We start from the raw sequence: 103801 nt of genomic DNA, 5'->3' as shown, positions 1-103801 counted from the left end.
TTTTCTAACTCAAGACAAAAAAGATTTACTTCAATATTTTCTTCTAAAATTTTTCTAGTAGTAATTCTTGTATTTTGACGTATGAATCATTTTATTGTCTGATATGGGAACTATATCTCAGTAAACAAATAACTACTGTGCATGTGGATATCCAGTGATACTTGCCCCATTTGTTGAAGATTATTTTTTCTTACTACTTTTGGCACATTTGTAAGAAAAAAAGAAGAACCTACTGACCACAGGTGTAAGGGTTTATTTTGGATTCCCAGTTATTTCATCATTTCATACAGGTGTCTACATTGTATTAATCACTAAAGCTTTTAGAGAAGTTTCAAAGTTAAGAAATATGAGTTCTCTGACATAAATTGCTTTTTCAGTCTGGGCTCCTTGTAATGCTGTAAGATTCTTGTAATAACTTTTAATTATCAGGGTCAGCTAACCAATTAAAAAAAAAACAGCTAGGATTCTGATACAGATATTATTTGTGAATCAATTTGGGAAGTATTGCAATTTTAGCAACATTAAGTTACCTAATCTATGTACATAAGGTGTTTTTTGTTTGTTTGTTTGTTTTAGTGACTTACAAAATACTAGGGATACAATTCCACACCTCCACCACCAGAGTTCTGTATCCTCATTCCCTCCATTGGAAGCTGCTATGGTTTCTCCAAGGTCACAGATATGGGTTAACTATTATTTCTATATCTATCTATCTATCTATCTATCTATCTATCTATCTATATTTTTGCCCATTTTTTCTATAGTCTTGTCTTCTATTCCATTTTTAAGTCACATCTATACCTATGACTACTTCTGAATGTCCTTTTTTTTCTCTCTCTCTCTCTGAGTCCTCATGGAATTGGGTTTCAGAGTCCTCTGGTCTTCCCCTAACATTTCTCCCCCTCTGTGAGTATGGACCAAAATTCTTTTGGGGATGCAGAAGGTAGGAGTTCTGGTTTCTTGAATTGCTTCTCTGCTGAACATGGGCATTTACACTTTGATCCAGCTTGTTTCTGCTTTTCCCTAGTCGGGTAAGGCTCTGAGAGGTGAGGTTCCAGGGCTAATTGTTGAGGCTGTCTACCCATGGAGTTCAGGATGGAATCACTGTAGCATCTGCAACTTGGTGTCTGTAAGGCAGTAAGTTATGAAGCAGGACAAAATGCTTAATAAATAGAAACCAGAAAATAGGAATAGAGTAGATAAGAATAGGGACTTTAGGGTGATAAAAAGCTAGAAATTCTATTTTAGGTGTGTTTCTAGCAGTCTGTGACTTTAGGGATTTTTGTCTGAGCTTGATAGTTAACATAGAGATAGGCTAAATATATTGTCTGGAAAGATGTAGTCAAAGTTGAGAATAGAACTAAAAAGCTGGATTAGGGCAGAAAGTAGCTCCCAAACTTGAAGAAAATATATAAATAAAATCAGCTGTTTACCACATCAATCTGGCCCAGAGTCCATATATATATATTCATATTTAGCACAGAAGCCTGTATAACCTCAGAGTTCCTGTCAGTCTGAGCTCGCAGTCCATGGTCACAGCTGGGAATGTTCTAGGCTGCACTCATTTCAGGATCAGTCTTCCTCATAAGGTGTCTTTGCATTTGTCTAGTTCCTTAGCTATTTTTCAGTGATGTTTTATAGCTTTTAGTGAGCAAGTCTTGCATCTCAATAAATTTTCACCTGAGTAATTTATTGTTAATGCTATTATAAACATAAATGTTTTCTTAATTTTATTTTCAGACTTTTTGTTGCGAGTTTATAGAAATACAACTGACTTTGATACATTTTGTCCTGATTATGCAACATTTCTACATTATGAGTTCTAGTTTTTTAAATTTTTTATTTATAAAAAGGAAACATTGATAAAACCATAGGATAAGAGGGGGTACAGCTTTGCACAGTTCCCACCATCAGACATCCATATCCCATCCCCTCCCCTGATAGCTCTCCTATTCTTTATCCCTGTGGGAGTATGGACCCAAGGTCATTGTGGAGTGCAGAAGGTGGAAGGTCTGGCTTCTGTAATTGCTTCCCCGCTGAACATGGGCATTGACAGGTCGATCCATACTCCCAGCTGGCCTCTCTCTTTCCTTAGTGGGGAAGGGCTCTGGGGAGGAAGAGCTCCAAAGCACATTGGTAGGGTTGTCTGTCCAGGGAAGTCTGGTCGCATCCTGCTAGCATCTGGAACCTGGTGGCAGAATGTGAGCTCAGATCTAGAGGGATGCAGAGGTCACACAGGCTCCTAAGCTAATTACGGGCCCCAGATCACATCAAATTGATGGGGTTTGCAGTCAACAATATTTATACCCCTTTCCCATATTAGGGAGCTACTCTCTTCCCTGATCCAGCTTTCTGGTCCTTTTCCCAGCCATGACATCATCTCCCCAGACAATAATTAGGATTCACCTGCATATCAGATTTCAGGCTCAGACAAAAAAAAAAAAAAAAAAAGAACTAGTATAGCTACAGGCCCTTTGAAATATAACTAAAATATGCCTACTAACTATCTACAAAATGGAGGACCCCAACACTTCATCTGCACTATTCCAGTCTTTAGGTCCATAATTGGTCAACAATTTGTTTGACTTTGTATGTTAGTTCTAATTTTTTAATGAATTCCTTAGGATTTTTACATACTCAATTACATCATCTGCAAATTGCCTTTTCCTTTCCAGTCTAAATGTTTTTAGTTCTTTTTCTTGTTTAATTACCCTGGGTGTAATAAAATTCAAAGAGTGGGCATTGTTTTCTTTCTTGTTCATGATTTAGGGAAAAGTATTTAGTTTTTTACTATCATATATGATGTTAGTTATAAATTTCATAACTCATTTTTATAGGATTAAAAAATTCACTTCTATTCCTAATTTATTGCCTTTTTTAAGCCAAAGAGTACTTACTGGATTTCATCAAAAGATTTTTCTTTTTTTTTTTTTGCCTCCAATGTTATCATTGGAGTTCAGTGCTAGCACTACAAATCCACGAATCCTGGCAGCCATTTTTTTCTCTTTTTTTTTCTTTCTATTTTATTTTCATTTGACAGGATAGAGAGAAATTGAGGGGGAAGGGTAGATAGAGAGGGAGAGAAAAAGAGAAATACCTGCACACCTGCTTCATTGATCATGAACCATCCTCCTTGCAGGTGGGGATCAAATGCTTTTTCTACATCTAAGATAACCATGTGGGTTTTTTAAAAAATATATTTTTAGACATTTTTGGTATTTATTTATTCCCTTTTGTTGCCTTTGTTGTTTTATTGTTGTAGTTATTGTTGTTGTTGTTGGATAGGATAGAGAGAAATGGAGAGAGGATGGGAAGACAGAGAGGGGGAGAGAAAGACACCTGCAGACCTGCTTCAGCGCCTGTGAAGCCACTCCCCTGGAGGTGGGGAGCAGAGGGGCTCGAAGTGGGATCCTTACACCGGTCCTTGTGCTTTGCGCCACATGCGCTTAACCCACTGCGCTACTGCCCGACCCCCGGTTTTTTTTTTTAAGATCTTTCCTTTTACATAGTATATAAAATAATTTACGTTGGGGGTCGGGCGGTAGGGCAATGGGTTAAGCGCACGTGGCGCAAAACGCAAAGACAGGCATAAGCGCAAGCACCAGCGGAAGGATCCTGGTTTGAGCCCCTGGCTTCCCACCTGCAGGGGAGTCGCTTCACAGGAGGTGAAGCAGGTCTGCAGGTGTCTCTCTTTCTTTCCCCCTCTTTGTCTTACCCTCCTCTGTCCATTTATCTCTGTCCTATCCAACAACGACGACACCAACAACTACAACCACTACTACTACAACAACAATAAAACAACAAGGGCAACAAAAGGGAAAATAAACAATAAAAAGTCTTATTTAAAAAAATAATTTACGTTGGCTGGGAGGTAGCTCATACTTTATTATGTGTAGAGCACATACTTTATTATGTGTGAATACCTGCGTTCAAGCCCTAACTACTGTGCAGGAGCACCATGCAAAGGAGAAACTTCATGGATATTCAGTGTGGTATCTTTCCTCTCTCTATCTCTTACTCCCTAATCTGTAAACGGAAAAAAAAAAAAAAACACGAGTCTGTTTGGAATGGTAGAATGCTAAACCCTAGAGAAATCTGGTAGCAGAAATAAGATAAGTAAATAAATAATAAATGTCTATGAAATACTTACTCATATGTTAAACTATCCTAGAATTCTTAGAATAAATCAAAAGTCATAACATATAACCTATTCGTATATTGCTGGATTCAGCTGTTGATTTTTTTTGTCAAAGATTTTCACAACTATAGTCATAAGGGATATTGCAGTGAGTGTGTGTGTGTGTGTGTGTGTGTGTGTGTGTGTGTGTGTGTGTGTGAGTGATAACTTTAGTTCTGGTCTCAGGGTCATTTTGGTGTCATTAAATGAGTTGGTAAGTATTCTTATATCTCCAACATTTTAGGAAAGTTTGTAAAGAATCAAATTAGTGGAGGACGAAGTGGTGGCACAACAGGTTAAGTGCACATGTTACAGTGTGCAGGACCGGGGTTCAAGGCCCTGGTCCCCACCTGCAAAGGGAAAGCTTTACAAGTGGTGAAGCAGGGTTACAGGCGTCTCTTGTTTCTTTCCCTCTCTATATCCCCCCCTTTCTCAATGTCTCTCTATCTCTATCCAATATTCAATAAAATGTTAAAAATTTAAAAAAAAATCAAATTAATTTCCCTTCTTTTCTTCTAGCGTTTGCCCTTCTTCCGTAGCCAGTCAACAGCATCAGGTTGAGCCTGATGTAAAGTTTCGAGACCTCCTTTGAATCTGGAGAGGTGGCAGTCGTTGACTATGTGGGTCATTGTCTGTAGCCGCAGGGGCAGTTCGGGTCGTCTCTGGCTCCCCAGCGATGGAACATAGCGGCGCACTGGCCATGGCCTGTTCGATAGCGATTGAGGAGGGCCCAATCATAACGTGCTAGGCCAAAGCCAGGTTGACGCTTACAGGGGTCTGTGATGAGGTGTTTGTTCTTTACCTCAGCTGACTGCCAACTCTGTTTCCAAGAGTCTGGAACAGAGAAGTTCAGTGTAGGCGTAGGGGACCAGATTGGGTGACGAGACGTCAAGCGTTGGACAGGGTGGGCGAAGATATCCGCGTATATTGGCAGGTCCGGTAGAGCATAGACGTGGGAAATGAACTTAGATGATGCCGCATCCCGACGAATATCTGGCAGGGCGATGTTGCTAAGAACTGGCAGCCATGGAACCGGGGTGGAACGGATGGTTCCAGAAATGATCCTCATGGAGGAATATAATTTGGAATCGACCAAGTGGACATGGGGGCTACGGAACCATACTGGGGCACAGTATTCTGCAGTGGAATAGCATAATGCCAGAGATGATGATCGTAGTGTGGAAGCGCTCGCGCCCCATGAGGAGCTGGCCAGTCTTGCAATGATGTGATTCCTCGCGCCCACCTTTGCTGCAGTTTTTATGAGATGTTCGTGAAATGACAGAGTGCGATCGAGAGTAACGCCAAGATAGACTGGCTGGGCTTCATGCAGGATTCTCGTATCGCCAAGCTGCACATTAAGCTCACGCGAGGCCGAGGCATGGTGTAGATGGAAAACAGATGATACCGTTTTTGCAGTGCTAGGAATTAGTCGCCATTTTTTACAGTAATCAGATATCAGAGACATGTCTTTCGTGAGTGTTTCCTCGAGGATGTCGAACTTGGATGCCTGAGTTGCACAGCAGATGTCATCGGCGTAGATGAACTTCCTTGAAGAAGTTTCTGGGAGGTCATTGATGTAAATATTAAATAGCGTAGGAGCCAGAACAGAGCCCTGGGGGAGGCCACTTGAGACAAGTCTCCATCTGCTAGACTTGTCACCCAGATGTACCCGGAATCTTCTGTTTTGGAGAAGAAACGATATAGTGTTGGCCACCCATGGGGGCAGGCATCTTGAGATCTTGACCAGGAGACCACGGTGCCAGACCGTGTCATAGGCTGCTGTGAGATCAACAAAGACAGCACCCGTCTTTAAATTCTTCTGGAATCCATTTTCAATGTAAGTTGAGAGGGCCAGGGCTTGTTCGCAGGTAGATCTTCCTGGGCGGAAACCAGCCTGGGCGGGTGATAGGAATTTCTCTGTAAGATGAGAAATACGTGACAGAAGCAGCCTCTCAAGGAGTTTGTAACACTCGGAGAGGAGAGAAATTGGTCTGTAGCTGGCGGCCAGTGTTGGGTCTTTCTTTGGTTTCAAAACCGCTATAATCTTCGCACGACGCCAAACTTTGGGCATAGACTCAGATTCCAAGATGTGGGACAGGAATGAAGCGAGTCACTTCTTTGCTGTGGGGCCCAGGTTAAGAATGAGTTCTGGGGTGATGTTATCATAGCCAGCAGCTGTTCCCGGTTTAACCCTCTTCAAAGCGTCTTCCAGTTCAGACAGTGTAAAGGGAGAGAGTTTTGGAGATGGACAAGATAACCGGAAGTGGGATGACCACTCATGGGAAATTTCTCTTTTCCAGACTGGGTCAATCTTAGCACGTCCAACTTGAGTTAGGTGACTGGCCACTGAGTTTGGAGATACGGGAGGATGGGAGATGGGAGGGGGTTGGCTACCGGCACCCAGTCTGTGAAGAAGCTTCCAGGTCTTCCTACTTGAGTGGGTGAAGTTCAGACTTTCCGTGAGTTGTTGCCAGCGGGCTTGGCGTGCTGCATCCAGGGAGGCAATGAGATGGTCAGCCACATCTGGGTCGCCCGACTCATCATACTGCTTTAGTAGTTGCTCGCATTCAGCATCAAGACAAGGCGTATAGTTAGCACATCTCCCATGAGAAATGGCTTGGGAAGCTGCTTTGAAGATGGCTTGGCGGAAGCACCTGTAGGAATCTTCAGAGGGGATAGAGTTAATTGGAATTGCAGGAATAGATTTGTTGGTAAGATCACTGAACAGACGCCAGTTTGCTTTCTGAAAGTTCCATCTTAGTTTCTCCGAGCACAGAATCAGTGGGAGCTGGAGACCAATGTGGATGATAGCTGGGCGGTGATGACTGTGCGGGAAGATCTTGAGAACTTGTCTCGTAGCGGGAAAGGCTTGGCCGTTGACTGTGCTAATCCAGCACAGGTCGGGTGACGAGTCTTTATTCCATCTAGCACTGTGAAAAGAGCCTGCCTCTTTGGGATCGTATAATAGGGAGAGGTCATTCGCTGAAGCCCAGTCGGCTAAGATAGAGCCGTCAGCACGAGTGGAGGAATATCCCCAGTCTTGGTGATGACTATTAAAGTCTCCAACGTAAACGGCTGGGTGATTCGGGCTAGGCAGGACCTCGTTATCCCATGAGGCACTGGGAGGCTTATATACGTTGACGAGCTGAATAGTTCCAATAGTAATGGAGTCGTAGAAGGTCGAAGAGGCCGTATGGTAAACGTCCGCAAGACACGATTTGGCGTAGATGGCTCGGCCATGTTTAGGATGGAGATTATAGCATATTAAATCGAATCCACTGATGGTGAATCGAACAGTTTCATCGACTGCTATATGTGTTTCTTGTAGGCAGATAACATCTGCCTGATGCTGAATTGCCAATTGCCCAATAAGAACGTGTTTGGCAAAGGACAGCCCCTCAACATTAAGTTGGAGCAGGACCAACAGCTTGAAAGCTGTCAGGAGCTGCTTGTTGCTGGCTTTGAAAGTGACTGGGATCCATGTGGATTCAGTCGGCTAGGAAGGATTGTCAGTTTCCCCAATGAATGGGTACTCACGAGATGCACCACGGGAAGGTCGATCTAATGCATCCCTTAATTAATTTAATTAATTTAATTAATTTCCCTTCAAAATATTAAAGAGACTTCACCAGTGAAGTCATTTGCACCTAACATTTTATTTGCGTGAAGTTTTAAAATGACTAACTTGACCTCTTTACTCATCATGGGCTTATTCGGATTTTTATATTTCTTCTGGCCAGTTCTGAAACTTTGTGTCTTTCCAGGAATTTGTTCTTTTCATGAACTGTATCTACTTTGTTGACATGTTTCTATAACTGGCTTTATGATGCCCTTTCTCACTTCTAAACTGAGTAATTTGTGGTTTTTGGTCAATCTAGCTAAAGATTTGTCAGTTACGTTTCTTTTTTCAAATAACAAACTTTTTGTTATATTTATTTCCTTTTTTTTTTCCTCCCCAGAACACTACTCAGTTCTGGCTTATTTTGGTACTGGCAGTTGAAGCTGGGACATCACAGCCTCAGGGATTAGACTCTTTTGCATAATCATTGTTATTTCCCCTCATTTATCTCCTCTATTATTTTTCTGTCCTTTCTTTCATTGATCTGTATAATTTTTATTATTTCCTTTCATTTGCTACTTTTGGCTTTGGCTTTTTTTTTTTTTTTCTTTTTTGCCTACAGGGTTTTTGCTGGGGTTTCGTGCCTGCATTATGAATCCACTGCTCCTGGAGGCTATTTTTTTTCCCTTTTGTTGCCCTTCTTGTTTTAGCGTTGTTGTGGTTATTATTATTGTTGTTATTGATGCCATTGTTCTTGGATAGGACAGAGAAAAATCGAGAGAGGAGGAAAGACAGAGGGGTCACTTGTGCAGTGACCCCCTTGCAGGTAGGGAGCTGGGAACTTGAAGAGTGTTCCGTAAGCCAGTCCTTGCACTTTGTGCCATGTGCGCTTAACCCACTGCGCTACTGCCTGACACCCTTGGTCTAGCTTTTTTTGATATAAAGTTAACTATTGGTTGGAATATATTTTTTTTAATGTAGGCATTTGGCTACATTGAATTTGGGGAGGAGCACAGACTATTTTTGGTCTGGAGAAAATTCAACAGTTTTATGGAAACCCACCAGTAATTATGAATTATCATATTACTTGAATGCCTTTATTTAGCTTCTGTTTCTCTGCCAGCGAAAGATCCGAACTATACTATTTAAATACATAAACTCTAGTGAGCTTTTGTTTTAGTAATGACACTTTTACCAAGAGTTTATATAAAGTTTAATTTTGAAGGGTGATTTATTCAATAATAATCATGAGACACTCTCAAATCTGTCACATGGAGTAATTCTGCAGTCTGAGAAATTGTGCTGGCATTTGCAAGCACGGCAGAAATTTAATAAACTGTCGCCAAACCGTTTGTTTGTCTGAATGCCAAAGTTTCCTTCCCCACATCACATGCAGGATCTTGCTGCCAGACAGTTATCAAAATACTCCCACAGCTGTCACAGGAGCATTGCTCAGAGAGTTACAATTGCTTTGTTCTTATTGGGCCTGTATGTCATTGCCTTTGTCACAGCTATTTGGAGAAGTATTGGAATAACCTAAATATGGGGGCCACTTGATATTAAAAGTTTGAAAAATGAGGGTATCTCAGATGTACCTGTAATTGTTTGGGTTCAGAAAGCAGCAAGAGTAGGAGGGATGACTTTTATTCTCTGTTTCTTATGTTTGAATTTTTACTGAGAGACTATCTGCAGTGTAAAACAGTGATAAGGATGTAATCATAGTCAAGAGTGAGGGAAAGAGAAAATGCTCAGAAAAGTCTAATTAGATCAATTCATTTTCATTAGATATTGAGCTGAATGATATGAGCTTTTGCCATGGCATTTAGAGATAAAATCCAATCCTTTGCACCAACGGCTGCCATGAAATTGTAGTCATTGGTTCTGAATTTGAGTTATCTACAATGACTCCAATAGGTGGGAGCCAAGTCAGGTTAAAAAAAAAGTCTAAAAGTTCTTGCTGGGGACTAGGAAGTTGCCTCAGCAGTATCCCTCGCATGCTTCAGGTTCTGGGTTTGTTCCCTTGTACTGAACGAAAACAAGAAACATAAAATCACAATAGAACATCATAAATGGTGGACCAGTGATCTAGTTTCTTTCTCTCAAAAAAAAAAAAAAAGATAACCAAGTAGATAAAGTTCTTGCATATGATACAGGAAAGGTGTTTCTTGGAAAGGAAGATCTAAGCAGCTGTGACTTTGGATCTCTGTCACAAATTCAAAGATGCAGGAATATGTATCCTTTCCTATGACTTCATTTGCACCTGTCATTTGGAGTGCACAGCTCTGCTTTGTCCTAACTCTGGTGGCCATTTTCATATTCCATACACACATACCCTTGACTAAGCGATTTCACTAGTATGAACCTCTTCTGATGCAATATACCAGTTCATGGACATGATACTCCCTAAAGTAATTATTTCATATATCCTAAGCATTCATTGGCTCTGAGTAAGAGTATGAGTAAGTAAATTATGCTTCAACTTCCTAGGGTCAAAAGAATTAAGAAGTAAAGAAATTAGGCTCTACCAAATTATAAGGGGATAGGTAGGTAAGTAGGTAGGTAGATAGATAGATAGAGCTTTTTATAAACTGTGTAGGTTATCCTTAGAGGGAGGGACACATAACTTTCATGGGGGGTGCAGAATAGAACCACAATGCAGGGGGCTGGGCAGTAGCACAGGCGTAAGGATCCCGCTTTGGGCCTCCAGCTCCCCACCTGCAGTGGGGTTGCTTCACAGGCGGTGAAGCAGGTCTGCAGGTGTCTATCTTTCTCTCCCACTCTCTGTCTTCCCCTTCTGTCTCCATTCTCTCTGTCCTACCCAACAATGACATCAATAACAACAACAATAATAACCATAACAACAATAAACAACAAGGGCAACAAAAAAGGTAAAAACAGTTTCCAGGAGCAGTGGATTTGTGGTGCAGGCACCCAGCCCCAGCAATAACCCTGGAGGCAAAAACAACAACAACAAAAAAACAAAGTGAACAGTGGACTGGGTAGGGAGGACTGTCCCAAACAAAAGATTCTGAGGAAGGAGGGGGAAGAGAGGAAGTAGGGGAGTCTTGAAGTCCTGGTGCATAGCTAGGGCCCTAATCGGGGAGTCCTGGGATTCCCAAACAAACTTGATGGGCCTAGAACTCAAATAAATCTCTCTCTTGATTGCTACTGGTCATTTCTATGGGGAACAACACAATAGACCCCTTTGTGAGCCCCTATAGGACCTTGCCCTCAACCTGGATCAACAGTGGTAGAGAATGTTCCATCTTCTGAAGGGAGGATGGACAACATACTCGATGCTATACCTGAGGAAGATGGGTCGATATTGGGGCAGCTTGGAATGTTCCTACTCATAACCACAGAATGTGAGCTCAGATCTAGAGGGATGCAGAGGTCACACAGGCTCCTAAGCTAATTATGGGCCCCAGAGCACATCAAATTGATGGGGTTTACAGTCAACAATATTTATACCCCTTTCCCATATTAGGGAGCTACTCTCTTCCCTGATCCAGCTTTCTGGTCCTTTTCCCAGCCATGACATCATCTCCCCAGACAATAATTAGGATTCACCTGCATATCAGATTTCAGGCTCAGGCAAAAAAAAAAAATAATAATAATAAAATAAAAAACCAAACAAAAAAACACTAGTATAGCTACAGGCTCTTTGAAATATAACTAAAATAGGGGGTTGGGTGGTGGCACAGTGGGTTGAGCGCATGTGGCGCAAAGCGCAGGGACCCATGTAAGAATCCCAGTTCGAGCCCCCGACTCCCCACCTGCAGGGGAGTCGCTTCACAGGTGGTGAAGCAGGTCTGTAGGTGTCTATCTTTCTCTCCTCCTCTCTGTCTTCCCCTCTTCTCTCCATTTCTCTCTGTGCTATCCAACAATAAACTACATCAACAATGGCAATAATAATAACCACAACGAGGCTGCAACAACAAGGGCAACAAAAAGGGGGAAAAATGGCCTCCAGGAGCAGTGGATTCATGGTGCAGGCACCGAGCCCAGCAATAACCCTGAAGGGAAAAAAAAAAAAAAAAAGAAAGAAAGAAATTTAACTAAAATATTCCTACTAGCTATCTACAAAGTGGAAGGCTCCCCAATACTTCATCTGCATTATTCCAGCCCTTAAGTCCATGACTGTTCAACAATTTGTTTGGCTTTGTATGTTAACTCTCTTTTCAACCACCAGGTTCCAGATGCTAGCAGGATGTGACCAGACTTCCCTGGACAGACAACCCCACCAATGTGCCTTGGAGCTCTGCTTCCCCAGAGCCCTTTCCCACTAGGGAAAGAAAGAGACACGCTGGGAGTATGGATCGACCTGTCAACATCCATGTTCAGTGGGGAAGCAATTACAGAAGCCAGGCTTTCAACCTTCTGCATCCCACAATGATCTTGGGTCCATACTCCCAGAGGGTTAAAGAATAGGAAAGCTTTCAGGGGAGGGGATGGGATACAGAGTTCTGGTGGTGGGAATTGTGTGGAGTTGTACCCCTCTTAGGCTATGGTTTAGTCAATGTTTCCTTTTATAATTTTTTTTTAAAAAAAATGCATTCCCAGTGCATGATAGTAGAAAAGGACTTAAGTTGTAAGAATTTTTTTGCATATACCTATCATGGGGATTTGATATATTATACCCATGTGTCATCCACTATACTATAAACCATTAACACCCCCCAAGAAAATTATTTAAAAAATTATTATTGGGGGTGGGGCGGTAGCGCAGCGGGTTAAGCACACATGGCGCAAAGGGCTAGGACCGAAGTAAGGACCGAAGTAAGGATCCGGGTTTGAGCCTCTGAATCCCCACCTGCAGGGGGCGGTCACTTCATAAGCGGTGAAGCAGGTCTGCAGGTGTCTGTCTTTCTCTCCCTCCTCCCCATCTACTCCACCTCTCTGTTTTATCCAACAATAACAGCAATAATAATAACCACAACAGCAATAAAAACAAGGGCAACAAAAGAAAAAAATGGCCTCCAGGAGCAGTGAATTTGTGGTGCAGGCACTGAACCCTGGCAATAACCCTGGAGGCAAAAAAAAAAAAAATTAAATAAGCATTCTGGATTGATCTCAGTTCAACCAGACTAAAGTGTTCCCTTCTAATCGATTTTTAAGAATAAATCTTGGTTTTCTTCCTGTTTATTAAAAAAGAAGGAAAGAGAGATAAGAGTGGTCTGGAAGATGATGCAGTGGATAAAGCATTAGATTCTTTTTTAAATTTTTCTTTCTTCTTTTTTTTTTAAACCAGAGCACTGCTCAGCTCTGGCTTCTGGTAGTGGGGGATTGAACTTGGGACTTTTGAGCCTCAGGCATGAGAATCTCTTTTCATAACCATTATGCTATCTACTCCTGCCCAGGCGTTGGGTTCTCAAGCATGAGGTCTCAAGTTCAATCCCTGGCAGCACATGTACTGGAGTGATGTCTGGTTCTTTCTCTCTTTCTCCTCCTATCATTCACATTAATAAATAAAATCTTTTTAATTTTTAAAAAAATATTTATTTGATAGAGACAGCCAGAAATTGAGAGGAAGGTGGAGATAGAGGAGACAGAGAGACACCTGCAACCCAGCTTCACCACTTGTGAAACTTTTCCCTGCAGGTGGGGACCGGGGGCTCGAACCTGGGTCCTTGTGCACTATAACACGTGTGCTCAACCACGTGTGTCACCACTCGGCCCCCAATAAAATCTTTAAAAGAAAAGAGAGGGGGAGTCGGCCGGTGGTGCAGTGGGTTAAGCGCATGTGGCGCAGTGGGTTAAGCGCATGTGGCGCAAAGCGCAGGGACCGGCGTAAAGATCCCGGTTCGAGCCCCCAGCTCCCCACCTGCAGGGGAGTCGCTACACGGGCGGTGAAGCAGGTCTGCAGGTGTCTATCTTTCTCTCCCCCTCTCTCTCTGTCTTCCCCTCCTCTCTCCATTTCTCTCTGTCCTATCCAACAACAAAGCAACGTCAACAATGGCAATAATGACCGCAACGAGGCTGATACAACTAGGGCAACAAAAAGGGGGAAAAATGGCCTCCAGGAGCGGTGGATTCATGGTGCAGGCACCGAGCCCAGCAATAACCCTGGAGGGAAAAAGGAAAAAAGAAAAGAGAGAAAGTAAGGAAGAAAGAGAGGAAGAAACAGAAAAGGAAGAAAGAAAAAAAGAGAAGAGAAAGGCAGAAGAAGAGAAAAAGAAAAGAAAATAAAGGACTTAAGCCAGAAAACATTTGGGGAGCAGATTTTTTTTATCAGACTTCTACCTTGGGCAAATCTCACAAGCTATTCAAACCTGAATTGCTTCTGGAAGATAAAGATTATTATGCCTACCACATAAGCAGACTGTGAGAATTAGTAAGCCTGGTTAAGTGATTGGTATATGTTCAGTATTTGTTAGTCATTATTATTAGTAACATCCATCCAACCAAATTAATTCCTTTGCTACTTGTAAATTTCACTTACTGCCCGATTGTGATTATTTATTTAGCTTACCTCATGTATGGTGAGGTGCTTTGTTTAAATATTCTAAAACACTCTGAATGTAGTTATAATAGATAAGAGCTGTGTGGAGACGAGCTAAAAGTCTGATGAAACAAAGAGACTTAAAGGGAATAATCACAAGCAAATTTGAGGAAGTAACACACGTACACAGACCATGGTATATATACACCACATACGACGGTTTGAATTAGAATCTTAAAAAGAGAAATGACCTGACAAAATGCAAACTGGATTTAAATCCAAACTCGACCAAGAACATTCACTTCCTACTCTAAAAAAAGAGGGACGTTTTTTCCACCTGCAATTGTTGTAGATACAAATCTGAGCCAAGGAAGTAAAACAACAATCCAAGCCAAGAAGTGTGCTGTTTTTTTTTTCCTTAGCTGGTACTTCCACCTGGTGGTAATGCATTATGACTACAAGTCAAAAAGCAGAGAGGGACAGGTAGGTGGACTGAATTTGTAAAAGAACCGCCGACCCCAACTTAAAAAAAAAAAAAAAAAAAAAAACTGTCTTATTTCACTTCTGCAATATTGACTAAAAGACCAATAACATCTGTTCACAACCAAAGAACTAGCCAAGCAGTGGAATTTTTTTGCAAGGACTTTCATTTTTTTCCAACATGCATCTGTTGGAAATGGATATGTGCTCCCTCACTGCTGTGGGGTATTGTGATTTCCATCTTCAACAAAAGACATAAACTAGGGTCAGGCGGTAGTGCAGCGGGTTAAGCGCATGTGGCGTAAAGCGCAAGGACCAGGTAAGGATCCTGGTTCGAACCCCCCAGCCCCCCACTTGCAGGGGAGGCGCTTCACAGGCGGTGAAGCAGGTCTGCAGGTGTCTGTCTTTCTCTCCCCCGTCTTTCCCTCCTCTCTCTATTTCTTTCTGTCCTATCTAACAATGACATCAGTAACAATAATAATAACTACAACAACAATGAAACAAGGGCAACAAAAGGGGGGGAAGCAAAAAAAAAAAAAAAGACATAAACTCGGCCCAGGATGCCTTTTTTAAAAGCATCATTTATTTATTTATTAATGAGAGAGCTAGCAGGAGAGGGAAGGAACCAGACATCACTCTGGTACGTGTGCTGCTGAGAATCAAGCTCAAGACCTCATGCTTTAAAGTCCAATGCCTTACCTACTGCGCAACCTCCCGGACCACCAGAACGTCTTTTGATATGGGTTTCTTTTTCCTTTCCTTTCCTTTTTTTTAAACTTAAGCACTCAGTTTAGGCTTAAGGTGGTGCGGGGGATTGAACCTACTACTTTGAAGCCTCAGTCCTGAGTGTCTTTGCCTAACCATTTTGCTATCTACCTCCACTATGGGCTTACTCTCTAATGGATACAGGTGACTGGTGAAGAGCTCTCTGGATTGCAAAATCCATTGCAATGCGAGTAAGTGCAATGAACAGCCAACCCAAAGTCCCACCACCGCCGGACTGGTGAGTGAAGTCGACCCCGAAAGCAGATGCACCGGGAGCTCCGCCTCCGCCATTTCTCTCCGCATATTCTCCAATAGGGCGGACTCGAACCCGTAGAGGGAGGACGGTGATGGCGTGTGCGGGGCTCTGTCACCAGAGAAGCGCCCATCTCCCTGCAGACCCCACGACTTGCAGGGTCCCAGCACTCCTCCGCCACCCTGTCCCATCGCCACCCCCACCCCCACCCCCAGCCCCTAAATCCCGACCCCGGGTGACTAATTCCCAGCGAGGTGGGAACACGCCCCCTAGTGGTGGTGCGCCGCCCGAGTCCCTCCCCACTGCTCCGGAACCGAATTGTCTCAGGGAACCCGGTTGTGCGCTCAGGGTTTCCGGAGGGGAGGAAAAAGAACCGGACCTGTGCGCCACCGACTCTCCAGTAGCCGCGGAAGAGGGCGGTCATGGCGTCGGGGACGTGGGGGCTGCGGCTGTGCCGCGCCGTTGTGCACGGCGGGAGGAACTCGAGTGAGTTACCGCATCCCGTGGGGAGGGGAGCGAGGCTTTAGCGGACGGAGCCTGCGAGATCGGGGGTCGAGGAGCGTCCTGGCAGGTCCCATGGGGCGTGAGGTGGGGAAGGGCTCCCAGTCCCCTCGGGGGGTGACTCCACTTCCGGGCCCGGGACGGCGATGGGGGGGTGGACAGCGATCGGGGGGCTCGGGAGCAATGACCCGGGGGCCTCGGAGCAGCGACCGCGGGCTCCTGGGCTTGGAGAGCGCTGGGCCCGGGCAGCTGGAGAGACGGAGGAGCCTCCTGAAAGTCGCACTCCCTGGATGCAGACACGTTTTTATAAAACTCCATAGACAACTTTCAGTCCTGACCTGCCCCGCCGCTTCCGCTTCATCTGGGGTTTGGAAAGTCATTGCAACGTTTTCTCTCCTGCAATGTCTGATCATTTTGAAGCTGGACCTCCAAGCGCTTCTGGAACTTTTCCTGGCCCCCATTCTGGAAACCTAACGGGGTCTTTTTGAAAGACACTTTGCAAGGACGACTGTTGTTTTACTTTCCCAGTGACTTCTAAAGGGTCCGCCTTTCACTTGGTTGTGCTCCTCTCCGTTGCAAATCACAGACCCGAAAAATGGTGGGAGGTAGATAGATCTCTGGTGTGGAGAGAGCAGAGAGAAAGAGCTAAGCCTTCGTTGGCATTTTAATTATTGTTAAGTAGAAAGCGTTGGTCTGAACTAATTGTCTTGCACATTTTGGAAAATTCACTTCATGGTCTGTTGCCTCCGAATTCTTCTTTTCTTGGCTCAGCTCTGGCTTAGGGTGGTGCTGGGGACAGAACCTGAGATCTTGGTGCCTCTGGCCTGAAAGCCTTTTGCAGAACTATCTTGTTTACTTATTTATTTTCCTTTTTGTTGTCCTTGTTTTTTATTATTGTTGACAATAGTAAATCAATAGATGTCATCGTTATTATATAGGACAGAGAGAAATGGAGAGAGGAAGGGAAGACAGAGAGGAGGAGAGAAAGATAGACACCTGCAGACCTGCTTCACCGCCTGTGAAGCGACTTCCCTGCAGGTGGAGAGCCGGGGGCTCGAACTGGGATCCTTAGTCTGTCCCTGCATTTAGCGCCACCTGTGTTTAACCCACTGCTCTACCGCCTGACTCCCTTGCAGAACTATTATGTCATCTCCCCAGTCCGCCTCCTAATTCTTGTTTAAGGATATCAGTTCGCTTTGGGGAATGGGATTGGGTTGGGTAATTGGAGTATGTTATTTATTTGTGCAGTCATCCTGTTTCTTGTGTCTTCTTAATAGGGTTTATAGCAACATTGCCAGCATCTCAGCTGTCACCAGCCGAATTGATCGAATTGCAGAATGACCTCTTCAATAAAGAGAAAGACAGGCAGTTGTCCTTAACTCCTCGAACGGAAAAGATTGAAGTGAAACACGTTGGGAAAACAGACCCTGGCGCCGTGTTTGTGATGAATAAGAGCATTTCGACTCCTCACAGCTGTGCAATGCGTAAGTAGCACGTCAGGACACAGTTTCGACTCTTTTCCATTAGCTTTTGAACTGGTGCAGATGAGACAAGATACTGTAAGCGATCGTTGATCTTCCCAGAAATCCTCCTTTTATCTAGCATCTTATACTGTTGACGACTAACGCACAGGTTGCTCAGGGAACTTGCCTAGAAGCTGTCAGTAGTTCAGCGCATTAGAATTAGTGTTTGGGGGAGTCAGGCAGTAGCACAGTGGGTTAAGCGCTTGTGGCGCAAAGCACAAGGACCAGCATAAGGATTCCAGTTGGAGCCCCCGGCTCCCACCTGCAGGGGAGTCACTTCACAGGTGGTGAAGCAGGTCTGCAGGTGTCTGTCTTTCTCTCCTCCTCTCTGTCTTCCCCTCCTCTCTCCATTTCTCTCTGTCCTATCCAGCAATGACAACAACAATAACTACAATAACCATATAACAAGGGCAACAAGAGGGAATAAATATTTTTAAAAAATTATATATATATATATGTATGTATATATTTTTTAATGTTAGCTGGTGAAAACACCTGAAAAGCCCTGCTTGTAGTGTACCTCTCCTCTTAGCACTGTGACATGCTAGTTTCATGAGAGGCCATTGGATAAAAGGACTGTTCCAGCTTCAGATGACCAGATTTTTTTTTTCCCCCTTTTGCCTTCATTTCCTTTCTGAATCTTGGTGGCCTGACTTAAAATCAGTGATCTCTTCACCACTTCCTTCTTTTTTACCTTTCTGTTTGTATCTGCATGGAAATGTTGAGTGTGTAGAACAGAAAGGCGCAGTGGCAAATGAATTGGGGTAAGAAAACTTTGCATACCAGCTAACTGTGCCATGTGTGATTTGTTATGAGTGTGATAAGAACTGGGCCTTTGCATCTGATCAAAATACTGTCATGATAATTTTGATGAAACTGGTAACATTTCAATTTGAAAACCTCAGAAATAAATGTAATTTTTTTTTTATTGGTTATTTTCCCTTTTGTTGCCCTTTTTTTTTTTTTCTTATCAGAGCACTGTTCAGCTCTGGCTTATGGTGGTGTGGGGGGATTGAACCAGGGACTTTGGAGCCTCAGGCATAAGAGTCTGTTTGCATAACCACTATGCTATCTACCCTCCACCCGCCCTTGTTTTTTTTTTTTTTATTGTTGTTGTAGTTATCGTTGTTGTTATTGTTGGATAGGACAGAGAGGAATGGAGAGAGATGGGGAAGACAGAGAGGGAGAAAGATAGAGACCTGCAGACCTGCTTCACCGCCTGTGAAGCGACTTCCCTGCAGGTGGGGTGCAAGGGGCTCGAACCCAGATCCAATTGCCTGTCCTTTGTGCTTCGTGCCATGTGCGATTAACCCGCTGTGCTACCACCTAACCCCTGAGCACTTATTACTATCAGAGGTAATAAGACAGGGATATAGAAGAAGATAAGACAGAACACAGTCCCTGAAGGAAGTTTATACATATCACATATTGAGGTGAAGCTTCTGACTTGTCATTTATAAACTTCTGCTGAGTACCTTGTGCCTTCAAACCTAGTGCTAGCTTCTGAGGAGTGGACGAAAATAAGCATGGTCCTGCCTTTATGGAGATTACACAGTGGCTGATTATTGGAACCCTGTACTAGCAATAAACTCTTAAGTCTCTCATCAAGGTTGTAGTTGCATTCTGGGGATATAGAACAGACCAGAGAGGATTGACTTATACATGAATTCATATTAATAGTTAAGAGCAGGGAAGTATAGTGTTTACCTTGAAGAGTTCACGTTAAGGAAAAAAGTGATGATTCAGGAACAAGACACCAAACTCATCTAAAATTGATTTGTTCTGGTATATATTTGAACTGGGTGTATAGTTTATTTTTCCTTTTCCTTCTAAATTGTGTGTGAATATACTCAAATACAGTCACTATGCTGTTTTAAGTATTTTAAATACAGCTCTTGGTATTGATTCTCTTTTTTATGTAAATAATCAAATACCTGGAATTTTTTATTACCTTTATTTATTTGATAAGAAATAGCCAGAAATTGAGAGGAAGGGGCATATAGAGAGGGAGAGAGACAGAGACACCTGCATCACTATTTCACCACTTATGAAGCTTTCCTACTTCGGTGGGGACTGGGGTCTTGAACCCAGGTCCTTGCACATTGCAACACGTGTGCTCAACCAGGTGCACCACCACCCAGCCCATAAATACAGCTCTTGGAATACTGTTTTCAGTATTTAATAAATGACTGATTTCCAGCTAGACTAAACCTTAATGTTTTTGTACATGATTTAGGTAATTTTATTAACAGCTAACAGTATGTTGGGTATATCAGTTATTAGTTTTTATTGTTTAACCCCCACTGTCCCATAAAGGGAGCTTGCTGAATCTTGCCTATTGTTTTAGGTCTTAATATAACACTTAAACATAGAACTTTCTACTTTGAGTTTTGTTAGATTAAGACCTTCTATCTATCTTAAACTCCTAGATTTAAGTGAGTGGTATTGCAAGAAATCCATTCTGGCTCTTGTGGATGGACAGCCTTGGGACATGTATAAGCCTCTCACCAAGTCCTGTGAAATTCAGTTTCTTACTTTCAAAGATCACGATCCACGAGAAGTGAATAAGGTATTTCTCTACAGTTTTCCCCCTTCCAGTTTTTTTTTTAGTTCACTTTTTATGGACTTAGAGACCTACAGATATGGCCACGATCAGATGCTGAATTGTGCTAGATCATCAGTGTTTTACTTGTGAGATAGCCAGCCATCTTCACAGTTTCAACAACACCAGCAGCATCCCTGCCTCTCTGTCTTTCATTTTAACAAAGCTACATGACTTGTCTTTCGCATTCCTATCTTTGTTCAATTAATATTTATTGATCCCTTCGTATTACAGGTGATTTCATTCCTTTTGCTATGAGTTGAACTCTGATATTCTTCGGATTATTTCAGTCCTTGTTTACATCTCTCTGCTCTCTTTTTAACACTAAAAGTTTCCTACATAGTTCTGTAAGAGTTTTATTAAGTGACTTGACTAAAGGTCACATCATATACCCCAGGAGAAATTACCTGTCTGATAGCTGTTGATATAATTTTCCATGCTCTGCATAATCTGAGCCCAACCTGTCTTACCATCACTTCCCATTCCTTATTTCTCTTCCACTTTGCTTTGGAAATGCTAGAAGACTAGTTTATCAGTTGCTTCTCCTTTGCTATCCTCCTTGCTCTGTACTTCTGTTATTTTTCATTTAGTATTAGACATTACTTTTTCCTCCTTATAAAAATTCCCTCCATACTTACACGGTATATACAAGTTTACACTGGTTTATTATTTAACTCTAGCACAAGTTTGTTAACTTTTTCCCCATCATTTTATTGGGGGTGGGGTAAGTGTTTACAGTGTAATTGTTGACACCTGAGTACAATTTCTCATTTCCCCATGGTGGGTGTCTGCAAAACATTCTCACCCCCAACTTAGGTCCTTTTCCATCATCATGACCAGGACTCCCAAAGTCCTTTGCTTTAATGCAGTACACCACAGCTGACTTGATGCTGAGTTAGAAATAAAGCGACTGTGATAGCAGAACTACTGGTGGTTGATAAACTTTGCGGTATCCAGTGTGAGGCACAGGAACATTGCTGGCAGTGCCAAGTGGATGGTGCTTCATGCTTTTGCAGATTTGCTTGCCAGAAAGAAGTGACATCACCACCTGATGGTAACTGTGGCTGTTTGCTTATGATGAACAGATAATTCAAAAGCATGTCCTGAGTCAGTCTGTGTTTCTAATATATATTAAAAAAAAAAAAAAAAAAAAAAAAACCTCTAGTGAATGCTAGCGTGCATCCTATCTGCTTGTATTTTTTCCTAGGCATACTGGCGTTCATGTGCCATGATGATGGGCTGTGTGATAAAGAGGGCGTTCAAAGATGAGTATGTGGTCACTTTGGTCAGAGCTCCAGAAGTTCCTGGTAAGGTATACATAGAAATAAAGTATTTGTACTTCAGTATTTGTTTTTTGATGTTGTACAGGGTGTGTTTCATATTTATTTAGTGTGTATGTTTGTCACTGCTGGGTTTTTATCACTCCCAACTGACTTTTTCAGAAAGAAAGAGGCAGACACACACACACACACACACACACACACACACACACACACACACACACACTGACACCACAGCTCCAAAGTTTCTTCCAGTGTAGTAGGAAGGCTCAAACTAGGTCACGCCCATGTCAAAGCAGTGTACAATCCAGGTGAATTAGTTTGCCTATATATTATATTCTATTATACTATACTATATTATACTATGTTATATTATATTGTATTTATTATTTTTTACTAGAGCACTGCTCAGCTCTGGCTTATGGTGGTGCTATGGACTGAACCTGGGACCTGTGGTGTCTCAGTTATGAAAGTCTTTTTGCATAACTATTATGCTATCATTCCAATCCAAGCAACCCATATTTGTAATGTTATCTTACACTGTCTCATCATACATGCAGTTAATTTATTACGGGTAGCAAAACCCATCCTTACTGAAGGTTAGTAATTCAGCATACTAGAATTAAAGAAGAATGTTTCTCAGGAAGGTGGATTTCATGGAATTGCATTGTCTCAGTCTGTATTTCTTACCACTGTACGATCTATGTCCAGTTCGAAATTGTGGAGGAGGAGGACATGAAACTATAAATAGATGTCTTGAGAAAGCTGTGTTTTGGTGATAGCATTTCACTGGAAATGACCAAGACTCTGAAGAAGGAAGGATACCGTGTGTGTGTGTGTGTGTGTGTGTGTGTGTGTGTGTGTGTGTGTGTGTGTGTGTGGTGGACTTCACACCTTGCTATTTGTTAAAACTGAAATTATACAGCAATATGTTTGGTTTTCTGTTATTATTTATTTTGCCATCAGAGTTACATCTGGAACTCAGTGCATGACTCCACCATTCCCAATGACCATTACTTTTGATAGAGGGTGGGGAACAGAGCTAGGGAGGGAGGAATAGAGAGACAGAAGGAGAGATCCCTCTAGCACTGCCCCACCACTTAGAAAGCTTTCTCTCTCTAGGTGTGAAGCCAGAGGCTTGAACCCGGGTGCTCACGAGTGATGATCATGTGTGCTTTATCTGGTGAACCACCCCTGTATTTTTTTTTTAAAGGAAGATAAAGATACATATGCCAAAACTATTTGAAAAGCTCAGTAACTAATACTAGGGAGTCAGGCAGGTTAAGCGCAGGTGGCACAAAGCGCAAGGACCGGCATAAGGATCCTGGTTCCAGCCCCCAGCTCCTCACCTGCAGGGGAGTGGCTTCACAAGCGGTGAAGCAAGTCTGCAAGTGTCTATCTTTCTCTCCCCCTCTCTGTCTTCCCCTCCTCTCTCCATTTCTCTCTGTCCTATCCAACAACATGACATCAATAACAGCAATATTAACTACGACAATAAAACAAGGACAACAAAAGGGAATAAATAAATATTTTAAAAAAGTTATTTAAAGCAAATTGATCATTTCATATTGAGTTGTTCACTTATTAAATATTTTTATTTTTATTATTGGATAGAGACAGAGAAATTGGGAGGGGTGGGGGAGATAGAGAGAAAAAGAGACAGACACCTGCAGCCCTGCTTCATCATTCATGTACCTTTTTCCCCTACAAATGGGGACCGGGGGCTTGAACCCAGGTCCTTGCGCACTGTAATGTGTGCACTTAACCAGATGCACCACCACACGGCCCCCTTACATAACTTGCTCATTTGGAATTTTAGTACCAAGTAATTATTTGAAATCTCTGTGGTGGTGATATTCTCTAGAGAAAGCTTGAATGTCTGAAAGATACAAATAATTTTGGTTGACAAAATGTGAGAGTTCAGTTTCATAGTTTTACAATATGTAGAGTGGGAGAGATTGCTAACATGTTATGGCCTAAGTATTCAGTCATTACAATTTAGTAACTGTCATTCCTAACGAAGTGTCACTTTGGTTGGATTTACAGTAACAGCTGGAGCCTTCTGCTATGATGTCATACTGGATGAAAGACTTGATGAGTGGATGCCAACGAAAGTAAGTGTGCTCTTTGGAGTTTGCATTTCGAGTCAACACCTTTGTTAGAATGATTCTTACGTTAGTACTGAATGGTACTATATGTCGAGGATACTTAAAACAGTCTGTTTTTATTGTCGGCTTCTCATTGTCTTTCAGACAGGTAAATATGTGGCCTGGTGGTGGCACACTCAGTAGAGTGCACAAGTTATGATGTGCAAAGACCTGGGCTCAAACCCTAAGTCCCAGCCTGAGCAGTCCAGCAATGTTTCAGTGTCGCTCTTTCTCCCTATACCCCCCCTTCTCTCTTGATCTTGTTAAAAAAAAAAAAAAGGCATATGAATGAGGGCGTTCACAATAGTATGGTTAGTTGTATACAGGTTTTACTGCCTGCTTGACCGTTTCTTGAAATGAGGGCTTCCTTGCACTGTTCTCCTGTAAATATAAAATATAGACACTTTACCATCTTGATTGATGTGTTAGTAGGGATCTTGGAGACTTACATCCTTGGATCCTCAGAGCATGCTTGGAAGGTCATCGTTCTAAACCATTTTAACCAGTTGCCGACTATGAGAACCACTTATGCTCAAGAGTCACATTGAGAGCTGGGATGAGTTAAAGAATCAGACTTTGATGAAGTTTATCTAAATAGTAACAACTAAAGAGCCACAGACTACACAGACTCTTTCAGGAAGAGGGATTTTTTTCCTTGTTGGTCTGGGACTTGGGTAGTAACAGGACTTGACTAACAAGAATGGCGTAGGTCACCTAAGTGGTTTGTGCTGCTGACCTTCTAAAGGAAAGCCTCTAGACTTTGTTATAATCGGCAAGAATAGGCAAATGAATGCCTGATTCTTGCATATATATTTTTTTCTTTTTTTCTAACCAGAGTACTGTTCAGCTCTAGATTATGGTGGTATAGGATTGAACTTGGGTCTTTGGAGCCTCAGGCATGAGAGGCTGTTTGTCTCGAGGTCTGTGTCACCTTATGATCATAATTGGTAATAGTTTCCTCTTAATAGTTTTTTCCCTTTTTGCCACCAGGGTTATGACTGGGGGTTGGTTTCTACAGGATGAATCCAGTACTCACAGTGGCCTTTTTATTTTTCTCCCCACTTTGTTTTACTGGTAGAGAGAGAGAGGGAGGGAGGGAGGGAGAGAGACAAAACTTGCAGCACTGCTTCGCTACTCATTCCCCCTGCAGAGCCCTGCACATGACGGCACGTGCACTGTGCAGGCTGCTACCACCAGGCCGCATGGTGCGTCTTCAGTTTAGTGGACAACTAGACTTTTGGAGTCAGGGCAAGTCTAGAGTTCTAGCTTTGGAAGTTTATTGGGGGGTAAAAAAAAAAAAAGGTTTGTCTTTGATTATAAGAGAGAAGCCACACCATCACTTCACTATTTTATGGATATTTGTGGTGTTTTCTTGTTGTCTTTCTTATTCATATGCATTGTGGAGCCTCATACATGCCACATGATAAATTATTCTTTTAAGAATGGAGAGTGACGGGTGGTGATGCACCTGGTTAAGTGCACATATTACATGCAAAAGACCCAGGTTCAAACCCCCACTCCCCACCCGCAGGAGGGATGCGTCATGAGTGGTGAAGCAGGTCTGCAGGTATCTCTCTCTGTCCCCCCCTCCTTTCTCAATCTCTCTGTCCTGTCAATAAAATAGAAAGGGAACAAAATGGAGTCCACCATGAACAGTGGGTTTGTAGTGCCAGCACTGAGCCCCAGTGATAACCCTAGTGGCAATTTAAAAAAAAGGGGGGGGGGAGGAAAGAAAGAGAAATAGAGCTGGGAAAACAGCATAATGGTTCTACAAAAGACTTGAATACCTGAGGCTCTGAGATCCCAAGCTTAATCCCCAATACCACCATGAAATCAGAGCTGAGCAGTAATCTGATCTCTCTGTGATTTTTCTCTGTATTTCAGTCTCATTAGTAAATAAAGTTTTTTTTTTTTAATGAATGGAAAAATAAACATTTTATGTAAAGTCTAACCGGAAGTTCACGTAAAGAATTTTATTACAAAAACGATTTGCATAACAGTGCTTGATCTTATCTATATTAGTGATTTGCAGTATGAAAGCTCATTGTTTTTATTAAATTTTTCAGACTTTCAAAATGACCAATGGGTATCATTTATATTGTATAAAATTTACATTTCTGTTAGACAGAGATGTATGATATTGCCTATATGTAATATTTTGGGTAATGCCAATGGTGTTACTCCATTTCCTGAACCCCCTAAGTAATAATTTTTACCCATGCATCTAAAAACTTGAGTTTTACTCATCGAATGAAAATATTTTGTCAGTCTTTGCATTTCTGCTTGTTGCATCAGCTTTAATGAACATTGGTAAGGTGTGTAGAGGATAAGTAATAAATTTTACCATGCAACTTAAAACTTTAGTTTTACTCATAGAACAAAAACAGTTTTGTATTTTACTGCTGCATGATAATTCTAATGCACATTGATAAGGTTGTATAAACAGTTGGGTGGGATACTTATTAAACTTTTTAGGACTGTCTCAATAATACAAGCTAGTATCTTAAGAATAAGTAAATTGGGGGCTGGGCAGTAGCGTAGCGAGTTAAGCGCACATGCCAGAAAGCACAAGAACCAGAGAAAGGATCCCAGTTCGAGCCCCTGGTTCCCCACTGGCAGGGGGTTGCTTCACAGGCGATGAAGCAGGTCTGCAGGTGTCTGTCTGTCTCTCCTCCTCTCTGTCTTCCCCTCCTCTCTCCATTTCTCTCTGTCCTATAAACAAAAATAATAAGTAAACCAAGTTTCATTTTATGATCTAAATACTCAATTTTTGCAGATTAGTAACTTTTCTAAAAACCTTGGTTTTGCTTTAGTAGATTTACAGTGTTCAGCAAACACTTTTGTCTTACCTCGCTTCTGGGGAAATGTCTTTAGTAAATTGCTACTGACAGGTATTACTTTCATTTTTAGGAGAACCTTTGTTCCTTCACAAAAGATGTTCGTTCTTTAATTTATAAAGATCTTCCATTTGAAACTCTGGATGTTAATGCAAAAGTGGCACTAGAAATATTTCAACACAACAAGTAAGTGTTGGTGTTTTTGAAAACAGGTCCAACCTCTCCAAGTTACATGAAATGATGAAAATATAGCTTTGAGGAATGTTTATATTAGATATCTACAGTACCACTTTATTTTTGCCCTAAGTTCTCTTCTGAATAGACCCATTTGGTTTCTATTTGAGAAAAAGCCTGACACTCCCACCTTCCCCTGGTAATTTGTCTTACTATGGGGCTCGGTGCCTGCACTATGAATCCACTGTGCCTGGAGGCTATTTTCCCCATTTTGTTGCCCTTTTTGTGCTTGTTGTAGTCGTTATTGTCGTCATAGCTGTTGTTTTTGAATAGAACAGAGAGAAATGGAGAGGAGAGAAAGACAAAGAGGAGGAGAGAAAGATAAGACACCTGTAGACCTGCTTCACTGCTTGGGAAGCGACCCCCATGCAGGTTAGGAGCCGGGGGCTCGAACCAGGATCCTTATGGCTGGCCCTTGTGCTAATCCTCTTTATATCCATCAGCCTAGTGGTATGTTTTCCTTCCATTGGGAAGGGATAACATACAACAGAAAACCATATTTCTCAGCATTTGGCAGTGTTTCTTCACGCTTGCGGTTTTTACATTAGAAGAGAAAGAGAAAATGCCAAAAGCTTATAGGAAGCCAATAACTGACATAAAACATTTATACAGCCAGGTATTTGTCTTCTTCATGGGGATTATCTGTTGGATGGGATTATCTGTTTGATGTGCTTTTGTGGTCAATATTTTCAAAGTCTTGCTTGGGGCTGGGCTAAGTGCACTGGGTTAAGTACACATGAAATGAGTGAGGTGCAAGGACCAGTGTAAGGAGCCCAGTTCGAGCCCCTGGCTCCCCTACAGGGGGATCACTTCACAAGTGGTGAAGCAGGTCTGCAGGTGTAGCTTTCTTTCCCTCTCTCTGTTTCCCCCTCCTCTCTCAATTTCTCTCTGTCCTGTCCAAGAGCAGCAACGGCAGCAACAACAGTGGAAAAAAGATGAACTTCAGGAGCAGTGGATTCGTAGCGCAGGCACCGAACCCCAATGATAACCCTGGGTGCAAAAAAAAATCTTGGGGTTCTCTTTTTCACTCAGAAAACTTTGAGTTTAAGAGCTTAAACTGGGGGGTCGGGCGGTGGTGCAGTGGGTTAAGCGCATGTGGCGCAAAGCGCAGGGACCGGCGTTAAGGATCCCGGTTCGAGCCCCCGGCTCCCCACCTGCAGGGGAGTCGCTTCACAGGTGGTGAAGCAGGTCTGCGGGTGTCTTTCTTTCTCTCCCCTTCTCTGTCTTCCCCTCCTCTCTCCATTTCTCTCTGTCCTATCCAACAACAAATTGCGTCAACAAGGGCAATAATAATAATAACCACAACGAAGCTACAACAAGGGCAACAAAAGGGGGGAAAAAAGAGCTTAAACTAACATTTCATGTATATTTAAATCATTGAATTACTTTTTTTTTAATTTTTTAAAAATATTTTATTTATTTATTCCCTTTTGTTGCCCTTGTTTTTTTTTTTTGTTGTTGTTGTAGTTATTATTGTTGTTGTCGTTGTTGGATAGGACAGAGAGAAATGGAGAGGGGGAGAGAAAGACACCTGCAGACCTGCTTCACCGCCTGTGAAGCGACTCTCCTGCATGTGGGGAGCCGGGGTTCGAACTGGGATCCTTATGCCGGTCCTTGTGCTTTGCGCCACCTGCGCTTAACCCGCTGCGCTACAGCCCAACTCCCCATTGAATTACTTTTATAGAGATATATTTCATACAACTTTTATCATCTCAGTGGTATAATTTTACATCTCTCCAAAATAAGTGCCACAGGCCTCGTGCACCGTAATAGTACATTTGAATATTAATCAAATTGAAATTGGCATCTGCCTTTCAAAAGTATAGCTCTGGTGCTAGACTCTGCTGTCAGTAGGTCTTGTATACACAGTGAATGGTTTTAGAAGATTATGTGGGTTAGAAACAGATGTGAAAGGTTTAAAAGGTCTTAAATGGCAACTATGGTGGGTTAAGCGCATGTGGCACAAAGCACAAGGACTGGTCTAAGGATCCCGGTTCGAGCCCTCAGCTTCCCACCTGCAGGGGAGTCATTTCACAGGCGGTGAAGCAGGTCTGCAGTTGTCTATCGTTCTCTCCCCCTCTTTGTCTTCCCTCCTCTCTCTATTTCTCTGTCCTATCCAACAACAATGAAACAACAAGGGCAACAAAAGGGGGAGTGGCAACTATGACTATGAGTGTGCCAGTCAGGGAGTTAGCCCAGGGAGGGACTCCTACTGTGAAAAGAGGATCTGGTACAGAACTCTTGAAGAACAGAAGAAGAGAAGAGCTTCTAGAGAGTGAAAATAACAAGCCAAGGAAGCTGCTGGAAAAGAGCAGTTTGAGAAGTAGCAGTGAACAGTGGAAATAAGGATGGGGGGAAAAAATCCCTGCTAGGAGTTCTGAGGAGAGACGTTGGCAGAAGACATCAGTGCTATGGTGTCATAAGACTGGCCAGATCGAAGGCAGTGAGTAAGTGAGTGGCGAGAAAGGGGAGGCTTCAAGTGTAAACCAGTCTTTTGAAAACTGACTGAAGAGGCTGGGCGGTAGTGTGCCTGGTTGAACACACCTGTGGCCATGCTCCAGGGCCTGGGTTCAAGCCCCCAGAGCCCCACCTGCAGGGGGGAAAGCTTTGCAAGTGGTGAAGCAGTGCTGCAAGTGGCCCTCTGTCTGTCCCTCTCTGTCTGCCCTTTCCCTCTCAATTTCTGTGTTTCTAAGAAATAACTAAATATGTAAAAAATAATATTAAAAAAGAAAACAGAAGAGGAAGAAAAAGGAAAGTATCTTTGAACACTTCTAAAAATACGTATAGAGTTCATAATAATAATTACTATTTTGCTACTTTTTAGGTACAAAACAGATTTCATAGAAGAGAAGGCTTCTCAGAACCCTGAGGGGAAAATCAAGCTTCACAGGTAAGCAAGGATAAAAGTCTTGGCTGCTGTTTTAACTGACAATCCAGGCTTGCTTTAACACTATCTGGGTGTAGGGGACCTGTGAAAAAGATGAATTAGCCCCTGGTTTTGCAGTTCTTGCTACCTTTTTCCCGATGCTTTGATAAAATGGTAGTCGGAAGCTTTAAAGCATCTCCAGGGATAGGTGTGGTTTCTGTTCCTTATTTCTCTCCCCCCCTTTTCTTATTTCTGCATTTCAAGAGTTGAAAACCACTATTTAAAACTTTTAAAATTTACTTTTGAAATTGTGACTATTCGTTGTCGTGTTATACATGATGACTCTGTGTATAGAAGTGTGAATACTGGCCGATACTTCTCACATGATGTAAGAAAGAGTATGTTACATCAGAATATGCTTTCTGTCACAAGCACAAGAGGTGAGACAGTGCATGATGCTTACGTGGCCTGTATCTTTTCCTCATCCTATTTTCTTGACTCAGACTTAATATTTTCTTTTTTTCCTCTAGAAAGTTGCTCTTTATTTCTGAACACACTCTGTCTCACACATTGATTTTGAACTCTGTTGAAATGAGTTTTTTGTTAGACTGTAGGTTACCAGTGTTAGACAGTGAACCTACTTGATAGCATGATGTGTTTAATAAGTGTATTAAAGTTATATCAATAGTGACTAAAGGAAAATTTAACTTTCAATTTTGTAAGTTTCTTTTTTTTTTAAGAAAAGACCTTTATTATTTATTTGGAATAGAGACAGAAATTGAGAGGGAGGGGGTAACTGAGAGGGAGAGAAACAGAGAGACTTGCAGCCCTGCTTCACTCGTGAAGCTTCCTCCTTGCAGGTGGGGACAAGGGGCTTGAACCCAGGTCCTTGTGCACTGTAATGTGTGCACTCAGCCAGGACCCTCAGTTTTGTAAGTCTTAGCTGCTTTTTTTTTTTAAGATCATGATGTCAGGTTCTATTAGAGGCTGAATTGACCCACACAGGAAGTTCTTGTATAGAGTTGTCACAGTAGAGAGAATGAGTAGGTTTTTTTTTTTTCTCCCAAAGTATTGCAAATGATTTGATTCTGAGGTTTTGTTTGCTTAGAGAAATATTTGTTTCCTTTTAAAAAATCAAATCAGGTTTGGTGACTTCATCGATGTGAGTGAAGGCCCTCTTATTCCAAGAACAAGTATTTGTTTCCAGTTCGAAGTGTCAGCAGTTCATAATCTTCAAGCCACACAGCCAAATCTTATACGGAGATTCCAGGGTCTCTCTTTACCTGTTCACTTAAAAGTAAGTTTAAAGTTTCGTCTCAACCAGTTTGTGTGTGGATGTGAATCTCATCTTGATTTTGAAATCAGTTTGAATGTAGACACTTTAATCTTCCCTAATATTAGTATCACACTCGGGCTTTTTTGCCTAACATGAACACAATGCACTAAAGAAACATTACTTGAAAAAATTAAATTGCGATAATATTTTTGATTTTTCAAACTAATGTGAAGGTGGGTTCATTCAGGAATAGTGGAGTGCACTTGCAAAGATGTTCTGGAGGCCATTTGACATGACTTTTGGACTACTCGTCTTGGTCTTCACGGTCTATTTATGACCAGAGTTTACTGTTTTCTGCTTTGCCCCTGCTCCTATCTAATCTTTTCTTTATTTAAAGTTGAGCTTTTGACTTGGGGATAATTACATTTGCAGCTATAACAAGTACTAGAGAGACCTCTACAGTACCCTTATCCTGTTTCTCCAGTGGTAATATTTTGCAGGATTATAGCACAGTATCATAGCCAAAATATAGCGACTGACAAAGTGAACATACTGAATAATTCCTGCACAGGGATCTTTTACTTGACAGCTTATTTATGAATCCCCTCCCGTATCCATGTCTCTGTGCTCCCCTTACGTCCTGATCCCTGGCAACTGCTAATCAGTTCTCCAGGTTATGACTGAGAAGATAAATGATTTTTTCCCCCATTTAACATAATTCTCTGAAAACTCACCCGAGTTGTTATGTGTATCCCTAGATTGTACCTTGTTGTTGCTGAAATAGTATTCCTTGGTGTGCCTGTACCAAATTTCTCTGACCACTCACTTGTCAGAAGATGTGTGGATTGTTTGTAGTTTTTCACTGCTGTGAATATGCTGTTTAAACGTTTGTGCGTGGATGTCCATGAATCTGTCATTTCATTTTTCTGGGATAGACGTTCAGAAGTATAATCACTAAGCCATCATGTAGGTAAATATTTAGGTTTTGCTTTTTAAATATTTATTTATTTATTCCCTTTTGTTGCCCTTGTTGTTTTACTGTTGTAGTTATTATTGTTGTTGTTATTAATGTCGCTGTTGGATAGGACAGAGAGAAATGGAGAAAGAACGGGAAGACAGGAGGGAGAGAGAGAAAGACACCTGCAGACCTGCTTCACCGCCTGTGAAGAGACTCCCCTGCAGGTGGGGAGCCGGGGGCTCGAACCAGATTCCTTACTTGGTCCTTGTGCTTTGCGCCACGTGCACTTAACCCGCTGCACTACCGCCCGACTCCCAATATTTAGGTTTTGTTGTTTTTTTTTAAGAGTTTGAGAGTAACTATACCATTTTACACTCTTTCCTGCGATACGTAAGCATTCCATTTTCCAAGTTCTCTCAGCATTTGCTGATACTGTTTTTTGTTTTATTGGTTGTGTTTGTTAGTTTGTTTTGCCACTCTGATAGGTTCATAGTAAATTCATTTATAGTTTCAGTTGCATGTCTCAACAACAAGGCCTGACTTTATGTGTTCTCTCATAGGAAACCTGACTTAGCCCTCTTCACTTTAAGTCGGCCACTGTACTTATTTCATAATAAGCTTTTCTTTTCCTTTTTCCTCAAGGCACATCATGCAATATGGAGTAAATTGTTGGAAAGATCTCGTAAAATGGTAAGTGTTTACTGCTGAGTGCTTTTGACAGCTAGTAAATATTCCTCCATGAACAAATTGAAGTTGAAATTAAGCAACAGAAAGAAGAAAAGAGGAAATAAAAAAGCAATTAGCTATCTCGATAGCTAAAGTGTTGTAGCTGTTGCCTCCAGTAGCATTTTGGCAAAAGGAAAGTGGTAATTTAGTAATGAGTTATCTTGTTCTTGTGTTACTGTAGAGCTGGTACTGTAGAATCTGAAGGGAAATAGGAGTATCGCAGTGGTGGTTATTAATGGTGTTAATTAGATCTTACACTTTTTTGGTAAGATTATGTGTTAGGTGAATTATTTTTTGAAGATTTGACTTATTTTCCTGAGATAGATGGGGTAGGGGATTGAGTGGGGATGGTGATGGTCAAATGCAAATAGACAAAACCCAGAGTATTACATATCTCTGGGGTAGGGAGGTGCCAAGAATTGAACCTGTGACTGCTGGTGCTTCGGGCATAAAAGTCTGGCATGTGACATCTGCACAGTCTCCCCAGCCCCTAGAAGGATGAGCAAGTTATACCCTGCTGAAGGGGAGACCCCAGCACCCTGAGGGTGTCAGCAGGTAGTCAGCACCCTCAGCAAGCAGACTCCCACTTTGGGGGAGTGAAAACCTGTGGCCTTTAGATTGAAGACAGTTTCACCACACTCATATAAAGAAAGCAAAGTCACAGGGTTCGTTACTTACACATCTCAGAATGCATATGGGGAGGTGGGGAGCACTCTAAAGAAGGGAAGAGCAGTTCTTCTGTCCTGGGTCACCAGGGAGGAGGAAAGAGAAAGTGCGTGACTTTGTACAAATGTGTCGGAAAATTCAATGTGAATACTTACGGTTTGGGCTTATTCTGTCATTAGTGTCTCGATTCCAGAGGCAGCAATGATTCTACATCTCGATCATGACTATTCTGAGTCGCTCTTTCAAAGACTCAGCATTTCTCTTCTGCCAAGGTTGACTGCTGAGCTGTATCATCTGGCTTCATCGCCCCTTCGTAATTATTCTAATTTCCCGCTCTAATCAAACTTAAAAAGCATGTGACAATCATGTATATGTGATATTCTTTTTGTTTTTTTTGAAGCTACATGCATTACCTTTTGTCCCAGCTTTATTAGATCTGACATATAATGTGCAGATTTAAGGCCTGTCTGTCATGATTTGATAGATGCATTGATTGCAAAGTCATCACTGAACTAAGTCAACACATGAGTCACCTCACCTAGTTACATTCTGTTATGTAGAGAGAATTTTTTAGGATCTGCACTTCCGTATATCCAGCATAGCTGACACTGCCAACTCAAGTTTGTTTCTTTCTTTCTGACAGTTCTTTTTTTCTAGACTGTTTTTAGTTTTTCCTTCTGTTTATCCATATTTCCTTTTTTTTTTTTTTATGATGGTGTAAAAGCCAGTTTATTAGTATACTTACAGAGGATTATTATTTAGGTACTAAGAGTTGAGCTTTTGTAACTTTCTCATGAGAAGGAAGTTTAGTGGAATGGATGAAATAACACTAGTCAATCATAATGATCATTTTACATGTAAGAAATCAGAAATACAGCAAGTAACATAATTTCATTCAAAGTTGTTCAATGAAACAATGAGAGAGACATGCCCAGCTGATGTTGAAAGAACTTACATTATTTGAGGACTTGGTTTCATTTTTCTATCATTTCACTGAAAGTCATAATATCCAGCAGTATTAGATGACTTGGAGGACTTGGTGTATATATAAGAAATGACTTGAGGAAATTTAATAAACAATAATAGCTGTATACTTTATATTTACTTATTTAGCATAGAGACAGAAATTGAGAGGAGAGGGTGAGGTAAAGGGAGAGAGTAAAAGAGAGGCCCCTGCAGATGGGAACCAGGGGCTTGAACCTGGTTCTTTGAGCACTGTAATGTGTGCACCCAGCCAGGTGCACCACCACCTAGCTCCCAGCTGAACACTTTAAAGGACAGGCACATGCAGGAAAACCATAGATACAGTAACCTAGAATATATACTAGAAATCTGTGACTAGTTTTTGAAACTTTTGTTCTGGTTCAGTTTCTTTGCACAGTCCATTATCTGGTCCAATGGGAGTAGATTAGAGGTCATAAATAAATCAATAAATTCAGCTAAGACAGATCTTACCTGAGTGTTGGCCATATGCCAGGAACTGTAGGTATAGAAGGAACAAGACAGCCAGGTGGCGCACACCCAGTTAAGCGCACACATTGGCATGCGGAAGGACCAGGGCTTGAGCCCCACTCCCCACCTGCAGGGGGAAGGCTTCACAAGCAGTAAAGCAGGTCTGTAGGTGTCTGTCTTTCTCCTTCCTCTCTATCTCTCTTCCCTCCTCAGCTTCTCTCTGTCCTATCAAGAATAATAGGAAGGGGAAAGATTTAAAAATAAAGGAAAATTGGCCACCAATTCAAGCCCCAGCAATAATCCTGCTGGCAAAAAAAAGAAGAAGAAAACTTACTTGCTGCCTTCAAGGAAGTGGGTTATTAGAAAATCATGACCCATTTTGAATAGACAAATATGATATGACTTCCCCAGCAACCCAGTATCTTAGTGGAAAACCCAGACTCATGAGTAGACAGTTGAGTTCTGTGTGTGAGACTGTGGCCTGCGGACAAAACGGGAGGGGTGCTGATGTCGGGGATGGGAAGTTTACAGGAGTTGGTATCTCTCTCTCTCTCAAACGTGTTTTGTTGGGGAAATAATGATTACCAAGACAGTTGTCATGCAAGGACAATTTCTTCTTTTCCCTGGTAGATGTCTGCCTACCACTTCCACATCAGTTTATGCCCTCCGCCATCTTGCACTGAGTCCTGCCCACTCACCCCCTGATAAGCTGACTGGTAGGATGCCTAGAAGCAGGCCAGGAAGAGAACTTGCTGAAGAGTGGGTTGGAGGCTGTCTTGCCTAGAGGCAAGGAGTTGTGAGGAGCAGGGAGGACATAAGGTGCTTCCCAGTGTGCAAGCCATGTGGGGTCGGTGGCGAGGAGGCCAGAGACGTTTGTAGCAAACAGAGTATCAGAAACTTGTCTTCCGTGATGTGCAGTTTGCTTTCTTCTGAACGTTAGGACCCTGATGGGAGGATTTCGACAAGAAATTGACCCATTATTCCCAGTATAGAATACAGCTGCTCAGCTATGTGGGATAGGAAATAATAAATTGTTGATTTGGGTTATGGTAGTGAAAATGCCGTGAAAGTTACTAGATCGATAGTCAACAGATGAGGGATAAAATCTACATCTTAAAAGATGACGGATTCTTTACAACAAAGCCAGTGCAGATTGGTCGAGCCCTTCACTGAAGGAGCTGCAGGGGAGTCCGGGGTGGTGATGTACCTGGTTAAGCACACAGTACTAAATGAAAGGATCCGTGCATGGATCCCAGTTCGAGACCCCAGCTCCCCACCTGCAGGCGGGGAGGTCACTTCACAAGCAGTGAAGCAGGTCCGCAGGTGTCTGTTTTTCTCTCTCCCTCTCTGTCTCCCCTTCCTCTCTCAAGTTCTCTCTGTCCTATTAAAAAAAAATGAAAAAAACAGCCACAGGAGCAGTGGATTTGAAGTACAGGTACTGAGCCCCAGCAATAACCCTGGAAGAAAGAAAAAAAAACAAAAAGCAGCAGGGCAGGTTTAAGGATGAATAGGTTGAGCAGTGCAACCTGAGCCCTGGTTGTCTGGTGTGTCTACATGACAAATAGAAACAGAAGATACTCTTCATGCGCTGTTTAGCAGAGTTGCAGTCAGCGATGACCATGTCTGTGACGGGAGGTCTCGGCGAGCTATCGTGTGGCTACACAGTGTGGGTATTTACTGGGCTGTGCCAACTGGTCATCTGTGCTTGTAAAACGATAGTCTGACAGCCACACAAGGATGAGATCACCTCGTGATGGTACAGGTCTATACACTTGTCTTTTCCCACTAATCCTGGAGTATACTGTGTTCAGTGGCAAAGTAGATAGGAAGTGTTAAACTCGGGAGTCGGGCTGTAGCACAGCGGGTTATGCGCAGGTGGCACAAAGCACAAGGACCGGCATAAGGATCCCGGTTCGAACCCCGGCTCCGCACCTGCAGGGGCGTCGCTTCACAGGCGGTGAAGCAGGTCTGCAGGTGTCTATCTTTCTCTCCTCCTCTCTGTCTTCCCCTCCTCTCTCCATTTCTCTCTGTCCTATCCAACAATAATAACTACAACAATGAAACAACAAGGGCAACAAAAGGGAATAAATAAATAAAATAAATATTTTTTTAAAAAAAGGAAGTGTTGAACTTATCAGCATGAGGCTCTGAGTTTGATCCCCAGCATGGCATGGGGATCAAATAAATAAATTTAAAAATGCTTTATGTTCAAAACACAATGATAGCTCTGAATAAAATAGATTGATTTAGAAGACCTTGCTACAGCACCGCTGGTATTTTTCTTACCCTGACAGTTTCATTTTATAAATGAAAAGACAGTCGGGACCAGGTGGTGGCGCACCTGGTTGAGCGCACATGTTACAGCGCACAAGGACCCAGGTTTGAGCCCCCAGTCCCCACCTGCAGGGGCAAAGCTTTGCAAGTGGTGAAGCAGGGCTGCAGGTGTCGCTCTGTCTCTCTCCCGCTCTATCTCCTCCTTCCCTCTCGATTTCTGGCTGTCTCTATCCAATAAATAAAGATAATAAAAAAAATTTAAAAAGAAAAAAAGTACAGTCGTCTGTGTCTGTGCCTCAGATTATACTTTTTTTAAAAAAAAATAATTTATTTTTACTATTGGATAGAGAGAGAAATTGGGAGGGGAAGAGGCTGAGAGAGGGAGAGAGACAGAGAGACACCTGCAGCCCTGCTTCAGCACTTGTGAAGCTTTCTCCCTGCAGGTGGGGACCAGGGCCTCATGTGCTGTAGTGTGTGTGCTTAACCAGGAGGGCCACCCCCTGGTCCCCCAGATTGTACTTTTAATGGCATTGCTGCGCTTTATTTGATAGTTGATATTGGGAACTTAGCCTTGCAGGTTTTCCTCTACTTTGTAGTCTCACTGTTGACGGAGAAGGCCCAAGGGTCATAAAGAACGTGGAGTGGTTTGCAGTGGTGGGTGCAGAGCAAAAGTGTTTACTAGAAATATAAAGTTATTCGTGTCTTTACAGGTAACTGAAGATCGGACTCAGCCTAAAGAGGAAAATGCATCAGCCCAGTAACTTCCCAGGATTTAAATATGTATAGTAAATTTAAAATAAACTTTTCTATATAAGGTGTGTGTGCGTGTGTTTATAAAGATTTTCTTTTCCTCCCTAAGATTTATACCAGCATTTACTTTTCCTTTCTCTAGAGAATATAATTGATGTGATTTACAATAGAAATTTACCCAGAAGTAGCACCATTTTTCCCCCCAGAGCACTACTCAGCGCTGGTTCGTAGTGGTACATGGGATTGAACCTGGGATTTCAGAGCCTCAAGCATGAGAGGCTCTTTGCATAACCACTATTCTATCTACCCCTACCCAGAAGTACCACTCTGACATGCCTACCTTTCTCACTTCTTTTTTTAATTTTTTATTTATTTTCCCTTTTGTTGTCCTTGTTGTTTTTCATTGTTGTTGTAATTATTATCGTTATTGATGTCGTCATTGTTAGGACAGAAAAATGGAGAGAGGAGGAGAGAAAGACACCTGCATACCTGCTTCACCACCTGTGAAGCGATGCCCCTGCAGGTAGGGAGCCGGGGGCTTGAACCGAGATCCTTAATCAGGTCCTTGTGCTTTGCGCCATGTGCGCTTAACCCGCTACACTACCGTCTTTTTTTTTTTTTTGCTATCTGTATAAACATCTATGTAAAAATGTAAATGTTATACTCTCTTAAAAACATCAATAGAATGGCATCAGTTATCTCCCCACAACCCCTTCCGCCCCCTTTATTTTGGCTATTTCAGATGGCTCAGTAACATCCTTGTGTAAAATGCTATACATTTGTGGATAAATAGATTATTAAGAACTCACTACACTAATTGAGTATTTCCTCTTTGCTGGCCATTGTACTGAACCTATCACATGCAACTGTTTATTACTTAGTTGTAACAACAATCTGTGGAGAATGTATTTACACTGTAAACAAGGAAATGAGGAAACTGCATTGAGTTGGCAAATAGCCAAGCTGGAATTTGAACCCAGGTAACTATTCATGTACGTTGGTGCTATTCTACACTACAAAATAATGAACTTTGTAGGAATACATTTCTGACAGTGGCGTTATCAGCAAATGCTATCAGATCATAGCCTACAGAAGATTCTGCCAAACCACAGCCCAAGGAAGCAGTGATATACTAGGGTGCCTGTTTCCCCTTCGCGGTCAAGTTTTGACTGTTTGATAAAAACAACATTCTACCTAGGTTAGCCTTAGCACTTTGCCTTCTAGACTTGGTCCACAAGTTTCACCTGAAGATTTCCTTTCTTCCTAGGTGGGGACTACTTTTTCCTTGATTAACTTCCTCACTGAGCTGTTGTAGCCCACAGTAAATTCTAAGAGGCTGAGCTTGGTTTTCTAAAGTATCTTTATTTTGCAGCTGTTAACTTGATCAGCTGTCTAGATACAGAATTCTAGATTGAAAATAATTCTTATGACTTTGAAATTATCTTCTGGCATTTGATGTTAATGGGAAATTTGATACCTGTCTGATTTTGACAGTTTTTTTTTTAATTGACTGGACATGGGTTTACAATATTAGAAGCCTTGAAGAATGCTTTTATAGGGGTCAGGTGGTGGCGCACCTGGTTAAGTGCACACATTACAGTGCGCAAGCACCCAGGTTCAGCCCCTGCTCCTCACCTGCAGGGGGAAACTTTCATTGAGTGGTATAGGAGGCCTACAGGTGTCTCTGGCTCTTTATCTCTCTATCTCCCTCAATTTCTCCCTGTCTCTGTCCAATGATAAATAAAAATATTTTTTAAAGGGAGTCAGGCAGCAATGCAGTGGGTTATGAGCAGGTGGCACAAAGCTCAAGACCCAGCATAAGGATCCTGGTTCGAGCCCCAAGCTCCCTACCTGTAGGGGAGTCACTTCACAGGTGGTGAAGCAGGTCTGCAGGTGTCTTTCTCCCCCCCCCTCCCCGTCTTCCCCTCCTCTGAATTTCTCTCTGTCCTATCCAACAACAATGACAGCAGTAATAACCACAACAGTGAAACAAGGGCTACAAAAGAAAATAAATAAACATTTAACATTATATATATATATATATATATATATATATATATATATATATATATATACTCATTATTATATAACTTGAGGCACCAAGGTCCCAGGTTCAGTCCTCATCACCTGCTGAACCAAAGCTGGGAGAAGAATGGGAAGGGAGGGGAGGGGAGAGGAGGAAAGGGAAAGGAAAAACTAGAATTAAGGACAAATCATGGCATACGTTCCTTCTGCATTCTTTGTGCTATACATCAAATATACTGGTCCTTACTCATTTTTAAATGGTATGAACATGAGTTAGCGGACACAGCAGTAAGACACAGGAGTAATTGAAGAAGTCTAGGTAGTCACATGAAACTCTTGATCTTAACTACAGCCACCTGCTTGCTGTTTGCTTTCTTGGTGGTAAATTTACATGTATATTTAATATTATCTGAAGAGGATATTTGAATTTCATAGATCCTTTCCCAAGGTGCATTCTGCTTCATGCCCACAAGATGGCAACATAACACCACAACCCCGTGTTCGCAAGACTTCTTCCCAAATGGCTACTTGTTCAGTTAACCAGTTCCTATTTTATTTATTTATTTATTTTGCCACCAGGGTTATCACTGGTGTCAGCACTATGAATCCACTGCTCCTGGCAGCCACTTTTCTTTTTCTTTTCACCTTTTGTGAAACTCCCCTCCTGCAGGTGAGGACCAGGGGCTTGAATCTGGGTCACTGAGCATGGCAGTGTGTGCACTAAACCAGGTATGCCACTGCCAGGTCCCAAACATTTCCTTTTATACTATACAGAACACTATACATCAAGCTATCAAATCTTAAAATCTAATTAAGATTGAGTATTTCTCTCTTTTTTTTTTAACCTCCAGGGTTATCACTGGGACTCAGTGCCTGCACTACGAATCCACTACTCCTTAGGCCACCCCCCCCCATTTTTGTTGCCCTTATTATTATTGTTGTTGTTAGATAGGATAGAGAGAACTTGAGAGGAGGGGAAAACAAAGGGGGAGAGAAAGACACCTGCAGACCTGCTTCACCCCTTATGAAGTGACCCCCCCCCGCAGGTGGAGATATGGGGGCTCAAACCGGGATCCTTGCTCCTGTCCATGTGCTTCGTGCCATGTGCGCTTAACCCACTGCACTACCACCCACCCCCCAAATTGAGTATTTTCTAGAGAGAAATAAGTCAACAAAATTCACTCAGAGGCAGAAATTTGCAAACAAATAAAAATAGAAATTTGAATTGTTTCTTATATGGAAACAATAAATTTCAGTTAATTTAAGAATTCAAATCAAAATGTAATTTTTATTTCTTATGAGAAAGAAAATGAATGAGAAACAGTGTGAGAGAAGACCAGAGCTTGCTCAGCTCTGGAATAAGGTGATGCCTGGGATTGAACCTACAGCCTCTGGGATCTCAGCAAATGCCTAGAGAGAATACTGGGAGTGGGGTAAGGAAGGAAGAAGAAGGAAAGAAATGCAATAGACAGGAAGAGGCTTCACACTTGGCGTTGGGTGTTGCCGTCTCAAGTCATCTTCATCACACCTCAGGCCAGCAGAGAAAGGGTGACAGGCAGAGAAGCTGAGTTACACAAGGCAAAGGCCAGGCTGCCACTGTGAATGGTCAGAAGCTCTTCCGCTTCCGCGGCTAAGTCCAGAGCACGGGACACCCTCTACGACTGTCAAAACACAAGGTCCTGTCTGATGGGAAGTGTGTGTACTGGATGCATTAAAATCAGTTCTCTCCCCACCTACAGGGAGGTCACTTCACAAGTGGTGAAGCAGGTCTGTGTGTGTCTTTCTCTCTCCCTCTCTATCTTCCCCTCCTCTCTCAATTTCTCTCTGCCTTATCCAATAATAAAAAGAGGGGGAATGGCCTCCAGGAGCAGTCTATTCACAGTGCAGGCACCAAGCCCCAGCAATAACCCTGGAGGCAAAAATAAAAAATCAGTTCTTTCTGGGCCAGTGATGGGAATGAAGGGGGTGGTGAGGAGAGATAGCAGACACTGAAGCAGCTGTGATCAGGCATGCATGGCCTGTGTCCTGTGGTTGAGTTGTTTCGACTGCAACTCTTTAGCTCTTTAAATGAAGGACAATTTGAGAAAATCTTCTTGTCATTTGGCTCTATGTCACAGAGAAATGAACAGCTGAGCCAAATGCAGGTAAGGTCCATTTGATGGGAAAGCTTGCCTTGTTTATTGTAGTGTTGGGTCGCCACCTTGTGGTCATGGTACAGAATGCACCTCAGGGAGAAAATTGTTTTAATAAACTTCAAATGGATTTTTTCTTTTCTTATTTTTAATTTATAGGGCAGAGAGACATTAAGGTGGGGAGAGCAGGTAGAGAGAGAGACACCTGCAGCACTGATGCATCACTTGTTAGGCTTCCCCCTCTGTAGGTAGGGACTATAGGTTTGAACCTTGGTTTTTGTTTTTTTTTTAACCCCTCACCCCCACTCCCCCTTCTTTATGCGAGCACTATTCAGCTCTAGTTTATGGTGGTGCTGGGTATTGAACCTAAGACCTTTGGTATCTCAGTCATGAAAGTCTCTTTTCATAATCATTATACTATCTCCCCAACCTGCAAATGTACTTTTATTTACTTTTAGTAAAATTTATTTTAAAAATTTATGTACTTATTTAATCAATATACGGATAAATCCAGAGAGAAGGGAAGGAGCAGGAAAGAGAGAGACTCTTGCAGTGCTAATTCAGTACTTAGGAAGCTCCCCCTGTAGAATAGGACTGGGGGTTAAACCCTGGTTCTTGTGCATGTTAACATGTGCACTCAGTCATGTGAGCCACCAACTAGCCCCTGAAAGTGTATTTTTTGGTTAAAATATTTTTAAACCTTTACTTATTTATTTATTATTGGATAGAAACAGAGAACATTAAAGGATGACAAAGGACCTAGTGGGGGTTGTATTGTTATATGGAAAACTGGGAAATGTTATGCATGTGCAAACTATTGTATTTACTGTTGAATGTAAAACATTAATTCCCCAATAAAGAAATTTTTAAAAAAAGAAACAGAGAACATTGAGAGGGGAGGGGGAGATAAAGAAAGAAAATGAGGGGCTGAGAGATACAGAGAGGGAGAGAGGCGGAAACACCTGCAGCACTGCTTCACTAGTGAAGCTTTTCTCCTGTAAGAGGGGGGCCAGGGAGCTTGAACCCAGCAATTGCATTGGTTGTGCATTGCAACATGTGTGCTCAACCAGGTGAGCCACCATCCAGCCCCTCCTTTTCAAATTCGTTTCAAACGTACCGATTCCCAGCTGCTCCTGCTCTGTAGATTCACCTTGGATCTGGCTGTAGTATCTGGGGATACTCAACTTGTGGCATGTAAGGAAACAAAGCAAACGTAAACCCTTAGTCTCTTCCTGCAGAGCTGAGCTTTCCAAAGGGGCAGTAGAACAGGAGGGAACACACACAGCAGTGAAAATAGAAGCCCTGCAATTTCATAATATTGTAATCCCATGTGTACAAAGCTGAGGGGGGGTGGGAGGAAGTGTGGTGGAAGGATACTGCAACTTTGGTGGAGGGACATTGAATTCTCCAACCTATAAGCATATTTCTCTTATTACTTATATGTTCCAGAATTTACTCACCAGTACTAGTGGACTATTGGGAAAAGCCTTTTAAATATTTATTGCTATTCTACCTGAGTTTTGGACAACTTGGAAGAAAGACTGGCTTCTAATTCCATATTGCATCAAAGGAATGAAAACAGTGCATATACTCCAAAATAGTTTGTAAGTAAAGATACTTCCATATTTGTGAACTCACTACTGGGCTTGGCTGGTGAACCTTCTTGTGTTGTTTTCAATATTAAAAAAAAAAAAAATTTAATGATCATTATTTTTTAAGTATTTTATTTATTTTATTTTTGAGAGAAATGCAGAGAGAGAAAGACACAGAGAAACACCAGAGCACTGCTCAGCTCTAGCTTATGGTGGTGCAGGGGATTGAACCTGGGACTTCGGAGCCTCAGGCATGACAGACTCTTTGCATAACCACTATGCTATCTACCCCCGCCCTAATGAACATTACTTATCAGATAGAAACAGCCAGAAATCGAGAGGGAAGGGAGTGACAGGAACAGAGACAGAGACACCTGCAGCCCTGCTTCACCACTGGCAAAGCTTTCCCCCTGCAGGTGGGAACCAGGGGCTTGAACCAGGCTCCTCGAGCATTATAACACGTGCTTTCAACCAGGTGAGCCACCACCCGGCCCCTGTTTTCAATATTTTTAAATTTTGTTTTGTTTCTTTATTTTTTATTTTATTTGTTTTTTCCCTCCAGGGTTATCGCTGAGGCTCCGTGCCTGCGCTACGAATCCACTGCTCCTGGAGGCTGTTTTTCCCCTTTTGTTGCCCTTGTTGTTTTTTCTTTTATCATTGTTGTTGTTGTTGTTGGGTAGGACAGAGAGAAATGGAGAGAGGAGGGGAAGACAGAAAGAGGGGGAGAGAAAGACAGACACCTGCAGACCTGCTTCACCCCCCACAGATGGGGAGCCAGGATCCTTAAGCTGGGATCCTTAGGACAGTCCTTAAGCTTGGCGCCATGTGTGCTTAATCCGCTGGACCCAGCCCCCTGTTTGTTTATTTTTATTAAGGAAGAGAGTAAGACCAGATCACCATTCAACTCGGGCGCATGTGATTCTGGTGGTTGAGCCTGAAGCTCATATCTGGTAATTAAACCTGGGAGTTATGCATGCAAGTTCTGTACTCCAGCATGGAGATCCAATATACCAAGACCCAGTGCGGTTATTTTGGATAGGGACAAAGAGGAATTGAGGGGGGAGGGGGAGATAGAGAAGGACAGACAAAGAGAGATACCTGCAGCACTACGTCACCCGTGATGTTTCCCCCTTGCATATGGGTACAGGAGGCTTAAAATTGGGGGTCTTTGTAGGGGGCCGGGTGGTAGTGCAGCAGGTTAAGTGCATATGGGGTGAAGCACAATGACCAACCTAAGGATCCCAGTTTGGGAAAAAAATGGCCTCCAGGAGCTGTGGGTTCGTAGTGCAGGCACCGAGCCCCATGGGTGGAGCGATTTCTCCTTCCCTGGCTCAATCACTTGCTAGAGGCATGCTTCACACAAGGAAAATGGACTCTGTATCTGATATATTTTAAATCTGGAAGCCATGGCACACAGGAGGACAACAGAATCCTTTATAATTTATTGCATAGACAGTCTATCTCTTTTGGCTTCTGTTTTTTTGTCTTGTTTCCATTGCTTTATTAAAATAAGGGCTGTTCTCACAGAAAACAGTCGAAGAGTCACTTCAGTGAGGAGGAAGTTCCGGGCCAGTGAAGAGCAGGGGTCCTCTCAGACGTCATGGGGGAGATGGGTGATGCCCATGCCCTTGGCTCTGTGCTGGCATATCGGCATGTGACCCCAAGGGCCATCTTTTTCCCATTCTGACCTCTCACCTTGGTCCTCTGGGCATACTGGGCTGTCACTCCAGGGCTATGGATCACATCAAGTCTCAGAGAAGTGCAAGAATTCCCCTGAACAAGAAACTTCTAATGCTCCGAGAGTAAACTGATTTATGCTTTGGATTCACAGGTTAGTAAAACAAATTACTTCACATCATTGCAAATGATGAAGTCATAATTACCTCAAGCAAACAGAATTAGGGGAAGTTTTCATTTTGCATCTTTGCATCATAAGTTCTCTTCAATAATCATGGACACCATTAATAATGAGGGGGGAAAAAAAGTCTTAATGATAGTTTAAAATGAAGATGGCCTATATGGTGACCCTTAAGACATTTTTAAGTGGAAAACAAACCCTCGTGTTTTTTCTCTCCTGCTTCTTGTCCATCCACTGTCACTGAGCAAGGCTGCCCCCTTCTGATTTATCTGCCCTCTTTCCCTCATCCACTCGCTGTCCTGGCCCAGCTGCTGCCCAAGCAGCTGATCGGTCCCAACCTCCTCCTGCACCAACCCCTTTTTAGAGAAGCCAGGAAGCCAGGAGTGTGGCTTTCTTGCCTTCCTACAACAGACAGGCCCAGGGACAGAGGCTGTGATTGGCCAGGAGAAGTTCTCTGATTGCACAGCACATAAGCAGTATCAAAATAAATAAAAACACATTCACATTGCTGAACCCACAAGTGGTTAATGCAACACCCATGGGATGTCAAAGACCCTTTCACAGACTTGTAGGTAGGTGAGTCTTGGTACCCTTCTTCATCCAGGGACCTGGAAGACTTGGCACAGGGAATGCAGAGTCCATGCTGAAGGTCCCAGCCAGTCTTTCCCTTTAAGAAGTTTGACTTACTGCAGTGATGGACAAAACCGTTCCAGTGACAGGCGGCAGAACTGACAGGCCTAAACAAGCAAGGCCCCAGGACCCAGAGCGATCAGCACTGAACTGTGAGAAACCTGTCGACTTCTGACTTGCCCAGCTTAGGGCTTCCCTTCCCAGGATGGCTTTCTAAAACAAAGGTGTTTGCCACTATGTAATGTGACATCCATACGACACTTCCGGAAGAAACCCTGGTTATTCCATACTTTTCTGTGCCGTGAGGAGAGAGTGAGGTGAAGCCTTGTAGAAGCCTGGAGTTGGAGCTTTCTGTAGGCTACGGGTGCCCCATGTCCTGACAACAGTCACATGTTCAACCTTGAGCAAAGAACAGGTCGGAAGAATGTTTCAACGTTTTCCATCAGTACAAGATCATATCGACACAACTGGGGCCTGTAAAAGCAAGACAAAATAGCCTGGTCAATGGAATTATGTTTAAAAAAATACCACAAGCTAGTGAACTAAAGTATGCCCTTAGGGTAGAAAAATTATTTGGTTATTCCTAATGTTACAAGAAAATTCTTCAATGAAAAAGCAAAACAACATCTACAACAAGAAGGGTGGGGGGAGGAAGGGATGGCGCACCTGGTTAACTGCATATGTTACAGTGCCCAAGGACCTGGGTTCAAGCCCCTGGTCCCCACCTGCGTGAGTGGTGAAGCAGGGCTGTAGGTGTCTCTCTGTCACTCTCCCTCTCTATCTCCTCCCTTCCCTCTCAACTTCTGTCTCTATCCAATAATTGATTTAAAAAAATTAGGGCAGAGGTAGGTAGCATAATGGTTATGCAAAGAGACTCTCATCCCTGAGGCTCCAAAGTCCCAGGTTCAGTCCCCCGTACCACCACAAACCAGAGCTGATCAGTGCTCTGGTAAAAAAAAAAAAAAAAAAAAAAAAAAAAAAAAACCATTTAAAAAGGGGGTTGTGAGATTTTATTCACCATATAACTTCAAGTAGATTTTGAGGAAATAATAGGGAGCCCAGATTTGATCCCCAATACCACACGGGAGGCACTGAAGAAAGCTCTGGTGTTGTGGTGTCTCTCCCTTCCTGTCTTTCTCTCTCTAAATGAAAAAAAAAAAGTGATCCAGAGTAGTAAAACCATAGGGGTGCATAAGGCCCTGGGTCAGCAAAAAGAAAAACAATAATAACAGGAAGATTAAAAAGGAATAACCAAAATTATTGACAGTGCTTCAAAAAGTGAAATTCTGGGTGATCTGTTTCTGCTTCCCAGCACTTTCTGCACTTTCAGATTTTATAAAATAACATGCATCCTTTTGATAATTAAAAAAATGGTATTAAACATCATAAGTCTTTGTCTGGCAAGATAGCCCATGTAGGCAGGGGCCTGCTTTGCCATACACATGACCCAGCCCCCAAAAGGAAGTTTCAGTGCTGTGGTCTCTTTCTCTCTCTCTCTCTTTCCCTCTCTCAAATATTTTTATTTATTTATTAGTGAGATGGATAGGAGGAGAGAGAGAAAAAAAACAGACATCACTCTGGCACATTTGTTACTGGGGACTGAACTAGAAACTTCATGCTTAAGAGTCTAACAGTTTACTCACTATACTGCCTCCCAGACCACCCCTTTCTCACTCTCTCTCTCTTTCTTTTTTATATTTATTTATTTCCCCTTTTGTTGCCCTTATTTTTTTTTATCGTTGTTGTAGTTACTGTTGTTATTGATGTCTTTGTTGTTGGATAGGACAGAGAGAAATGGAGAGAGATGGGGAAGACAGAGGGGGGAGAGAAAGATAGACACCTGCAGACCTGCTTCACCACCTGTGAAGCAACTCTCCTACAGGTGGGGAGCTGGGGGCTTGAACCGGGATCCTTATGCCAGTCATCGCACTTTATGCCACCTGTGCTTAACCCGCTGTGCTACCGCCAGACTCCCCTCTCTCTTTCTTTCTTTCTTTCTTTCTTTCTTTCTTTCTTTCTTTCTTTCTTTCTTTCTTCTTTCTTTCTTTCTTTCTTTATATTGATTTAATAACAATTGGCAAGACCATAGGACAAGAAGGGTGCAATTCCATATAATCCCACCACCAGAGTTCCACATCCCATCCCCTCGTCTCTGTCTGACAAAGTAAGCCTGGAGTTGTGAAGCCCTAACAACAAAATCAGAGTCCTGAGATTTAAAATATAACAAGTATTAGGCTAATGGTTTTTAGTCGAGTTTATTTTTTAAAAAAGCTCTACTGTTTCATCATAATTAAGAAAGTCCTTTTAAATCATAAGGCCAAGTAGATTGGAGAGGATCCAACACCCTTGGAGAGCAAGGGGTTGACAAGACTACTACAGCTCACCTGTCTGGGTGGGCAAGTGACCGTAACTTCATTCGCAGAACCCTGAGCTTGTATTTGGGGCCGATTACAGACCCTGTGGAGAACACCAAGGAGATGTTTGCCACTCTCTCAAGATCTTGGTTAAATCTTGCAAGCAGACTGACTTGATGATACTTCTGAAAGGTTGCAGGTTCACTGATTGGGGGGGGGGAAAATAACGATACAGATTACTAATGGAAGAAAACAGTTTCACAGCCAACAAGCGACTGAGAAGCAGGAAGTTATTGGCCCCACAGTTTGTACTAGCCAACTTGTGTGAGCAAAGTCTGCTGGATTCTAAAGAACTATCTCAGTGAAGACGCTGACCTCAGGGCTGATCAAACGCCAAGATGTTAGAAGGGTCTGTGCTAAAGTTTGCCAGTAGGCAGACAGACATGCAGACAGACATGCCAGACAGCTTCCTCATTGTGACACATCCCCAGTGCCCAGACAAATTCTGCAAGGTGAGTATTACTATCTTCATGTTATACACTAGGAAGTGGGTGCTTGGAGAGCTTCAGCTCATTCAGGTTACAGGGTTTATCTGTAACTCTGGGGGGATTCAAACCCAGTGCTGGCTGAGTTCTAAGTTAGGGTTGTCAGCTGGAATGGTAGCTCAGTGAGAGAGCACAGCACTTGAAGTGTGAGGTCCTTGAGTTCAATCCCTGGCACCACATATGCTAGAATGATACTCTGGTTCTCTCTCTCTCTCTTATTTTTTTATGATATTTATTTATTTATTTATTGGGAAGAGATAGCGGAAATGAAGAGGGAAGGGGGGATAGAGAGGAAGAAAGACAGAGACACCTGCAGCCCTGCTTCACCACACAAAGCTTCCCCCCTGCAGGTGGGGACTGTGGGATGCCCTCTTTTCCTCATAGCCTACTTTTCCAGTTCTTCAGAGGGACACTGATTCAGCTGAATCTCCCCAGCGAATACTTAGGCTTAAGTCGAGATTCCAATTGTTGGAAACATTTCCATACACTTGGAATAAAATATTGGAATGTAAGGTATTATTTTAAGGTTCATTGTGAGAGATAGGGATGGAAATATAAACAATTTCTAGGGGCTGCGTGGTGGCACACCTGGTTGAACGCACATGTTATAATGTTCAAGGACCCGAGTTTGTCACCCCAGGCTCATTGAATCTTCCCTAAATCCTGTGCAGAACAGAACTATCCCAAGTACACTTCTCTGAAAGGTGTCAAGATTTGGGTTTCTCAACCCCATCTTCACTAAAAAATGTCTCGGGAGTTCAGGCGGTAGCACAACAGGTTAAGCACACGTGGTGTGAAGCGCAAGGACCCGAGTAAGGATCCTTGAAATACCGAAAGGTTAAAGCTCACTAAGCAACAACAACAACAGAAAAGATGCAGTCACAATCTCACAACATAAATGAATAAATATTTCCATTTTCTTCATGACTTTTGCACAAACATGACAAAAACAATAATAAGCGTGACTAAAATAAAGATGTGGGGTTGGGCAGCAGTGCACCAGGTTAAGCACATAGAGTGTGAAATTCTGAGATCCCAGTTAGCGGCCCCGGCTCTCCACCTACAGTGGGGGGTCGCTTCACAAGTGGTGAAGCAGGTCTGCAGGTGTCTGATTTTCTCTCTATCCTACCCAACAACAATAGCAGCAGCAGCAACAACAACAATAACAACAATGGGGAAAGATGCAGTGGATTCATAGTGCCAACACTGAGCCCCAGCGATAACCCTGGAGGTGAAATAAATAAATAAATTAAATTAAATATAAAAATAAAAATAAAAAAGATGTTCAGATCTCTTAACAAAGATCCAAACCTTTGAATTTTGGAATTCCTGGTTCAGAAAAATTCAGTACGTAAAACTAAAGCTTCTAAGACATACGTAAGACAAATACGTAGCCAATTATTGGCATGAATACCTAAATTTTGCTAGGAGCGCACTTTCCATTCTAGAGTTAGTTCCCCTGCTAGGGAAATATCCTAGAGTCTCCAGATGAGATCTCTGCAGCATCCTCACTGAAGCACAGGTTGAAAGCTACCCAAATCTGGTCCTTCGAAATGCCCCTTAGTGGTATCAGCCTAGAGAAGCTCCCGCATTGTGGTTCTGGGGATACTGGTGCTGAAGGGAGCGTTCTGAAACAGGTCAGTGGAAACCCTTAAACTATCCCCAGCAATGATACTTCCAATACAGTGGGACATAGGGAACAATTCCGCTTAGTAAGATGAGTCTAATGTACTAATAAAAATATAAATATTTGGAGGGAGGCCTGGAAGGTAGCTCAACAATAAAGACCTGGCTGTGTGATGATGGCCGAATCACTTAGCCTCTTTCTCTGAGCCTCATACATACAACAGAGATGGGAGTACTACTTCACAGTTTCCCACGAGGATTTCATTCACCAACGTGTGTGATGTGCTTAGTTCAATAAAGAAATGCTGTTATTATGATCCAAGTAGGCATTTTATTTTTAAGTTAATTAATTTATGTTAATCATTTTATTTGTTATGAATAGTTTGTTACAAGATTATAAGATTTCATATGAAAGCCAGCAAAAATGACTCTTGTAATTACATGTTCAAAGGGAAGAGGAGGAGGTGGAAGAAGAGAAGAAGAACAGCAAGGTGGCATACTGGCTTAAGTGTACACATTACAGTGCACAAGGATCCAGGATCAAGCCCCTGGTCCCCACCTGCAGGGGGAAAATTCATGAGTGGTGAAGCAGGGCGTCAGGTTTCTCTCTGTGTCTCTTTCTTTCTCTCTATTTCCCCCTCCCCACTCAATTTCTCTCTGTCTCTACCCAATAATAAATAAATAAAAGGATTTTAAAAGAGAGAGAATAAAGGAGGGGGAGGGGAGAGAAAGGACGTACTGATGAAAACGAAGCCTTTACATTAGTTGTGTTTGCTTAAGACCCTGGGAAATCAAGAGCTACAAGAAGCATAATACCTTGTAGAATAATATACTTTGTAAAGAAAAAAGAAATTAAAGAATAAAAAAGTACAAATAATAAAGTAGGCATATTTGGGATACAATTTCTCTGAGCACAAAGGGAAATGGTAGACTTACTGATTAATTTTGGATTCTGTTGTGTTTCCATCTTTGTCTCTCAATTTGATTGTAATAGACCCTCTTCTTATGTTCTTGTTCCAGCTTATAATATCCACAAAGTAATGATACACTACAAAACAGACAGAGAATGCCGCGAGAGATACTCTCACTGCTCCCTTGAAGGATCAATTTTAAGAACCACAACCTCTCAAATAATGAAATTTATTTTTCTCCTCCTCTTTAACTTTTTTAAATAAATCTTAAAAAAAATATTTTATTTATTTATTCATGAGAAAGATAGGAGAAAGAACCAGATACCACTCTGGTATATGTGTTGCCGGGGACTGGACTCAGGACCTCATGCTTGAGAGTCCGATGCTTTATCCACTGCGCCACTTCCCGGACTGCCTCTTTAACTTTTCTGTGAAGATCCAGAGCAGACTTTTCTTTTTTCTCTTATTTTTCTCTTTTTCTTTTTGCTCCTCACCTGCAGGGGTGTTGCTTCACAAGAGCTGAAGCAGGTCTGCAGGTGTTTGTCTTTCTCTCCCATTCTCAATATCCCCTCCCCTCTCAATTTCTCTCTGTCCTATCCAATAAAACGGGAAAAAATGGCCACCAGGAGAAGTGGATTCATAGCGCCGACACCGAGCCCCCAGTGATAACCCTGGAGACAAAAAAAAAAAAACGATGGGGAGGGGGAGACATCTGCATCACTGCTTCACCACTGGCACACTCTCAAAACTTTCCCCCTGGGAGTCGGGCGGTAGCGCAGCGGGTTAAGCGCACGTGGCGCAAAGCGCAGGGACCAGCGTAAGGATGCTGGTTCGAGCCCCGGCTTTCTGCCTGCAGGGGGGTCACTTCACAGGCGGTGAAGCAGGTCCCAGAGCAGACTTGTCTATTATTCCTTTCTACTCTATTTGGTAAAGATGGCTGAGTGACAGTAGTATCCAAGATGCGCAGTCACCATTGGATCCATGTTTCCACCTCACTGACTGAGGGCTGGTCACCTACTGCTAAATACAACTGGTTCATTTCAGTCGCTCAATTCCTGACCATGTTGGAATAAACTAAGTGACCATGTAGAGATCTTCCAAGATGGTCAGAGCAGGTTTCCCTTCATCTGGACTGTGTCCACCAAGCAATCCAGACTCCCTTAGCTCTCCCTAGTTGTCTCACAGCCCTCACTCTGACAAGCTCTCTCTGATTCCTAAACCACTCTACACTCAGACACTTAATTTGTCTCTGTTGCCAGTTCATCTTTCAGGAGTCAGCTGAATTTTCTCCAGAAGGTCTTCAGTGACACTAAGACTAAATCAGTCTCCCACTTGAATTCCTTACCATGCTCTGGGATTCTCCCACTATTAATCAGCACACATAACTGCATTTACAAAATGTTAGGGGGAGACGATAATCTGTGGATACAACTATATAAGTATTGCCCAAGGAATGTCTTGTGGGGTTAAAAAGAGAGATACAACTAAATGGTAAGGACAATAATGGTTTGTCTTTGTAATCCCAGAAGAAACAACCAACAGGCACTGCCCCAAAATCTCTTCTTACTTTTATTTTCTTTTTAATCCCTCCCCAACCCCCAGGGTTGTCACTGTGTCTTGGTGCTTTCACTAGGAATCCACTGCTCCCGGAAGCCATTTTTCCCATTTTTTTGTTGCCCTGTTTGTTGTTATTGTTATTGCTGTTATAGCTGTTGTTGGATAGGACAGAGAGAAATGGGAGAGAGGAGGAGAAGACAGAGATAGGGAGAGAAAGACAGACACCTGCAGACCTGCTTCACCGCCTGTGAAGCAACCCCCCTGCAGGTGGGGAGCCGGGGGCTCAAACTGGGACCCTTATGACACTCCTTGAGCTTTGCACCATGTGTGCATAACCCTCTGTACTACCGCCTGGCCTCTTATTTTATTTTATTTCTTAGATAGGACAGAGAGAAATTGAGAAAGAAAGAACAAGGAGACAGAGAGGGGGAGAGAAAGGCAGACACCTGCAGATCTGCTGCACCGCCTGTGAAGTGACTCCCTGCAGGTGGGGAGCAGGGACTCAAACCCCGGTCTTTGCTCATGGTGATATGTGCACTTAACTGGGTGTGCCAACACCCGCCCCCCCATTCCTACTTTTAATTCCCCACGGTCAAGGATGGTTTGGAAAGATGAGCTCCCATCATAATAGTCACATTTGTTCTTGCTTTTGTTTTATAGGACAGAGACACTGAGAAATAGAGGAGAGAGAGGGGGTCGGGCGGTAGTTCAGCGGGTTAAGCGCATGTGGCACAAAGCGCAAGGACCAGCATAAGGTTCCTGGTTTGAGCCCCCAGCTTCCCACCTGCAGGGGAGTCGCTTCACAGACGGTGAAGCAGGTCTCCAGGTGTCTATCTTTCTCTCCCCCTCTCTGTCTTCCCCTTCTCTCTCCATTTCTCACTGTCCTATCCAACAATAATGACATCAATAGCAATGATAATAATAACCACAACAACGATAAAAACAACCAGGGTAACAAAAGGGAAAAAAATGGCTTCCAGGAGCAGTGAATTTATGGTGCAGGCACCGAGTCCCAGCAATAACCTTGGAGGCAAAAAAAAAAAGAAAAGAAAAAGAAAAGAAAGAAAGAAAGAAATAGAGGAGAGAGAATATGAGAGACACAGGCAGACACTAGTGAAGCTTCCCCTAAAGGTGGGACTGTGGACTTGAACCCGAGTCTTTACACATAGTAATATGTGCACTCTACTGGGTGCACCACTGTCTGGCCTTCAAATAATCACGTCTGTTTTCTCTTGGTTAGACTTGCAGAATGTGGAAAACAGTCTCAGAGAGACGATGGTTCCACAAAGAAACAAAGTCAGCCTTGGGAGATGCCAAGTCTTGGGGCTACCACACCTGACTTCAAAGCAGGAAGGGAACCCACTGCGTCCAGGCAGTAGTGCACATAGTACAAAGTGCAAAGACCCAGGCAAGGATCCCAGCTTGAGTCCCCGGCTGCCCTACCTCCCCACCAGCCACTTTCACAAGTGGCAAAGTAGGTCTGCAGGTGTCTCTCTTTCTCTGCCCCTCTTTATGTTCCCTCCTCTCTCAATTTCTCTCTGCCCTATACAATAAAGTGGAAAAAATGGCCTTCAGAAGCAGTGGATTTGTAGTGCTGGCACTGACCCCCCAGCGGTAACCCTGGAGGCAAAAAAAAAAAAAAAAAAAAAGGAAAGGAAGGGAAGCCATGTATCTGCAACCTGTTTTTCTTTTCCTTTTTAAAAAGCATACTCAGGCCTAGGAGGTGGTGCAGTGGACAAATTGTTGAACTCAGACATTTAAAAGATCATAAATTAAATAAAAGGGTTTGGTTACAAGCAAACAGCCATATTCACCACTCACTGCAGTAAGGCTCCTTTTCCGCTGTGTCAAAGAATGCTTTAGTCATAGGAGGGTCTTTCTCCCTTAAACGATCTTTCCAGTTATCTGCATAATAGCCTATAAAACAAATTGAAAAGTGAAGCATTAGCATGAGTTGTGGAGATGTAAAGCAACTGGGGAAGTAGCAAGACCAGTGAGTTTGACTTCTGCCATCACCAAGATAATCTCCCTCACACACTTTCCCAAGGTAGGAACCCACTACTTGGTCTCCTAGAACCCACCACACCATGCTTTCCATCTTGTCCGTAAGAGCTGGGGCTAGCAAAAGGAGGTCACGGTAGCTTTCCTCCTTTTCTTTTCTTTTTTATTAGTGATTTAATCGAAATCGCTATTGAACAGGCCATGGCCAGTGCGCCGCTATGTTCCATCGCTGGGGAGCCAGAGACGACCGGAACTGCCCCTGCGGCTACAGACAGACTATAACCCACATAGTCAACGACTGCCACCTCTCCAGATTCAAAGGAGGTCTCGAAACTTGACATCAGGCTCAACCTGACGCTCTTGACTGGCTACGGAAGAAGGGCAAACGCTAGCAGAAGAAGTGATTTGATATTGACTTACAAAATTATAAGCTAACAGAAGTATAATCCCACACCTTTCCCACCACCAGAGCTCTGTGTCCCCATTCCCTCCACTGGAGACTGCAGTAGTTCTCCCAGGTCACAGATATGGGTTGACTATAATATATAGATATATATATATTTGCCCATATTTTGGTATGTTCCTGCCTTCTCTTCCTTTCTAAGTGACACCTACCACTTCTGAGTGTCCTTCCTTTTCTTTTCTTTTCTTTTTACCGCTCTTCTCTCTCAGGGTCCTGATGGAATTGAAGTGCAGAGCCCTTTAGTTGTCTCCCTAACATTTACCCCTAAAATTCTTTTGGAGGTGTAAAAGGTAGGAGATCTGACTTCTAAAATTGCTTCTCTGTGGGACATGGACATTGGCAGATAGATTCATTCCCCCAGTGGAGTAGGGCTGTGGGGAGGTGAGGTTCTGGGGACATAGTGGTAGCTTTCCTCCTTTCTACTGACATTTCATCACCCAGTTCCATTCCTCACTGGCTGGAGCTATTAAATGAGTCATGATTTTTCTGATAACCCAATAGAAAGTGGCACACATCAGCAGGATCTAAAAATAGCACTAACATTTTTCTGTAATATGTTCCTGCTGTAGATTAAAACAGATTCAGGTTTGTGCTTAAAATAACATCATTTTGCAAAGCCCTGTGCTTTCTTTGAAGAGCTGCAATTGAGCTTGTTGTGAGATTCTGTCACCAAGCAGGGTATGTCCTTCACACCTGGGCCTGCAGAAATGAGTTTAAGCACCATTAGGAGGCTCTCTCTCTCTCTCTCTCTCTCTCTCTCTCTCTATCTCTATCTCTATCTCTATCTCTATCTCCCTCCCCTCTCTCCCTTTCTCCCTCCCTCCCTCCCTTTCTCTCTATATCCACCATCAGAGAATTGCTTCTAGATTCTGACTTCATTGATTTGGGGTAGGACCAGGGCATCAGTATTTATTAAAAGTCTCTAGGGGCCTCTAATACACAATCAAGACTGAGAGTTCCTTGTCTACAGCATGCCCTGATGCTGACTGGGGTTTTTCCTTGGAGAATAGTAAGAAAATTCTTGGGGCTCTAGTCGGGGAGTCCTGGGATTCCCACACAAACACGATGAGCTTAGACCTCGAATAGATCCCTCTCTCCATTATCACTGGTCATCTCCATCAGAAACAACATAATGGACCCCTTTGGGGACCCCCATAGGACCTTGCCCTCAACTTGGATCAACAGCGGTAGAGAATGTTCCATTCTCCGAAGGAGGGTTGGATAACATACTCTATCTACCACCTGAAGAAGATGGGTCCTGAAATTTGTCAACGCCCATGTTCAGTGGGGAAGCAGTTACAGAAGCCAGACCTTCCACCTTCTGCATCCCACAATGATCTTAGGTCCATACTTCCAGAAGGGTAAAGAATAGGAAAGCTATCAGGGGAGGAGATGGGATGCAGAGTTCTGGTGGTGGGAATTGTGCGAAGTTGTACCCCTTTTATCCTATGGTTTTGTCAATGTTTCCTTTTTATAAATAAAAAAATTTTTAAAAAAATAATAATTGTACTAAAGTCCACAAAATAGGTCACTTGGATATTGTACCACTTTGCTATGTGTGTGTGTGTGACCCAGGTTTGAGCCCAGCCCTCACTGCACTGAAGGAAGCATCAGTACTGTGGTGTCTCTCTCTCTCTCTCTTTTTCTCTCTCTCTCTCCTCTGTCTCTATCTTTAAAAAAGGGATATTTCTACTAACCCTTAGTGAATATCCCAGCAGCCTCCATGTTATCACTCCATCCTACACAAGAGCCAGAGTGTGACAAGGGCGTTTCTGGACTCAATTTGTTGGAAGGAATGACGCTGAAGCTTATTTGACAGGAGAATCTTTAATTCCCATCTCCCAACACACCCCACAAAGTTGTGTGCACAGAAAGGGTATCACTGTCCACATGAGAGCACACTGTGTTAGGTGACTGTGTCCTGGGTGGACTTGGAAACTCTTCTGGAATCTTTCTTCTCATAGGAAAATAGAGTACCCAAGGAAAGTGGACTACCTTTTCAGTTAAATCCAATACAGAAATCTTTTTTTTTTCTTTCTTTCTTTTTTGCCTCCAGGGTTATCACTGGGGCTCCATGCCAGCACTACAAATCCACTGTTCCTGGTGGCCATTTTTTTTCATTTTATTGGATAAGACAGAGATAAATTGAGAGAGGAGGGAAAGATAGAGAGGGAGAGAGAAAGATAGACACCTGAAGACCTGTTTCACCACTTATGAAGTGACCTCCCTGCAGATGGGGAGCCGGGGACTCAAACCGGGATCCTTGTATAGGTCCTTGCGCTTTGCACTAGGTGTGTTTAACCTGGTGTGCTACCGTTCAGCCCCCCGATTGTTTTCCTAGTAATGTTAACTTGCAGGAGACTCCAAAGTTGTTTATAGAACAAACTGGTGAAAGAAAGGAAGAAAGGAAGGAGGGAAGAAAAAGAAAGAAAGAAAGGAAGGAAGAAAGAGAGAGAGAGAGGAAGGAAGGGAGGGAGGGAGGAAGGAAGGGAGGAAGGGAGGAAGGAGACTGGTGCAGGAGAAATCGCTCAACATGTTAGTCTGCTTGCCTTACTGTGCATATGACCTGGTTTCAATCCTAGCCCCTACTGCATTGGAGGGAGTTTTGATGTTGTCTTGGTCTCAGCCTCTCTCTCTCTCTCTCTCTCTCTCTCTGCCTCTTCCTATCTGAAAAAGTCAGCCTGGATTAGTGAAGTCCCAGCAATTACAGAAAGAAAGAAAGGCAGAGAGAGAGAGAGAGAAAGAGAGAGAGAGAGAGATGGACGGAGAAAGAAAACCAGCTAGGAAGGAAGCAAGCTGATTGAATAAATTTCTTTAAAACATAGGGCAGGCACATGGCCAAGCAGCACGCCACCCAGATGAGTAATTTCTCTCACCCCAGGTTGACATTGATTATTATTACCAATGTGGTGCCAAGGAATGAACTAAGGTCTTGCATATGCACGATACCACTGAGACACCTTTCAGCCCAAGTTTTTATTCTGTAATTTTTGATAGAAAGAAGCAGAATAGCACCACTCTACAATCCATGTTTTCCCTTGGTGTCGCCATCCATGGTGCTAGGATCAAACTCAGAGTCTCACATATGCTAAGTCCTGTGCTTTACTCACTAAGTTTTCTTCTTATTTACTTACTTAAAAAGAAGAGAAAGGAAATTAGTGACCTGGGAAGTAGTGCAGAGGTTAGAGCGTGGAACTTAGGATTTAAAATAAGAGCCAGTGAAATAGTTCACTAAACTATGTGTGCAACTTAGGTTTGAGTCCAGACCCCACTGCACTGAAGGAAGCTTTGGAGCTGTGGTGTGTGTGTGTGTGTGTGTGCGCGCGCGCCTCCCTGTCTCTGTCTCTATCTGATTTTCTATTTTATTTGATATTACAGAGAAAAGTTGAGAGCAGAGGGAGAGATAGAGGAGAGAGAGAGAGAGAGAAAAGAAACATCTGCAGACCTGCTTTACTGCTTATGACTTTATTTTTTAATAGTAGAACAATGCTCTTTTTTATTATTATCTTTATTTACTTATTGGATAGAGACAGCCAGAAATTGAGAGGGTAGGAGTGACAGAGAGGGAGAGAGACACCCACAACACTGCTTCACCACTTACAAAGCTTTCCTCTGCAGGTGGGAACCAGGGGCTTAAGCATGTCTTTGCACATTGTGACATGTGCACTCAACCAGGTGTGTCACCACCCGGCCCCTTACTTCACTGCTTGTGAAGTGTCCCCCACCATCTTTTTTTTTCTTTTGCCTCCAGAGTTATCACTGGGGCTCAGTGCCAACACTACAAATCCACTGCTCCTGGAGGCTTTTTTTCCCATTTTGTTGCCCTTGTTGTTTATTGTTATTTTTGTTGTTATTATTATTGTCATTGCTATCGCTGTTGTTGGATAGGACAGAGAGAAATGGAGAGAGGAGGGGAATACAGAAAGAGGGAGAGAAAGATTGACACCTGCAGACCTGCTTTACCACCTGTGAAGCGAAATCCTTGCAGGTGGGGAACCAGGGATTCGAACCAGGAACCTTGAGCCAGTCATTGTGCTTTGTGCCATGTGCACTTAACCCCGTTGCTCTACCGCCCGTCCTAACTCTATCTCTCTCTCTCTTTAAAAAAGAGAGAGAGAGAGAGAGAGAGAAAAGAAAAAAGAAAAGAAGAGGAAAGAAAAGAAAAGGAGGGGAGGGGAGGGAAAAGAATTTACATCAGCATTAAACTTCATGGTCCCAAGTTTGGTTCCCGTCATTGCATGTGCCAGAATGATAGAATAACGCTCTGTTGTTCTTTCTCTCTCTCCCTCTCCCTCTCCTTTTTCTTCTCCCTCCCTCTCTCTTTTTATCATGCTAATAAACAAATTAATCTGTATAAAAAGGTAACATTCTACATTCCTTTGCCAGTACTGTTTACTTGTCCTCTTTTTTTTTCTTCCTTTCACTTTAAAAAAACAAAGATTTACGTTTTATTTTATGAGAGAGCGACCAGGCATGCGCAGAGGTGAGGATCAAAGCCCAGTCCTCAAGCATGTAAGGACTGTGCTGTCACATTTGCCTCCCCAGATGTTCACCTCCCCCAGACACCTCAGCTCTGGGCCAGAAGGAAACATAAAGATTGACCTGGTGAAATTAAGTTGAAGTCAATAAAACAGCTTCCTCTGCTGAGACCATGATCTAAGAATATTTTTTAGATAGTGAAATGGTGTTGGGATCCTACCAAAAATTTGTTTTTGTTAATCAGAGGTGAAAACTCCTGCTGGACTTACCCAGAATGGGACAGGGCTCCCCTTGTGATGGGCCGCAGGTAACACACTTGCCATTTCGATAATCCCGGTAGGAGTCACAGGGGTATGCGGTGACCGTGCAGTTCTTTCTCAGAGAAGAAAGGTACAGGTACACGGACCTCTGGTGGTCACATTTAAAATAACCCATTCCTGGAGTGTGAAAAGAATGATTGAAGGGTAAAATATTTGAAGCATGTAATAATAGCAACACACACACACACACACACACACGCCTGTCTCTTAGTGCCCAGGTCTGTGCTCATAGATTCAGCATAGTTGAGCCCTTTGAATCCTTCTAAAATCCTAATGTCTACCTGCACTTCTTTCTGAGTGTGTGCATTCTGGCAGGAGAAAAGAAGATAGACATACTTATCTTCACTCTACCAAGCAGGCCACTAAAACACAGAGAGATGAAGTGTCTTGACCAAGGTCACGCAGCTAATACGTGGTAGAATCAGGATGCAACCTATGTCCGTCATTTGTTAGTGAAAGGGAGAAGCAAAAGGCAACGGCAATTCACTCAGATAACCCAGAGGTTTTCTGTGGAGAGCTAGTTTTTTTTTATTATTAAAAAAATTTTGTATTATCTTTATTTATTGGATAGAGACAGCCAGAAATCGAGAGGGGTGGGAGAAATAGAGAGGGAGAAAGACAGACACCTGCAGCCCTGCTTCACCACTTGTGAAGCTTTCCCCCTGCAGGTGGGAACCAGGGGCTTGAACCTGTGCACTTTACCGTGAGCACTAAATCAGGTGTGCCACCACCTGGTCCCCCCAAGACCTAGTCTTTTTATACCACAATAGACCTCAGAGAAAGTAGGCATCCAGTGGTCCGGGAGGTGGCGCAGTGAATAAGGCACTGGACTCTCAAGCCTGAGGTCCTGAGTTCAATCCCCAGCAGCACATGTACTAGAGTGATATCTGGTTCTTTCTTTTTCTCCTCCTATCTTTCTCATTAGTAAATAAAGAAAATCTTTAAAAAGAAAGAAAGAAAGAAAAGAAGAAAGGAAGATAGGCATCTAGAGAAATTAGCAGACGAAGTTCCCCAAAGAGGGCAAGCAGAGGAAAAACTTGCAAACGAACAACACAATAAATACACCTTCTCTAAGACTTTGTGAGAACACGGTGGTTGTCATTGGGAGGGTGGGAAAGTAGGACTTTGTTTGTAGGTGTGTGTGGGATTATACCCTGTAATCTTACACACTTGTAAGCCACTATTAGTCACAAAGAAAAAATGGCTTCACAAATAAAATAAATAGATAGGACAGAGGATGTTTCAGCTATGGGTCAAGAGGAAAAATATACATTTAGACTGAGCTTAGGTATTTCATTCAGATCTAGTTCACTTTTAGGAGGTGAGGGTTTATAAGTGGGGAGATACTTGGAATAATAATATGAAGCATAACTATGGAGAGCTAGCAAGAGATAAACAAGAAAATTCCCTGGCATTATTAAGGGTCAGGGAGAAATTAAGAAGTTTGTCTGAACCTTGTACTCAAACATTTCTCTAGGGCAGGGAAGACAGCATACTGGTTTTAAGAAAGACTTTCTTTCACACCTGAGAATCTAAAACCCTAGGTTCAACCTCCTACAGTGCCATAAACCAGAGCTGAGCTGGTATTAAAAAAACAAAACAAACAGAAAACAGGGAGAAAAAAAAAAACACACGCCTGCTCTGGAACGTCCCTGAGCAGAGAAGTTGAGACAGAAGAGCTTAGGAATGCACAGTTCATTCCTGGCAGCAGGCAAGCAGTGAAGGCTCCATTTCTTTTGGAAGGGTCAAGGGTCAAGTGGCAGGAGCTGGAAGATAGGACGTGGCACTGAAAGGCACCAATGGGAAGAACAGGTGAGAGGCAAGTCTCGTGTTAGCTCTCACACTGGAGGCTCTGTGATGTAATGGTGACAGGGTGCTGCTGTGGAACAGAGATGAGTAGCAAATGAGTTGTAGGTGATAAAGACGCATTCTGACGCACAGAATGTTGCTCGATGAGTCACATGATAACAAGCATTCAGAAAAGGGAATTGGGTAGAGGCGATGGTCTAAATGGGAAACCATGAGCCTCATGAAAAGAGCTGTAATTAGAAGCTAATGGTTCGGAAAGGCACTGCATGCTAGGATAAGATTGCATCTTCTTCCTCCAGAGTCCACTTATTCCCACACAAGAGGTCAGTGAAGGACAGAGACATAAAATCAGCAGGAGAGGAATAACACAGGGAACATGGAGCCAAGTAGAACTGGAATATAAATTAATAAACCAATGTTTGTTTGTTGTTCCTGGAACTTCTACTTAGGAAAAAAAAAAAAAGATGTACCTCTGGAGGTGGTACAGTGGATAAAGGATTGGACCCTCAAGCATGAGGTCCTGAGTTTAATCCCTAGCATCACAAATGCAAGAGTGATGCTCTGGTTCTGTCTTCATTTCTCTCCTCATAAATAAATCCTTTATAAAAATAAATAATAAAAACACAGAGGATGACCTTTTTTTCTTTAAAGATTTTTTTTTTTTTGCTTTTTCCACTCTTTTGTTGCCCTTGTTGTTTTGTTGTTGTTGTTGTTGATGTCATTGTTGGCTAGGACAGGGAGAAATGGAGAGAGGAGGGAAGACAGGGAGAGAGAAAGACAGACACCTGCAGACCTGCTTCACCACTTGTGAAGCGACTTCCCTGCAGGCAGGGAGCAGGGAGCTAAAACCGGGATCCTTAGGCTGGTCCTTGTGCTTGGCACCACGTGAGCTTAACCTGCTATTGCCCAAACCTGATGACTTTTTTAAGCAAAGCACATTATCTTTGTCTGCTCATGTATATAATTAAACAGTACCATACAGGACAGGATTTAAACACACACCATCTATGGGACAATAAGACTGACATTATGCTAGTTTATCTAGATTATTTTCTTTAAAAAAAAAACAGATTTTTTTCTATTTTATTACTATTGTTTTCATATTGTATTTATTTTTTATGAAAAAGGAATACAGCTAAACAGAGAGAGAGAGAGAGAGAGAGAGAGACTGACCAGAGCACTTCTCTGCTCTGGCTTATGTACCCAGAATTGAACTTGGGACTTTAGACCTCAGGCATGAAAGTCTTTTGTGTAACTACTATGCTATCTCTCTCACCTTCTAGATCCTTTTCAAGAAGTGTCATTCCCATGAGACAACATACAGCTATAATTTCATAACAAGATTGTTGGACTATGTGAAAGCTTGGTAGAGCTTAGGGGAGCTCTTCCATCCTTGGATGGAGGTCTGGAAAGACACCCCACTTGTTAGCCTCTCTCCTTATAGAGATGAGCCAAGAGAGAAAAGTCTCCCAGACTTTCTCCTTGTTAGTTTCTCAAGCTCACAGAATGCCTACAAGCCTCTCATACTTAGTTCCTCCTGCTAGCAGGCCAAACGGCTGCCTGCTTGAAGGTTCATTCAAAGTTCACACATCCACTTCACCTTTTGATCATGAAGGAGAGCACACTCTATCATACACCTCGCCAACACCAGGCAGTGAGACCCCAACTTCTATTTCCTTGTGCCCTTTGATATCTGTGATTTACATCAAGTTTTGTTTTTCTTCTTCTCTACCTCACCTTACTGGTTTAACCCCTATGCTTCTCTCAAATGCCTTTGGATAATTAACTTGCCCGCATCATGGAGACTAATCGTTTTAATCTTTATGTATCTCATCAATTCTTATCATACCTAGCCCCTACCATAGGGGCAAGCTGACCTTTAAGAAACCTGTAATCTCTGACATATGTAAAAAATGTCCTTTGTTTAACTCAGTATAAAGACCTGTACTCTTCTCCCAATAAATGAATGTTTGTACCAGAATATTCCCCGATGTCTCTTTCTAAGTCACGCAGTCCCTAGAACCGGCAAGGGAGGGTCAGAGGCTTACCCCCTGGTTGGAGCCACTCCACGTGAGCACCAGCACAAAATCATCTATTTCCGCAATTGTGGTACGTTCTCCAGCAATGGTAAAATATAGATTAGGGGTCCGTAGAGACAGGGTGTTTTATTTCTCCCCCATCTCACATTTATATTGCCCTCCAAATACTCAATTTTGTGAGATTCTTCTCATTATAAAAGTACTATAACCTCATGTAGAAACTATAATTAAGAGCCCTGCCCCACTAGGGAAAGAGAGAGAGAGGCTGGGAGTATGCATCGACCTGCCAATGCCCATGCTCAGTGGGGAAGCAATTACAGAAGCCAGACCTTCTACCTTCTGCACCCCATAATGACCCTGGGTCCATACTCTCAGAGGGATCAAGAATAGGAAAGTTATCAGGGGAGGGGGATGAGATTCAGAGTTCTGGTAGTAGGAATTGTGTGGAGTTGTATCCCTCTTATGCTATGGTTTTTGTCAGTGTTCCTTTTTTATAAATAAAAATATATTTAAAAAAACACAAAAACAGACACTTCCCCTCTGCAGGTGGGTCTGAACCCAGGTCCTTCCACTTGATAACATATGTGCTCAGCTGGGTGTATCACTGTCCAGCCTCCTGCGTTTCTAAGTCAAAGATAGACATTCCAAAAGAGAAAAATAATTTCATGACAGTTTTTTACAGGGTTATGGGGTTTTGGTTTTTTGAGGGATTAGTGGTTTACAGTTGACAGTAAACAGTAGTTGGTAAATATGTAACACTTCTCAGTTTTCTGCACAACACTCTAACCCCCCACCTAGGTTCTCCTCCACCATCATGATCCAGGAAGCTAAGCCACCCCCCTTGGTTATGGGTTTTTAAGTAGTATACTTGTGTAACTATTTTGCATTGATATTTATACCACCTTCATATCCTCAGAAAAAAAAATTTTTTTTGCCTCCAGGGTTATTGCTGGGGCTCTGTGCCTCCACTACAAATCCACGGTTCCTGGAGGCCAATTTTTCCATTTTGTTGCCCTTGTTGTTGTCTTTGTTGTTGTTGTTATAGTTATTGTTTCCATTGATGTTGTTGTTGGATAGGACAGAGAGAAATGGAGAGGGGAGGGGAAAACAGAGGGGGAGAGAAAGATAGACACCTGCAGATCTGCCTCATCACTTGTGAGGCGACCACCCTGCAGGTGGGGAGCCGGGGTTCTTGAATCCGGATCCTTCGGCAGGTCCTTGGACTTTACGCCATGTGTGCTTAATCCACCGTGTTACTGCCTGAGCCCCCATATCACCAGAAATTTTATTAAAAGCCATTACACATAGAATACTATCAGATTTCTCAAGTGTATCTTTCATAAACCACTATTTTTCAAAATAAAATGTTTTTGTACTCACCACCAAATATTGTTTTGGGGCAACCAGGTTGATCCAAGCCTCCATTTGGATAGAAGTCTATGTTTCCTAATGGTTCTTTGTAGCCAAGTGCTGAAAGAGAATATATTATGTTCTTACACTGTTTGGGGCTTTTTATATCTCAGAGCTCATTTGCTTGCAGAAGATAGGCAAAGACTGTGGTATCCTTACCATTGCCAGTGTCCTTATTTAAATGTTTTACCCCCAATTACAGAGGTAGTCAGAAAACAAAGATTTCCAGGTAAGAGACTAGGAAGATTATAATAGAATGTCTTTCTCTCTTTATTTCTTCCATTCCTTCCCCTTCTCCTCCTCCTGTTTGTGTGTGTGTGTCGTTCTAGGTCATCTTTTTTCAAATATAAAGAGAAAGAGATACCGAGAAGCAGAAGGAGAGAGGAAAAGACACCACAGCAGTGAAGTTTCCTTCAGTGAAGTAGGGGCTGAGCCTAAACCTGAGTCATGGCAAGACCTCTATCCCTCTCCCTCCCTCGCTTCCTCCTCCCTTCCTCCATCTTTCCTTCTTCTCTTGTTATATGCTGAGCTGGGACCTCTCACATGCACAATTCCACAGCTCAGGCCACTTTTTCATTCAGGTAGAGGGGGGCAGGCAGGCCACAGGACGTCTGTTGCCATGATACCTCCCATGCAGTGTCAAGACTTGTAGCCCAGCTGCACATATGACATGCATGCACCCTGCAAGCTGAGCCCTAATTATTTGATTATTTCTGAAGAGTCATGTTTGCACTTATTGACTACAAAGCTACTAAAACGATATGCTACTTCTTTACACTTCACTGAAAGTCTTTATATTTAACTTGAGTCTTTTTAAAAAATATTTATTTATTTTCCCTTTTGTTGCCCTTGTTGTTTTATTGTGGTTGTAGTTATTGTTGTTATTGTTGATATCATTGTTGTTGGATAGGACAGAGAGAAATGGAGGGAGGAGGGGAAGACAGAGAGGGGGAGAGAAAGACAGACACCTGCAGACCTGCTTCACCGCTTGTGAAGTGACTCCCCTGCTGGTGGGGAGCCCGGGGCTTGAACCAGGATCCTTAAGGTGGTCTTTGCGCTTTGCACCATGTGCACTTAGCCTGCTGTGCTACCGCCCGACTCCCTGAACTCAATCTTTAATGAATAAGAAACAAAAAAGAAAAACTTAGTTACTAGGAAAAGTCATATATATAAATTTTCCCTTTTTTTTGCCCTTATTGCTTTTTCTTTTATTACTGTTGTTGTTATTATTGCTGTTTTTGTTGATGTTGTTGTTGTTGGATAGGACAGAGAGAAATGGAGAGAGGAGGGGAAGACAGAGGGGGGAGAGAAAGATAGACACTTGCAGACCTGCTTCACCGCCTGTGAAGCGACTTCCCAGCAGGTGGGGAGCCGGGGGCTCCAACCGGGATCCTTACGCTGGTCCCTGCGCTTTGCGCCATGCTGCGCTACTGCCCAACTCCCAGAAAAGTCTTTTAAATTTGGGGATTTGTGGCTCGTTAGGTGATACAGTGATACAGGGGGAGAGAAGAGACAGCATAGCACTGCTGTATCGCCTCCACAGTACACACCGCACCCTATGCTACCCAAGGTGCTCTTGTGTGTCTTCGGGGCTTAAACCAGGGTCTCCACACATAAGGCAATTCCAGGGAAGCCTCATCAACAGTAGATCAGCGCTTTGATATCTCTCCCATCCCTGTGTGTCTTTCTTTTCCTCCACCGCCTCCTCGTCTCTCTCAGTATATAGAAGAAATAATTGGAAGGGAGCCACTCAACTCAACTTGCATACGCAAGGACCTCAGTTCATTGCTTGGCACAGAAATAAGGAAAGGAAGAGAAAGAAAGAAAGAAAGAAAGAAAGAAAGAAAGAAAGAAAGAAAGAAAGAAAGAAAGAAAGAAAGAAAGAAAAAGAAAAAACTTAAGGTCTGTGGTGTCTTTCCCTCTCTTCCTCCTTGAAAAATTCCTCCCAGAACAGTGAAGTTCCAAGTGAAGTCAGGAAAAACAAATATAAAAAAAGGAGAAAGAATCCAAGTGTTTTCATCTCTTAAGACCTTGGAAGAACTATGTTCATTATTGTTGGGGGCGTCATGAGCGGGAGGGAACAGAACTCTGGGTGGTGGGAGTGGTGTGGAGCTAGACCCCTATTATCTTAGAATCTTGCAAGTCACTAATTGAAAAAGTAAAACAAAACAAGAATCCAAGGGCTATAAACTGGATTCCTTGTAAGACTTCTGTGGATTTAGAACTCTGATCCTAGAAAAGAGGGAATCTGTAGGAGGTACTTTATTTGCCTCTGAATGCCGATTCCCTGGGGGTGGGGGGACTCTGAAGTTTGTGGGGCTGCTGACCCACAAGGACAAGAATGTTACCATCAGTGTCTGAATGGATGACATCAACAAACTGGGCATCACCGGGATCCAATCTGTCCTCCGGGGGTTTGCCATTGAATAAAGGGCCCGCAGGGTCAAGACCTGGAATGAAAACAGAGTCGGCTTGGCAGCTTGACGCCATGACTCACCTGTGATGGGGCTTCTGATCCTTCCCGCTGAGGAGGGTTCACAGGCTACTGGGTACCCTCCAGGGGCAGGCTTCCCTTTCCCATGCTGCTCTGCCAGGTTTCTCTCCACAGCCCCGTCATTTTTTTTTTTTTTTTCACACTGGAAATGGGGCAGTGGGAGGCATATCAAGTGCTGAGCTCAGCAGCAGGGAGTACACAAGCAGGAGAACAAATTAGTTCCTCCAGAAAAAAGCAAGGAAAAAAAAAAAACCTAAGGGCACCTTTAAAAGCAGACACTGCATACTTACCTTTATTCCATTGAAAATGTTCCAGAAACCTCATTTAACCTTTCCTTTTTGTTATTAGTAAAATTCCTTTGGGGGGACCTTGCCCTCAATGTGGATCAACAACAGTAGAGAATGTTCCATTCTCTGAAGGGAGGCTGGACAACATACTCTATGCTACACCTGAGGAAGATGGGTCCTGAAATTGGGGCAGCTTGGAACATTCCTACTCAAGACCACAGATGTGAGCTCAGATCTACAGGGATGCAGAGGTCACATAGGCTCCTAAGCTGAATATAGGCCCCAGGTCAAATCAACAGAGTTTATAGTCAACAATATTTATACACCTTTCCCATATTTGGGAGCTACTCTCTTCCCTGATCCAGCTTTCTAGCTCTTTTTCCAGCCATGACATCATCTCTCCAGACAATAACTTGGGTCCACCTGCATATCAGAGGTCAAGCTCAGGAAAAAACTAGTATAGCCATGGGCCCTTTGGAATATAAAACTAAAATAGGCCTACTAGCTATCTCCAAAACGGAGACCCCAAATCTTCATCTGCAATATTCCAGCCTTTAGGTCCATGGTTAGTCAACAATTTGTTTGTCTTTATATGTTAACTCTTTTTTCAGCCACCAGGTTCCAGATGCTACCATGATGCCAACCAGACTTCCCTGGGCAGATGACCCCACCATGTGTCATGGAGCCCCGCTTCCCCAGAGCCCTGCCCCACTAGAGAAAGAGAGAGACAGGCTGGGAGTATGGATCAACCTGTCAACACCCATGTTCAATGGGGAAGCAATTACAGAAACCAGACCTTCCACCTTCTGTATCCCATAATGACCCTGGGGTCCATACTCCCAGAGAGTTAAAGAATAGGAAAGCTATCAGGGGAGGGGATGGGATACAGAGTTCTGGTAGTGGGAATTGTGTGGAGTTGTACCCCTCTTACTTTATGGTTTTTATCAGTGTTTCCTTTTTGTAAATAAAAAATTTTTAAAAATTCCTTTGGGGCAGAATGCTGCAAAGGGATTGAACCCAGGGCCTCACCCATGCAAATCACATGCTCTATAGTTGAGCTACATCTCCAGGTCCTGGGATAAAACTCCTTCACATTTTCTATTTTTATTCCTATGGATTACTTCATAGGGTTTGCATCATAGGACTATGAGGGAGGCAGGGTAGCTGTTATTCCCATTTTACAGATGAATGAACTGAGATTGAAGGAGATCAAATATTTTTAACCAGAGCCACAGCCTCACAATGCAATCACCTCTTTGCTAACTGAGCTCTTGGTTTCTTTGCTCTGGGTTAGGCAAGACGGCTGAGAAAGTGTGAAACTCACTGGTCCAGCCAGAAAGCAGACTAGGTCTTCAAGATGGAATAAAGTGGGTGTCGGCCCCTGGAGAATTAAACTGCCCTGTTAATGCCTGAGCCTGTTTGTTGCCCTTGGTCAGTGCCAGCTAGGGGTTCCTCATCATCGTCGTGAAACAGCTGGGAAAACAAAAAGAGTTCCCAGGGTGCTGTAACAACAACACATCAAGAATAAAAACCTCAGCTACCCATCGAAGGTGTAGAAAGTCCTTGCTTACTAGAAACCTACCTGGAATAGAGAAGTCTTCACCTACAGATGCCATTTTCTTTTTATCACACCATCATTATATATTTTACAAATGTCGTTTCAAATTTTATCTCCCACCCCTGGTGTTATATAGAAAATTCAACACATGGGCAGTGGTGCACCAGGTTAAGCACACACAGAATGAAGCGCAAGGACCCGCAGAAGGATCCCGTTCAACCCCCTTGTTCCCCACCTGCGGGGGGTGGGGGGGTGTCACTTCACAAGTGGTGAAGCAGGTCTACAGATGTTTATCTTTCTCTCCCCCTCTCTATCTCCCCTTCCTTTCTCAATTTCTCTCTGTCCTATCCAAAAAAATAGAAAAAAAAATGGCTGCAGGAGCAGTGGATTCATAGTGCAGGCACCGAGCCCCAGCAATAACCCTGGAGGAGAGAAAAAAAAAAAAAAAAAAAAAAAAGGAAAAACTGTGGGGTTAAAGGAAAGACTACCCTACCCAGACACACCCACAGCAGGGCTACCTGTCAAGTTAAGTGGTACACTCAGACTTATGGCTCTAAATGTACCTCTGAAATGTACGTGGCTTGAATTATTTACTTCTCCCTCCCCCGACCCCCACTCCATCCCTTCACATCTAGTTTCCAGACTCTCTAGATTTAAAATAACTATGCCAGTGTGGAGATAGATTCTGGAGGAAGCCTTGAATTTCTGAAAGAGAAAGCCTCCCTTTGTCCCTGATTTGTGGAAAGTTACAGAGCACCATGCAAGAGAATCCAGCAAGAGAATCTTTGTCTGGAGTTTTGCTTGCTGTTCCTTCTGAGTGCTTTCATTCAGTTTTGACCTGAAAGCTGATATTCCAAAAGAAGTCCCAGAAGCAACCAAAGTCTCCATCTTGTTTTTCTATCATGAGACTCCTGCCGTACCAGGGGACCCAAATATATTGGCTAGATATATTTTATAGATATTTCAACTCCCTGGATGAAGTGAAAGGAGAATAGCTGTCCACTGATGCACACAGATCTGTGGGTCCTGTTTTTCAAACACATATTTCAGTATTGGTAAATACTAGCCAAGTTTCAAAAAAAGCTGATCTTTCTTTTGCACAAGAAGACACACGTTCAAAGACTTTAAGTATGTAGAAGAGGTGGCTTTGAGTCTGACAGCTCAAACTGCCTGCATAATGCTCTCCTAGGGAACACACTGCCCAACACACCTGTACACAAGACTTACCTGTAATTCTCCCCAGTTGTCCATCATACATCTTTCCAACAAATCCAGCTATATGGGCTCCTAAACTTACTCCAATCATATAAATGTCTTCAAGAGCAGCTCCTTCTCCCTGATATTCCAAAGAGATCCATAGTTAAAAATTGTGAAGTGGCAAGGAATTGACCACAACTGGAGAATTTTCTTGTTGCCCTCAGAGAAAAGTTTCTAAACAGCTTATATCTTATATTAAAACTTTCTAAACAGCTTATATCTTGCTAAACAGCTTATATCTTCAGAGAAAACTTTCTAAACAGCTTATATCACAGATATAAAAGTAAAAGTCACAACATCCCTACAAAGTGAATGCGATTCTTTTGATTATTTAGATTAGGAAGCCACAGTTGATAAGGCCTATCCAGGAGGCTCAAATCTGTTTAAACCTGCACCCTAATATTTATGCTCTGATGTATGAATTCATGCTTCTGTTAAACTCCGCACCTAGAGACCTTATCTCAAGCCCTTCCTTTCACCTTTCCTGTGACTTATTGCAAAAAAAAAAAAAAATAGCTCACAACCAACAACTTTTGGCTTTATATTTCCAAATAATTGACCAATATCAATTCAGCTTTGAATGAGCAAAAAGAATGCTCTCTTACCAACATCCGGTCGATGAAATTTTTTAGGACCATTGCTACAGCTCTGGTTTTACCAGAGGCATGTGTGTATATAACAGTAGTTGCTCCTCGGTTCCAATCAACAACAATCACATTCATGTCTTCCACATCGAGCAAGCCCTGTACTAAGTCTTCCATCCAAACAGGAGGAGATCCTGTTGGCCTGAAACCATGAATGATGAAAGTGGTTCTCTTGGTTACATTCAAGTTCCCCAAAAATGTGCAGTTGATGACTTGTGCACAGGTCCGGTTGTTCTGAGTATAGAACATCAACCTCACATCTAGTCCCGTACCAACCACGGCACTGTGAAAGCTCAGTTTGGTGAAGGAAGCACATGTTTCATCTGCATCTGAAAATAAAAAATGAGATGGAATCACAATGGCCCTTTTCTTTTAAAAATGTATTTATTAACATGACCAAAGCATCTCTCTGGCACACGTGACACTAGACTGAACTCAGGAACTTATCCTTCAGTGTCCGGCACTCTTGACATTATGCCACCTTCCGGGTTGCATAATAGTTCTTTAGTTACTTATGCATCAAGCTAGAATACTTTCCTGGGGGGTTAGAGAGATAGCACACAGTGGAGGGTATCTGCCTTGCCATGTGGTCAAGGTTTAAACCTGTACTCCGTAGGAAGGTGCCTTGGTATTGAATGTACGTTGGTGCTGTGATATCTGTCCCTTTCTCTACCTCTCTCAATCTGAATGAAAATAAAGAAGATAACCCCAATTGGCAACATCAAGCATGAGGTCTCACTTCAAAAAAAAAAAAAGTGTTTTCTTGCATTCACTGAAGTTGCTCCGTTAGCAAATTTCAAGTCTACACACAATAGTTTTACTAATGACTGTCACCATTCTGTACACGGATGCCCAGAACTTATTTATCGATGTTACTATTTTCTCCATCTATTGGTCCCCTTCACTTTAATTCTCCTGAATATTATAGGGAGAATTAAATTAAATTATATTATCTTAGAGAACATGAGCAGGTACTGCCAGGTGCTTGTAGAGCAAGTCCCAGAGTAAGTAAATGACTGTTCAATTAGTCATTTTTATTGAACAGAAAATATCACTGGGTAGGGCTAAGTCTCTGGATCTGATGATGAAAAAGAAACTAAGTTAGGGAGAGTATTTTGCAGACACCTGTCACAGGGAGATGAGAAATTGTACCTACATGTCAGCTACTGTACTGGAAACCATTGAGCCTCAATATCATTTAAAAAAAACAAACTGGGTTTTGTTCTTGAATATGGGAGTGACTCACTAGATAGCTATGGGGAAATTATGTAATCTTTCTCTTGCCACCTACCTGCCCAAAGGAATGTCTCTGAAATTAATCATGAATGAGGTCAGACCTGGGGAGTTACAGAGAATTCCCCCCCCTTTTTTTTTTTGTTATGTCTACTTACTTTGAACCATATGAGCAATATTAAGTCAATCTGTCATTTGTCACATATCTGAATCTTTGGGAAGGCTGACAGAAGATTAGTAAAGTCTTGTGTCAGAGGTATTTGTTTTCAGCAGAAACTGCCAACTATAAACTTTAATATCTCCAGAACAGTTCAGGTGACTTCCTTGACTTGCTGTGTCTTTCTTTCCCAGAGGTCCTTACAATTGACGGTTACAGAGAGACAGGAAGAGCAGAACAACTAGATCTTAAGCACTCATTTGATAAAACCATTCTGATTTCAGATGTGTTTAAATGTCTTAGTTGTGGATGTTTGTTTGTTTGTTTGTTTTGTGCTGCTCAGGATCAAACTCAAGGCCTCACATATGAGATCTACCACCACCCTGCCACCCAGTCCCGAGTCTCAGTCATTCTTATTAATGCACTGTGTCTTGGAAAAGCCCTTGTAAATACTGAATTGAAAAACAGAAGACTTGATTCTATCCTTCTCAGTAGTAAATATCAGAATAATTTTACATATGTTGCCTCTAATCATCAGAGAATATGTGTACTTCATGCTAACAAGTCTATCCTAAATTCTGTATTGGGCAGTATTTCTCCAGGATTTAGATATATTGCTCTACTTTCTTCTTGTATTGGATTCTACTCTAGAGAAATTTTCCTCTTAAATATTACTTGATCCCCCCCACCACATATATGTAATATATTTTTTCCTGTACTCTAAAATAACTCCTTGCACTGGCATAAGAAGTTCCAATATCTACTGCAAAAAAAATAAAATAATAAAACAGGTCTTAGGGGCTGGGGACACAGCATAATGGTTATGCAAAAGATTTTCATGCCTGAGGCTCTCAAGTCACAGGTTCAATTTCCAGCTCCACTATAAGCCAGAGGTGAGCAGTGCTCTGGTCTCTGTATATGTCTCTGTCTCTCTCATTAAAATGAAATAAATAAAATAAAATAAGAACAGATTTTGATGTATAGCTGGCACTATCACATGCCTCTTAAATAAATGAATATTAACCTGTTAACATGTCAGTCAGCCATTCAGAGTGGCTTATATGAATGTCACTAGGCACATACGATGTAGTATTTATGAAGCAAACGAAGTATGAGATAGCATATGCTTTAGGATGAAAACTATGTAAAAATGCATATGCAGGTAAGAAGGCCTGAAAAAGTTATGTGTTCTGATTGGGGAGATAGTTGAGTTGGTATAGTGCAGGACTTACATGGCCGAGGCTCTTAGTTCTATCCCCAACATTGCATGTGTCAGAGTGGTGCTGTGGTTTCTCTCTCTCGTACATGAAACTCTCTCATTTGAAATTAATAAGGTAAATCTTTTTTAAAATGTTTTTTTTAATATTTGTTTATTTATTTCCTTTTTGTTGGGCTTGTTGTTTTTATTGTTGTAGTTATTATTGTTGTTTTTGTTGATGTTGCCAATGTTGGATAGGACAGAGAGAAATGGAGAGAGGAGGGGAAGACAGAGAGGGGGAAAGACAGACACCTGCAGACTTGCTTCACCCCCTATGAAGCGACTCCTTTGCAGGTGGGGAGTTGTGGGCTCGAACCGGGATCCTCATGCCTGTCCTTGGCGCTTCCCACCACGTGTGCTTAACCTGCTACACTACAGTCCGACTCCTGTAAATCTTTTTTTTTAAAGGTACTTGCAAATAAAAGTGAATTCTCCATTATATTTCCTTTTTTTTTTTTTTTTTCTTATGCAGTGCTGGGGAATGAACAGAGAACTTTGGACATGCTTGATATTGTCAAGTAACCCCCATGATCCAATTTGTTAATGAGAGAGAGGACAGATTGGGGGGAGGGAGAGGGAAAGAGAGAGAGAGAGAGGACAGATTGGGGGGAGGGAGAGGGAGAGAGAGAGAGAGAAGAAGAAGAAGAAGAAATAGCTAAATAGCCAGCACTGCTCCATCCTCCTTGGAGTTATCCTCAGTGCTATTCATGGTGCCACGGATCAAACCCAGGGCCTGACGCACAGTCAGCCATGCGCTCTTCCTGATAAGCCGCCTTCTAGCCCTACACCCTATTTCCAGTGTCCTTTATTTAAACCTGCATCTGGTCATTAATCTTCTCCTCCTCGGAATTAATGACATATTATTGTTGTTGTTATTTCTCCAGGGTTATCGCTGGGGCTTGGTACCTGTACTACGAATCCACTACTCCTGGCAGGCATCTTTTTTCCATTGCTGTTGTTGGATAGGACAGACAAAAGTGGAAAGAGGAGGGGGAAACAGATACCGGGAGAGAGAGAAAGAGAGAGAGAGAGAGAGACCTGCAGACCTGCTTCACTGCCTGTGAATCCACTCCCTTGCAGGTGGGGAGCTAGGGGCTCAAATTGTGATCCTTACACTTTGTGCTATGTGCACTTAATCCGGTGTGCCACCACCCAACTTCCTTAATGCCACTTTTTTTTTCCCCTCCAGGGTTATTGCTGGGCTCGGTGCCTGCACCATGAATCCACCGCTCCTAGAGGCCATTTTCCCCCCTTTTGTTGCCCTTGTTGTCGTAGCCTCGTTGTGGTTATTATTATTGCCATTGTTGATGTTGTTCGTTGTTGGATAGGACAGAGAGAAATGGAGAGAGGAGGGGAAGACAGAGAGGGGGAGAGAAAGATAGACACCTGCAGACCTGCTTCACTGCCTGTGAAGCGACTCCCCTGCAGGTGGGGAGCCCGGGCTCGAACCGGAATCCCTATGCCGGTCCTTGCGCTTTGCGCCACATGCGTTTAACCCACTGCGCCACCGCCCGACCCCCTTAATGCCACTTTTCCCCCCTTTTTGTTGCCCTTGTTGTTGTAGCCTCGTTGTGGTTATCACTATTGCCATTGTTGATGTTGTTCGCTGCTGGACAGGACAGAGAGAAACGGAGAGAGGAGGGGAAGACAGAGAGGGGGAAAGAAAGACAGACACCTGCAGACCTGCTTCACCGCCTGCGAAGCGACCGCCCTGCAGGTAGGGAGCCGGGGACTCAAACCGGGATCCCTACGCTGGTCCCTGCGCTCTGCGCCACGTGCGCTTAACCCATTGCGCCACCGCCCAACCCCCAAATGCCACTTTTTAAAAAAGATTTTTAATCTATTTATTAATGAGAAACATAGGAGGAGAGAGAGGGAATCAGACATCACTCTGGCACATGTGCTGCTGGGGATAGAACTCGGGACCTCATGCTTGAGAGACCAAAGCTTTATCACTGTGCCACCTCCCAGACCACAATGACACTTCTAAAAGTAAACATTAAATATAATCCTAGTTTGGACTCTGTTACTAATTAGTTTAAGCTTCTTGAGGGCAAGTACAATACATTTTTTGTCCAGTGTCCCTAGCACTGCAATTCAGAAAAAATGTAGAAGCAGCTAGATACTTGTGAATAGTTAGTTTGTTAAATTGCTTCCTCTTCATATATACAGTTCTTTAAACTCAGCTTTGCCCTGACATCTCTAAAATGAGCAATTAATTGTATATCTCCAGAAAGCAAATCTTTTTTTGTTTTGTTTTGTTATAAAGTCACGTTTGCTCAAAGGTACTATTAACATTGAGCAACCACAGAACATGCTAAACTGGTTTAAAGGAGGTTTTTAAAGCTTAACCCTCTCAGAGTTAATTTGAAACAGGAGAAACACTGCCTTCTCCTCTTCAGGCTACTCTGAAATTCAATTACTCTGAAATTCCATTTCCTGTAGACAACTGGAAAATTACAAACTGGATCTGTGATGACTCCCACCTAATGAGGAATTCAAACTCCCATACAAAACGGGCCTGGCTAGCATAGCTTTCCTTCAGTTTAAATATCTAAGCAGGGTGTCAGCGTTATAACATTTTCTAAGATAACATAGTTTGCCTGAGTTTTATCATCATCCTCTAGACCAAATCCAGCCATGCCCACTCCCCACTGTCCTGCTATAAGGCAGACTTTGTGGGTAACTGGCCCACAAAGCCGAAAATATTAACTGTCTGGCAAATTACACAGAAGTCTGCCAACCCTGGTCTAATGCAAGATTTTGGAAAGAGCATGGGTGTTGGAGTCAGATCTAGGCCTGTAGTACAACTCCATTGCCTACAGCTATGTAGGTCCTGTAATTAATTATCTAACGTCTCAGTTTTGCCTGTGTAAAAGGGTCATAATAATGTCAATCTGTCAGAATCTTCTCGGAGTCTAGTAGAGCCAGAGACAAAAAGAAAAATGGTCTCTGTGTGCATGTATCAAACTATCCTTCACTTTGAACCAAGTGTGAAAAGTTCATAAAAGGAAAAAAAATCTATTCAGTCAAAAGCTATGAATATAGTTGACCCTTGAACAGGAGTCTGAACTGTGTGGTTTCACTTATACAAGGAAAACCAGCAGGTTCCATGTTCTCTCATGCAGCCAAGCTCAGACCAACCTTGATGGAATCTGTGGATGAGGAAAGCCCACTGTAAGTTGTATTGAGACTTTCAACTGGGTTGAGGGAACCCTTAATACTCAGATTGTTCGAGGGTCAGATGAGCATAGTCCCTCTTTCTTTACTCAGTCTGTTCACACATCATTGTTTTGTTGTGTTTTTTATTTTAATTAATTTATTTATTTTCCCTTTTGTTGCCCTTATTTTTCATTGTTGTTGTAGTTATTATTGTTGTTATTGATGTCGTTGCTGTTAGATAGGACAGAGAAATGGAGAGAGAAAGGGAAGACAGAGAGGGAGAGAGAAAGACAGACACCTGCAGACCTGCTTCACTGCTTGTGAAGTGACTCCCCTGCAGGTGGGGAGCAGGGGGCTCGAACTGGGATCCGTATGCTGGTCCTTGCACTTTGTGCCACATGCGCTTAACCCACTGCGCTACCGCCCAACTCCCCCCCACACCATTGTTAATCCATATAATCCCACTAAAGAGGAGGGTGGCATGGGCTCAAAAATGACTGGCTGACTAGCAGTGATTTTTCTTCTACTTCATAATAACACAGTTATAAAATAAATAATGATCTCTATTTTAGGTATTAAAAAAAACATTGTGTATATATACCACAACTTGCTCAGCCACTCATCTGTTGTTGGACACCTGGGTTGCTTCCAGGTTTTGGCTATTACAAATTGTGCTGCCAAGAACATATGTGTCCACAGATCTTTTTGGATGGGTGTGTTGGGTTCCTTAGGATATATCCCCAGGAGAGGAATTGCAGGATCTTAGGGTAGGTCCATTTCTAGCCTTCTGAGAGTTCTCCAGACTGTTCTCCACAGAAGTTGGACCAATTGACATTCCCACCAGCAGTACAGGAGGGTTCCTTTGACCCCACACCCTCTCCAGCATTTGCTGCTGTTACCTTTTCTGATGTATGACATTCTCATAGGAGTGAAGTGATATCTCATGTTGTCTTTATTTGCATTTCTCTGACAATCAGAGACTTAGAGCATTTTTTCATGTGTTTCTTGGCCTTTTGGATCTCTTCAGTGGTGAATATTCTGTCCATTTCCTCCCCCCATTTTTGGATGGGGTTATTTGTTGTCTTGTTGAGACAACAGATGAGTGGCTGAGCAAGTTGTGGTATATATACACAATGGAATACTACTCAGCTGTAAAAAATGGTGACTTCACCGTTTTCAGCCGATCTTAGATGGACCTTGAAAAATTCATGTTAAGTGAAATAAGTCAGAAATGGAAGGATGAATATGGGATGATCTCACTCTCAGGCAGAAGTTGAAAAACAAGATTAGAAAAGAAAACACAAGTAGAACCTGTAATGGAATTGGTGTATTGCACCAAAGTAAAAGACTCTGGGGTGGGTGGGTGGGGAAAATACAGGTCCAAGAAGGATGACAGAGGACCTTGTGGGGTTGTACTGTTATATGGAAAACTGGGGAATGTTATGCACGTACAAACTATTGTATTTACTGTTGAATGTAAAACATTAATTCCCCAATAAAAAAATTAAAAAAAAAAAACACCTTGTTCATCCTAGACTTGTTCATCCTAGACTTACTTGCATTGATCCTCATCTCTAAGAAATGTTGCACTAGGAGGCAGGAGATAGATCCTGTAGGATCCTGTAGGATCCTGTGGGATCCTAGCCTTACCGTGCGTGAGGCCTCAGGCGTGAGTCCTGGCACCACATACCACATGACAGCAACACAGAATTAGGGAAAGCTCGATGGAGGACCGATTGGCGCTAGAGTCTCTCTCTCTCTCTCTCTCTGTCTCTATTTGATGTTAAGAAGAGTGAAAAAGTTAACCCAAATGCACATGTATGAGGACCCAAGCACCAAACACACAACAAAAAAATGCAATAATAATAATATATTATTTATGTATATATGCATTGTCATAGTAATTGGATTATAATTATTACAATGTATAATAGTACATTGTAATGTGAATTATTAATGGTATGCATATTCTCATATACATTAAGGGATATTAAAATACTATCCACTAAAATATCACTTTAGAGCCCAGAAAATAGTTCAGTTGGTAGAGCAAATGCTCTGCTGAAAGGTTGGGTTTGATTCCAGATATCACATGAAAGAACCATGGAGGACACCAAGGGAGCTACAAAGACAGTGGAACAGTGTTATAGTGATCCTCCTGTCTCTATACTGGCCTTTATTCTAATCCACCACCCCCTAATAAAGAATAGAAAATGGGGCTGGGGAGGCCAGTGGCTGGTATTACACATGTGTAAGGCCCTGGATTCATTCCCAGTCACTGCATAAAATAAAACAGCAGGAGCCTGGCAGCGGCACATGTTTGGCAGAGAATACACACTACTATGCATGAGGACCCAGCTTCAGCCCCCGCAGACCCTGCCTGCAGGGGAGAAGCTTCACAAGCAATGGGGCAAAGGAGCAGTGTAGGTGATTCTCGTTGTCTTGAATCCTCCCATTTCTCTCTGTCTCTATCCTTTCTATCAAAAAAAGAAAGAAAAGGGAGGAGAAGGATGGCCCTGGGAGCAAGCACTGAGCCCCACCAAAAGCCCTGGTAAACACACATTTAAATATCACATTATGATATGAAAAGTTAACTTCATTATATTAAATTCATATGTGTGTGTTTAATTCATTTATTAACATGAGAGAAAGAACCAGAGCAACTGGAGCATCCCCTGGCATATGCAATGTTGGGATTGAACTTGGAACCTCAGGCTTTAAGCTTAACATTGTTGATAGAAGGAGAAAAGTCAGAGAAAGAGTGAGAAAGATTCTATAGCACCAGAGCTGCTCCTTCTAATACAGTGGGGACTTGGCTCAATACATACATATATATATATATATATATATATATATATATATATATATAGTAATTATAACATAATTTTATTTCCACCAGTGTTATTGATGGGACTCACTGCCTGCTTGACAAATCCACCATTTTTTAAGAGATTGAGAGAAATTGAGAGGGAAAGAGGAGCTAGAGAGGAAAAGAGGGGTACCTGGTGGTGGCACACCTAGTTAAGCACACAGACTACAGTGCACAAGGACCTGGGTTCAAGCCCCCAGTCCCCACCTGCAGGGGTAAGCTTTTTGAGTGGTGAAGCAGTGCTATAAGTGTCTCTTTGTCTCTCTCCCTCTCTATCACCTTTCTGTCTCGATCTCTGGCTGTCTCTATCCAATAAGTAAATAAAGATAATTTTTAAAAATTACCAAAAAAATGGGGGTGGAAAAGAGAAAGAGATACTTGAAGCACTGAGAACCAGAGGTCTGAACATTAGTCCCTGTGTATGGTAAAATGTGCATAGTGGTATTTGCCATACTGCCTGGCCCCTAGTTGTTTTTTTTTTTTCCTCCAGGGTTATTGCTGGACCCCCGACCAACCCCCGGCCCCTAGTTTTAAAAAAGAGTTTTGGGTGTCGGGCGGTGGCGCAGTGGGTTAAACGCATGTGGCCCAAAGCGCAAGGACTGGCATAAGGATTCCAGTTGGAGCCCCCGGCTCCCCACCTGCAGGGGAGTCGCTTCACAGGCAGTGAAGCAGGTCTGCAGGTGTCTATCTTTCTCTCCCCCTCTCTGTCTTCCCCTCCTCTCTCCGTTTCTCTCTGTCCTATCCAACAACCAACAACATCAACAATGGCAATAATAATAACCACAACGAGGCTACAACAACAAGGGCAACAAAAGGGGGAATAAATGGCCTCTAGGAGCGGTGGATTCATGGTGCAGGCACCGAGCCCAGCAATAACCCTGGAGGAAAAAAAAAAAAGAGTTTTATCTAGATAAAATTCATATACCATACATTTCACCCAATTTAATAGTTTTTAGTGTGTTTACAGATCTATGCAACTACTCCAGTCAATTTTAGAAGATATGTATGGCCTGTGCCACCTCCTGGGTCACCATGAACACAATGCATATGATGACTGAATTTTAGTGTCCCTCCCCCACCCCCTTAATTTTGTAGCCTGTGAGTGCCACACTCATTACATCTTAATTCCAGCTCTAATGTCAGGAATGTAATGAGAATTCAAGATACTGTCCTGCTTTATATATTGCCACCTTTCAGCCACCAAGTTGCAGGGGCTACCATGATTCCATCCTGACTTCTCTGGGCAGATAACCTCACCAATGTGTCCTGGAACCTCACCTCTCCAGAGCCCTACCCCACTAGGGAAAGACAGAAATAGGCTGGAAGTATGGATCAACCTGCCAGTGCCCATGTCTAGCAGAGAAGCAACTACAGAAGCCAGAACTCCCATTTTCTGCACCCCAAAAAGAATTTTAATCCATACTCCTAGGGGGGAAGAAGTGATAGGAGGAAGAGAGTAAGAGGGTTCTGAACTCCAGCTCCATCAGGACCCAGAGAGAGAGAGGAGAAAAGGAAGGGGACACTTGGATAAAGTGATAGGGTTGTGTGTGGCTTGGAATGGAAGAGAAGATGGGACCTTAAAAGTGTGTGTGGGGGGGCGATTATATACAAATATAGACAGACAGTTGTACAAATAACAGTTAACCCATATCTGCAACCTTAGGAAAACGCAGTAGCTTACAACAGAGGGTTGAGGATTCAGAATTCTGGTGGAGGGAATGGTGTGGAATTATACTCCTGCTGACATGTAATTTTGTAAATCAATATTAAATCACTAAAAAAAAGTTTTAACTGCCTAGACTTAAGTACAACCTCATGTATATATTAGTATAGGTATTCTCATAAATAAAACTTATTTTTGTTGTTGTTTAAAAAAAAGAATGCAAGATACTATCTACAAAGCATTTAAAAGCAATATCCGGCATATAGTAATGTTAGTAGATGTTAAAAAATTAGTAATGGGGGGCAGGCAGTAGTGCAGTGGATTAAGTGCACGTGGCGCCAAGCCCAAGGACCTGTAAGGATCCCGGTTTGAGCCCCCGACTCCCCACCTGCAGGGGGGATCACTTCACAAGTGGTAAAGCAGGTCTGCAGGTGTGTATCTTTCTCTCCCCCTCTGTCTTCCCCTCCGCTCTCGGTTTCTCTCTGTCCTATCTAACAACGAAGACAGCAATAACAGCAATAGCAACAACAGTGATAAATAAGGGCAACAAAAGGGAAAAAATAGCTTCCAACCCCCAGCGATGACCCTGGAGATAAGGAAGGAAGGAAGGAAGGAAGGAAGGAAGGAAGGAAGGAAGGAAGGAAAGAAGGAAGGAAGAAACTTTAAAATTAGTAATGGGGGCCGGTAGGTATCGCAGCCAGTTAAGTGCAGGTGGCTGGAAGCACAAGGACCTGCACAAGAACCTGGGTTCCAGCTCCCAGCTCCCCACCTACAGGGGGGATCACTTCACAAGGGGTGAAGCAAGTCTGCAGGTGTCTGTGTTTTCTCTCCTTCTCTCTGTCTTCCCCTCCTTTCTAGATTTCTCTCCAGCAATAACAACAACAAAATACAATAATGACAATGGTAACAACAACAAAATGGAAAAAACGGCCTCCAGAAGCAGTGGATTCGCAGTGCAGGCACGGAGACCTAGAGATAATCCTGGAGGCAAAAAAAATTGGTAATTGCGAGGGCCAGGCGGTTAACCAGGTTAAGCGCACATAGTAGGAAGCACAAGGACTTAAGCAAGGATCCCTGTTCCAGCCCCAGGTTCCCCACCTTTAAGGGGTCGCTTCACAAGCTGTGAAGCAGGTCTACAGGTGTCCATCTTTCTCTCTCCCTCTCTGGTCTCCTCTCCTCCCAATTTCTCTTTGTCCTGTCCTATTTTTAAAAAATGGAAAAAATAGCATTCAGGAGCAGTGTATCTGTATACAGATGCCCTTGGAGGAATAATAATAATAATAATGAATTAGCAGTTGCTGATGATGTTGATGATAACTTGGGATAATATCTCAGAGTTATAAAAAGATGTAAACAAATTGCTTGGCAAGGGGTTTGATTTTTAGAACGTGCTTAATAACTATGAACTCGGTTCACTCAATCATTCTAGTTTCCGTAAACTAGACAAAGGGTTTTAGAAAAGGGAAGCTTTATTAGTCCGTAGAGAAAGACAGTGCTTCTCCCTTGGGAGAGACTCAGCCCTGGATCCACTGAGGAGGCCGAAGAAGAGGTCTGGGAAGTAGCCGCCTCCTGCTGAACGTCTGGTCCTTCCTGCGGCGGGAAGAGTTGTCCCCACAGTCTCTTAAGGACTTTAGGCCTCACCTCAGGAATCCCGCGAAGTCAGCCTGGGCACACGCCACACGCAGATTTGGGTGTATTCCCAGACTTCTTGGTGTAAAGAACATTAGTGCGAGCGTGAATAAGAAAGGCAGTTTCTTTCTCCTGAACCATGGCATATCAATTATACAGAAATACCACGTTGGGAAACAGTCTTCAGGAGAGCCTAGCTGAGCTCATACAATCTCAACAGATCACCACCACCACCACCCCCCCAACTTGCCCTTCAAGTTCTACTTCAGTTTGACAAGGCAATAAATTCAGCATTGGCTCAGAGAGTCAGAACAGAGTCAACTTCAGGGGCTCACTGAACACATAGGATTCTGCTAACTTTGGACTTTTGTATTGAATGATGTCGAATTCAGAGAAGTGACAGAACTCATTAAAGTGGATAAAGTCAAAACTGTAGCTTGTGATAGTAAAAATAATGGCTCCAATACTACAGAATGAATAGAAAACAACGGCTTTTTAAAGGCTTTTTAAATTTCTGTTGTTCACTTTTTTGAAGAGAAACTTAGAAGAGACTTTTTAAAATTTTATTCTAACATTGCAGAAATGAGTACAGTGTGTTATATAACATTAGAGAATTCCACTAGAGAAACTTACAAGTCTGAAAGCTCTCACATAACCCTTATAATACAGCATAAGAGACAACTTTTTAAATGATGAAGCATTGTTGCCTCCTCAGACCATTCTTTAATAAATTCATTTTAAAACTAAAAAAAAAAAAAGCCATTTTTTCCCCTACTAAAACAAAGTGTTGGTTCCTTACCACTTAGATATGTAATCCTTTTGAATATTCCTTTGGACACAAAACTCTAAGATCTGAAATCTAACTGATTTGAAAGGACAAGAATCATCTGATAAGGAAAACAAATGTTCATCAAATCTTAGCAGTCAAAAACAACTCAAATCCACAAGAAAAGAATTAATAGAGCAAGAATTTAAAGCTTCTTTTATTATTTTTTTGCTTCTGTTAATTTTAATTAAAAGGTCTGAAAATAAGCATATTTTCCACTTGTAATTAGACTATTGCTGAGATACGTGTTTGTCACCTTTATTAGAGTTAAAAAATGTAGGGATCAGTCTCCCTAAAATGATCTGAGAGACTTTTCTCAACACGCCCCATGTAGGCCTCTTCCAATAAATGCCAACTTAAAATAAGAAATCAGGGACCCCCCACCAATGTATCTTGGAGCTCCGCTTCCCCAGAGCCCTTCCCTACTAGGGAAAGAGAGGCAGGCTGGGAGTATAGACTGACCTGTCAGCACCCATGTTCAGCGGGGAAGCAATTACAGAAGCCAGACTTTCCACCTTCTCCATCCCATAATGACCCTGGGTCCATGCTCCCAGAGGGTTAAAGAATAAATAGGAAAGCTATCAGATGGAGGGGATGGGATACAGAGTTCTGGTGGTGGTAATTGAGTGGAGTTATACTCCTCTTATCCTATGGTTTAGTCAATGTTTCCTTTTTATAAGTAAAAAAATTTTTAAAAAGTAAGAAATCAGGGGCCAATCTCAAGCAAAACCATTACCATAATTTAGCAATGCAGATTATTTTAAGCTAAGGGCAGTGAAGACACTAGAAATTGCAAAGAAGCTCTTGCCCCTTCCCAGTCCTTTGCCCTTTGTCTTTCGGTTGCTTAGGGAATAATCATTTACAAGACAGCTGTTGTCACATGGATACAATTTCTTATCTTTTTCTGTGACAGGTATCTGCAAAGCATACAGAGTTCCCTGCTCCCACTTTATGACCTAAAAGAATGGTCTGGGAGAAATAACCCAGTTGGAAGTCTGTTCATGAACATCTTACTTTCTATCTGAAATTTTCATGTTTAAAAAAATATATTCATTTAAAGATGAAGTAACATCCCCTCCCCCACCTTAGATATACTCCAGATCCCTTACAGGATAAATATTCCATGTCTGCCCGGTTTTCCTTTACAGTTCACTGCCATGTAAATTCTCCATACACGTTTTTTTCTTGTTAAGCTGTCTGATGCTGTTTCGATTATTGGTTGGCCCAAGAAGAACCTAGCAAGATGGAAGATGGGGGCTAGCGATTCCAAGCACTATGACACAAACATGGTCCCCAATCCTGCTATAAACATAGACTGAAAACATACTAAGTGGAAGTAGTCAGTCATGAAAGACAACATGTCACATGCTTCCATTTATAGGAAATGTCAAGGGGAGGAAAGTTTATAGAGACAGAGTAAATAAGTGGCTGCTTACGGGTGGGGAGAGAGGAACAAGTGTGGGGAGGGAAAGGTAGTTGAAGGATTTCTTTTTTTTTTTTATTTTAATTTTATTTTATTTTATTTATTCCCTTTTGTTGCCCTTGTTGTTTTATTGTTGTAGTTATTATTATTGTTGTTGTCGTTGTTGGATAGGACAGAGAGAAATGGAGAGAGGAGGGGAAGACAGAGAGGAGGAGAGAAAGACAGACACCTGCAGACCTGCTTCACCACCTGTGAAGTGACTCCCCTGCAGGTGGGGAGCCGGGGCTCGAACCGGGATCCTTATGCCGGTCCTTGTGCTTTGTGCCACCTGCGCTTAACCTGCTGCGCTACAGCCCGACTCCCAGTTGAAGGATTTCTTTTAGAGGTCATAAATAAGTTCTAAAATTGATGGGTCACACATGTATAAATAGACTAAAAACCATTAACTTGTATACATTGAGTAGACAAAATGCACAGTATATGGATTACATCTAAATAACTTTATTTGTTTATCTATTTTTGCCTCCAGGGTTATCACTGGGGCTCCATGCCAGCACTACAAATCCACTGCTTCTGGTGGCCATCTTTTCCCTATTTGTGATATTGTTTTGTTTTGCTATTGTTGTTGGATAGGACAAAGGGAAATTGAGAGAGGAGGGAAAGACAGAGGGGGAGAGAAAGACAGACACCTGCAGACCTGCTTCACTGTTTGCGAAGCAAACTCCCTTCAGGGGGGGAACTGGGGGCTCAAACCCAGATCCTTGAGAGTGTCCTTGTACTTCGTACAGTGTGCACTTAACCCAGTGCGCCACTGTCTGGCCCACAATAATATTATATTTTGAGCCAGGACCCCACTGCATTGGTGAAAAACCATTGAGGCTCTGTATCTGTCTTGTCTCCTTCTATCTGAAAAACTTGGCTTGGAGCAGTAAAACCCTAGCAGTAAGAAAAAAAATTTTTAATAGTTCCTATAAGTTCATACTTTTATGAAAACATCACAGTGAAAAGTCTTTTAGAAGTGGTTTGGCAGAAGTTTCACTTTTTCCTGTCCAAAGCAAAACAGGCTCCCAGTTTTCCTACTTATTCCCTCCTGTGGGGACAGAGGTTGATGGACTACATTTTCTGCCACTGAGGGTTAAATTTAGTCTTCTCACTTTGGATATACTGTTGGAGGGGAGGATTTGTAGATGTTCCTGTATAAAATAAACTACTCTTTTTTTTTTTATGGGGGTTAGGGACTAAATATAACTCTTAGTTTTATCTTAGCCAGAGAAAATTGGATTAGATAGACAAAATATCCTCTTTTTTTGGAAGGGCATTTAAGCTTTTTTTTTTTTTTTCCTCCAGGGTTATGGCTGGGCTCTGTGCCTGCACCATGAATCCACCGCTCCTGGAGGCCATTTTCCCCCCTTTTTGTTGCCCTAGTTGTTGCAGCCTCGTTGCGGTTATTATTGCCATTGTTGACGTTGCTTTTTTGTTGGATAGGACAGAGAGAAATGGAGAGAGGAGGGGAAGACAGAGAGAGGGGGAGAGAAAGATAGACACCTGCAGACCTGCTTCACCGCCTATGAAGCGACTCCCCTGCAGGTGGGGAGCCGGGGGCTCGAACCGGGATCCTTACGCTGGTCCCTGCGCTTTGCGCCACGTGCGCTTAACCCACTGCGTCACCGCCCGACCCCCGGCATTTAAGCTTTTAACCATCAGGCTATATTTCATTAGAATACAACCAAAAGGGACTGAGCTAGTGGTAGCTGACCCAGTTGAGGACACACATTGCCATGCACAAGAACGGAGGTTTAAGCCCTTGCTCCCCACCTTCGGGGGTTGCGGGGGAGAGAGAGCTTTATAAGCAGTGAAGCAGGTCTGCAAGTGTCTAGCCTTCTCCCTCTCTATCTCCATCTCCTCTCTCAATTTCTCTCTGTCCTAACAAATAAAACAGAAAGGAATAAAGAACGATAAAAAGGACAAAAGAAGGAAAAGAAGAGAGGAAGGAAAGAAGGCAGGTGCAGATCGCATAATGGTTATGCAAACAAACTGCCATGCCTGAGGCTCTGAAGTCCCAGGTTCAATCCCCGGCACCACCATAAGCAGAGTTGACCAGTGCTCTGGTAAAAAAAAAAAAAAAAAGAAAGAAAGAAAGAAAGAAAGGAAGGAAGGAAGGAAGGGAGGGAGGATGGATGGATGGAAGGAAAGGAAAAAATGGCAGCTGGGAATGGTAGATTTAGATTTGTAAGCCCTGGTGGCAATAAAAAAATAAAAGAAAAGAATACAATAAAAAGACAGACAGATATTCGACTTCCGGAGGCGGAGCTACGAGCAGCAGATCGCTTTCTCTCCTCTCCTCTCCGGGATCAACTAGGAATACCAAAGGAGACCACCCAGGACCGAAACAAGACAGGACTAGAATGACCACAGGAACCCACTAAATTACTGGTGAGTACAAACACTTGTGACTGGTGACAGAGAGGAGAGAGGAGCCGAGGGAGAGATTAAGTGACTGATAACAGTTTAGCAGTTTATCAGTTGAGACACCACCTCCAGTCTGCTCCACCAACAAGGGGACAGCTTAAGGGAGGAGAGGACTCCCCAGAGACGCACCAAGTGCAACTCTGAGTCTCCATTGCTACTACCCTCAGAATCTGGAGCAGCGACAGGGGACAGAGATCTAACCAGGAAACTCAGGAGAAGACCTATACCTCCATGGCATAGCTGAGGGGCTGTGAAAGTCTCTTTGCATAACCACTGGATTATCTCTGCCACACCCTGCTTTATCTCTTGGTCAGGAGTCAGTGATTAAGCTAAGAAGTCTATTGATAGTTTAAAAGCCCTCAGGCTCCCATAACCTACAGGGAAGAAAAAAAAAAAGAGGCTTTTAAACCACTGAGCTCCAACTCAGGGATTGAAACAACTGTTAACTTCCACAACTGTGAAACCTTTAATTAACTTACTTAGACACAAGTCAATCCAGGCAATAGTGATCAATAATTTGAAAAATACTGATAAAGGGAACTCATAATATATAAAATGGTTAAAACAACAAGAAAAAATATTGGAGACTCGAACCAGGACAAGAGTCCAGCTAAAAGTCCTCCAGAGGGTGAAGCACAAAATAACGAGGTCAACATCCAAACATTAGCTAAGGAAATAATAACAGGAGTGAGTAAAGAACTTGAAAAAATTGTAATCAGAAATACAGGAACAACAAATGAGAATATGGAAAATACTAATTATCTCATGGTTCTTTGAGAGCTGAAAGCTGAAATCGCTGAGCTAAGAAGGCAACTAGCTGAACAAGCTAAAACAGTATCAGAGCAGGGCAACAAAATAGATGAACTCCAGAAAACAGTAGAGGGCAGAAAGAATAGAATCTATGAGGCTGAAGACAGAATTAGCAAGATTGAGGATGAATTAGAGACAACTAAAGAAGAAGTAAGAGATCTCAAAAAGAGATTAAGAGATGCTGAAAACAACAACAGAGTCCTATGGGATGACTTCAAAAGAAACAATATATGCATTATTGGCATACCAGAGGAAGAAAGAGAAGGAGAGGAAGAAAGCATTTTCCAGGCCATAATAGCTGAAAACTTCTCTAGTCTAGACAACATCAAAGACATAAAGATTCAAGAAGCCCAGAGGATCCCAAACAGAATTAACCCAGACCTAAAGACACCAAGACATATCATACTTAGAATGGAAAGGAATAAGGATAAAGAAAGGATCCTCAAGGCTGCAAGAGAAAAACAAAGAGTCACCTACAAAGGAAAACCCATAAGATTAGCAGCAGACTTCTCCATACAAACACTACAGGCCAGAAGAGAATGGCAAGATATCTATCGAGTGCTCAATGAGAAAGACTTTCAGCCAAGAATACTATATATATCCTGCTAGACTGTCATTCAGACTAGATGGAGGCATCAAAACCTTCTCAGACAAGCAACAGTTGAAGGAATCAACCATCACCAAGCCTGCCCTGAAAGAAGTTCTGAAAGGTCTCCTGTAAACAACCAGACCACCACAAATAGGACATATATCAAAACACTCTAAAACTCTACAAGAATGGCGTTAAAATATCTTCAATCTTTGATATCAATAAGTGTCAATGGCATGAATTCACCTATTAAAAGACACAGAGTAGGACGATGGATCAGAAAACACAACCCAACAATATGCTGTCTACAGGAAACCCACCTAACTCAACAAGACAAACACAGACTTAAAGTGAAAGGATGGAAAACTATCATACAAGCCAATGGCCCACAAAAAAGGGCAGGAACAGCTATTCTCATATCTGACATGATAGACTTTAAAATAGATACAATTAAAAAAGATAGGAATGGACACTACTTAATGCTCAGAGGATCAGTCAATCAAGAGGACTTAACAATTATTAATATCTATGCAACCAATGAGAAGCCATCTAAATACATCAAACTTCTACTGAAAGAGCTACAGCAATATATTAACAGTAACACAATCATAGTAGGGGACTTCAACACCCCACTTTCTCAACTTGACAGATCATCCAGGCAGAAAATCAGTAAAGACATAAGGGAGCTAAATGAAGAGATAGATAAACTAGAACTACTGGACATTTTCAGAGTCATTCATCCCAAGAAACTGGAATACACATTTTACTCAACTCCACATGGGTCATTCTCAAGGATAGGCCATATGTTAGGCCACAAAGACAGCATCAGCTAATTCAAGAGCATTGAAATCATCCCAAGCATCTTCCTTCTCAGACCACAGTGGAATTAAACTAACACTTAACAATCAACAAAAGAATAGTAACAGTCTCAAAATGTGGAAGCTCAACAGTACACTTTTAACAACTTCTGGGTCAAAGAGGAAATCAAGGAAGAAATCAAAATGTTTCAAGAGTTCAATGAAAATGAAGACACAAGCTATCAAAATATTTGGGACACAGCTAAAGCAGTCCTAAGAGGGAAGTTCATAGCTATACAAGCACACATTAGGAAACAAGAAAAAGCACAAATAAACAGCCTGGTTGCACATCTTAAAGACCTAGAAGAAGAACAACAAAGGAACCCTAAAGCAACCAGAAGGTCAGAAATCACTAAAGTTAGGGAAGAAATAAATAACATTGAGAATAGGAAAACCATACAAAAGATCAACAAAAGTAAATGTTGGTTCTTCGAAAGAGTAAACAAAATCGACAAACCTTTAGCCAGACTCACAAAACAAAAAAGGGAGAAGACCCAAATAAATCGGATAGTAAATGAAAAAGGAGATATCACAACAGACACCGCAGAAATTCAACATATCATGCGAGGCTTCTATGGACAACTATATGCCACCAAGCTAGAGAACCTGGAAGAAATGGACGATTTCCTAGATACCTACCAACTTCCAAAACTAAGTAAAGAGGAAGTGGATAACATGAACAGGCCCACCACAGCTAATAAAATTGAAACAGTTATCAAAAATCTCCCCCCAAAAAAAATCTCCCCAAAAATAAAAGTCCTGGACCAGATGGCTTTACAAATGAATTCTACAAAACCTTCAAAGGAGAACTAATACCTCTACTTTTAAAAATCTTCCAGAAGATTGAAGACACTGGAATACTCCCTGCCAGCTTCTATGAAGCAAACATAACCCTGATACCAAAAGTAGACAGAGATACAACCAAAAAAGAAAACTACAGACCAATATCTCTGATGAACATAGATGTGAAAATATTGAACAAAATTCTAGCCAACCGGATACGGCAGTATATCAAAAAGATTGTTCATCATGACCAAGTGGGGTTTATCCCAGGCATGCAAGGTTGGTTTAACATACGTAAATCAATCAATGTGATCCACCACATCAACAAAAGCAAGACCAAAAACCACATGGTCATATCAATAGATGCAGAGAAAGCCTTTGACAAAATACAACATCCCTTTATGATCAAAACACTACAAAAAATGGGAATAGATGGAAAATTCCTCAAGATAGTGGAGTCTATATATAGCACACCTACAGCCAACATCATACTCAATGGTGAAAAACTGGAAGCATTTCCCCTCAGATCAGGTACTAGACAGGGCTGCCCACTATCACCATTACTATTCAACATAGTGTTGGAAGTTCTTGTCATAGCAATCAGGCAGGAGCAAGGAATTCAAGGGATACAGACTGGAAGAGAAGAAGTCAAACTCTCCTTATTTGCAGATGACATGATAGTATACATGGAAAAACCTAAGGACTCCAGCAAGAAGCTTTTGGAAATCATCAGGCAATACAGTAAGGTGTCAGGCTATAAAATTAACATTCAAAAATCAGTGGCATTCCTCTATGCAAACACTAAGTTAGAAGAAATTGAAATCCAGAAATCAATTCCTTTTACTATAGCAACAAAAACAATAAAATATCTAGGAGTAAATCTAGCCAAGGAAGTGAAAGACTTGTATACTGAAAATTATGAGTCACTACTCAAAGAAATTGAAAAAGACACAAAGAAGTGGAAAGATATTCCATGTTCATGGGTTGGAAGAATTAACATCATCAAAATGAATATATTACCCAGAGCCATCTACAAATTTAATGCTATCCCCATCAAGATCCCAAGCACATTTTTTAGGAGAATAGAACAAATGCTACAAATGTTTATCTCGAACCAGAAAATACCTAGAATTGCCAAAACAATCTTGAGAAAAAAGAACAGAACCTGAGGCATCACTCCCCCAGATCTCAAACTGTATTATAGGGCCATTGTCATCAAAACTGCTTGGTACTGGAACATGAATAGACACACTGACCAGTGGAATAGAATTGAGAGCCCAGAAATGAGGCCCCACACCTATGGACATCTAATCTTTGACAAAGGGGCCCAGACTATTACATGGGGAAAGCAGAGTCTCTTCAACAAATGGTGTTGGAAACAATGGGTTGAAACATGCAGAAGAATGAAACTGAATCACTGTATCTCACCAAATACAAAAGTAAATTCCAAGTGGATCAAGGACTTGGATGTTAGACCACAAACTATCAAATACTTAGAGGAAAATATTGGCAGAATTCTTTTCCGCATAAATTTTAAACACATTTTCAACAAAACGAATCCAATTACAAAGAAGACTAAGGCAAGTATAAACCTATGGGACTACATCAAATTAAAAAGCTTCTTCACAGCAAAAGAAACCACTACCTAAACCAAGAGACCCCTCACAGAATGGGAGAAGATTTTTACATGCCATACATCAGATAAGAGTTTAATAACCAACACATATAAAGAGCTTGCCAGACTCAACAAGACAACAAATAACCCCATCCAAAAATGGGGGGAGGACATGGACAGAATATTCACCACAGAAGAGATCCAAAAGGCCGAGAAACACATGAAAAAATGCTCCCAGTCTCTGATTGTCAGAGAAATGCAAATAAAGACAACAATGAGATACCACTTCACTCCTGTGAGAATGTCATACATCAGAAAAGGTAACAGCAGCAAATGCTGGAGAGGGTGTGGGGTCAAAGGAAACCTCCTACACTGCTGTTGGGAATGTCAATTGGTCCAACTTCTGTGGAGAACAGTCTGGAGAACTCTCAGAAGGCTAGAAATGGACCTACCCTATGACCCTGCAATTCCTCTCCTGGGGATATATCCTAAGGAACCCAACACATGCATCCAAAAAGATCTGTGGACACATATGTTCTTGGCAGCACAATTTGTAATATCCCAAACCTGGAAGCAACCAAGGTGTCCAACAACAGATGAGTGGCTGAGCAAGTTGTGGTATATATACACAATGGAATACTACTCAGCTGTAAAAAATGGTGACTTCACTGTTTTCAGCCGATCTTGGATGGACCTTGAAAAAATCATGTTGAGTGAAATAAGTCAGTAACAGAAGGATGAATATGGGATGATCTCACTCTCAGGCAGAAGTTGAAAAACAAGATCAGAAAAGAAAACACAAGTAGAACCTGAAATGGAATTGGCGTATTGCACCAAAGTAAAAGACTCTGGGGTGGGTTGGGTAGGGGGGAGAATACAGGTCCATGAAAGATGATAAATGACATAGTGGGTGTTGTATTGTTAAATGGGAAACTGGGGAATGTTATGCATGTACAAACTATTGTATTTACTGTTGAAGGTAAAACATTAATTCCCCAATAAAGAAATAATTTTTTTTAAAAAAGGGGGATTCTATTTCCTTGAACTGCTCATTTCATATGAGTCTAGGTTAGACAGAAAAAATGTGATTCCCTGAAAGAGGACTAATCACAGGCAACCTCACTCCCTGAAATTTGCAAGGGATTCTTTGTAAGACACATTGCCCTGAAGTCAAATTAAACCATCCATGCTGCCTGTGTAACCCACAGTTCTGGCTTTTTACCTGCTTTTAGAGAAAATGATTTCATTTCCCTCCCTCCTCCTTCCTTTCCTAGAGGAGCAAGGGATCAAACTTAGGGTTTTGTAAATGGGGAAATGTGTTCTGTCATTGAATTCCTTCTCTGATTTGGGGAAGACTTCTTCAGAATGAGAAGACATCCAAAACCTTATTGAGAGAAGATGAAATTGTAAAAAGCAATAACCCCTTCAATGAAGCAGTTGAATGAACAAGAGAAAAGTTCTCAGGTGTCATAAGAGTCAAGAAGCAAAGATAGGTTTGTGTAGCGCAGTGGGTTAAGCGCATGTGGCGTAAAGCGCAAGGACCGGGGTAATGATCCCGGTTCGAGCCCCCGGCTCCCCACCTGCAGGGGAGTCACTTCACAGGCGGTGAAGCAGATCTGCAGATGTGTATCTTTCTCTCTCCCCTCTGTCTTCCCCTCCTCTCTCCATTTTTCTCTGTCCTATCCAACAACGAACAACATCAACAGTGGCAATAATAACAACTACAACGAGGCTACAAGAAGGGCAACAAAAGGGGGGAAAATGGCCTCCAGGAGTGGTGGATTCATGGTGCAGGCACCGAGCCCAGCAATAACCCTGGAGGAAAAAAAAAATTCTCAATGTGGCTGAATTAGCTGATTTAAAATGAATGTATTTGTGGCCCAGAAGGTGGCACAGTGGCTACAGCACTGGACCTAAAAGATCCTGTTTGATTTCCTGGTATTGCATGCAACAGAGTGATACTTTGGTTCTCTCTCTTCTTCTCTAACTCATTTTAATAAATAAATTTTTAATGAGAGTATCTGTGACCTGTGAGGTAGTACAGTGGGTAGAGAGCTGGACTTGCATTCATGAGGTCATCAGTTTAATCACCAACATCATACATGGCAGAGAGATGCTCTGGCATTCCTCTCTCTCTCTCTCTCTGTCTCTCCTTGGTAATTTTTTTAATGAAAGTATCGATTTTCTCTGACACGTAGGTGCTGAAGTTCAGTCCACTAACCTCCACACCCAAGTGACAACCACATAACTTAATCTTGCATGACATTCAGTCAAGAATTTAAAGAGATACAGTCATGACTCACACTTCCTTTAAGTTCCAGGTTTTAATGAATGCACCAGGGACTATTTCCCCTAAACATGACGCAAATGTATAAAACATGACACAAATGTATAATACGAACACACATAGTTTTAATACGTTGGGCTTTTGTTTTTATTTTTGTTTTGTCTCCAGGGTTATTGCTGGGGCTGGTTGCCTGCACTAGGAATCCACTGCTCCAGGAAGCCATTTTTTTCCTTTTGTTGCCCTTGTTGTTTATCATTGTTGTTACCATTAATGTTGTTATTGCTGTCATCGCTGTTGGACAGGACAAAGAGAAATGGAGAGGGGAGGGGAAGACAGAGAGGGGGAAAGAAAGATAGACACCTGCAGACCTGCTTCACCGCCAGCCAAGTGACCCCCTGCAGGTGGGGAGTCAGGGGCTCCAACCGGGATCCTTCCGCTGATCCTTCCGCTTTGCGCCATGTGCGCCTAACCACTGCTCTACCGCCTGCCCCACGTTGGGATTTCTTGGTTTGTTTGTTTTTGCCTCCAATCCCTGGGGCTTGGTGCTGGTACTACAAATCCACCTTTTCTTTTTTTCTTTTTTACTCAAAAGGACAGAGAGAAATTGAGAGGGGAAAGGAAGAAAGAGAGAAGTAGAGAAAGATAGACACCTGCAGACCTGCTTCACTGCTTGTGAAGCATTCCCTCTGCAGGTGGGGAACTGGGGCTTGAACCCGGGTCTTTGTGCGTATCCTTGAGAGTAATACTATGTGCGCTTAACTGGGGGCGCCACCGCCCAGACCCCTAGATGTGTTCTTTAGAATGAAGATTCATGATCAAGGATACTGACTCAATACTGCCTGGTAATGTTTATTGACATTCAGATTAAGATTAAAGAAATCACGGCCAAGTATTCTGTATGGGTACTTGTTATTGCTTGAGGCACTGCTCTTTACATTTTAATGGATAAAGCCAGAATGTTTCTAGTAACTCACACTTGAGCATACTTTTATACTTGTCTGAAAATCCTATTCTGAAAGAATTTTCAAAGGCCTCACATATAAAATCTGTTTAGACCTGAAATTTTATCTTGGAGAAATAAAAAAAATGACCTGATCATTTATTAATTTATTTTATCATAATATTGCTCAGCTCTGGCTTATGTTGGTGCCTGGACTGGAACCTGGGAAATCAGAGCCTCAGGTATTAAAGTCTATTTGCATAGTTACAATGTTATCTCCTCACTCACCTGGACTTGCATTTTCAAGAGACATATAAAGAGGAGATGACATTCCCCTACCACAAAATTCTGTATGTTTGTTTTAATCTGAAAAAGTAACTCACTTTATAACAAATAACCCCATCCAAACATGGGGGGAGGACATGGACAGAATATTCACCACAGAAGAGATCCAAAAGGCCGAGAAACACATGAAAAAATGCTCCCAGACTCTGATTGTCAGAGAAATGCAAATAAAGACAACAATGAGATACCACTTCACTCCTGTGAGAATGTCATACATCAGAAAAGGTAACAGCAGCAAATGCTGGAGAGGGTGTGGGGTCAAAGGAACCCTCCTACACTGCTGGTGGGAATGTCAATTGGTCCAACCTCTGTGGAACAGTCTGGAGAACTCTCAGAAGGCTAGAAATGGACCTACCCTATGATCCTGCAATTCCTCTCCTGGGGATATATCCTAAGGAACCCAACACATCCATCCAAAAAGATCTGTGTACACATATGTTCTTGGCAGCACAATTTATAATATCCCAAACCTGGAAGCAACCCAGGTGTCCAACAACAGATGAGTGGCTGAGCAAGTTGTGGTCTATATGCACAATGGAATACTACTCAGCTATAAAAAATGGTGACTTCACCATTTTCAGCCGATCTTGGATGGACCCTGAAAAAATCATGTTGAGTGAAATAAGTCAGAAACAGAAGGATGAATATGGGATGCTCTCACTCTCAGGCCGAAGTTGAAAAACAAGATTAGAAAAGAAAACACAAGTCGAACCTGAAATGGAATTGGAGTATTACACCAAATCATCAGGTTCCAGATGTCATCAGGATGCCGGCCAGGCTTCCCTGGACTGAAGACCCCACCAATGTGTCCTGGAGCTCCGCTTCCCCAGAGACCCACCCTACTAGGGAAAGAGAGAGGCAGACTAGGAGTATGGACCGACCAGTCAACGCCCATGTTCAGCGGGGAAGCAATTACAGAAGCCAGACCTTCTACCTTCTGCAACCCTCAATGACCCTGAGTCCATGCTCTATCCAGAGAATGGGAAAGCTACCAGGGAAGGGGGTGGGATATGGAGATTGGGTGGTGGGAATTGTGTGGAGTTGTACCCCTCCTACCCTATGATTTTGTTAATTATCTTTTCTTAAATAAAAAAATAAAAAAATGAAAGATTAAAAAATAATAATAATTAAAAAAAAATAAACACCTCTCTTGCCAGCAGTAAAAAAAAAAAAAAAGAAGGAAAAAAAGAAGCAAGCAAGTAGAAAGACCCAAAATGACACCATAAAGTACCTAATGAAATAGTTTTTTTGTTAGACCTAGATACCCTCCTCACCTACTTCCTATTACACATCCCTCAATCACTCCAAAGCTAACCTTGTCAGACAAAGTAAGAACTACAAAAACTGAATAAGGGCAAGAGACTGGCATACTTTAATGATGACTCTTTAGTCACTATCGGGCCATCCTATCACCTGGGACCCTAGTCAAGGAGTCCTGGGATTCCCACACAGACATGATGGGCCTAGACCTCTAACAAATCCCTCTTGCCACTGTCACTGGTCATCCATCAGGAACTACATAATGGACCCCTTTGTGGGCTCCTTCCTATAGGACCTGGCTCTCAATGTGAATCAATAATGGTAGGGAATGTTCCATTCTCTGAAGGGAGGTTGGATAACATACTCTACCTACTGCTTGAGAAAGATGGGTCCTGAAATTAGTGCAGCCTGGAATGTCCCTAGCCATGACCACAGAATGTGAGTTCAGACCTACTAGGATGCAGAAGTCACATAGGCTCCTGTGCAGAATATGGGCCCTAGATCAAATTGATGGAGTTTACAGTTAACAATATTTATATACTTTTCCCATATTTGGGAGCTACTCTCTTCCCTGATCCAGTTTTCTAGTCCTTTTTCCAACTATGACACCATCTCTCCAGACAATAATTTGGGTCTACTTGCATACTAGATGTCAGCCTCAGGAAAAAACTAGTAAAGTCATGGGCCCCTTGAAAGATACCTAAAATAGACCTACCAGTTTTTTCCAAAACAGAGACCCCAATCTTCATCTGCAATATTCTTGCCTTTAGGTTTATGATTATTCAACATTAAAAAAATTTTTTTTAGATTTTATTTATTTATTAATGAGAAACATAGGAGCGAGAAAGAGCCAGACATCACTCTGGTACATGTGCTGCTGGGGATTGAACTCAGGACCTATGCTTGAGAGTCTGATGCTTTATCCACAGCGCCACCTCCTGGACCACTAGTCAACATTTTGTTCTGCTTTATATCTTACTTAACTCTTTTTTAGCCACTAGGATTCAGATGCTACCATGATGCCAACCTGACTTCCCTGGGCAGACGACCTCACCAATGTGTCCTGGAACCCTGTCTCCCCAGATCCCTGCCCCACTAGGGAAAGAGACAGGCTGGGAGTATGGATCGACCTGCCAATGCCCATGTTCAGTGGAGAAGCAATTACAGAAGCCAGAGACCTTCCACCTTCTGCATCCCATAATGATCCTGGGTCCATACTCTCAGAGGGATAAATAAAAAAGCTATCAAGGGAGGGCATTGGATACAGAGTTTGGGTGGTGTGACTTGTGTGGAATTGTACCCCTCTTATCCTATGGTCTTGTGAATATTTCCATTTTATAAATAAATTCAAAAAAGGAAAAAAGTTTTAGGGGGTTGGGTGGGTAGCACAATGGGTTAAGTGCACATAGTGCAAAGCACAAGAACCTACGAACAAAAAAAAGAAAAAAAAAAAAAAGAAAACACAAGTAGAACCTGAAATGGAATTGGCGTATCGCACCAAAGTAAAAGACTCTGGAGTGGGTAGGGGGGAGAATACAGGTCCAAGAAGGATTCAGAGGACCTAGTGGGGGTTGTATTGTCATATGGGAAACTGGGGAATGTTAGGCATGTACAAACTATTGTACTTACTGTTGAATGTAAAACATTAATTCCCCAATTAAAAAAAAAGTAACTCACTTTATACCTTTTTTTCTGTTTTTATTTATTTACTTTTAACAGTGCACTGCTCAGCTCTGGTTTGTGGTGGTGTAAGGGATTGAACCTGGGACTTGGAAGCCTCAGGCACCAAAAGTCTCTTTGCCTAACCATTATGCTATCTACCCTCTGCCCCACTTTATACTTTTTCATGAAGAATTTGTATTTGTCATTAAAAATCCATTTGGAAAGTTGTGACATATATACACTGTTGCTGAGGAGTTATTCTGATGCAGTCTCCGCCCCCAGGTTTTTCTATGCCCCGCTAAATCCTAGAGTGCCCCCTTTCAACCAATCCTGGCCCTACACGTCACCCCTGGTTGTCGCCCAATAAAAAGCCCCCTCACCCCTCCCCTCTCTCTCTCTGGGCTCTCCGCTCTCCCTCTCTGAGGTCTCGCTCCCTGCTCTCCCCCTGTGGTGGGCCATTGCCGGCTGGTTCCACGTGGTCTGAACCAAACCTCCCCCCCCCATCCTATAATAAAGATCTGTGTACCCCTTTGCTCTGGACGTCCGCTCTCTTCTCCGTGGTGCAGCCCGACACCAGACCGCCGCAACAACAATACACAATGAAATACTACTAAATTATTAAACACGGTGAATTCACTTTCTTCACCTCATCTTGGATAGAGCTTATAGGAATCAAGTCTAGTGAGATAAGCCAGAAGGAGGACAAATATGGGATGAGCTTACAAATGGGCAGAACATAAGGATCAGGAACAGAAAGGGGAGACACAAAGTAAAACTTGGACTGGTTTGGTGTATGGCACCAAAGCAAAGGACTCTGGGGCAGGGTACTAGGAAGGAAGGCTTTCAAGTCCTGGCACATGATGATGGACCTAATTTGGGCTGAGAGTGTTTTGCAGACACATATCTTGGTGAGATGAGAAATTTCACCCATGTGCCAACAACTGTATTGCAAACTATTAACCTTCCAATAAAATACAAATTAAAAAATCCATTCTAGGACAGACTGCGATGCATTTATAGTTGGCCAGAGTCAAGCCCCAACCTATTTTTCTTTCTCTTTTATCTTGGGTATAGACCAAAAGCATAAAGATAAAACTACCTCTTGGTTGGAAAGACATCTCTTGCTTTTAATGACCAGCTTTGTTTCTTTAGAATACAACTGACAAAACAAATGAGATGCCAGGTTTCCTCACTCTCATCTCTTAATCATGTGCGTAACTATGCACATTCACACCCCACCCCCTCACTCACCTCATTCTCAGAGAAGAACAAGATAGACACACAGGGTGAGAGAGTTAGAAACCACCTGGCCAGGAGATAGTTTCACCAGCTAGAGCAAACACCCTGCTATGTGTAAGGCTCTGGGTTCAATTTCCAACACCAAATGGAAACATCGTGGAGAGGGCCAGTGTTTCTTCTCTCGGTCTCTCTCTTAGAAACGAATGAAAAGTTGGGTGCAGCAGACTGCTCACCATCACCTTGTTTGAGAGAGACCCTGAGTTCATTTTCCAGTGATACAAAACAACAAAGCCTGAGGAGAATTTCAGTATCCACAGAAATTGCCAAAACAATCTTGAGAAGAAAGAATAGAACTGGAGGCATCACACTCCCAGACCTCAAATTGTATTATAGGACCATTGTCATCAAAACTGCTTGGTACTGGAACATGAATAGACACACTGACCAGTGAAATAGAATTGAGAGCCCAGAAGTGAGCCCCCACACCTATGGGCATCTAATCTTTGACAAAGGTGCCCAGACTATTAAATGGGGAAAGCAGAGTCTCTTCAACAAATGGTGTTGGGAAAAAATGGGTTGCAACATGCAGAAGAATGAAACTGAACCACTCTATTTCACCAAATACAAAAGTAAATTCCAAGTGGATCAAGGACTTGGACGTTATACCAGAAACTATCAGATACTTAGAGGAAAATATTGGCAGAACTCTTTTCCGAATAAATTTTAAAGACATTTTCAATGAAACGAATCCAATTACAAAGAAGTCTGCATTTTTTAAAACATTCCTTCAGATGTTTCTGCGAAGCACTAGAGGTTGCAGTGCTTGTTTGGTCCACTGCAAGATTATGGTAAACATTCTTATCATGATTTCACAAAAGCTAGAAGAAGGAGACAAATCAACAGTGAATGATTGGTATTCTTGGGATTTTTGAATCAAGCTAATATTTGGCTGCAAGCCAAAGAAGAGAAAAGCAATAAATCAATATGTTTGTGGTTTGTAGTTTCTACTATCAGATACATATTTTCACACCCTCCCCCATAAAGTCCCAATTTCATGGTTTTACAGATACTGAGGAGTCAAGATTGTTTTAGCTACAAAAGTCTATTGTGGAGTGTCTCAGTCACCTTAGATTCTGTCATGAAGCAGACTTCTAGAATCACCTAGGAGGGGCTTTACTGATGAGATAATGTGAAGTAAAAAGGCCAGTCACACACACAAGTTCTAGCTTTATAAAGGGAAATAATGGAAAACTGAAAGAAAGTATCATCAGGTCTTTGTATGAGGGTTAACCCCCACACCCCTTAAATTTAAATTTCGTTTCTAAAAACTTAAAAATGATGACACTATAAAACAAGTGATTTCTCAGTATATCATCACCACTATGACTTTATCAAATTGACTGCAAAAGCACAAATTTAAAAACATTTATTTATAATAGGCCTAAAACCCTAATATAACTATTGTAATGTTTCCATTTTTCTTCTAAACTTTATAGGTATATACGGCTTTAACATAGTTGTAATTGTACTTTATCTAAAAATTTACTTCCTCTGTTTTCTGCTTTGCATTATTTTTTAACAAGTGCACATTCTGCATAGTTTCAGTTATTTTACAAGTTACATTTTTTCCAAAGGCGATAACCATTCCTGTGTGTAGCTATTACATTTTTACCATATCTATTTTTGAGTTATTATAAGTAACTTTATAAGAATCATCTTAGTATATGGCATTTTAATTTTTTCCTTCCTAAAAAATTATTTAGAATAAATTCTGACAGTGGTTTTGTGTTTTTATGGGTTCTAACATACAACATATTTTCCTTTTTAAAAAACCTATACCACAATGTTCAAAAGAACTATACTCCTAAAAAGTATGATGGCATCATTAACACCCCCCCCAAATAAAGAAAAAAATTCCAACAACAACACCAAAAAAGTATAAGAAATATTTAGGTTCTTTTTTTTTTCTTCCATGAAACTCGAAGTCGTTAAAAGTTAAACAAGTGTTTTACTTTATTTTTATTACCTTGTTTTAATTTTTCCCTTATGAATAATAATTTTAAGTTATCAATTTATAATACATTCTAAAAGTTTAATGTGTATAAAATCACATTTTCTTTTCTATAGAAATAATTTAAAACCTTGATGCATATGAGTCATTTTAAAAAACTACTATATTTTTGATATTATAATGATATATTTTAATCTCCAGAAAATAAATCTTTTCAGAAAATGAAAGATACAGAGAATGAAACACTAAAAAATAATGCTTCTAGATTGCTTCATATATTTTAACTTTTATCTATCAAAACAGGTTAATTCAAAGGACTAATAGTTGCTTCTATTACTGAGAAAAAAATTTTTTTCTCAGAATTAGAAAGTTAATTTAATTCACATATTCTTTCCTCTAAAATAACCATGTGAAAAATCTAAAAGTCCTTTGAAGAAACTGTGATGATAAAGTGCAAAATTACAGTGCTACTAATGTGATTTTTAAAGAATTAAGAAAACCCAAGCAACCTACCTGTTTCCACCAAGCACATCAAACTGATGAAGAGGTATAATCTCAGCATATGGAAACTGGAGAGAGTGTACGTCACATTCACAAGAATGATTTCCTTCACAGAGCCTTGTAGTTCCCACCGCAGGCTTCACTCAGAGTGAGCTCAGATAACTAATCCTGAGGTGTGGTGACAACAGGAAGTTCCAGAGGGACTACAAGCAGGTCTCAACCCTTTCAGGACATGTGACTCCTCCTCTTTTCAATAAAACGTCGGGTATGTCCTACCTCACACACCTGTATGCATATCTGAATAATATAATCTGTATTTGCAGAATGACAAGTTCAAAATAGTTTCATTCTTTGTGGGCGGTTTATTAGCCAATTGGCTTGGTATGTTGAAATCAAATGTGACTTGAGACATTTTCCCTCTCATTCTTGTGAATGAAATAAATCTGCTGGCTTG

The 103801-nt window shown here is 42.2% G+C and overlaps 2 protein-coding genes and 1 pseudogene across 3 annotated transcripts; 2 read left to right on the top strand and 1 right to left on the bottom strand.

Moving 5' to 3' along the window:
* Nucleotides 1-16010: 16010 nt before the first annotated feature.
* MRPL39 (mitochondrial ribosomal protein L39) lies at nucleotides 16011-37832 on the top strand. Its single transcript, XM_007519799.3, has 10 exons — nucleotides 16011-16162; nucleotides 17455-17661; nucleotides 20130-20269; nucleotides 21510-21609; nucleotides 23629-23696; nucleotides 26640-26752; nucleotides 29625-29690; nucleotides 30810-30963; nucleotides 32543-32590; nucleotides 37729-37832. Exons 1-10 carry the CDS (start codon nucleotides 16099-16101, stop codon nucleotides 37777-37779), a joined length of 1011 nt encoding a protein of 336 aa, XP_007519861.2. The 5' UTR covers nucleotides 16011-16098; the 3' UTR covers nucleotides 37780-37832.
* Nucleotides 37833-45884: 8052 nt separating this feature from the next.
* Nucleotides 45885-103530, bottom strand: LIPH (lipase H). Of its 2 annotated transcripts, XM_060198562.1 has the most exons (10): nucleotides 103360-103530; nucleotides 71721-72088; nucleotides 71086-71194; nucleotides 67868-67969; nucleotides 65490-65579; nucleotides 60211-60378; nucleotides 54820-54915; nucleotides 51467-51578; nucleotides 48390-48563; nucleotides 45885-46479 (listed from the first exon to the last, which is right to left on the bottom strand). In XM_060198562.1, the coding sequence occupies exons 1-10, from the start codon at nucleotides 103406-103408 to the stop codon at nucleotides 46392-46394; spliced, it is 1356 nt and encodes a 451-aa protein (XP_060054545.1). In that variant the 5' UTR covers nucleotides 103409-103530; the 3' UTR covers nucleotides 45885-46391. The 2 variants fall into 2 exon arrangements, with proteins under 2 accessions (XP_060054545.1, XP_060054546.1); XM_060198563.1 differs by lacking the exon at nucleotides 54820-54915.
* Nucleotides 83807-84558, top strand: LOC103110616 (transcription initiation factor IIA subunit 2-like; annotated as a pseudogene).
* Nucleotides 103531-103801: the final 271 nt, after the last annotated feature.

The sequence above is a fragment of the Erinaceus europaeus genome, chromosome 9, assembly GCF_950295315.1.
Source record: "Erinaceus europaeus chromosome 9, mEriEur2.1, whole genome shotgun sequence".
NCBI classification, from domain to species: Eukaryota; Metazoa; Chordata; class Mammalia; order Eulipotyphla; family Erinaceidae; genus Erinaceus; species Erinaceus europaeus.
Note: the sequence above shows the minus strand (reverse complement) of the source record. Positions and strands in the feature narration are given on the sequence as shown.

Coding starts and splice junctions, on each gene's coding strand:
- MRPL39 (XM_007519799.3), top strand. CDS start 16,099: ATGGCGTCGGGGACGTGGGGGCTGCGGCTGTGCCGCGCCGTTGTGCAC. Junction 23,697..26,639: donor ATGAGTGGATGCCAACGAAA/GTAAGTGTGCTC, acceptor TTTCATTTTTAG/GAGAACCTTTGTTCCTTCAC. Junction 32,591..37,728: donor TGGAAAGATCTCGTAAAATG/GTAAGTGTTTAC, acceptor GTGTCTTTACAG/GTAACTGAAGATCGGACTCA.
- LIPH (XM_060198562.1), bottom strand. CDS start 103,408: ATGCTGAGATTATACCTCTTCATCAGTTTGATGTGCTTGGTGGAAACA. Junction 60,379..65,489: donor CCCCAAAACAATATTTGGTG/GTGAGTACAAAA, acceptor TTCACACTCCAG/GAATGGGTTATTTTAAATGT. Junction 54,916..60,210: donor GGAGCCCTGTCCCATTCTGG/GTAAGTCCAGCA, acceptor TTTGTTTTATAG/GCTATTATGCAGATAACTGG.